Here is a 133808-nt window from a genome sequence, read left to right on the forward strand (position 1 = left end):
CGAATAACGTCCACCCTAGGTATCACTCCCCCCGTCACAAGTGCGAATACTGATGCTGCTCTCGGAGACTGGCTTCCAATCTTTGGGTGTGCCTCCCTTCTCTTTTCTGTAAAGCAGAAGCTCCGACTTGGCGGGGGAGCATCGAAGTACGGTGGGGCGGAGGTACTGCTCGATCACGTCGATCACCTCCTGCATGGATTCTTCGACTGTGCCCTCGCAGCCGCCCGAGCACCATAAGGTGATGTCAGCGTATATGGTGTGCTTGACGCACTCTACGCGTGCCAACCTCTCGGAAAGACCAATCATACAGATGTTAAACAGTGTGGATGAGATGACGGCGCCCTGAGGAGTGCCCTGCCCTCCGGGGGGGGGGGGGGGTGTGCACGTCGTCGTTAGAGCGGAAGTCCCCAATGCGAAGCTTGGCCTTCCTGTCCGTTAGGAAAGAGCTGACGTAGCTATGGAATCTGGAACCGAGACCCAGGTCTGAAATGGTCTTTACGATGAAGCAGTGGAGCACGTTGTTGAAAGCTTTCTGGAGGTCCAGACCGAGCAAAGCCTTGACGTCTCTGGAGCGGCCATCCACAATCTTATGCTTTATTAGCTTCATTGTGTCCTGCGTCGAGAGTCAGGCGCGGAAGCTGATCATGTTGTACGTGTAAACCTCGTTGTCTTCGAGGTACCCGTTGACCCTGCTGAGGACGACGCGCTCCATGACCTTGCCGACGCAGGAGGTTAGAGAAATCGGCCTGAGGTTCTCGATGTTCGGGGCCTTGACGGGCTTAGGAATGAGTACCGTGCAGGGCATCTTCCATTCTGCAGCAACAACGCCGCTATTCCAAGACTCTTTGATTTTGTCGGTCAGAAAGACGATCGACGTGTCCTCGAGGTTTCTCAACATTCTGTTGGTGACTCCGTCTGGACCCGGCGCAGATTTGCGGTTGAGCGCGAAGATGGCCTGTCTGACCTCGGCAATGAAGAAGTCTTCGTCGAGCTCGGGGCGTGGAGGGCCTCGGTAGTCCGGGAGTTGGGTCGCCGGATCTCCGTCGCGACGGACGGACAAGTACTTCAGTACGAGTTTTGGGACGAGCTCATCGACTGTGTGAGACATGGTGGCTTCGTGAAGGGCCCGGGCCAACGTATGCCTCTGATTTGACTTCGAGCCGCTTTCGTCGAGAAGGTGCTTCAGCATAGCCCAGGATTTGCCGTTGCGCATCTGTCCGTCGATGGATTCGCAGAGCTCGTCTCACTGCTGCTGGCATAGCGCCTTGCAGTGGTCATCGATGGCCTTGTTGACTTCCGAGATCTTTTTTCGGAGTCTGCGATTGAGCCTTTGACCCTTCCATCGGCGGAGCAGGGCATTTTTGGCCTCGATCAGGTGGGCAAGTCTGCTGTACATCTGCTCGACGTCGAGATCGGTTTCCACTTTCTTGGTAGCCGCGAAAGCGTCGTTCCGGACGCCTTCGCACAATTCTTCGAAAGTGGCGGGTGCCCTGGCTCTGCCAGGGCACCCGTGCGTGATCCCTTGCTGTCTTTTCTGTTCCTCTTGCAAACTGGAACACTATTTATGCTGCTTGAGTGAGTGAAAGCTCTACTCGAAATGTCCGGTGATTTGGGCGGTGTGGGGACATAAGCCCCCAGGCCAGGTGACGACCTTGATTCCTTGGACACAGGTGGCTTCCTCGGATTCTTGGAGGAAGCCACAGTTGGCCCACAGTTGATCGGCGAGGTCATGGCTGAGCAGGGCCGCCTCCCAACGCGCCCCTTGGTTCGAGACTGCCATGCGTACCCCATTCGTCGGAGACCCCTGGTGCTCGATGCCGGTGCATTGCTACAGCATGTGCTGCAGAGTCGCTCTGTCTGACTCCGCACGCTTTATACTCGTGGGATGAATAAATGTCGGGGTAATAGAGGTGAAGGGTCGCCGGGTTCGAACACGCGTGTGTCCGCAATTGCCTCCAGGAAACCGCCTGTTTCTTGTTTAGTTTGGCGTGCGGTGGTGGGTATTTGCATTTTTTCATTATCTGTAGTGTTGTGTGATGTCTCTGAAAGTGATCATGCGATCCCGTCACGTCCTGCTATATTACGGTGTTCCCGCTCGAGCCATGAACCAACCAGTCCAAATATCTACGTTTTGGGCCCTCATTGTGAGGTATGCAGAGCTTCATTGATTATTTCGCCCGTTTTCGTGGCTGGCGGTCAGCGGTCGGACTGGCCGCCGATACAAAGCTGTCGACGCAAAGAACAGGTGTTTCGCGGGTTTATCGCCGAACAGGGGCGGGTTCATCGCCGAACGCGAACTGTAAATTTTTATCGGGAGGTTCTTTTTGTCCGAGTCAACCTAGTTTTTGTCGTGTATCTTACATTCTTCCTGGACAGATCCCGAAGATAATGCAGGCTCAAAATGTGTGCTACTGGGGCCACTGGATTAATACCACTGTGTGTGCACCGAATTTTTTTTACATGGAAGTGTTTTATGCTGGGTCCCAGCGAAAATTTGTCTTGCGTACGTACGTCACGCAATCATCATCATGCAAATACGCGAGTTGGCGTTACTTTGCCTACCTAATGGTTATGATAGTAGGCATAGAAAGCTTAGAAAGGTTTTACTAATAAAGGAATTATTCTCTTAATTGATCCCGTTTATTTGATGATGTGAGCTTTGGGGTGTCTGTAAGTTAAGATACTACGGTGAAGGGACCGGGCAGAACCGCTCTCTTTTCCTCCCGCCAGTCATGAATGATCAGAATATTAGATGTGAACTGTCTCGAAAAAATAAGTTTTTCTAGCACGGAAAAGATGCACTAAACAAAGTCCGCCAGCATATACAGAACTAAATAAGTTCAAAGGTAGAGCACCCCATAAACGTGGCCAATGTCCTATGGAAACGTTGTATATAAGTCTTGGCACATTAAAGAATCTGCAGCATATAGTACACATTTGAAACCAGGAACACGTTACAAGCCGTTGCCCTCCCAAAAATAGAAACGCGGTGTGGAGCAAATGTATCAGAAAAGCCTTAGAGTGCGGGTACATGTGTGCCCGGCTTGTATCCGCGTAAAAGAACGTAAAGGTGTTTGGCTGTCACGCAAACGCATTCAATACCAGCATAATGACTGCGTAAAACTCCGCAAACCAAACCCAGGACCTAAGATTTTAGATTATTTACCTGGGCTCACCAGAAGCGATGCCAAATTCGTCAGTCTGTGGTGGGAATTCGTGGGTGCTAGGTTCGTCTCCTCGGAAAAAGCCAACATGATCTGCGTAGCTAATACCTTTATTTAGTTGCTGATGATGTTAAAAACCAGAATGTCGCTACACTGATGAATGGTGGTACACAATGTCTCCAGAGAAAGTGCGACCAAAAGTGGGGATAATGAACAGCCTTATTAAGCTGGCACGATTGGCGAACCACTCAACATTTATGTACTGGATACAGTTGTACAGCGTCTGCGCTTTCCTCGTGTGCAGGTACGTCGATTCCCATTTGCGGATGATGTTGATGACGCTGATACTGACGCCTTATTAAATGGCACAAACCCACGGTGGAGGATAGGCTACGAACCTGGTGGTAATATGTCTTTCTTTTTTTGCATTTTGTATTTTTCTAGACTGTACTGTGTAGCTACATGGAGCGTACCTATTTTATTGTACTTTGTATTCACATGTTCTATGAATAATGTTGTATCAACGCTTACATTGTAACAATATGCCCACCTGCTATGGTCTCGATAAAGAGACTGGCAGTATTGAAAATAAATAAATAAATAAATAAAAGAAGAAGAAGGGAAAATAAAGGGATAATCGAAGACGAGAAAGGAACTGATAGTAAACGAAATAAAATAGTGTATAGTGAGGTAGTCAGCCTTGCGGAGATAGGAATTAGAATATGCACCTATTATTAAAAATACCAAAAATAAAGGATAGACGTAAGGAATGAATAAGTTCCCAGATGAGCGCTATATAGGAGGCGTTAGCCAAGCGTTTCAACGCGCTCTTTTCCCCGCGAGGAGTTCACGACTCGAAGGGCCGCTCAGCAGCGTTCAAGTGGACAATTAATGCTTTCGCGCTCACAACTAAGAGGTGCTTAGGAGTCCTCGGATTTTTCGAGGAGTCACTATCATCGCCATCACCTAAGTACAAGCGTGTGCCTCAACGCTTTTTTGGATTTGCGCGTGCCCCTCGTGAAGGACGACGACGAAGAAGAAGCGTTCTCCTCTGTCAGCTGTGACGATTCGTCGTTCTCGGAAGCCGTCGCGATGCGCCGTCGCTCATACCAGTGGACCATCGCCACCAGGGAGGATGACGATGGGACGGACTCGGGCGAGGAGTACGTCCCTTCGTCGCCGCCGCCGTCACACCACCGCCGCCGGCGATCGTCGCGACGCAAGTCAACGTCTCCCCCGGCATCGACCGCCACGTCGCGCTGCGGGAGCCGCAGGTCGTCGTCGCTAGTGTCGCGTCGCTCCAGCATATCGTCTTCGATGACGTCGGCGACGTCGGTGGCCTCCCGGTTGTCCCGTACGACACACGGTGCAGCCCCCGCTTCGCCCATCACTGACGACGTGCTCTCGTCCGAGATGGACAGCACCGATGAGGACGCCGAAACCAAGAGGTAGGCCCTTGGGTTCCTGAACTGCGATTAAGCGATAGGCAATGTAATGCTCAGGTATTGGTAACATGTCAATCAATCAAATGACATGAAATTGCACAAGATTACCTTTGAGGTATGCAGCCAAAAACTCAGTGGCGTAATTCCCAACATTTTTCTATTGCTCTGTCAAGGTATACATAGAAAACGAATGTTCGCAGGAAGATGAGAGTTGAAGCGGTCAACAGTAGACGAAAAAGAGAAGCGTCAACTTGGAGCCAACCTTTCGTCAAGAACTTATCTTTGCCGATGAGCAAAGGTCCCTTTGTCGAAACGTTGGCTCCATGGAACCTGAAGCTTGTCATATTCGGCCACTCTTGACGGTCGCTAGAATCGTTGAGAATATTAAAACTTGTGCAAGTAATTTAAGCCCGAGTATATGAGTACGCTGGAGAACCCACCCGCCTCCGTTTTGGAATGTCTCTTCAACCTCGTTGTAACCTCGACGGTCAAGGCTTATCTGGAAGATGGAGAGATCCATCCATTTGTAATCAAAGATCCGCAGCACTAGAAAACTCTCCACGATAGAATCCGGACTGTCTTTGCAGCATTGGCTGACTGCGAGTCCATTGTTTCATGGAAGAATTCTGATGGAGAGGAGACCGTCATGTCCAGTGACACAGAGCTGGTACAAGCTCTGTAGAACGCCAAAGATGACCGGTTGAAAATATGTGTAAGCATCGATGGCCAGAGAGAGCGAGGTGCAGCTGGTCCCAACTCAGAAAAACGAACAGCAGTTGCCAAGGACAGCTGCTGTTGGATCTCCAGAGCAGGGAGTTCGTGCCAGAGTTCTATGCTATGTCTGCGATCGGGAGATTCGAGGAATGCGGTACAAGTGCCCGCAGCGTGTAGACTACGATCTCTTTGGGCCATGCCACGGTATGAAGGTGCTCGAAGAAGATGACCTGCCTAAAGTTTGTCAACTCTGGAGTTCGTCCTCTGTGGTCCTTCCCTGCCTGGAAGCGCCTGTGGCGCGACTCCGGATACCACCGGAGAAAGCGAGGAGGAGGTCCCAGGGTCTCCACGGCCCAAGGTGCCTATCGCTCGACACTAAACTACCGGCCAGAACAGAAGCAGCAGCAGGACGAGCACCAGGGCTGTTCAGATGAACGCCTGTGTTATTGTTGTGAAGTCTGCAGAGAATGTTGAACAGGCCTCATTCGTAGTCATCCCTTATCCATTTGCTCATTCCATGGCAGGACCACCAAATTTAGCGTTACCATGTCTAATGATGCACTATTTAATGGAATAGCGAATTACACTGGAGTTATGGGTCTTGAACTCATAAGGGCAGTAATTGATATATAGACGAGCTGCATCGTCGAAACGTTGGCTGCAGCGACATCCCTCGCTTGAACATCGTTAATAACTTCAAGACTCCCATCTTGCTTAACCTTGTTTCTTACTTGGATTACTATGCCATGGAGTGGTCACTGTGTCTTGGAACCCCAAAAGTGTAGCACCGGAAAATGAAGTTTATGCAGCTTTTACGATACCCAAGCGGAAAGCTAGCACGAAATCAGGATAAACTGCCCAGTAATTAGAGAATCGTAGATGCACGGCTGCATTTTTTATTACTTTCCAAGCCCTTACAACACACATAACAAGCGCACCCACGAGCCAATACTATACCCATATAGCTTCTGGGCTTGAATATCAACTGTTGAATGAATCCGTTGTACATCATGCGTTGTTATATTAAAATGCACGCGTGCTTTAAAAATACCATTCAGCCGGCATTATATGTACATGTGCTATGTTGTGATTTATTTCATATCTGCAGAACAGATATGCATTGGAGCATTGGACGACACACCGACCGACCGGCCAACTTAGCAACCAAGGGAAAGTTCAGGCAAAGCGCTTTAAAACTGTGCGGTCGTGGTGGTGGACCTCCAAGAAAACGCGACCCTTGGAGACAACCTGATGCCATTGTAGCGAAGAACGGCACTAGAGTGGTGCGATGTATGGCGTCAGGGGCGCAGAAAGGAGAGTACATGGGGTGCAGTGCGGTGCATGATGGGGAGAATGACGCCGTTGAAGGCTCATCCAGCTGAGGGCACTATGAGAAAGTTGGCAGCCTCGGTGGCGCAAAAACCTAACTGATGCCAAATCTGTGTCTACTATTGATGTAAAATGCGGGCACGTTTTACTCCTGGTTATTCGTAGTCGCGCGTAAGTATAGTCGCTGTTTACGGGCGCGACACCAACTTTTTGACGAGGTATTTGATGTGTGCTTTCTAAAACCTTGCATACATCCGTAGGGATTTTTCTGAGATTCCGGTTTATTTACTTCTGGTTATAAATGTAAAGCCACGGTGCGCATAAGGGCATGTGTAGCATCGCTGCGAACTTGGCGTGGTACAAAAAATTGCCACCGGGAATTCTGGCGTTAGTGTTATGCGGGAGTTGCAAGTATGGCGCTGCCGCCGGCACGGAAATGGTGGTTAGCTGACGGATTGGCCTAAAACTTGCCCTGGCTTCAAATGGCTTTGTGACTTTGCACACTGATCGTTTTCAACAAAACAATACGCTATGAATGCAGCAATCTGCAAGGATTATGCATTTGAGCAGAGACTACTTGCCTTGCAATGTTCGGAAACCAACGAGTCATCGGTAATTTAGAACAATACTGCGCTATAAAGAATACCACAAGAATGTTTGGAGCCACAAGCACGAATATTAGACGAATCCATGGATGTACTAACCATCATTTGCATGGCATGTAAACGATCGAAGCGCCAGAGTTTCCTCTAGTGCCTTTTGTAGGAAGCTCTATGCAAAGCAACTCTATGAAAATGCACCTTTTGCGTTTTCACCGAGTGTCCAGGGGTTGTTGGAAGCAGTACGTCAATTTCGTGAGCGTTTTCTAAAGTGATGTTCAGAACGCCTAATCCATTATTTATCATATCTGGTAATTTGACGAGAAAACAAGTACAAACTATTCGCGAAACACAATGGTCGTGTATCCATTCATGTATAGTTTGTTTTCTAGGACATTGAAAAATGTGGGGTCGTTGCACGTTTTTACGCATTTCTCAAAAGGCAAATTGCGGGCGCGTCTTTTGGTGACCATTTGTCGTGTGATTACCCGGCGCTGAGTCCATGCCGGAGGCTTGTCATACGTGATCAGCAAGAAGCTGTCAAATCAGTGGGAGCAAACGGCGTGCGACGCTTACACCCAGTTAAATGCAATTGTTTTCGCAAAAGCAAGCTAGCAAGCTGCGTAAGAAATTGAAGATGGTGCCGAGTTGTAGGAGTGCATGTGCAATGGTATTGTGTGCACGAGAATAATACTGGTACAACATCATTTTACCTCAACTTGTACAGACAAATGCAATCAAGTAGTCCTGAGGGATTGTTTGTGAGGGGGAACATTTGTTTTGCACGAGAACATACTAAACAAAGCATGCTTTGTATGTGGTAGCTTTGTTGAGAACTCGCGCAGAACGATGTACCTCCTGTGTCGCCGCGGTAGCTACCTGAAATTGCGAGAGTGATCTTATGCAAGGGATAACAAAGTATTTAAAAAAAGCATGGTTCTCCTGCAGTTCCTCTACGTTGCGCTGTATGTGCCGGCATTTTCTCTCTCTCCGACTCTACAAAAACGTCGACTCGTTTGCGAGCGAAAATCGGCTACCAGCAGAAAAAATGGCAATAGAACTGTGCGTGATAACCCAATGAAGAAGACGCTGTTGTGCCTTTTTCTTGCTTTTCATATATATGTGTCATATGCATGTTGCAGCGATTCCGGCCTAATGTTGATGCACTGTCATCAGAAATGCCACTTATATTACGAAAAAAAAAGAAAGCTCAAAGTTTGACGTAGTTACTCCTTCGCGATTAGAGAATAGAGGAGGGTCTCACGCTGTTTCTGAGGCTCACGCCTTGTCGACTAGCTGGATAATTACATGTTGTGTTCTGCTCTGGCGTTGACGGAGGCTCGCTCCCCTCCAGGCTCCGCGAGCCGTCGTTCAACATGGCCCCCGAGATGAGCGGCTGCCTGCTGCAGTTCGCGGTGGACGTGAGCCGCAAGCTCCGCGAGGGCGGCGACACGCGCAACCTGCTCGTGTCGCCGCTGCTGCTGGCCGGCATGCTGGTCATGCTGCTGCACGGCTGCGCGTCGCGCACCAGCGCCTCGGCGGCCGCCCTGGGCCGCGCGCTGCACGTGCACTGGGCGCCGTTCCGCATGGCGCGCGCGTACGACCGCGTGGCGCGGGCCACCCTGGCGCCCTTCCGGCGGCCGAAGCTGCGCGTGCACCACTTCAACTACACGTGCTTCATGGCGCTCTTCCACGACGACAGCGTGCCGCTCGCCCGCTCCTACTACCAGATGCAGGTACCGCGCCATTCGTGCCCTGTCTGCACGCCTCGCCTCTCTTTTGCGCAATGAATCCTTACCAACTAGCTCGGCTTTCTGTCGTTTTAAGCTTAATTTCTAGTACTCTGAGCCCCTTTTCCATGCTCCCCTAGATGAGTTTTGTGTCTTGTTTCTTTTTTCGCCTCAGTGCTCCCTTCAGTTATGGTGGCTAGAGGGCCACCATAACTCTAGCCACCATACTTCAGCCACCATACTTCAGCCCTCTAGCCACCATACTTCAGTTGATAGTCGGCGTTCGCGTTGTCCACTTCTGTGCTCTTGTGTCCTGTCTGCAATCCTCACCTCTTTTTTTGCATAGACGTCCGCACGCCAAGCTTCATCCCAGATGCCAGCGCTTGTTTCTCCCCTGACGGGACTATTTGATTTCTCACGGTGTAGGCATAGCCTCCTATATTTTTTTATGGTGTAGGTATGGTAGCTAGAGGGGGAGGTGTCAGCATCGGCTGGGCTGCGCCGCGTATGGCGGTGGGTCGTTTTTTCATGACAACGACAGGTGGTGCGCTCGTCGTCTCCGAGATGCCTAACGCGAGGTTGTGTTTGAGCAATCTCTCCGGCTGTAAGCGCGCATCGTGAAGTTAGCTTCACCTGCCCCGTTTTTGTTTGCTTGTCACAAGGAGTTCTGAGTAGCCTTCTTGACTCATGCCACTGCAAAAATTTGGTCGGTATGCAGAGTGAGCTGGATGGTCACCTGGGTGTGGGCCACCTAAATGAAGTTCACGAGATAGTAATTCATTGTGATGCGATGCCACATCATCGTGAAATGGTGGGATCAAATAGCGACTCTCGCATAACCCACTATGTTAGCGGTTATGTGACCAGGAAAATGCTAATGTGAACAAAGTGCAGAGAGTGTTCTCTAGCTGTTGCTTCAAGCAAAAGACTCGCGCTTGCTTCCCGAAGAGTCGTGCCCAACCACATGGATAGAGGTGGCCTACTTTACCCATCTCAGGCACTAAAAGACTTGGTTGCTGTGATGGAAGATGCCTTCATGCATTGTTTCAGCTTTAACAAGGTGAAGGCTGACAGCATCATGGACCTTATTTCCTGCGTGTCAATAAATAAGCTGGATATGGCAGGCTCTGCGCAACATAGCGTAGGAATCACCAACCAAGTGATACTGCTTTTTGTCATCACGAGGTTGCACGTCCTTGTCGCACGAGAGAACGCATCGAAACTAGGGAAGCGAGAAACAATGAAGTATCAAGCTGAGGTGAACAACGTAACTGCAAAATTTATATCAGCAAGACCAACATAAAGCATTTGTATATGCATGTAAAACAGGAATTGTTCAGATCACATAGTATGCCCAGAAATACCTGCATATCTGTACAGAACTTCCCACCTAACAAATTTTTATTGTTTGCACTGCACCTTGTTTCTGGGTATGTACCTCCGCTATATAATGGATTTTCGCTCCAATTCGTGTCATATTGTTTGTTTGAGAGCTAACAACCACGTATATAGATAAATATTCATTGTTTTTGTAGGGCATTTTTGGCATTATCTGAGTGGTACTAAATACGCGTACTTACACTCTAAGAACAGTTAACACCCTTTGGCTTGCCCATTCTGCCACACAAAAATAATCGTCATCTGCCTTGATGCGTTTCCTTTCTTTATCGCTGCGAGCCCGGAACTTTCCAGTAACGAACGGCACGCGCGTTATCAGCATAGAACAGTTTACACCCTTTGGAGTGCCTCTTCTGATGAAGACACCATGAAGACACCTGAGGCTATCAAACGTCGAGTACGCTCCTCGGTGAACGGCGTAGGAGGCGACGGGCACTACTACATTTATATATGAACGCTGTGCGAAAGCTCAGTCCAAGGCTACAAGGTGTGGGCTAGATCCAGGGCGAAGAAACCGGCGTAACTGATCGCCACTGCGTTGGGCGCCTTTCCGTTTCGTCAAGGGTGCCGACACGCCAGAGGTATGCTGTGTTTTCTTTACCCTTGAGCACACTCGTGAGTAATTACGAGATAAATATATGGGGACTGCGCCGAGGAACAACGAAGGAGGACGCGCCTTGCTGTCTTTGTCCCACGCTAGCGCAGCTGCATTACGTGACCGCGGATAAATACTCCAGAATAAGCTCTCTCTACGTTTGCATTTTATGGCGTAGCAGTAACAGTACTGCGATCGGGATTGGGAGATCACTAGTTTGAGTTGCGTGTTTAGCGGATTTTTTTCCCCTTTCCTTCGTGCATATTATTACATCGTTTCTGTCCTTGACGTCTCCGGGAGTTGTTTAACTACGCTTCACCACAAAGCCTAACACAGAGGGTTTCTGCCAAGGGGAGAGAAGCACGAGGGTGTACGGGTGCCTACGTGTACAGATGCCGTTTTAGCGGCCCCTGACCAATAAACAATGACACGTTGTTCCTGCGAATTTGTTGTATGCTTCGCCATTACGGACTCTATTGGCCATTGCTATCACGTTTGGAGGGAAGTTAAGCGCTCGAGTTCTCGTGTACTGCGCATTGCCATCGGCTAGCGACGGACGGAGCAAGAGGTGTACTACTGGTAGCAACGAGGCGCAGCCAAGGCATTTTTCTCTCGCAACTTGTATATCGTACATAGGCACAAGCGTCGGGCATAGGCGGCGCGGCTTTCGCGTGTTGGCACCCTTGACATAATGGAAACCCGCGTGCGTCGGCCCTGTTGAACAGGATTGGACGATCATGAGCACCTTTTATGCGAAGCATATTAACGTAGGTTTCGGGCCTTCGCGCGACGCCCGGCGGTGGCCACCATTTACCCTGAAGTGGGGTCACGTGACATGACGTCACGTGATGACGTCACACAGGCGGCAGATGGGGCCTCATATCGCGCCCTCGGTCGCCTCCCGGCGGTGGTCACCATTGACCCTGAAGCGAGATCACATGATGTGACGTCACGTGATGACGTCACACCGGCTGCAGATGGGGCCTCATATCGCGCCCTCGGTCGCCTCCCGGCGGTGGTCACCATTGACCCTGAAGCGAGATCACATGATGTGACGTCACGTGATGACGTCACACCGGCTGCAGATGGGGCCTCATATCGCGCCGTCGGACGTCGCCCGGCGGAGGCCTCCACGCTTCGGTTCGCGCCGTCGCGCGCGACGTGGCGGCGGCGCCACCATCGCTGCATCACGTGATACATGCTTCGCATCCACTGGGCTTAACCTTGATAAGCCTCCAATTTTTTTTCACACTACATCCCATTGTTCACCTAACAAAGTTTAAAGGTATTATTCCGTTCTCCTCCATTCGTATTTCCAGAAAAATAAAAATATACTAGAAGCCGAACCGCTGGCGTGTCGACACCGCTTTCCCCGCAGGAGCGCCTGTCGTACCTGCTGGTGAGGCGCAACTTCGCGCAGGACGCCGAGCAGTGCCGCCTGTCGATGGACGCCCTGGCTCGCGCCCTCACCTCGTTCGCCTTCAAGCCGGGCCACGACATCTTCCCGCCGGGCTCGGTGGACGAGCGCAGCCTGGTCGTGCTGTTGTCGTGCATCCGCCTGGAAGGAACGTGGCGCCACTCCTTCCAGCCGGTCAGCGGGGACTTCCACGAGACGCCCGAGGCCGCCGTCACCGTGGCCATGATGCGACAGACGGGCTCGTTCCGCATGTGCCGGTGCCCGGAGCTGGAGGTCCGTGCCTTCTTTACGCATGCCTTACGAACGGAACACACTGCGAGGAGGAAGAGTGCCGAGGGCTCCGCGGTTGGGGCAGGGATTCTCGTGTTTCGCGGCAGAGCGTGGTCATTCAGCACGGGTTCAAACTGAGAGAACGTAAGCCATCAGCGGGTGCACGAAGTCGATGAATGGATTCGGTTGTAGGATGAGCAGGTGGCGCGGCAAATGGAATCTCCAGCACTCCTTAGGTCCGTAACTCCTTCAGGCACTCTACATATGCACTACAAAAGCACTTGACACTCTTCTGAATGGAACTTTACTGCAGATGTGAACAACATTTGTAAAGTTTTTGAGTGAAATGAGTTGGAATTAAAGTAGACGTCCAGGTCTAGGCTCCCGTAGCCGGCATGCCATTTCGTGGCAGGTTGATTTCTTTTATTGTTTATCGCAACCCTTTACATCAGGCTAATTTTTAATGTGCCTGAATGGGTTCTATCGAAGTATGCAGGACATAAAATACTTCGCTTTTCAAATCTTACGTTCCTGAAGAGAGGGAGAGAGCACACATGAGTCCACATATTGTAAACTGGACAAAACCTACTGAACAAATAAAATTAGCTGCTGTTCGCGTTGGATGAGTCTCGAAATACAAGAAAAGTTATGGAAATAAATTCTCAATAGACAAAAATTATTCGCGCCTGTAATAAATAGACGAAATGGCTGCGGCGCGTTGTTTATGCGCATGAAGGGTATCGAATCGCATGAGACATATGGCATGAGAGATAATTAACTGCAAAGACGCATTTAGTAGGGACCACAATGCCAAAGAGCTATGCAAGTCTTCCCTTTTGACGCGAAAGCGTTAACGGCCCTGTGTCGCAAGAAATCCGGTGTCGGCGTCCGTCTCCGGCGTCCCCGTAAGCGAAAACTCCCCGAATATATTTAGGTATAAGCGTATGCCATGCTTTGCTATATGACGTGCGTTATATGTGGGTTATATTGCGACACCATTCTATCACTAAACTTGCTTATACCTTGTCTCACATTCTTGACAAATTTATTCCTCCGAATTTTGAGAACGACAGCCCGCAAACAAATGTCATGAAACAAAACGGCGACAGCGTATGCCTTTTACGTGACATCTTTTCAGACTGAAATATTAAAAGTGCGAAACGATAACAGAAACCTGAATACGATTGTCTTTTTGGCACTTCTGTGCACAACCTCCGGGATCGGCCCATGCAAGGGGCAACGTTTCTACCAGGAAGATCGCCTTCGTGCATAGCGTTCGCCGCCAGCATTTCCCAGTGAACATTGCGGTTACATGCGTTGCTGCTGGTGGGAAACGAAAGACGCAGTCAGGGATCTCTGAATGCTACCGCGCTCCACTTTTGAAAGTGAAGCTTAAGCGTCCTCCAATTTGTGTCTTCGAAAACTTTCGACGTGCATATGAAATCAATATTGTAGATGGATGACAAAGAAATTACAATTCACTAAAAGAGCGAAACATGGTCGGCCCTCGAAACAAGGAACTTGTCGACGAAGAGTAAGCACTTACTTGTATGTATCCTAATTGGAATCTAACCATGAATCGTTCGTGCACTGGATGAAATCTGCCGTTCGCCGCGTCCTAAGAAGCATTTTTGAGCTTTTGAAGAGGTTCGTATATGGACTGCTTGTTTAGAGGTCGCAAATCGATGTTTCGAGCTCTTAACGAGTGTGTCTGAAAGCATTATAAATTGACCTAACTTCGTTGAAATATTCCCCCCGAATATTGCGAATATCTGTTGCGTTCGAATAAAAAAAAATAAAGCTTTGTTTTAATATGCCACTCCTATATTATCGTAGAACAGCTTTGCGAGCACTAGTGGTGGATGCCTGAGAACACACACACAAACGCACGCACACACCCACCCACAAACCCACAGAAAGAGAGGGAGAGAGAAATATTGTCTGGAGATACAACGCCATGATAAAAATTAAACTAGAATGCTAAAGCAGATCTACTAAGTATGTCTGGACATAGTGATGCGGTACACAATGCGTCTTAGATACCTCCCGACTTTGCCTGCAATGTCGGTCGAGCTATTTAGTGCCACATTTTCTTCTTTTCGTTTATTCAAGGTGAATTCAGCAGAAAATTGCCTTGGGATACATGGCTAAAGTCTGAGGAAATGCCTTATTTGGCCGTTGAACCCTGGCAGGAAAGCGGCTGCAGGATAAGTGCAGTAGGTGAAAGACAAGAATGCAGATAACAAGCAAAATAATCGATACACAGGTAAAAATAAATCAAATCAGAAAAGCGAGGTCATCACACATACATTACGCATTTAAGTAACAGAACTGGTTGGAAAAGATATTCCAAAAGGACTTCTTCTTGGGCAAGTTGGTGCTTAGATTTCCTTTGCGCCACAAAGTATACCTTGGTTGGAAAAGCTTTGCTGGACTTTGAACAATATTGATGGGTACCTTTCCATTCTTCCTAATGCAAGAGAACCACGGCACATTTGGCATATTCGCGTGCTTATGGTGGCCGGCCTGACGACTTTCACTGACTCGGTCTCAATGGATGGTCGGTTCCTGTGTGGTGCTGGAAAGTTCGCATCGCCAGCCAGCCCTGTGTGAATTAACAGTACAGTTCCGGTGACAGGTTCGGCACGTAGAATGTTCATGCATTCGACAACCATGATTAACATCTTGCTGCGAAGAAGACAAGTCCTTTTGTACAAATAATGGCTCCAGTATAGGCGCCTACTACGGAACGAGGTGGGGGGGGGGAGGTCTCCGGGCCCGAGCCCCCTCCGATGTTTCCCGCAGGGGGGGGGGGCGGAGTCTCCCCACCCCGTCGATGTTCTGTTACCCACATCATTTGAAGTTTCTTTTGAGTTGGCTTTACCTTTTCACCAAAAATTTTATTGGGGCTAAAAACTCACTGCATTATTGTCGGCGCGCATGTGCACAGCTTTTCATTCATACTTTCGCTCTATTTCTGCAAATCCTGACAATAGGAGGACGAGCGCACGAGCGGCGGCTGCCTCATCCGTATTTTTCCTTTAGTTTTTAAAACAATATCCACTGTTAACACGGTGCACAGACACTGTATATTTAAACCTACACACAGGACAAATTTTGTTATATTTTGAAAGAGCAGGAGATTGCCAACTAACAATTATTTCTAATTGTATGGATAGCCTATGCCTAGAGAATGAATTTGTTTGCTGTATGTTCGCCTCGTTTCAAATTGCTTTGTGTGCTATTTCGACCCTGAAAAAATAAAAGACCTGCAGACTTCAGGGACCCCTTCGTCAGAGTCTTTTATAAAGAGCGTGTGAAATGCTCATGAATGATTTGTGTAACAGCATTGCCTCTCTTTCCAGTAGGCAATGCTAACGACTCGCAAGAAAAGCTCTTCTAATCATTTAGAACCTTTATTAGGGATGGAAACGTCGCCACTTGCATGCAGAGATCATAAGTATATATAACCGACTCAGTAACCTAAGTGACACGAAGCCAGATTCACTCGAAATCAGAATCAATAGCAGTCATACGCAGCAGCGCTTATACTCGGAATCACAGTAGAAAAAATAAAGAAAGGGTCCGGCGAAGCAGTATTAGTGACAGCGAAGTATAAGACAATTCTTGTAAGTGAACAATTCTTCGAGGCTGCAGAAAGCTTGTTCAAGTGCAACTGTTATAGGTAAACTAATAGGTAAACGCCATGTAGCTGGGTATAACCAAGGCAATCCTGTTTGCCGTCGCTTGGAGATACTCAGATAATTTTTTCATATTACACCGAATTACATAATTACTCTTAATTAATTATTCAACTTCTCAAGTATTATAGTTACATTAAAAGTGTCACTGATAAAATTGTAGGGCACGATGGAAAACTCCCGATACATCTTTATGTTGCTCAATCGTGACATGCAATAGCGTTTGCCGGGCGTGAAAGAAGCCCGCGAATACACGAAAAATTGCCGCGCGACTTCGAGGCACTTTGCTGTGCGAATTCGCTGTGTGTAACAAGCCGGGTCAGATGCCTAATGATGTTGACGACAACTCCCACGCAGCATCGTCATTATTCACAGTGGGGGAGGGGAGGAAGACCCTGCATAGGCCTAAGACGCGCCCCTCCTCCTCGCGGCGCAGGTGACGGCGCTGGAGCTCCCGTACGAGAACCGCGACGTGTCGCTGGTGGTGCTGCTGCCGCGCCGCCTCGACGGCCTCGCGGCGCTCGAGAAGCGGCTGACTGCCGCTCGGCTGCTTCACTGCGTGGCCCAGCTCGAGGAGCGGCACAACGTGACGGTGTACGTGCCCCGGCTCAAGCTGCGGAGCGTCACCGACCTGGGGCCCGTGCTGAAAGAGATGGGCCTCGGCGTGCTCTTCACGGACGAGGCGAACCTTAGGTACGTCTTCTGGCCCCCGCACGTGTGCAGGGAATGTCCGAGCATTGGCTGTCCGTGGTCCCAGATGACTGCGACCATAACTGGGCTATGTGCCTGAGCTGCCAGGAAGTTCTCCGAGGCGGAGGCTGCTTCTACTTCTACTTCTACTTTATTCTATGGACGGCTTGTTGGTTTGTGGCTAAACGCAGTAGACTGAACATTGTTCAGCGGTGCACCAGAAACCTCGTATCTCGCACACATCAACCTGCCGCTTTTAGATGTCCTGTGTAAGTCGTTTCAGCAACCGCCTGCTAGACCCTAGCTGTGCGCGCAAAATACCGCTAAACATTTGCTGGACTAAGTTATGCATCTGGTATCACCATCGATTCTACAACCCATCTCTCCCAGTCAATCAATGGGACCAGAGGTGGTCGAACGTCCTTTTTTATGGTTCCACTCTTTCACTCTCAACTCACTTAACATTAATCAGAGCAAACAATGTAACCAGCGCTACGTAATCGTGATCACGGAATATGTCGCTCCTTTGTCGTCCTGACTTTCAGAAAGGAAAAATAATGCCGTGCCTTCCACGCAGCTCGTCACAGTGAGCAGTACGTGTGCACGGTTTCGTGCTTAATTTCTGCGCCTAGCGGGTGCTTATTGCGGAAAAACAATCTTTAAATATACCTTACGCATTCATTTCATTATAAATTGATTACGAAGCTAAGAGGAAAGTTCTACCTTTACGCCCACTGAGTGCGTGTAATGGGCAAGAAGAAAATTGTCATGCTTCTCAGATACCAAACTGTGCAGAAGCCGAACGCTTCGCTTGGCCTATACTTGTCTAGATGTAGTGTAGGCTGTGCCACAGACACGTGCGGAAGACTTAATGAGCCTGTTTTGCTGCCCCTGTTTAAAAGTGAATTCATAAAACATAAAGCTATCAAGAAAAACTGAACCAGAAAAAAACTACCTTAAAAGTTTGGTTGTGCTTCAGCGCAAAAGGGATCTGGGTAAGCTGGTACCACGGTTTGGCTGAAGGTGGAACTTCGCTAAAAGCTGCTTTTATGTGAACAAGTAACTCGTGTAGCCCACAATGATCGACGGAGCGTTTACAACCGTACCTCAACAAAACACTTTCAATCAACGGCAATGTTAGGTTCGATTTAGTATGTGTTTACTGATCATGTGGTTTGTGACGTCCTTTAGAAGCGTATAGCCTTCAAGGCTAGCCACATGAGACATCAACACTGCCGCTATTCATCTTCGAAGACTGCCTGGCTTAAAACACGCGCTGCATGCCTTTAGAGGAAGATAATCCAGTTTCATTACTTCCTGCCGTTGAGCACTGTCTTTCGTCACATGGCGTACCATGAACATGTCTTCCCGTGTGCATGAGCCTGGTGATTACACAGGTTAATGTAGTAGTGTAATAACTTTCCGAGCACTTACAATCAGACATTTTATTCTAGTCCGTTCAGTACACAAATAAATTAGTGTCCTTAGACGTAAACTGTACTAGTACATGAATTTAGCGTCACAGGCTTAACGTGGACTTTCGTGGTATAAAGAAACTCTAAGAGCTGGCTAATAAATAAGATCTTTCGTTTTCGGGATTTCTGTTGTTCGAAATTCAGGGTGGACGTGCGAGAGGGAGGAGGTAAAAATTGGGTGTTACGTTTAAAGATGAAACGGGAGATAATTGGGATTTTCCTTGTGTCGCATTCTCCATAGTCCGGAATTTTTCTAGTAACTTCCCAAACGATTAACAAAAGCGAAGATCTCCTTTCGGGCGAATGCGTTTACACAAGCAAAATCACCCACAGAACCTTTTATTGACAAAGAGAGCTGCTCACAAGTTATGTGACGAACTATGTGTACGAATTCTCGCTGGCATGCATTATTTACAAGTTAAACAAATACATAAACAAAGACAGTTAATAGAATCGGTCTTGGTGATGCCATATTTACTTTCTCTGCCCTTTACATTTTAACAAAAGATATATAGGGTAGGCTGTATCAGAGACGCTTCCACAGTGGGGCACGTGAAACGTCTTGTGCGTACTGCAGGTGGTGTATGGGCACGAGGGTACAGAAATGACGTAATCAAATGCATTAGTTATATTTTTGTTAGTGGAGCATAGTACAATAGGAGTGCGCAAGCGTCCCATTACGTGTCTTTTTTTTTCGCTTTTGGCGGGTTTTCTTCAGTATGCGGAATAAAGAACTACGTGAGACATATGACGTGGAAAAGAATTTATTACGCCATTTCTGAACGTGCTTTACAGCTTTGCGTATCGCACGTGCCCTCATAAGTCATCAATTAAAAGTTGCCTAATTAAGTGTAATTAACCTCCAGGCTTGAAGTGCCGCCTGACACGGGCAAAAATGCCGAGAGGCAGTGGGGCTATAGTAATCCAATTAGGAAGACCCACTAAGCTTCCATAAAAGACACTCTCTCACCAAAACTGGAATTCGCCTTCCTGGTGCAGTATTCCGCCACTTCCTCTCAAATGACTCGTTCGATCAAGCAAAGGCCCTCAGTCCCCAGCAGCTGCAGAGCACCTTACGAAGGCGGCGATCAGACTTGTAACGCAGCAGAGGGTGCTGAATCGGTTGGCGCAGGGCAGGGGTAATTGGATATCGCAGGTAATTGGACTTTCGTCCTGCAGTGGTCATAAAATGGTCTGATGATGATGACGACAATATAATTAATTCCGGCGAAAATAAAAAAAAATAGGCTGAGTTACATTATGCTTTTGCCATCACTATAGTTGGGTTAGATTCGCGTCCAAAGGGACATTCATTTTCGAAGTCTTGGCTTCGAAAGGTACGTGGCACAACCTGTACAAACGCGTGTCCTTTGTGGCGCAGGTACCTGAGCAAAGCAGAGGGCGCGCACTTGTCCGGTGCGCGCCACGTGGCCGTCCTGCACGCCAACCAGAAGGGCGGCAAGGGTTCAGACAGCGCCTGCGCTCCCTCTGTCGGCCGCGGCGGCGCGGTCTCCCCGCCGTCGACGGGCGCCAGTCCGCCCCCCAGCCCACCGAGCGGGTCCCCGTCTTCCGCTCCAGCAGCGGACTTGTCCAGCGCCTTGAGCAGCAGCTCCGCATTGGACGAGCCGCGCACCCTGGCGCAGTTCGTGGTCGACCGGCCCTTCATGCTGCTCATGCTCAAGCGCAGGCCCGACGTCGTGCTGCTGCTCGGCTCCGTCAAGAAGCTGGTCTGAGTTTCACTCGCGGTGTCACGGCCGGCGATGCGGGTGCAGTAGTGTTTGCAGCGGCTGTTTTCAACCCGCACCCGACGAGTTAATGGCGAAAAATACAGTATCCTCTCGAGTGAAGCGCTTCTCGAGCTGTCGTCCTTGTTGTCCGCACTTGTGACCTATGTTCGAACGTCTGCCAACGGTCAACAGTATATTGCCTCCCGCTTTACGAAAGTGGGAAACCTATGTGCCGATACCAAGACGGCCTCGTCTGCGGTTATACTTGCGTGTCCATGCGTTTTTCTGTGAAAGTGTGCGGTTCGGCGAATTTGTTTGTTTAGTTACCCTTGTTTATGTACTATCCCATTGTGGTAGTAGCTGTAGACCACGGCGTCACAGACCACGGCCACCGAGGCACGATAACGTGCGGGTAACGGCGCGCATGGGGCTTCAGGCCATGTATAGACCAAAACGATAAACACGACAAATACTTATAAAGCGAAGACGAATATGTTTGTAGTGCAAAACTTACGTAAGTGCCACAATAAATGTTTGATGTATAACGTGAGAAGACCTGGATGAGCTGCTTCACGCTCAAGATGCGCCGAATCGGAGCGTGTCTTGCCCTCAGTCAATGTATTTCATTGTGCATTCACGCCGAAAAGGCGTCATAAATGTGTTCCTTGAGTTCAGGATTTGTAGCTAAGACAGCAGGGGAAAGAAAGGCACTTCTGTGCAGGCTAATAATTTCAACTGTCGGCACAGTTCTACGCACGTGCACAGATAAGGGTGAGATGTACAATCGGTCTGCACTGTCTAAAGCGGCACGAAACTGCCAAATCGGGATTAGTGTTGAAGGAAGCCGCTGACGTCATATATAGCGGCATGTACATTGGCGGCTGGTGCCTGGGAAAATAACTTTTTCCCCTTGATAAACATCAAACATCGTCTTCACAATCGCGACGTCACTGCGCATCTGTATGAAGCGGTGTTTGCACAACGCCGCCTGGAAGCACTGTTGCGAGCGTTTTTGCCGCTAAAGCGCGCTGCACGTCTCTTATAGCGCCGTTTGGCCCTGCCAGCTCACTACAGCATCGCCAAGACCGACGGCGATTGTGCAATATAAATGCACTTCCCATGTGTATGTTATTTGCCGCTGGGTGTGTACCACTGGGTCGTCATGCCACTGGGTAAGTGCTGTCCTGATCATAGAGTGCAAAAAAGGGGGCGTTTACTCCTCCGAGGCGAATGCACACGCGCATCCACCAATGGGCGCGCACTCTGGACCGGCGTCATGCGCCGGACGGCCGGTGACTTCCGCTTCGGTCATCTGGGCGGGGCCTCCCCTTTTTTCTAAAGTTGTATCCGACTATAGTTAAGATTATTAATTTAAGTTAAGACTAAATTATCGAATGAGTATCTGGCCTCCGTGGAGTAAACGAACGGAGAGGAGAGCGCAGCTGCGAAACAGTTTTCATGCCATCGTAGTCACGCTGTCCTCATGCCGACACGTCGTCGCCTCGTTTCGTCCCGCTGTCAGTCGTCAGGCCATCTTGGACATGCTGCCATCGCCATTGTTCCGCCATCTTCATCTTCGTAATTTCATCGTCACATCGTTGTTGTCGCGGCTCAAACGTCGTTGCGATCACGCTGTCATGCAGACAGTAATTCGTGCCGCCATTATCAAGTAGTGTTATCGACGGCGGAAGTTTAGACATATTGCTAGTCTTTCTAGTTGCTTTCCTCGTTCTGAAACAGTGCTCAGTTTTGCGCGGTCGGCGCCATCGGCAGTGACAGGCCAACCTCGGAGATTGTGCAATCTACAGTTCCACACGAGTACGTTATATGTGCCACTGGGTCCTCATGTTTTCGTGTTACTGGGTATGTGCCATCGTGGTCACGCTGATTATCCTCACGGCATCTGACGCCATCCTCGTATATAGTCGTCGACAGCCGATTCTTGTCACGCAATCGTCATCGTGCAGTCGTCGTACATGCAGTTATCGTCACGCCGTTTTCTTCGTGTCATCGACGTCGGACACTCGTCATTCTATTGCCTTCGTGCTATCGTCGTCACACCGCCTTCATTGTTCCGTGGACGTCACTCCTTCGTAATTCTATGTTAATCATGCTGTCGTCATTCAATAGTGATTACGCGCCGTTGTCCCCGTCATGCATTCAGTGCCACAGCGCCGTCGTGGCGAGTAGTAATTTTTTTAACTCGCTTTGGTACGCCCACGACTCTTGTAAGCCGGTACCAATTCTAGTTTTAGTCAGGTGAACTGCTATATTTAATATTGTTCTTTAAGAGTAACCGTAATTTTTGCCACCTATGCCGCCTTTCTGCGACATGAAGCTACGTAAGAAAATGTTATTGATATAGTGTCAATTTAAGCATGCTTCTTGTTGGTGGAATATTGATCAAGGACAATGATCAAAGAAAATAGTTTTGTAGTGAAATAAACCAGGTTTATTAACTGCGTGGCGCAAAAACATGCAGATTGCCAGTGCCTTTCTAGGTAAATCTGAGGCTGCATAGACATATGTATCCTTTACATATATGTACAAGAAAAATAATCAAATATTCTAAGTTCACTGATTAAAAAAGTGAAAACTTCCGACCGGAATAAGCGTGTTTCTTCTAAAACTTGCACCAGCCCCAAGGGAACCAATCAACTTTCCCAGAAAAGGAATCAAGGTAATTATTGGACGTTAATATGAACATCAATGTTAGGGAAAAGATATTGCCTATGTACTCATACTGAATCGGGGAGACCGGGAAGTCTATACCAGTGTAATCTGCGTGGCTTCTCTGGCGATGCCCTTCAACGTGCCAGCAGACGAAATGAAGTAAAAACATATAGTCTAATCTAATGGTATTTGCTATTCAGATCGTGTTCGACTTCAGAATTCACCATTGAAAATTGTCGAGTAGCCATTTCCATTTGAATGCAGTGCATCAGATGTGCGTGTAGCACTTCTGAAGTCTCTAGGTGAGGGGCCAATGCAAGTAAGGGCTCCCATTCCGAACGATTGTGCTGCTGGAGAGTCGTGGCTTCGGCGCAGAGGCGCACCAGTTCCTGGGAGAATTAACGCACGGGTGCTAATCGGTTCTGCTGAGCAAGTTCCCAGCTGTCATTCAATATAAATGCCCCGTTTGGGGGCAGCCTGCAAATCTGCTAACTTGATTCAGGCCAAGAAACATTCGTTTTGAGTCTCACCATGCCTGCAACCCACTAAAACTGGGTGCCCAATGTGGTACCACACTTAGCAATCGACGAATACAGCGGATATACAAATACCTCTACGTGTATGAGAGGCATGCCGTTCTTGTAATTGCTTCATGTTTGTCCTTATCATAGTGCACCAGATAACTGAAAGCAACCGTTTATAATGCAGAAGCTGCTTAGTTGATCTCACGTACAGTTGGGAACGGCATTACATTTAGGTAAGAAATATTAAATAAGCGTAACGTGTTTTTCTCAGAAATCAGGCTCGAGAATAATTTGTTTCATTTACACCCCTAGAAAACGCAGAAGGACGAAGTTACCTTCTTCTCTTTTTTAAATTAAACATCTAAGCAAGAAGCTTAGATATGTTTTTCCGTCTGCGTTTCGCGAGACCTAATGATGGAAAAACTATATGCGTAAAAATACACGCGATAAATACATGCCGCTTGAAAAACAAGTAAAATATTTGTTCTCCAAAAGGAACTGTACAATAACACAGTAGGATGGAAGCCGGCACTGCCACCGCAATGCACGCGCGATCGCCGAGCGTCATTAACAATACACAAAATTTAATGAAGAAGAGAAACAAATGTATCTATTTCTAAGGCATAAATGCATGCCATATGCAATTATGAGAACCGTCTAAGCGGTCCGTACGCACATATCAGCGCGCGAAGTTGTACGAATGACCTGTGCGAGAAATATCGCCAGCAGTTTCCAACGGCGCGACCTTGATGCGGCACAATGCACATCGATCGCAGCGCTGCCACAGTATTTTTCCTCATCGCGCGCCTCACCATGGCGCAGCGGTGGCGTAGAGGTAGAACACCCGCCTCGCGTGCAAGAGGTCCGTGGTTCGAATCCCGGTGCCGCGCAATTTTCTACTGGATTAAAAAAAAATCCGCGCGTTGATAAAATTGCATAAGCAGGTCTGGAGTGTGTCCTGATCCCGGTGACCAGAACCAGAGCAGGATTGGCCACCCTGGTGCAGTACTTGGCCACAACCTCCTATATGAACACAACAATCAAACCCCGGTCCTCAGTCCCCTGCAGCTGCGAAGCAACAGACCACGGTGGCGGTCAGATCTGCGACGCAGCAGAGGGTGCTAAGAATCCCTGGCTCCGGACAGGCCGCCATTGGAACATGAACCTAGCAACGTTTAACGCTAGAACGTTATCTAGTGAGGCGAGTCTAGCAGTGTTACTGGAGGAATTGGAGGGTAGTACATGGGATATACTAGTGCTCAGTGAAGTTAGGAGGACAAATGAAGCATATACACTGCTAAAAAGCGGGCATATCGTGTGCTACTGGGACTTAGCGGAGACACGAGAACTAGGAGTCGGATTCCTGATTAATCAAAATATAGCTAGCAATATAGAGGAATTCCTTACCATTAACGAGAGGGCGCCAGGTCTTGTTGTGAACCTGAATAAGAGGTACAAATTGAAGGTCATTCAGGTGTACGCCCCTACATCCAGTCATGATGACCAGGAAGTCAAAAGCTTCTGTGAAGACGTGGAATCGGCGATGGGCAAGGTCAAAACAAAATATACTGTACTGATGGGCGAAGTAACGCCGGAAGAAGTAAAGAAAGCGTTAGGAGCTATGCAAAGGGGAAAGCCAGCTGGGGAGCATCAGGTAACAGCACATTTCTTGAAGGATGGTGGGCAGATTGTTCTAGAAAAACTGGTCACCCCGTATACGCAATGCCTCGTAACCTCGAGCGTACCGGAATCTTGGAAGAACGCTAGCATAATCCTAATCCATAAGAAAGGGGATGCCAAAGACTTGAAAAATTATAGACCGATCAGCTTGCCTACAAAATATTTACTAAGGTAATCGCAAATAGAATCAGGAACACCTTAGACTTCTGTCAACCAAAGGACCAGGCAGGATTCCATAAAGGCTACTCAGCAATAGACCATATTCACACTATTAATCAAGTGATAGAGAAATGTGCGGAATATAACCAACCATTATATATAGCTTTCATTGATTACGAGAATGAGTTTGATTCAGTCGAAACCTCAGCAGTCATGGAGGCATTGCGGAATCAGGGTGTAGACGAGCCGTATGTAAAAATACTAAAAGATATCTATAGCGGCTCCACAGCCACCGTAGTCCTCCATAAAGAACGCAACAAAATCCCAATAAACAAAGGCGTCAGACAGGGAGATACGATCTCTCCAATGCTATTCACAGCGTGTTTACAGGAGGTATTCAGAGACCTGGATTGGGAAGAATTGGAGATAAGAGTCAGTGGAGAATACCTTAGTAACTTGCGATTCGCTCATAATATTGCTTTGCTTAGTAACTCGGGGGACCAGCTGCAATGCATGCTCACTGACCTGGAGAGGCAAAGCCGAAGGGTGGGTCTAAAAATTAATTTGCAGAAAACTAAAGTAATGTTTAACAGTCTCGGAAGGGAACGGCAGTTTGCGATAGGTAGTGAGGCACTGGAAGTGGTAAATACATCGACTTAGGACAGGTAGTGACTGCGGATCCGGATAATGAGACTGAAATAATCAGAAGAATTAGAATGGGCTGGGGCGCGTTTGGCAGGCATTCTCAGATCATGAACAGCAGGTTGCCTTTATCCCTTAAGAGAAACGTTTATAACGCATTACCATCGACAGCCGTCGTGAGATGGGTTCATCCTCAATTTTCTTTTCCTGGCCAATTATTTAATACGTCAAGAGGTGTATGTTGATCTGTAAAGCACAAGGAGAAAGGAAGGCCGATGGTGGATGCCATTCTCACCGCGGACGGGGTACGTGCCATGTGGTTCACGCGACGACGACGACGACGACGACGACGACGACGACGACGACGACGACGACGACAACAACAACAACAACAACAACAACAACAACAACAACAACAACAACAACAACAACAACAACAACAACAACAACAACAACAACAACAACAACAACAACAACAACAACAACAACAACAAACTTCCTGCACGTGCATTCAAAAGGTCGCCGAACGGCCTGCCTGATCTGCTGCTTCGCTAGCGCTCTGTCGTTCTGGTGCGCCCTGGTCCGGGCTTCATCCGGGTTTGCTGACAAGCAGCAGGCGGTTACCTGCCTTTTTTGAAAATTGATTGTCTCTTTGTTATCGCTTTGACTGAAATTTAGCGGGTTCGATCAGAGACCGAAAGGGTATAGCCGATATTCTAATGGACATTAAGAGAAAAGAAATTGGCGCTGGGCAGGTAATGTAATGCTCAGGTTAGGTAACCGTTGGATCATTAGGGTTACAGAATGGGTACAGAAGGGAAGCGTAATAGAAGACGGCAGAAGTGTAGGTGGTGCGATGAAATTAGGAAATTCGCAGGTGCTAGTTGGAAATGGTTGACGCAGGACAGGGGTAATTGGAAATAGCAGGGAAGAGGCCTTCGTCCTGCAGTGGACATAAAATAGGCTGCTGCTACTGCTGATGGTTACTGATATGGTGATGTCTGTTTCATCCGCGGGCCAGAGAGCTACCCTCTGGTCTGCTTCCATTCCCCCGCAGTATCTACCAGTGGAATTGTTCCTTCGCAGTGGGACCAGTAGCACTCCTGTGGCTTTGGTAGCTACGAATGGAGGAGTTATTCGTATGAAGAACCCCAAGGCCACACAATCAGAGCTTCGCGCAATCTCGTCGCACTTCCACCACCACATAACCGAGGTCCGACAATTTGGATGGGGGGGGGGATCCTCTGTTGTTCACCAGACCAGACCTGTGTAGACGATCTGCTGAAATGCACTAACTTTGGCACGCGACCGGTGAGTTTCTTTATCCCTCCTCACCTAGCTTGCTGCAAAGGCCTAGTCCGCGGTGTGGACATGCGCTTAGGTCCACCAGCAATCCTGGAGATATTTTCTGCAGAGGTGTAGTTTCCATGTACGGCTGTAGCAGGCTTGTATACAATAAGAGGGTCCCTACAGAAACAATCATAGAAACATTAGCAGGGATGGTTGCCACATCCGAGATAAAGGAAGAGCCATTAATCTACTCAGTAAAACGCTTACCTACAAGCGACCACAACAATGCCCCAAGTGGTGGCGGTACGGACACAGCGCTCATGGCTGTCGATCAAGGGCTCCGTTTCGTTTATGCGAGGAAGTCCATATTGGCAACGATTGCACGCTTCAAATGCAAATCATGCGGCCGGCTACTGCAATTGCCCTGTAAGATCGAAATATATCCAGATAATTGAAATAATTGAGAGGAGGCAGTGCTCTCGTCGAGAAGCTCTTGCGGAAGTTCATCAGAGCAGGATCCAGGGTTACGCTGGTGTACCAGCCCAACAGTCACTTGGCATGGACTCGCCGATTTCCCAGACAATTGCAACAGTGATAGAAAAGGCGATGGAAAAAGCATTAGAACAGATTTCACTGAACCTATCTGACTGTTTCACTACGGCAATATCCACGCAATTGTCTGGTATGTCTCAAGGAATAAAAACCAGCGCGAAATTCGGCCGCATTATTCACAAAGTCACCGCAGTGTCAGACAGATCTTCCCTCTAACAGTGTTGATTTAGCAAGACCTTCGACTTCAAATCAGGTTGATCATGAATGTCATTCTGATTCAGGGTCTCTAGGCAATCGAGATGTGGATATGGAAACTCGAGTTCTTAAACGCACAAAATAGCCTAACAACAAACTGCGTAATTATCTTAACTCTAAAACAAAAAGTGTGCGAAAGAATAACTTGCGAGGACTGACTTTCTGAAAGACAGTATTCTGGACCAAGCAGTTGTGGCTGTTTGTCTACCGCCAACATAGGGTGCCTAAGAATACTTCAGTGGAATTGCCGATCAATACATTCTGCTGCGACATATTTATTATATTTAATTTCCCAGCAATCTCCAGACGTTATACTATTACAAGAAACTCATTTTCCGGCTGACCAAGGATCATTTAAACGACTACGGGTGTTTTCGATTGGATAGACCTTCTCGAAGTGGTGGATTAGTTGTTCTGATTTCGTTTAAATTCAGTCATAAAGCAAAAATTTACCATCATATTCTATCATCATCAATGAATGTGAAATCTTAATATTAGGAATAACTATTCCGGTATGTGTCCCGCTGTCTATAATTAACTCCTACTTTCCGGCTGGGGTGCAAGATGCACGCTCACTTGATGTCGCAGTGGTCTATTGCAAAAAGAACATGTTTGCGGCAGGCTTCAACTCGCATCATGTGTCATGGGGATTCTGCAATGACGCATCTTCAAAACGTTTATGGGATTGGACTAAGGCTAACGATTTCACATGTTTAAATGCTAAAGTTGCGACTTTCGTGCGTTCACAGTCGCGACCTGTACTATAGATTTGACATTTACTACCTCAGGCGTTTCCACCTCTTGTTGGGCTGTGCTCATTGCCGCCACTAGCAGTGACCACCGTTCCGATGGTCATTGATATTAACAACTTCCTCATTTCTTCAAATACACATACGCTGACTTTTGTAGACTATTCAAAATTTAAAAGTAATTTACAGTCAACTTTGTCTTCTACCAGGAATGAAAGAGATGTTAAAGCGATGAACCTTTGTGCAATATTGAAAAGTATCATTATAAAATCTCAGTTTGTAGTCGCATCAACAAAAGGGAGTACTAATTGTCGATGGTGGAATACTGATCGCGCACGAGATTATAGAAGCGGTAAAGTTGCATAGAAGAAACTTATTTTCAATCAGTGCCCTACCAATTGGAGTAAATAAAAGTATGCTGCTGCTATGTTTAAAAAAGCAATCTTATTACCGAAGGATAGTTATGATGAAAAACGGTATGATATTTTATAGAAAAGTGGTAATAAAAAGCACCGTTTAGATTCCTCCGCTATCGCAAGTATGTTTCAGTGCCCGTAAATACTGACTCTGTTGTTCTGTCACCAAAATAATTGTCAGAATCATGAGATAAATTGCTAAAGGTTTAGAGCAGTGCTTTACAACTCAACTGCAGGCAAACTTCGCAGGGGCTGTGGCACGGGATGATTTCTTAGCGGTAACAATGGAAGAGCTTCAGCGCGTTGTTCAAGTGCTCCCTGGCCCATATGCAGCCCCGGTTCCAGATGGCATTGCACCAGTCACGTTGAAAATATTGTTTGACCTCGCCCCAGAAGACCTCCATAATGTAGGTAATTACTCCCTCATGAACGCATTGATACCTCCTGACTGGAAACTCGTAAAAATGATCCCCCTGCTTAAAGGGAAGCTGAAGAGTCTGTCGAATTCAATAAGACGCTCATATACGGATGCGGGAACCTTATAAACCATGTCGGTAAAATTTGGTTTTTTTTTTTCAATTAGGAGCGACGTAATCGTCGGTTGAAATTGCGCTGTAGCTCCGCCCCCCTTTGAGTGAGCGAGCGGAGCGGAAACCGGAAACCGCGGTGTTGTGACGTCAACTCTGCTTCGTTCCTTCGCAGCGTCCGCGACCGTGCCTGACCGCGCTTGTTTCTGCGTGCGTGCCATCGTGTATCTGCTTCGATCGACCCTGCATTCCTTTGTTGGTGCGTCTGCGTGTATGTAGAGTGGTAGTCAACGTGCGTGGTAGTCAACGTGAGTGGTAATCAACGTGAGTGGTAGTCAACGTGAGTGGTAGTCAACAGATGAAGGTCGCTACACGTACCGCATGAACCGGGAAGCTTTTCGCGCGTTTAAACCGTCTTTGTAGATTGCCGACAGCTTTGGACAGCGCACAAATGCCGACGATCGCATCCCCGCTTACGTTCCACGAGGAGGCATGCAGGAACACAACACTACAGTTGTTTGACCGGAAACTAGCTCACTAGATCACCGAAAGATCGCCGAGATCACTAGATCGCTTTGGAAAAAACACACTCACTAAAGAGCATTTCCAACACGAGGAGATCACAAGGCTTTGCTTTCGTTCGCGTCTAAAGCACTGCTCGCACCAGCATCGTTTGCTTCTTCGAGAGGCCGGCTCTTCGCAATCGGCTCGTACATGTAGGGAGTAACGCCGAACTCCTCAGAAAGACGCAGTCTCTCTAAATTTTCCATTACCGTCTCAGAAAACAGCACCAAACTACCTGGCACCGCGCTTCATGTGTAGCGGCAGCGGTCGGCAGCGGCAGAGTTGACGTCACGACGCAGAGTTGACGTCACAGGCGGAAACGAGACGCACGAGCTGGGCGTGTCCGCTGCTGCACTTTTCGTCAAAATAAAATATATTTGCGCTTTCTTTCGCTCAATTTGGATACGATATTCGAATTCGGAGGGTTGAAAACCATTATGTACAGATGTTCACTCATTTTTTCTGGAAAACCTTTCAGCTTCCCTTTAAGAAGCAAGCAGCGGTAATGAATATATATAATGCAAGGCCAATCGCACTAACTTCAAATAATAGAGAGGGTATTGCACATCTGTATCATGAAATATTTAAATGCTGACACATTATTAAGCCCATGTAAGATTGGTTTTAGACCTGGATGCTCGATATGGTGCGTACATGTCGATTTAGAGGGACGCATTAAGCTTGCTCGACACAGGCGGCAGTATGCACCTTTAGTAACCCTTGATTTAGTTTAAGCATACGACAGCGTAGAGCATGTCATACACCTTAACGCTTTAAAGAGTAAGAGTTTACCTTGATATATTATAAATTGCATGTATGATTGTTTAAAGGACAGGAAATTTTATTGTTTCCAATGTGGCTTGTTGACACAAAAATATAATCGACCAAGAGGTGTTCCCCAAAGAGTCTGTCCTTTCTCCTATTTTGTTTAACACTTTATTAAGCTCAGTTACATTGAGCGATACCGTACAAATATATGTCTATGCAAACGGCATAGTATTCTTTGCGTCTGCGAGTGATTTTCACTCGTTACAAAGAACACTGCAGTCATACTTAGGAACGCTTGAAGATTGATTTGCAGGTATTCGATTGTCGCTTAGTGTCAATAAAAGTTCCTCGATTATGTTTCCATTGAATGTCTCGGTTATTATCTCTCTCCAATACCGTTAGGAAATAATTCCGCAAGTTGACTTTATCGAATATCTAGATGTAATACACGACCCAAGGCCGAACTGGCGAAATAACATTGATCACGTTAAATCTAGGGCAACACATCCTATAGAACTATCTCTATGGATAATGTCATAAAGCGTAGGTTAAAATTAGAACAAAAAAAGCTGAAATTATTACTGAAAAAGCAAGACTTAGAAATTAAGAAAGAAAAGCTAGAAGTCGCTGAACAATTGAAATGGGTGGCCTAGTAGTTAAAGCTAAACTTGATGATTTAGCCACTAATGTTTTACTAGGCGCTTTTGTTTCTCTGAAAAAAAGAATTAATACAACATCCTAATGTCCATGATGAGTGGACTAAAATCGGTAAAAGTATTTTTAACAATCTTGAGAATTATCCGTTTTGGATGTAACCTTGTTTTATATTGACACGTGTACTTGTTTGTATATATCGGGCGACGCGTTTCACCACCAAACAAATGTTATCGCGCAGCGCAGGACGCGCGTGCATATATTGGAAGTTTCTGGAATGTTATCGATGCTTCCATCCGCTGTCTGTGACCGAACCTTGTGTAATCTGATCGCATGTGTGCGTGACGCGAATGATGTAGAACTTTGTGCAGGGCACGCGGGTCCCAGCTATTACTCTGGAACATTCGACGACTGCGGTATAAAAGCCGACGCACTTGACCCGCTGATCAGATTTTCTATGATCGCAGACCGTGTTCACCGCTATCGTTGTGCTATATGTGTAGCCTGTTCTTGTGGGCACAGGTTCGCCCAATAAAAGTTAGTTTTGTCTTTCACAGTATTGCTACTATGTTCTTCAACGTCGCCACCACGTGACATCTGGCGGAGGTGCTTGTGCGTTCATGTACCGAACGCCCCCGCAAAGTCGCGATCCAAGCCCGAAGCCCGAGAACAAAACCAACATCGCCCAAGACCAGTGTGTTAGCCGCCGACTGCAAGGATTGCCCCGAGAGCACGGACTTCTACCTGAGACGACAAAGGAGATCGTGGCCAAGACAACCTCAATGGCTGCCTCAGCGTCCCCTGTTATCCTGCAACAACCTCGGGACCTACCGACCTTTCGTGGAGCAGCTACTGAAGACCCGGAATCCTGGCTGGAGACCTACGGACGAATCGCGACTTTCAACAACTGGGACTCCGATGACAAGCTGCGGCATGTATACTTCGCATTAGAAGGCGCCGCCAGAACGTGGTTTGAGAACCGGGAGTTGACCATGACAACGTGGGACCTGTTCCATAGCGGCTTCCTGCGCACCTTTACGAGCGTCGTGCGCAAGGAAATTGCCGAAGCTATGCTGGACGCCCGAGTGAGCTACCCAACGAGAACGGTGCCATCTTTACAGAAGAAATGAGCCGTCTGTTCCGCCATGCCGACCCGGCTTTGTCCGAGGAGAAGAAAGTCCACCTACTGATGCGTGGTGTAAAGGAGGAACTTTTCGCCGGAATGGTAGGAAGACTGTCGACGGGTACGACAGCCCACAGAAGCCTGTCGACGAGTTTCTTCAGGAGGCCACTAGCATCGAGAAGACACTGGAAATGCTGAACCGGCAATTCAACCGCCACAAGAACTCGACTAGCTACGCCGGAGTTCAGTCACTGGCCACCGATGACCTGCACGAGACTATCCGAGCGCCGTACGTGAGGTGCTCCAACAACAGCTCGGAGTAGCCCTAGAATCGTTGCAGCCTCAGCCGCAAGCGATTACATACTCCGCTGCAGCCCGCCATCACATTCCCCCTCCGTGCCCACCGCAGGGCCAGTGACCGCACAGTTCCGTCGTCCACCACCACCCCCGCCGCCAGCACGCCAACCCGTCACCTCACGCGACATTCAAAGGGAGACTGACGTTTGGTGCGTCCCCGACCACCGTCCGCTTTGCTATCACTACGGAGAAGCCGGGCACATCTACCGCCGATGCTCATACCGGGAGATGGGACTCCGAGGGTTCGCCGTTAACGCGCCGCGACCACAAATTGGCGAACGACCTCGCGATATCGTTGACTACCTCGCCGCCATTCAGTGTTACCCTCGACGACCGTCCCGTTCGCCGTCACCAGGCCGCTACCTGTCGCCGAAGCGCCGACCATATACCGGCCCAGCCCGGGGCCGCTCTGCGAGCCCATATCCGGAAAACTAAAAGCAGCAACCGATGGAGATGCGGCTGCTGTTCGTCGAACTGACGACGATCCTCCGCCGCCGACGAAGACGCCGAAGAAACTGCCTCGGGGACATAACGACACGCCGCCGTCCCGACGAAGTGGGGAAGCAAAGAATACGATGAGGAAAGACGACCTGACGACGTGACATACCAGCCACAGGTCAACGCGACGCAGCCGTGATCCGACACTAAGACCGAACTGTAATGCGAGACAAAGAACCAACGACCTCAACGTGTTCTTGACGGCCACGCAGTCACCGTCTTAGTCGATACAGGGGCCGATTACTCCGTCATGAGTGGACACATCGCCGCCCAATTGAAGAAAGCTAAGACTGCATGGGAAGGCCCCCAAATTCGGACCGCTGGAGGACACCTCATTACACCGACTGGATTCTGCACGGAAAGAATTACCTTTCATAACCGGACTTACCCTGCCACCTTCGTTATCCTCCAATATTGTTCACGAGACGTCATTCTCGGCATGGACTTCCTGCACCAACACGGCGCAATCATAGACCTGAAGTCAAAATTGATAACGCTGTCAGAAGATCAAGCGATACCACCGGAGCGCTCTCGTAGTCACCACGCCTTGAGTGTGCTCGGAGATCAAGTCAGCATCCCGCCGCGCACCAGCATTATTATTTCCGTCGGCACCGAAACACCTGCTGACGTAGAAGCCATCATCGAGGGCGACCAACAACTATTGCTCGACCGTGAAATTTACGTCGGAAGAGGGATGGCTCGACTCCAGGGAGGGAAAGCGGAAGTTATGCTAACCAACTTCAGCCAAGAGTTCAAGCACATCAACAAGGGCACGATAATCGCGTACATCGAGGAAATTGTGGAAAAGAGCAGTGCCTTTGTCCTCTCGGATTCTGCCGCATCTTCCCCGATGAGCATAGTCCCCGAACCAGACTTAGATGTGAATCCAAGTCTTCCTATGAGTAAGCAGCAACAGATCAGAAAGTCTCCTCCGACGATACAAAGAGTGCTTTTCGACGTCATCAAGGATTCGACAAACACCAGTTGTAAAGCATCGCATAGTAACCGAAGAGTGCGCTCAATCACTCCGCCAGAGCCCTTACAGAGTTTCGACGCGAGAACGTGAAGCTATTAGGCAACAAGTCGACGAAATGCTGCGCGACGACATCATCCAGCCGTCGAAAGGCCCATGGGCATCTCCTGTAGTCCTGGTGAAGAAAAAGGATGGAACCCAACGATTCTGCCTCGATTATCGTGGCCGCATTTCGATGGGGGCGAAATGCGAAAACACCCGTATACTTAGATTTAGGTGCACGTTAAAGAACCCCAGGTGGTCGAAATTTCTGGAGTCCTCCACTACGGCGTGCCTCTTAATCAGAAAGTGGTTTTGGTACGTAAAACGCCATAATTTTAATTTTCGATTATCGTGGACTGAACAAGATCACGAAAAAGGACGTACACCCCCTTCCACGGATAGACGATGCATTGGATCGGCTCTGCAACGTTAAATACTGCTCGTCGATGGGCTTCAAGCCTGGCTACTGGCAAATAGAAGCCGACGAGAGAGATCGCGAAAAGACCGCCTTCATCACGCCATACGGCCTCTACAAGTTCAACGTCATGTCATTCGGGCTGTGCTCGGCACCTGCAACGTTTCAGCGTGTCATACACACGGTGTTAGCAGGATTGACGTGGCCGACGTGTCTTGTTTACTAGGATGACGTCGTTGTTTTCGCCGAAAATTTCGACGATCACCTTAGGTGGCTTGCGACAGTACTAGAGGCCATCAAGTCATCAGGGCTCACTCTGAAGCCGAAAAGCGCAGCTTCGCTTACGATGAGCTTCTGTTCCTAGGCCACGTCATCAGTAAATCTGGAGTGCGCCCCTACCCGCATAAGACGGCTGCCATCGCAAAGTTCCCGCAGCCAATCGACAAGAAGGCAGTGCGCACATTCCTTGGCGTGTGTGCTTACTATAGGCGCTTTGTCAAGAACTTTTCACGCATCGCGGAGCCGCTAACACATCTAACCAAATGTGATGTCGAGTTCAAGTAGGAAATGCCGCAGGCCGACGCATTTCAAGAACTCAAACGACGCATGCCGTCGCCGCTGGTACTTGCACACTTCGACGAGGACGCCGATACCGAAATCCACACTGACGCAAGTAGTCTAGGCCACGGTGCCGGGCCAGTCCAGAGGAAAGACGGACTTGAACGGGTGATATCTTACGCTAGCCAGTCGCTGTCAAAAGTGGAAGGCAATTATTCTACGACTGAAAAGGAATGCCTCGCCATCATTTGGGCTACAGCAAAGTTCCGCCCTTACCTCTATGGCAGGCCATTCAAAGTCGACAGCGACCATCACGCGTTATGTTGGCTAGCTAACTTAAAGGACCTTCCAGGACGGCTCGCGCAGTGGACCCTCAGACTGCAATAATATGACGTCACGGTTATAAACTAGTCCGGAAGGAAACACTCTGACGCCGACTGCTTATCACATGCCCTCATTGATCCCCCGCCACAAGACGATGAGGACGACGACGCCTTCCTTGGAATAATAAGCGCGGAAGACTTCACTCAACAGCAATGAGCTGACCTGGAGCTATAAGGCCTCGTCGAATATTTGGAAGGGAACACCAACGTTGTCCCTAAGGCATTTAAGCGCGGATTATCTTCGTTCACGCTACAAAACAACCTGCTCGTGAAGAAGAACTTCTCACCAGTCCGCGCCAGCTGCCTTCTTGTTGTACTGTCAGCGCTGCGTCCAGAAGTACTGCATGCCCCACGCGACGATCCAACAGCTAGGCACCTCGGATTCTCCCGGACGCTGTCGAGGATACAGGAAAGGTATTACTGGCCACGTCTGACTGCCGACGTCGCCAGTTACGTCAAGACATGCCGAGACTGTACGGCGCAAGACGCCAACGACAAGGCCAGCACGATTACTACAGCTGATCGAACCTCCTCGCCGACCATTCCAGCAGATCGGGATGGAGTTGGTGGGGCCGTTTCCGACGTCAACATCCGGGAATAAGTGGATCGTCGTAGCGACGGACTATCTCACCCGTTTCGCTCAAACAAAAGCTCTACCGAAAGACAGCGCAGCCGAAGTGGCGAAATTTTTCGTCGAGAACATCCTGCTGCGACATGGTGCCCCAGAAGTCCTCATCACCGACAGAGGAATGGCTTTTACAGCAGAGCTCACCCAAGCCATTCTGCAATACAGCCAGACAAGCCACAGGAGGACAACTGCCTACCACCCGCAGACGAATGGTCTCACGGAGCGCCTGAACACGATCCTCGCCGACATGATAGCAATGTACCTTGACGTCGAGCACAAGACGTGGGACGCAGTCCTGCCGTATGTAACCTTCGCTTGCAACACGGCGTAGCAAGAAACAACACAGATCACGCGGTTCAAGTTGGTTTATGGCAGGAACCCGACGACGACGCTCGACGCCATGCTGCCGCACGTCACTGACGAAGAGAATCCTGACGTTCCTACCTATCTCCAGCGCAATGAAGAAGCCCGACAGCTCGCCCGCCTACGGATCAAGAACCAGCAGCGTACCGACAGCCGACACTACAACCTCCGACGACGCTACGTCGAGTACCAGCCCGGTGACCGTGTTTGGGTTTGGACCCCGATACGGCGACGAGGACTCAGCGAGAAACTATTGCGACGCTATTTTGGACCCTACAAGGTCATTCGACGCATTGGCGCACTGGACTATGAGGTCGTGCCAGACGGCATTTCGCAGTCACAGTGGTGCCGCGCACGATCTGAAGTGGTCCACATGGTGCGTCTTAAGCCCTTTTACGCACGCTGACGAACTTACTTAGTTTGTTGTTTCTTTGCTACGGGTGTTTTGTTTGCTACTTTCTTTTGTTTGCAGCATCGGGTCGATGCGCTTTAAGAGGGGGGTATTGACACGTGTACTTGTTTGTCTATATCGGGCGACACGTTTCACCGCCTAACAAATGTTATCACACAGCGCCGGACGCGCCTGCATGTATCGGAAGTTTCTAAAATGTTATCGATGCTTCCATCCGCTGTCTGTGACCGAACCTTGTGCATTCTGATCGCATGCGTGCGCGTCGCGAATGATGTAGAATGTTGTGGAAGGCACGCGGGTGCCAGCGGTTACCCTGGAACATTCGACGACTGATGACGAAGCCGACGCGCTTGACCCACTGATCAGATTTTCGACGATCGCCGACCGTGTTCACCGCTATCGTTGTGCTATAAGTGTAGCCTGTTTTTGTGGGCACAGGTACGTCCAATAGAAGTTAGTTTTGTCTTTCACGATAGTGCTGCTGTGTTCTTCAACGTCACCACCCCGTGACAACATGTTGTTGGCATTATAAGCAGGTTTGGCTGACATCGCGCTGGGATACGCAGGGACACACTCACAGTGATTTATCGCCTGTACGCACGACTGATGATGGATCTTGGGTGTGGGATATTCTCTGGCAAGCCAGCACATCAAATTAATCCCCTGATTCTTCTGGAACGGGAGGCTCTCCGGAATTGTCTAGGTTTGCCAAACTTTGTAGCTAACAATGCTTTATATCAAGAAGCACGACTGCCTACTCTTCCCTGCCGATTCCGCATTCTAACAGTAAAGACTCATCTAAACATTCATGAATCTTCTTTGAGACGATCACAATTTGTATTTATTAGTGAAATGAGGGCATTTTTTATTCCAATTGGTCCCACTTACATAGACCTCTGGTTTTGTTTGTACAAGCTGAGCTAGGTCCACTAAACGTTTGTGTACGCGAGATAATTGGTCCAGACAAGCCCTTGCCTAATATAAAAATTTAATTTCATGATGTATTTCCATCAGGTGCCAAGCTCATGCCCACTACATAATTGAATGACATGCTACAGGATCATTATCGCAACTGGCAATAGGTCATGCGATTACGATTGTTGCGTCAATGAGTGAGGCGAAAGCGGGTGTGGGTATTTTGTCCAATTCCCTATCCGGGTCCTATGTATTACGCCTTCCGCATTTCACGCCCATATTTCTGGCTGAAGTATCAGCCTTTATCTTTACTTATTGAAAACTTCCTTCAAGCTATTCAACAGCGGTCGTAGTGACTGATTCACTGTCAAATGTACATCACTCACTTCATCTTCAGCACTACTGTAGACAATACATTTTAATAAGTAATCCCCCCATACTTAAGCCTGGTGCGGTGGGTATGGGTTCCAGCTAGGCCATCGTGGTATATTTTTGAATGAAATGGCAGACACACTTGCGCTGATGTCCCTTGATGGACCAGCTATGTCCGTTATGGCTACATTAGCTTCTGTCACTGCGGGTAGGTTTAGAAAATTTTCTTTTTTCCAAGATTCTACAAAACTGATAATTCAAACATCGAAGTTTATTCACTTGTCCTTTTCATGGGACAATAAATGGTGTTCCACACCAAAATTAGAAATCTCCATATAATGATCACGATGCCACTTCCCACCATTAAATTTTTACCTATACAAGTCTTGTCTACAGGAACCCGAAAATATTGATCACTTTCCAATAGCATGCCGTCGATTTAGGAATCAGAGGAACAAATGATAATTATCAATTAAAAAATTGGGCAATTCTTTACCTACTCAAAACATCCTCTTCTTCGGGGCTTCTTCATTAGGCTTTAGCCACAGGAACATCTGCGTGGTCATTTGGGGCTATCTCTGTGACACAATATGGCTACCATGTTATTTTTCGAAATCAATACTTCGATAGATCATTAAATCTCTGATTGCGTGTTCGAAATTATTCAAGTACCCCCCGAAAGGAAACGCAAGATTTTTTGTCTATATAAAATTATAAACATGTTTATTTCTGTATCTGTCACGTAAATCTATTCCTAATTAACATGTACATTTCCGTTCAGGTTTTTCTTTCTCCCTTACCTTCAACCACCGGCTTCTTGGTCGATCCCCCGTAGTGGGTAAACGCCTCAAGGGAAAAGCAATCAAGCAGGCAAACACCACGGACTCATTTGGTGCACATGAGTGTGGTTCGCTGTTCACTTACTAGTTTATTCCTCCTTGATTCGTCAGAGGTGCACCACTGTTATAACTTTGTACATCAATTTTTAAAGTGAACTACTTGTAGCGGTAGTTACTATGTGTGATTCTATTGGGCAAATTGACTTCGATGGTATGTGGCATATTTGAAGCAGGTAGAAGAAGAAGAAGAAGAAGGGCTGTGGTCGAGTGCGAGTCATTTCTACCTATTACAAGGATATACATCTACTGCCTGCAGGCGAACGCCGTTAGCATCCTCATTTTCCAGCTTGTCCTGCACTCCTTTCCCTGCCTCGAAGCCAACCCCACTGGCCATGGCCGCAGTTGTGGAACAAGACGAGTTTGAAGACGAGGCAGTTCCAGCAGCACACCCTGCACCCAGCACTGTCTTTTCCGACGTTCTGAACAAGCTGAACGCAACCGCCGCTCAACGCAGGCAGATGGACATGATTCGCGCGCAAGAGCGCAAGATGGGGATGATTCTGGGAGCGATCGTGCTGGTTACCTTGTCCACAATCCTAGGCATCACCTGGATGGCGCTCTTCTATGGCTCCACGCCGGACATTGCATTCACGCCGGCTACTCGCCGCCACATCCCTACCGATAACCCCCACATCTCCAACAACGATACCAGCGTGACCATGGTGTTCCTGGACGAACGCTACCAGGATCAATGGGATAGATTGGTGATGGACGAAGATGGCGATTTAAACGTTGCCAAGACTTTCTGCGGGACTGCGGACTGTCAGCGTATGGTTCGCTTCCTGGAAGACCAGCTGGATGCAAGTTACGACCCGTGCAGTAGCCTGTATGACCACGTTTGTTCTCGTTGGCGGCGGGAGTATAAAAAACAAGCAAGTGATGTCGGCAGAGCCTTTGTAGATGACGTCATCACTGGCGTATACGAGGACAGATTGGCCATTCTACTCTTGGAAAAATCTGGCACGTTTGTAGAACTGCGTAGCCTTTTTGCTGACTGCGTCCGTGAAGGCTTGGCTACCGAACAAGATGTGACGCAGATCCTGGATACAATCGAGACGATCGGCAACAGCTCTACAGATGAAGATATTGCAAAAGGAATTGCCAGAATGGCATCTTTGGGCGTATCTCCGTTCTTTAACGTCGCCGCCAACGTGACAAACGACACTGCATATGTCAAGCTCCTAACAACGTCACTAAACGGGGAAAGCTCGAACTCCGATGTCCCAAATACTGTAGCAGGAGCACAAGGCGTGTCAACTTCTGCTTCAGGGCACAAGACAAACTCATTGCTTCTGAGCGCTTTCAGGCGCCAGCTATGCTCCGAGATTAAGGAGATGACGCGCAACGTCAAGCATTGCGTACTGGCGCTTTCTCCGAACGTCCCTCTCCCTTGGAACCGCCATTGGTTCGAGATGACCGGTGTACAGGGCTTGCGCGAAAGCGCCATTTCACTGCTTCAGCCCCTCTTGTCGGACGCGAAGGGTGCTCATGGAGTGGCTAAAAATGAAAAAGCCCAGTCGCTTTCACCCGTTGAAATGAGCAAGGAGCGGCTACGGGCATGTTTGCGCTTGATGGAAGGCTACGACAGCGCCTCGCTAACCTCCGCAGCCGCAGATACCGTTCCTCCGGCATTCAAAGTTGAAGCGAAAGAAACTTTGCGCGTTCTAAAGGCATCGCTGGACGAAGCATTTTCTGGATCGTCTTCTATTTCATTCCAGCTGGGTCCACCGCCACCAGCCTACGGCAATGCGACACTGATATCCGAGTACAGGAGCCAATTTTATGGCAATATTTCAACCACAGGCGACTCTAAGTTACAGACGCTCCTTCGTGCCGCCACCTGGCGTCAGTGGGTGAATCATGGTTCCAGAGCACCCGCGGCACTGTCGACGGCTTCGAGCTTTGTGGACAGCTCTTCGACACTGCATGTCCCTCTACCAGTGTTTAACGCAACGGCGTATCCTGACCCATGGCTGCGGAACATAAACCTGGCCAGGGTAGGGCCTCGAGTGTTGAAGACTCTCTTTCGACACAAGCTCGCCGCAGAGTTAAATGACTCCAGGTTGTCGCACTGCATCTCAAGGCATAAGATTCGTAGGCGCTTCATAGCCGAGAAAAGTCACGACTTGGACGTCGAAGAGGTGGCCTCTTTCTACACTTCCTTGCGGGCGTACCGGGGGCAGGTGGGTGACGCAGTGACATTTTCTGGCTCCAACCTGAACAGCGACTCGCTGTTTCTGCTCTTCTACGCTTTCAACAACTGCGAGCCCGCTCCTACTGACGGAGAGCTGAGTTTGAACAAGACGCTCGGCAACTGTTGCAGGCGGCGTGTTGACTCTGTTGCTGCAGTGTTCGCCAGCGCCCTGTTAGAACGTTGTCAGGGACGGCCGGAACATGCCAGCTGTGACGTTGAAATAGAACCGTGGAAATTTTTCGCTGCTATAAGCCAGAGTGACGGGCAGCAGTAAGGATAATATATGAAACATCGCTGATTTATTTTATTCGGTGTTCTCCCTCGTTAAAATTCAGAGCCTTTGGAAGACCAACGAAGCTATATTGCTCAATAGCTATATTAAGTTCTATTTGGGGGTTTGCTATCTTGTTTGAATAAAGGCGCACACACTTAACTTCGTTGTTTGTTTCGTTTTTTACTGATTTTTCCTTTTCTTTTTCTTATTTTTTGCTTTTAATTACTTCATAAATTTACGCTGACGTTTCGACGCGCATCGTCGTAGACTATAGGTTTGGGCAACAGCGTTTATCGCTTCGGCGCATTGTTTTTGTCAACAGCATAACTTCGCTGTTTGTTTCGTCTTTTTTGTTTTGTACTTTGTATTTTCGTTTTTATTTTTATTTTTTTGTTCATTAATTTAATTTTTTTACACGCGCACCGACATTTCGACACGTGGGTTCCCCGTGGGACAGGGGTAGTTCAGGGGCAGGTTACAGGTCCCCGAGTCCACAGAGGTACGTGCCATTGACCTTCGGCCCTTTCTGCAATATCCCCAGGATCGGCCCACATGATGATTTGTTTTTTATCAGCACCTCGGCCACATTTTTTTTCAGATCCTAGCCATAAAGAGCTTCCCTGTAAAAAAAAAAACTGAAAAAGATACAGTGCGTTTCTACGACATATGCAAGACGAACATACGCGACGCCGTTCAATTCCAGAAAAATTTTATACAGACATTTGCCGAGGGCGTTTCCTAATAAAAATTAATCGCTCTGAACGCTTATTTTTTGCGTAAAAAAGCGTTGTCGATCGACTGCGCATGCGCGAAGTTCCACCGGAATTTTGGATTCACGTCGATACTGCTATCCACCCCAAACTTAGCCTTCGCCAGCAAACAAGGCAATGCTCGAAAGCGCATTCTGCTAGAAGGCAAGGAGGCAAAGCGGTATATCTCTACAGAACCACTAAACACGCGCTGCTTCCTTTCCAGTACCCGCCGTGGTTGCTCAGTGGCTATGGTGTTGGGCTGCTGAGCACGAGGTCGCGGGATCGAATCCCGGCCACGGCGGCCGCATCTCGATGTGGGCAAAATGCGAAAACACCCGTGTGCTTAGATTTAGGTGCACGTTAAAGAACCCCAGGTGGTCAAAATTTCCGGAGTCCTCCACTACGGCGTGCCTCATAATCAGAAAGTGGTTTTGGCACGTAAAACCCCAAATATTATTATTATTATCCTTTCCAGTATACTTCGCTGTAGGCCCGCATGAAACAACACAGGTGTGCTGCTTAGGATCCTGCAATGACGCGCTGGTGGCTCTAGGCTGAAAGTCAATTGATCTTGATCCTTTTGTTGATTTGGAGTCCCGGCTGGATCACCCCACTGGCGGCGTGCACTGCGTCTCCCCGTTTTCGTAGCAGGCTGTATTCACGGTATCTCTGCACAGGCTTCACATTTCTGTTTGTCCTCGTTGGATGCCACGAAAAACCATTGCTGGCGGCTTTTCTCGCTTGGTGCTCTCAGGGCATCTTGTAGTGGATCCGATTCCGCCGCCGCCGTGTGCACATGAAGGGTATATATGCGCGCGTCTGTCTATAGCGGACGCATTTCGTGCCCCTATACATCTCATTTAGGCTTTCGCTTGTTTCGTCAGTTAACATTTCGTTGGCTGGCTCGGCCGGATCTCTTTGGCTCGTGTCAGCGTTATCTAAATTGGCGTGAGATGCCGAGATGACGCCTTGTGAATGTTGTGAAGCAAGAGAGCCAAACGGCACCAAGTGGCCCCGACTGCGCTTGAGGACTTCTTGCACGACATTCTTGCACGTAGGAGCCTGGTCGTCTGGCTTCGATGAAAACCTTTGCTCTGAGAAGTAATTGTCTCACCTAAGAACCTCACTGAAGCGAATGAAATCTCCGTGGATGCGGTAATCGACCGACGCATTTTGATACGACGACGATACCAGCAATTATTACCAGCAAGAACAATTTTCATGAAACAGCGATACCTTATACTCTTCGGTGTTTTCTGACGTAGTTCTCGTCCGTTGTGGTCGCATCGATTGGTCACCCACTCGCACCTAGTAAATACTGATCTTGAAGATTGTTAACAGATATTCACGGAACTGTAAGTTCTCTCGACAGTTCACTGCACAGGCCTGTATCGGTGTGTTTAACTTAAATAGCAAGATTTCATGTTCCAGAATTATTCGCAAGAACCATTTCGCTGCCGCGCAGAATCGTAACAAAAGGACGAACATACAGACGGTCAGATAGGCAGTATAAGAGAGAGAGAGAGAGATAGCAAAGAGAGGAAAGGCAGGAAGATCAACAAGACGATCGTCCGGTTTGCTACCCCACACTGCGGTTGAGGGAAAGGGGGAATAGAAAGAAGAAAAGAGGAAGAAAGTAATCACTGTGTGCAGTGAAGCACCGTGACCCCAAAGTGGAGTTCCAAAGGTGATCTGCGTTGATCGCATCTGGGACGACCAAAGGGCCAGTGGTCGTTGCTCGAATAGAACATTGTGGGCGAGCTATGGGGCTTACTCGAGAGTTGCAAGCAGTAGATTAAGAGCGTCCAGTACTTGCACTGCGCTTCGCGCTGACAGAGTATGCAACTTACTGAAAAGTACATGAAGGGTATATATCTATCAGGGACCGAAGCATTGGAACTACTTGCTGGTCTTCTTCGGACAACTTATCGGGTGTCGGTGCTGTGGACTCTGCCTTAGTGCGCTGTATTGTTTGATGTGATTGTACAGTACACGCTTGGCATTTTACCTCACTATGTAGAGGTCAGTATTATATACTTAAAATAAAATTGGGCACGTTTATCGTGGAGCGCCGACTTTCTCGTGCTTTTGAAACCCACAATAAGGCCGGTTGCTCAAGCGTGTGGAGAGGGTGCAGTGACCTTGAGAGCTAAAAAAGGAAAGGCAGGGAATTTAACAAAGGACAGGCCTATAGTTGGCATCGATCATTCGTTCGTTGCATGTTTGAGGGCACTAATGTCTCAAAACTTAGCAGCTGCGATCTCGGAAAAAGAAGTTATTTGGACATTTTTCAATAGGCTCTACCACTTCGACATTAAAGATATTGCGCTTAACCTAATACTCCGAAAGCTGCCTAATTTATTATTGCTAATTATCTAAGCTCAGAGTAAATTAGACTCTGAGTTGCTCAAGAGGACAGTGAACAATACCTAGCTGGTTCCATTCTCGGTAACTCAAACGCGGCTATCCTCTCCCCTTTATCGACTAGTATAGAGGGCGACGAGCTCCTATAGTACGAATAGGACGACGGCTTTTCATGCAGTGGCCTCCCGCCAGTGGAGTATATCGAGGAATCTTTTTCAAGGGGTGGTCGGTGGGGGGGGGAGGGGGGGGTCAGGTAGGGTACTTGCACCTGACCTGGGTGAAGGGGCGGCAGGCAGGCGGTTTTGCTCAGACGCCCATTTATGCAAGGTATCCTGGGACACATAGTGTAACACACACACACACACACACACACACACACACACACACATATATATATATATATATATATATATATATATATATATATATATATATATATATATATATATATATATATATATATATATACTGCCTGACGGTAGGTTTCGTCATCATGCCATGAACGTCGCTGCCGTGGATCGCCGTCCTGTGGTCGACATCGTGCTGTCGCTTTGCGTTAGTCGTCACAGTTATGGGACAGCGGCCAGGCGACGGCGGACTTATGTTCGCCTCCGCTCGTTGGCCCAAGAGATAAGGAGCCATGGCGATTCGATGAGCAGCACAGTCGCAGCCGAAGCGTCCGACCAAGGCTCCACAATATCCATAGAGCAGAAATGTAAGGCGAGTCGGTCTTTAAGGACAAGGTGAGCTATTTTCGCGCAATCCCCAAAAGAAGTACAATATGCTTCGCATAGCATCAATTTTTCACGGCACGTACGTTGAATCTTCATTCTAAATGTGCGTGGGGGGGATGAAACTTTTATTGTAATTAAATTAAATTATGGGGTTTTGCGTGCCAAAACCACTTTCTGATTACGAGGCACGCCGTAGTGGTGGACTCCGGAAATTTCGACCACCTGGGGATCTTTAACGTGCACCGAAATCTAAGTACACGGGTGTTTTCGCATTTCGGCCCCATCGAAATGCGGCCACCGTGGCCGGGATTCGATCCCACGACATCGTGCTCAGCAGCCCAACACCATAGCCACTGTGCATCCACGGCGGGTAACATTTACTGTAGAACCAGCACTTTATGATGGCCGGGTCTAAGCCTCCCATGAGGCGACGTCGAGGGCTTGCCTCGTCGCTGCCTCACGGGCGTGCTGGGTCGCCCAGGTTTGGTCGTCGGGGGCGGATCTCTGCAGAGTCTCATGCAACCTCGACGAGAGGGTTGTGGCATTAACGTGTGTGTACTGTGATGGGCACTCCCGCAGCATATGCGGAAGCGTAGCTGGGTGAATGCCACAGCATCGGCACGTGGGGGTAGTGTAAACGTCTGGGAATATAAGGTGGAGGCGGGCGGGTGAAGGGTACGTGTTTTAGGAGATGCAGGGTGGTAGCCTGCGCCCGGCTGAACTTGGGTTGAGGTGGAGGGAAGAATCGGCGACTGAAGTAAAAGGCCTTAACGACATCGTTATGAGTGGTCAGAATGTCCCTGGTGCCCAACTGGTCTCCAGTGACTCCGGCGCGGTCGACTAGGCTTCGCGCAATGGAGTGGGTGACCTCGTTGAGATTGGGGAGGTATGAGTGGACAGGGCCCGCATGGGCCGGCATCCATGTAAGGGAGATCATGTTGTCTTTGAAGTGGGGTGCCTGGCAGAGGATGCGAAGATCTTGGGCAGAATAACGGCCTTTGCTGAGGTTACTGACGGCTGAGCGAGAGTCACACACAATGGTGTGACAGGTGGGATCTAGAGTGGCCAGGGCGATGGCCACTACTTCAGCCGTCTCGGCAGGGTAGGTAATGAGGCCGGAGGCGTGGTGTAGGACTTCGTTGCGTCTAGCGACAGCCACAAATCGTGTGCCGTGGGAATATTGGGCTGCATCAACAAATGTGACGCCAGGTACGTGAGCAAGGTCTTTTATGATAGCTCTGGCCCAAGCTTGGCACTTCAGGGTGCATGTTTCTAGGGATGGGGTGCAGATCCAACTACGGATGTCAGTCGGAATCGATTGTTTGGGGCCCTGTTGCTGATGGTCAGTTAAGCCAAGCGTGGATAGCATAAAGCGTCCTCTTTCAGCAAGGGTGGGCCGTTCAATCTGGGGGCGTTGTTGGGCTTCAATGAGTTCGGCAAGGGTGTTGTGAACTCCCAGTTGGTTGAAGAGTTCAGTGCTGGTGAAATGCGGGAGGTCAAGTGCTTGCTTGTAGACCCCTCGTATGAGGGTGTCGAGCTTGTTTTGCTCAGCCCGGTACAAGTTGAGGTACGCAGCAACGTAGCTAATGTGAGATATGACAAAGCACTGCATGAGGCGGAGAAGGCTTTCTTCTTTGAGTAGACCTCGTCGGTTAGAGATACATTTAAGACGGTGTAGGGTGTTTTGAGATTGGGCACATATCTTGTTCAGAGCCAAGGCGTTGGAGCCGTTGTTAGAGATGGTGAGACCGAGGAGCCGGATACTAGGGTCGTGCGGGATAGGGCTGCCATCTTGAAGGTGTAGGGGGATGGCGTCACAGGGTCGGTGATCAGATTGGTGTTTGGGAGTGCGACCCCGCTAAATGGGCTTGTAGAGAAGAAGCTCCGATTTAGCCGGCGAACAACGCAGTCCGGTTCCTTGGGGATAGGCTTCAACCGTGTCAATCGCCGTTTGGAGGGCTGACTCCACTTGACCATCAATGCCTCGGTACGCCCAGATGGTGATGCCGTCGGCGTAGATGGTATGGTTGGTATTGTCGACTCGTTGTAGTTGCTGGGCAAGACCAATCGTGACTAAGTTAAAGAGCATGGGAAAGATAACTTAACCTTGCGGAGTGCCTTTGCTGCCAAGGGGAAGCTGTTCTGATCGTAAATCCCCGGCCGAGAGGGTGGCCGTGCGATTGCAGAGAAAGTCCCGAATGTAATTGTAGGCTCGCTCTCCCAGGTGGAGGTGGGAGACCTGGTCAAGGATAGCTGCATGGGAAATGTTGTCAAAGGCTTGAGTGAGCTCGAGTCCGAGGATGGCTTTCATGTTACGGGAACGGTCGTTTAGCACTTGATGTTTGAGCGGCAACATAGCGTCTTGAGTGCGTGGGATAACTTTTTTTTTCAATGCAAAGGAAATGATACCGCTTGAATGAAATGCGTATATTCTTTTTAATTTTTATTCCTAATACCTGCCCTTACGACTAAATGAACACTTCCCGGATGTTTCCACATTTGAAAATGTTTCATTATGCAAATTGTTAACAAAGCGTCTTCTATTCGAGTAGTCGAAAGAGCTGTTTGCTTTTAATTAGGGGGAAATTGAAGTACTGCATTCTCGGCGCGATATGTTTGCTTCCAGAATCTATCCTATGAGCGCACGGTTATAAGTGACCTCGGACAGATGTGGCTCGAAGCAAAAAGAAATTGTACATAGGAGTAGCAAGTATCCGTAAGGCTTTCGAATAAGCTAAGGAGCCTGAAAAGGTGAACAACGTAAATGCACCGTTGTGAAACAACAGGGCAGGCCTGGCTATAGCAGTAAAGGAAACATAAATTTAGAAAACTTTGCTCTTTCCGCGAAGTGAATTACTGCAAGCCCAAAGTAAAACAATAAATGATATGCTTCAAAGCGGTGATGACAACACAACAGAAAGAAGACAAAAAAAACCGTTGAGCATGATTGCACAAATGATTAAACAATCAATCAGTTAATCAACCAATCAACAAATTAATCAGTCAGTGTCTATGCCTTCTGTGCCAGCAGATTTGATAAACACAGGACCCCAGAACTCAGCTCTAAGATGTCTCATGGGCTGGCATGTTAACAGGTAGAAACGGCGAGCGTAACGAACAAAAGCTAAGAAATGAGAAGCAGTCATTATTGTCGATTTACAATTTGCAGCTTGGAAGACGGATAGTCTCATCAGACGACAAAACCAAACTGTGCAAATGAAAGTCAATTAAACATTCAGGGAAAATAAACGGTGCAGCCTCGAGATGGCACCAAAGTGTTAAAAAAAGAAGCTCGTTCATGTTCATCCGGTGTCTTCCTTACGACAGTCAATACTCGCAGCGTAAGAAAAGGACAAGGACCAAATTGAAAGAAAAGAAAGAAAACTGCTAAGGTAAACAAACGGAGACTAGAGTTCAAGAGTCACAAAGTGGGGGGGGGGGCACAGAGATAACAATAAAACAAGAACATCGGACAATTGAAAGATCGCAGCACTATAGCGAAGCTATAGCGCAAGCTTGCGTAATCGCTAGTTGGCACACGAGATATATAGTAAGCCGAGGCGAATCGATTAACAGCACAGTCGCAGAGCTGAGGTGTCCGACAGTGCCTGCGCAGATGCCCGCATAGAACAGCTTCACGCGCGCTGCGTAGAACGCGCGTCCTGTCGGCTTCCCGAGGAGCTCAACACGGGGCAGGTCTCGTTGGCCAGCATGGGACTGCCCGGCAGGCACTGGAACGCCTTGCGGAAGTCGGCGCTCCATCGAAGCGCGGCGTTGCAGGGGATGTGATCCGTTTGTCGCTTGCAGTAGATGTAGCAGCCGGACACGAAGAACAGCTGCAGCGGCGACATGTGCGCCAGGCCCGGAAGCGATGCTTCGTCGCCGTCGCCTGCGGAGCAAACAGTGCGTTGGGTTTCTTATATATATGTATAACCATTTACATGCCCTCGCAAAAGTGCATTGCAGGTCTATGCTGGGCACCCCTGTGCTGCAACGTTTAGACTGCAGGAAGGCCCGTTTCTAAGGTCAGGTAGATATAATGGGGACGACGTTTTGCGTTTGGAAAACAACAACAACAAAAAGAACGCTCGCAACACTTTATACCGAAACTAAGCAAAAAAAAAACAATTCAGGGACGATTAGCGGTAAAATCGAGAAAAATGCGTTCGCAGTACATCGCACCGTTTTGACGTCCCGCATCTCCGACTTAAACCGCGTTTACCACTCGACTCAAGTCTTCGTTCGAGGAGCGACGCACTATACACTATACCCATCTCGTGCACTTTACACAGACACTTCTTTCCACTTTGACAGGGCTAACATTAACGCATAAAAAAAAAACACCGCCGATATCGCTCACCCGAATTTATGCATTGACCTGGCGCGTTGCGCTGCTCCTCGGCAGGAGCAGCGCAACGCATCAGAAGCGCATCAGAAGAGGCACTCCAAAGGGTGTAAACTGTTCTATGCTGATAACGCGCGTGCCGTTCGTTACTGGAAAGTTCCGGGCTTGCAGCGATAAAGAAAGGAAACGCATCAAGGCAGATAACGATTATTTTTGTGTGGCAGAAGGGGCAAGCCAAAGGGTGTAAACTGTTCTTAGAGTGTATATCATTCCTTTAATTGTCGCATACTTGGCTACTACGAATACTGTTTCGCCTTTCCTCCGGCGAAACTGCAGTCTCTCTCTTTCTCTCTCTCAGTCTCGTTTTTTTTCTGTGAGTCCGAGTATAAGTGCTGCTGCGCACGACTGCTGTTGATTCTGATTTCGAGTGAATCCGGCTGGGCCTCATTTCGCCTACTGAGTGAATTATAGTGCTCCCGAACCATCATGCACTAAGATTTTAAAAAAGAGTATTTGCGCTAGTCTAAGAAAACCTAGGGCCTATTGTTTCCAGTACAGTGGAGTAGCCAACGCTAATTATGTCGTTACTGAAATTTAATTAGGTAATTGAATTTAATTGACTAACAGTTGAAGTGCTGTCCTAATTTTCAAAGTGTCAATGCGGTATTTGTAGGCCCCCAAAATTACTACTAACGGTGATGTTTTGAGCCATGCACTAATTGCATACTAATTTCTTCCGACTGGTAAAGAAACCCCCAAGAAATATGAAAAATATCACGTGACTCATCCGGTATCATAAAGCAGCGCCCTCAAATGAGCTGATTGAAAGCAACTGCATTGCCCGTCGCGAACCCGTAGAGACAGCGCATCACCTTGAATATGGTAGGGAAGAAACATTAACAACAGGTTTCGTGTTTCGCAGCTATTCTTTCCTCTTATTTCTATGGCACACCTATTATCCGTCTCTCAAGGCCGACTAAGTACATTGATAACAAAAGCCTCTTGATAATGCAGCCGAAGCGCCGCTCTGACCAAGCACGAAACGCGAGCAGCAATGGAATAAGCTTGAAATGTTTCGAAATCCCGGCTCCACTAGCACCCCATCGACAGAGCTTGCGCGCAGCTATATTTCGCGCCAGAAACTTGCTTCGGACCAAAGACAAATTCATGAAATTGTATACATTCTGCAAAAACAGGTTTGTGGGAAAAAATAAAACGATACAAACAGACCCAGAAGTGACCCACGTGTAGTGAAAAGGCAAAATCGATTCGTTCAAGAAAGAAAATATACCACTTCTAAATGAGCCGAATTGGCAATCGGGATACCAGCATAAAAAAAATTGGAGGGTGTTCAAAGTTAAGCCCAGTGGATGCTTCGCATCCACTGGGCTTAACCTTAGCGTATTCTTAGCGTTTGGAGGCATCTTGACCGCATACACGCCCGGCGCAAAGACGCTGGCGCGGTTACGGGCACAGAGACTGACGCGACGGCGGGCGCGCGCCGCTTCATCCCTGGCGTGACGTCACATATCACGTGATGCAGCGATGGTGGCGCCGCCGCCGCGTCGCGCGCGACGGCGCGAACCGAAGCGTGGAGGTCTCCGCCGGTCGACGTCCGACGGCGCGATATGAGGCCCCATCTGCAGCCGGTGTGACGTCATCACGTGACGTCACATCATGTGATCTCACTTCAGGGTCAATGGTGGCCACCGCCGGGAGGCGACCGACGGCGCGATATGAGGCCCCATCTGGAGCCTGTGTGACGTCATCACGTGACGTCATGTCATGTGACCCCACTTCAGGGTCAATGGTGGCCACCGCCGGGCGTCGCGCGAAGGCCCGAAACCTACGTTAATATGCTTCGCATAGAAGATAAAGAAACATAACATTTCCGTCTGCCCTTACTCTCTATGAACTAATAAGCCCCGTTGAACACCAGCTGCTGCCTAGAGGACGAGTTCGAATAGGCCTCCTTCTGCAGCTACGCAGTACTGAGTCCACTTTATCACATCTTCAGTGGCTTTCTTGATGACCGACGCTCGAAACCTACGGCAGACATCCGTTATCCTTGCCTTTAACTAATATGACATCCGTCTCGATCACCTAAGCACGATGTTTCAGATAATCCCAAAGAAAAAAAATGGAGTGGAGAGAGGTCAGGTGACCTAGCGAACGAATTTACAGGACCGTGCCTTCCAATCTATCGCGTATGAAAAGACGCATTCAACTAGTTTCCTGTTCGGCTGCTGCTGTGCGCTGGTGCTTCATTTTGTTTACACCACAGAAGTGGAAGACGTGACAGCGGGTCTTCGCTGAGAAGCTCATCCACCACTCCTTCACGTAGCGCTCTCCGCAGTCAGTGTGTGATCTAAGATCGGACCGATTATAGCAACGGCGTAAATTCCGAACCACACATTGAGCGACCACTGGTACTGGACTGGTACCGATTGCGCTTTACGCAGTGTGGATTGGAGTCCCTCCAATGGGGTGCATTATACAAATTGACCTAGGCGTTTCTGCGAAAATTGGCTTCATCTTCTTCATGATAATGCCGAAAAAGTCTGCTGACGCATCAGAAAAATCTGTTGTCATCAGGAAAATCCAGGGAGCGTAGAAAGTCAATTATTTGGACATGGCCCGAACATTCTCCATTAATTAGAGGGGACGCGTGCGCGTTGGAAACAAACAGCGTTGCGGAGCCAGATTTAACGCCGAGTATGGCGAATGATAGTCGTCTGGCGCGGTGGCTGGTAAGTATGACGGCACAAACAGGACAGAACCGTCCTGCTTGTCCAGCGCCACAAGCGTCCATGTCTTTGGAGTTATCTCAGTGGCCGCAGCAACAAATTTGTGTACGTCGGGAAGTGAGTCCACTGAAAGAGATCCACACAGCGGTGTAAGCACCACTTCCCAACGAGCAGTCTACGATGACACAATGACGCGAGAGGAAGTCCAACCCGAAGATAATGTCGTGGAAACCTGAGGGTAACGCTAAACACTCGATCACTAAAGTACATCTTGGATGAAAAGACGCACCGTCCACATAGCTGAAGGCAAAACGTACTGCAAGCGGGCAGTGCCGAATGCTAGTCCTGAAAATGGCGAAGTAAATTTTTTTTTATCTGGTAACATACCTTTTTTTTTACAGATTACAGAAATGGCGGCCCCTGCGTCAACAAGTGCTAGCGCTGATTCCTCCAACACTGACGTCGACAATATTGTGCGGGCCAAAAATATGGAGGCATCGGACAGTTCGACTCGCCTGCAGTTCTTGCCTTCGTAACTGCAGCAGTCAGCTTCCATTTTCTCTGGGAGGCCTGTGACGCATGAGTGGCAGCGAGCGCCGTCGCGGAGACGGCGAACTACGGTTGGTGATGGACGAGAAAGTATTACGGCTAGATGCCGTGTGGGAACACAAGCGGGCCCATCTTGTCACAGGTAGACGGAGGGCATGAGCAACGGTGGCGGGTAATGTGCAGAGATGCCACAAGCGAAGCAGACCGACCTTTGGTCAGGCGACCCTTAGCCATCTTGGCGGCGGTGAAAGGGACCATGTTCATGGCCGACAGAAAGGAATGGACTGCCAATGCAGGTTGAGCACAGGGAAATGACTGTGGCGCCGGCCAATCCGTGACCGTAGCGTAAGAAAGCGGCGCAAGACCTCGGCAGATTGAGTCCGAAAGCGGCGCAAGACCTCGGCAGATTGAGTCCGCATGACCTGCTGAAGCTCCGGAGTCAAAGGCTCGACAGACAGCCCAGTGCGTGAGAGGTGCAGTAAAGAATGCTGGCAGACGACGTCCCTCTGCACTCCTGTTATTGATGGATAAGAATATAGTGCGCCTTTGTTCGTGCGGCATCATGAGCACTGCGCAAGAACTTAGCGCAATTTTGTTATAGAGCCATATTAAATAATACCTCACTCAACAAAGGACGCAGGATAACTTACAACATGACGCGCTTTAGTGGAGGCGGAAATCATGGAAGCGGAAACTGCAGAAAATATAATGGTGTGATCTTGGCGAAGAAAACAAGGTGAATAGCCGTGATGGCACTTTCCGAGAAGCCTCATATGAATTTTGGAGCAACTTGACAACTCCTCCTCTCTATCTGTCCTTTCTTAATATAGCCGAACTCACCTCTGCGCTTTCCACCAACCAAGGTCGTGTTAGACACCGCCACTTGCGCTCTTAACAACCACTAGCTCTCACTGGCCTCGTAATCAAGGACAATGGTGCAGGAAATGGCACGGACCTTCCGGCGAACAATTCTTGATGCCCGTACGATTGTTGGAAAGGGAGCAAAAGGTAAGGGAAAGGTGGCGCACACCAAGCGTTGGCTCTATTGCGCTACTTCGCAAAAGCCACTGTAGCGCATGCGTGAAGCACTTCAAATCTTAGATAGAATGCCTCAATGCGTTCGCTCTCCGAGCGAGCGCATACAGGCAGTTTACTGCTCATGCCTCAGCTTTAGATATAGTAGCTGTAGCTGTAACCACCCTGGACGACGGCACCGCTATCTAGAGATCCTAGGAAAGCAAATGGGAGCCCGTACCGTGGCTCCACCTGGCCTTCTGGTAGAGAATCGCGGACGCCTCGATGGCGCTGGCTGAATTTATGGCACCGAGTGTCACATTGCCAGCTGAGCGCCGGCAACAGCTCTCGTGCGGCTTCGTAAACTTCGCCTTGTGGGATCTGTGCTGCCAGGCGGTAGCACGTGCGAGCGCGTTGACGAACGAGCCGTACCTGCACATTAGCCGCGGGGACGTAGGTCAAGACACATCATCATTGCCCCCTCCAGGGGCGGCGCCAGGGGGAGGCACAGGGGGGGGGGGCGGCCGCCCCCCAAAAGCTTCCTCTTGCCTCCCCCCCCATCCCCCCGTGGCCGGCCTCCCCAAGGGCACCGAGAAACTGATCCGGCGGTATGAAATAAAATGTCAATTGTTATGTCTTATAAATTGGAGGCAGACGTATAAGAGCAGCGCCGCTTACAAAGGACGGCCTTGCTTAAGCATAACAAGTTATTAGAGAAAATTTCTGATCAGAAGCAATTTCCCTCGCGCTTGTGATAGAATAGGCGCTTGAAATACAGCGCGAACTGCCGCAGTGAGATAAAAATGGTTCCAACAGTTCTAAGTAGATTTAAAAGCGGGCTACATTTCTTCGTTGTTTGGTCTGCAGGCGAGAACCGGCAAGTTCGCGCCTCGGATGTAGTAGCCTATACGCCACAAAATCGCAAGCGGGGTCAAACGAGTTGAGAGGTCATGACCCTTCTAAGCCGCAGCTTTTCTCACAGAAAACCATCGGGACAAGGCTGCCTACTCTCAAGAAGACCCGGTAAGCCGCCAACCCTTGCAGGACGCCACCATTGAATTGAGCTAGTTGATCATGAATTACCAACTAGCTCAAGCAACCACCCTAGCCACCACTTAGTCAGCCATCCGCTCCGCCTGTCGTTAATAGATGGTTTTAGTTGAGCGTCTCTATGGTACGCTCCGCTGCGAGCTGCCCCGCTAAGCCACAGCGGAGCGGTGGGCGATTAGTTATACGTTTAGCGTACCGGAGCGGACCTTTGGTAGTTGCAGCGCCCCCTGGCTAAATTCAGGGCAATGAAAGAAAATAAAAACACTTTATGATCACTCTCATGCAGTAAAACGTATATATGTATATATGTAACTTATTTCGCCATGAAGTATCTAAACGTGCGCTTGTAATGCGTTACCGGTCCATTTTATCCAATGGAAAATAAAGCGCCGTCTTGGGGAACGCCACGTGTTAGCCAGCGCGCTTGCTTTCTGCATCCAATCCGATCCATTCTGACGCCAACGCTAGCCAAAGTGCTGCGCGGCACGCTCCGCTCAGGCAGCTTCTAAGCGCACCGTGTTCCTCGCTCCGCTATCCCGCTTACGGCTAAGCAGACGGCGCATGCGCATTCGCGCTTCCGCTCCGCTTAACTGCTTAGCGGAGCGTAAACGCGCTCAACTAAAGCACTCTAATGACACGCGCGCCGAATGCCGACGCACTTGGCCGAGTTGCGGCTCGAAGCGGCGTTTGGGTCAGGAATCCACCAAGCCCATCGACGAGTACATCCGGTAGTAGGAATGAAGGAAAAATTATGCAGATCGCACGCACTGTGGGAATTGATCTACGCGAAGCTTTCTGTGCTGTTTGCTTTGATTGATGATAATTAGCGGTGATGTTGACGGAGAGTGTTCCGTTGATTCAACGGCCAGTCCAACGCGAGAGCGCTGGGCTGACGTTAAACGTTACCTTGCGTGCACCCCTTCTGTATGTCTGTGTAGTACAGGGAACATACAGAGGAGGAGATGTTTGAGTTGAGGCATTGTTGTGCGCCTAATTTTATAACTTCTGACAGGGTTGACTATTGTCATAGCCTCACGTGGCACATTGCATCGTGACAGAAGTATTAAACTATAATCGAATCATGTTTTTTTTTTATTCCGGCCCCGTCGAAATGCGGCTGCTGTGGTCGGGATCATATCCGCGACCTCGAAATGTGACATTGCCGGAAAGCTACCGCGGCGGGCACTGAATTGTTGATTTGACGTGCCGACGCTTGTGTGGCGTCGCCTAGACCCTGCGGTGTGCTTTAATTAATGCGGTTCTTACTTTGCACGCCCTGCGTAAGTTGTACGCTTGACATATTTGCATGGTATTTAGTATAGTAATAGTAATAGCGTAATAGTAATATATATATATAGTAATATATAGTAATAGTAATAGCGTTTCGTTGCCTTCCCGTGTCAACATTTCTGTGTGACAAACTGACGCATAATAAGACAGCGCTTGTCTTCGTCATTCTTTTGGTCCCTTGTCTATGTATAAGCGCTGTAAGTGACGTTTAAAACAACGGAATACCAGCGAGCCTGTACCCAAACCTTGCATAATCAAAATTTACATACACAACGCAATTCCTTGTCATGAAGAGCGATAGACAGCTCGCTGATACATGCTTTTTCCCTTATCTTTATATTGTAAGCCTCCGCGATTTCCCTTGTCAATTGGCTCACGTGTTTAAAAATGACACTATTTTTTTTTTCGGGGTGACAATCGCACGAGTTGCAATGCTCCGGGAGATGAAGTGGCGCAACCCCGTGAAGAGATAGCTCAGGCTCCCTAAGTCGAACATTCACACATCGCTTCGCTTGTCCTAAGTACTCTCTACCACAAGATAATGGAATGACATACACAACCTGCTCAGCACAAGTGACGTACCTAATCACATGTTTGACAGTGCATTTTTCCTTCACTTGCTTATCCTTCAGCAAATTATCAACTAAGGGGCATATGCGCCTTATCTTATGTTTCGCAGAAAAACGAACATCAATGCTGTACCTTGAAGCAACGTTCTTAAGCCCATGCCCGAACTTGTGTACATACGGTACTACTGCGTTTTGTCTTTTTTTCTTCTAATTTAGCTTTAATACCTTGGTCATTTATGCTTTTCACGCCGCGAACCATACTTTCACTCCTGGATAGGCGGGTGATAAGTGCGGTGGCTTGCCTATTTGTAACTTCTCAAAAACGCTCTTCTTCGTATTGAGATGTAAGAGGAGCTTCAGCAGTGAGCGACGACAGCGACGCAACTACGATCGCCCCTGGGCGCACAATTCGCATTGCGGCGCTGCCGTTGCACTGACCCCTTCTAGTCTTGTTGTTCACTGCAGCAGTGGCACCAACCACTTCAGCCAGTTCGTTTGCTCGTTCGCCAGCAGTGTTCGGGTCGCGTTAGGAAATGCCAGCCCATCTCGCCACCGGAAGAGGCTCCAACGTGTGGTCGACGCCGCAGGAGCTTTGGGTTGCCTTAGGATGTCGCAGAAAAGGTCCACTGCCGACTTTTGTTCGAACGCAAGCGAGCGGGGCAAGCAACAATGCGTCCACACCTAGCTTTCTGCTTCAGCCATGGGAGATTCGCAGACGCTTCATGAACAACAAAACCCTCAGCGCTCCGTTTTGATTCCACTTGAAGAGACTGAACAGCATCACGTCTGACGACGCCTGTCCGTACTCGTTGGTGCAAATGGACAGTGAGTGCGACGAGCTTTCCGCATCGTGTGCAGCGAGGGATGAACCTTATTCCGTGACCGAATTCGCCACCTAGGATGTGCATGTCGACCATGCAGGCCAGTTGGACATTTTGGAATTCAGTACAGAGTCACCCGCACAGTCAATACTGGACCCATTTCCATCTAAGAAGTACGGCAAACTGAGCAGAAGCTTCCATCCGGACTGGTACCGCCTATTTCCTTGGTTGGAGTACAGCGCGCAGGCTGACGCAGCTTTCTGTTACCCTTGTAGAACAGTCAAGGGTAAAACGGACGCTGACCAAAAGCATTAAAAGAAAATTAACTAAGACGTTTCGGCTCCCATACGGCGGCCTTGTTCAGAATCTTGCAGAGTGTTTCCTACTGGGGCTAATGAGAAACCTGCATTTGTCAATGGTGGATAGATTAACTTAAAAAAAGAAAAACATGCTGGTTTCAGATAGCACAAAAACTCACTCGCGCATAAGTATTTCCAGACATCGTGGGTTTCCTACACGCAGATGAAGTCGGGAGGACAGGGCAAGTTAGTTGCAACACATCTCAGTGACGCGTAGTTCAGGGAGGTGGAAGAAAATCGCCTCTATACAGCAAGAGTCGCAGATGTTTTGCCAATCATTGTCATTCAAGAAACCGCTCAGAGCGGCCACGATGAAAGTGCCACAAGTGAAAACAAGGGAAACTTCGTTGAGCTCTAGAACTTGTTTGGCAAATATGACGATATTGTCAGAAAGAAATTGGATGGCAGAGCAGCCAGCGCGAAGTGCGTTCATCGTTCGGTACAAGACCAGATCCTCGAAATTCTCAGCCACATCACATTACCAAGTATTAACATTAACATTATTAAAATTAACAAGGAAGGAATGAAAAGCTTCAAGTACTTTGCACTTATTGTCGATGAAACCAAGGACCTAAGCAAGACGGAACAATCATCAGTTGTATTAAAGTACTACGCAAGTGAGGCTGTCTTTGAGCGCTTTCTCGGATTCCGCAACGCTAAACATTTGGATGCAAGGTCGCTCCTGGGCTACGTAAAGGAAACGTTGAATTGCTGTGACATTGCTCAAACATATGATGATGTGAGTGTCATGAGCGAGTTTCATGAGGGGCATCCAGGCGTTGTTCAGGCAGGAATTGCCGCAGGAAGTGTGCATCTACTGCATGAACCATCGCCTCAGTCTAGTCATCGTGACGGTCTGCAAGGTGATAAAACCGGTCAGGAATTTTTTCTGTCTTTTAGAATGCCGCTATGTGTTCCTGAGTGGATCTGCAATTCACTCTCTGTACGTAGATGTGCAGAAAAGGTTGTATTTTCCAGTGATATTGCTACAGCGTCCCAGCGATACAGGATGGGCCTGCCATATAGCGGCTTGCACAGCGGCAATGAAAACCTTTCCTGCTATCCTTGTATGTCTTGCCGAAGCCATCGCTACAAACAGCAGGCGGGCAACGGAAGCTAGGGCTCTGCTTGAGCAAATGCACTTCTCGTTTCTCTTCCATTTAAGCATATCTACCAAGGTGCTCAGCCGCCTTAAGGTTCTTTCCTACCTATTCCAAAGTAGAGACTGCAATATTAGTCAGGCATGCCTCACGGCATGCGCAGTCATTGACGAGTTCTCCGAAATGAGAAATTCGCAGAACGCATTTAACACTGTCTGGGCTCAAACCTGCAGTGTTTATTAGGAGAACGGGGTGTACGAAAAAGAAAAGCAGAGAATGGAGGGCTTTCCGCTGCAATTAGAATAGTATATGTAGAACGTCCCGTTGAAGAAAAGTCTTCACATCAAAAGGGAACATTCAGAGTCAGTTTTTCAATTAGTTTTGGACCAACTGATTGTGGAGCTGACTAGACGGTTCACGGAAAATAACGATGTACTCTGCGGAGTCATGCGCCCTCCACCCACGGAGTGAGAGTTTTATGGACATCTCCTCAGTCAAGCCTTTCGCCGAGCACTATGTACGCGACATCGAAACCACTGAAGTTGAGTGGAAGCTGGTAACGAAACTTCTTAAGCGCATCGAAGCCGAAAGGAAGTGCATGATAGAGACACCGCTGCAAATGGAGACTGTTTTGGGCCTTCCACGAACTGCACAAGATAGGTGTTATCGCTGTGACACTACCTGCATCGTCATCATCTTACGAGCGCACGTTTTCGTGCCTTCGAAGATTGAAGACTTATCTTCGCAGCAAGATGACGAATAATCGTCTGAGCGACCCAGCTGTGCTTAAGCCCAGTTGGATGTTAAGCCCAGTTGGAGTTAAGCCCAGTTGGAGTTAAGCCCAGTTGCCCAGCCCAGTTAAGCCCAGTTGTTAAGCCCAGTTGGAGTTAAGCCCAGTGGATGATTCGCATCCACTGGGCTTAACCTTGCTAAGCCTCCAATTTTTCCTCTCTCTCGAGAACTGTGGGCAGGAAAGTTGTGCCGCTAGCTCTCCCCATCCGCGCGAAATTACGAAAATTTTGCCCGCGCGTCTCAACGAACCGAAATCACAGACACCAAAATAACCATGACAGTGCCCTCGCAAGATGTTTCACGGAGGTCACGTCTTCAGTGACATTCTCATACGAAAACGATTACATCGTCCAGACCACCGTGGTCCAGACTGAGCATTGTACGCTGGAAAATTAAACAAATGGAAGACACATCAGTGCATCTCCTTGCGCTTGTTCTTTTCGTGGGGGTCCGAACAACCATTTGTTGATACGCGGATTCTCAGCTGAAGCTACAAAAGAAGGGCACGTGTGGCCTTACAAGCCTTATTTTTCCATTCGGGGGAATAAGAGCCTGTGCGTCAGCAAGCCTTCATTTTCTTGCTTGCCTGCCGAGGTAATTATGTGCTTAGAATCCCGATTTTGAACAGTGTGCTATAAAATATGACTTCGAAGTAAATAGTTTCGATGCTATATCACGCGTGCGCGGCCATGGTGTACAAATGTGGCTAGCAATTTGGCAAAGAAATCTCGTTAGTGCGCGTTTGCGTGAAAGGGGGGGGGGTAGTTAGGTGTTTTTCCGTGCGTGTGTGTGTGGTCCCCATCGTAAAACGTGCGCTGACCTATACATGGTCGGCGTACATTCCCTGAAACACAGTGCTGGCAACAAACCTCAAGTAGGCAGGCACGTCGTGGCGGTAGTAAGGAAACTCGATGGCCCATGGCAACATGGGCGCCTCGCCTCCGGCCCGGAACGGGTAGGGATTGTTTTCGTCGAGTTCGTATCCCAGCAGCCACTGCATATCCTCGCCCGCCTTGGTGTACGCAACGGTCATGGTGCGGTAGTTGGCCACGATGTCGAAATGGATGTCCCCCACGTCGTCTAGGATCTGCATGCGTCCAGTACGCGGAGTTCATGGTGGCCTTCAGAAATTAGCCCGTCGTTGACTGTTCGATCTCGTAACTTACGGGGAGCTTTACAGAAATGGGTGACTCAAAGGTAGCGCGGACGTTACGGGCCGGGCGTGCAAAATAACGCGAAAATTAAGAGTATAAAAGCGGCAGAATCCATTTTACGATGAATGTCGACGGTAATGCGTTAGCATTAAGGAAAGTTGTGTGATTAGTCTTACAAATTTAGCATCGCGTCCAGCACTAAAATCACAACTTGATCTACCCAGCCTGGCTCATCGCCGCACAAGTTCGGGACTAAGTCTTTATCACACGTTATTTCACTGCTTGCCGCCTAAAAATGAACTCATCGTTCCCGTCCATCGCATGGCACGCAACACCCATCCAAACGCCGTCGTCCCCTCCACGTGCCCACGCTTCAACATTTCAGCAACAAATTTTTATTAGTACTCACGGTACGCGATCGGAGTCGCCTTCCCGGCCGTATCGTTAAGATCACCGAGCCTGCAAAATTTAAGTCTGGCGTCGAAGAAATCGCACACATTCACGTTAGCCCATAGGAATATAGAGTATACTGTTACGCATGGTTATTACCTCATTTATCACGCCTTGTGCTTACTGACTTGTATTCTTTTGACCGGTAACAGCAATTTTTACTGTAATTATGATAAATCACTTGTACCCACACTTGATGTAATGTCCCTTATGGGAACATTGTTGTATAATAAATAAATAAATAAATAAATAAATAAATACAGCGAAATAACGCATTGCCACCGTCGAAGCGATTTATGTGTGAGGTGTGTACGGCAGCGCGACTCCTCTTTCGCGCTTCTCTATAAACACTTGGTGCCATCTAGCGCCGTGGTCGCGAAGCCTGCTTGTAGCCTCCGAAATGCATGGCACGCGGGTGCTGGCCAACGCTAAAATAGACGTCACGAGGAAAGCGGGCTATACCCTCAAGCTTCTTTCTGGACACGCTGCACCATCTAGTGACACTGCCGAGAATTCAGCGCGTGGCCTCCAAGACGAGCAGCGTGGCGCGCCGGTGCCTGCGAGTTCCAATCAGTCAGCCGAAGTGAACGGACGTGTCGTCGGTGCACTCCGCAACCACCGAGACGACGCAACCTTCACCGACCGCCCTTGCCTGGGTCACTACCGTCGGGAGTCATAGGGAACGCGGCCTTCTCGCCGTTCCCCACCGACCGCCTTTTTGAATCGGACTTTGCCTACGCGGGAGCTGCGTTACGCGCAACGCCTGCTGTCGACGCCACCCGATTTCGCCGCCTACGTCGATACAGCTCACACACCGACATTGAATATCAAGTCGCAGACACCTCAATCAGCCTTGCCGAGCTTGAAGCTGACTCACGCTGGGCCCGTGCCGTGAAAGCACACCATGCAGCCGCGGCCCACCAGCCCATCGTCTCGCCACCGCCTGCCTCGCCACCATCCAAAACTCCCTGCACTACCACTCTCCGTCGTCACGCTCCCCTACCTCGCCAAGATCGTCGTCTTCAGACCGGGAGGAGGGCTTGTCCTCCGCACAAACACTAACGGAGCCCTGCTCCAAATCCTTTGCACTAATGCCACCATCGACTACGCCACTGCACGGACAGCCGACCATGTACGGATAAATCCGTACAACTCCCTTACTGTCAGCACCCCATCAGAGCCGCGCGCTCGCCTCTACCTCCGGGTCTCGGAACTCCGCCTGGGTGCCATCTCTTACCCCCTGCGTGCCTACATGGCTGCACCTGACAACGCCCTCCGCGGCATCATACACAACGCAGTGGACTCCCAAACCCAGTACGAGATCGTCCAAGACCTCCAATCAATGAACGTGAGCACCCCCTACGCCAAATCCATCCTCATCACCTTCGGCGGCGCTTCTACCCTCCTCTCTACCATCGTCTTCAACTGCGGGGTCTACCGCTGCCACCCGTTCCACCAGATAGCCGAGGCCTGCACGAACTGCTGGGCTCTTGGCCACCGAGCGGATGTCTGCACCAAGCCCAAGTCCGCCCTCTGTCACGGCTGCGGCCTGGCCCACAAGCCAGTCGAGCCCCCGACCTGAGTCCCCTGCTGCATCCTGTGCAAGGGAGCCCACGTCACGGGTTTGGTCCTGTGCGGGCTCCGATTCGACCGGAACGGCCCGTCATCGCCCCCGGCCACCTCGAAGCACCAGCCTCCCCCACCAGCGCCACCCACCGTGCCCATCCTCAAGACCTCCCGGCCCTCCCGCCCCCGCGCCACTCTGTCTCCCGTGGTGCCCAGTCTGCCAGCCGCCACCGCTCCGTCTCCTTCCCGCCTCTGCCTAAGTCCGAGACGTCCACCGCCCCCGCTACCACCACCATATCACCGGTAAGCTGGAAACCTCAGCCTCACACGTCGGACCCCCAAACCGCGGCCCTCGAGGCCACTATCGCTGCCCAGCAGCTCCAAATTCAGGAGCTGTCGCGCCAGCTGCAGGCTGTGCTAGTGCGTCTATCCTCCCCCGCTGCTCCGCCTACTTCCCCCAGCTCCCGCACCTCCAAAGCCGCCGGCGCTAGCTGTGGTGCCAATGAATACGGCACCCTCGGCTGCATCATCGCGCTCCTCCTCTCCCAACAGCAGCACCCCGCTGAAACGCCGATCACCTTCCTCCGACCCCGTCGCGCCCGAGCGTGACGTGATTCACCAAACAACCTCCTTCTTAGAGGCGTTTGAGCAGCGCGTTATGGCCCGCATTGCGTGACTTTAGGAGCGCGTCGCCAGTATCGACACCCATGTGGCCGCCATCGAATCACACCTTATCGCCCTAGACACCAAGGTCGCGGCCTTAAAGACCCGCCAAAGCGCGACTGAGGGCACCGCCGCACACCTGTCGCTCCCTGCCCAACTCACCCCGGCACCTACCCCAACTCTGCCAGGGCACTCCGCCATCCATCATGGCCAGACACCCCATACGCCCTAATTTCTGGCAGTGGAACTGTCGGGGGTTCCACAGCAAGCGGAACACCCTGCAGCTCCACCTCCAGAATATCCCTCCCGACACTATCCCCTGCGTCCTAGCACTCCAGGAACCCCTAACTCCCGTGAAACTGCGCGACTACTCCTCCTTTCATCCTTCTTCTGGGGTCCACTCAAACGTTGCCACACTGGTGCAGCGCAACCTTGATGCAGTGCAGCACCAGTTGGACGTTTCGGACTGTGCCCATCTCCTCCTTAAAATCCTTTCTCGCCGTTGCACTGAGACAAGCCCCTTTGTTCTCAATGTGTACAGTCCTCCCAAAGCCCCTTGAGCTCCTCTCCTCCTCGTCCTCAGCAGAGCGCTCTCCTGCGCTGGCTGCAACGCCCTGGTCGTTCTCGGCGACTTCAATGCCCCATATACCAGCTGGGGCTACCCGCAGAACACTCGCAAAGGCCACTCACTCTGGACTTTCATCCACAACGAGTGCCTTTCGGTCCTCAATGACTTCGCTTGCCCCAGCAGGATCGGATCTAGTGTTCAACGAGACACCAATCCGGACCTTACCTTCGCCAAAAATGTCGGCAATCCGACCTGGACTTATACAGGGGTCTTCCTCGGTAGCGATCACTATGTCCTCCGAACAACTTTCGCACTCCCCTCCCTTGCTCGCACCTCTACTCGTCTGACCCAGACAGTCGACTGGGACCGCTTCCGGTCCACCAGTCTCTCTACTTCCTCCTCTGCTCCTATCACCGATCTCTCTGCCTGGACCGAGACCCTTTTGGCGGACGTCCGCACTGCCACGTCCACACTCCCTACAGTACCACACTCCCCTACGGCAGACAGCCGTCTGCTGCACCTTTGGGAGACCTATCACGCTGTCCACCGGCGGTGGCAGGCTCAGAAATACAATCGCTGCCGGCGCCTCTGTTTGGCCCGACTCGCGTTGGACATGGAGGAGCACTGCACCCTCTCTCCTTAGGCAACAGTGGGGCCAGACATGCGACCGCATGGCAGGCAACCTGGATATCTCCCATCTCCTTCATTCCTCTCCACTCACCGATACTGACTTCCTGGCGGCCCTCCGAGACCATTACCTCTGCACCGACCTAGCTACTCCGCTTCCCACCTACTCCGGCTCCCCAAACCCTGATCTTGAGGCGGACGTCTCCGTGGACTAGGTTCGTGCGGCGCTACTCACACTCCGCACCATCTCGGCCCCGGGGGCGGACCGTATCACTAACAAGGCACTCCACAACCTAGATATCCCCTCCCTCGAAGCCCTTACTGATCTCCTCAATACACATTGGCAGGCTGGCACTCTTCCATCCTCCTGCTCCCGTGCACCTGTCTCATTAATCACCAAACCCGGCAAACCTATTGCCCTCGAACACCTCCGCCACATCTCTCTCACCTCCTGTATCGGCAAGCTGTTCGAGCAAGTCATCCTGGCCTGCCTCCAGACATATCTGGATGATCGTGACTTATATCCGGACTCCATGTTGGGTTTTCGTCCCCAGCTGTCCACCCAGGATATCATGCTCCAACTTTCCGAGGATGTCCTACACCCCTCCCACCACAAACGCACTCGAGCTATCCTGGCGCTGGACCTTACCAAAGCATTCGACGACGTACGCCACACCACCACCCTGGACGCTTTCTCCTCCCTCCATGTCGGACCCCATGTACATGCTTACGTCACCGCGTTCCTCGCCCACCGCACAGCCGAAATCTCATATGGCCCACTTTCTTTTCCTTCCTTCTCCCTTGGCAACAAGGGTACCTCAAGGCTCTGTCTTGTCCCCTCCTCTATTCATCATCACCCTCTTCCCGCTGGCACGTGCTTTACGAGCTATCCCAGCTCTGTCTCATGCTTTCTACGCCGATGACATCACCCTCTGGATGACCACCGGCAATCTTGGCGACATGGAGACCACTATACAGGCAGGTGTGGACGCGGTAGCGACTCACGTCCGGGCCATCGGGTTGAGCTGCTCTCCGACCAAATCAGAGCTTTTGCTCCTTCGGCCTGGGCGGATGGCCCCCTGTCGCTTTTCAGGCTTTCTTAGGCCTTCTTGTCTAGGAGGTGTTGCCCTAGCAGCCACCGGAGAAAAACCCCCCTCCTCCCTCGGCTGACCCCCCTTGCCTCGCGCACGACAGGAGAGGGCACGCATCCGGGCCGCTCTCCTCGCTCGCGCACACTAGGCTGTTTTAGCAGAGCGTTTTTGACGGTCCGCTCCGCTCAGCGGGCTAGCGGAAGCGCAAGTGCGCATGCGCGACCCGTTCAGCAGTGAGCGGGCGAGCGGACGGGAGCCCCCTCTCCGCTAGAAAGCTTTCGCGGAGCGCGGCGAGCGCGTCAAGCGGGTCTAGCGAAGCAAAATGGCTGCCCCCAGCGCTGATGGCCCGTCCACGAGGTCGTTTGAATCGGGATTTGTAAAGCGCAAACCTAGAGTACACTTTAGGAGACACGAAGATCTTCTTCTATTCGGGGGGTTGTGGCCATGAACCCGTTTCAGAACCATGCCATGTGTGCACGTTTGTTTGTGCGGACCACGTTTTAGGTGTACTGAAAGAGCAAAAAACCTTGTCTTGGCTACAACACAGCGTAACGGCTTTGTTAATGTAAGGATTATATATATATATATATAAGAAATGAAAATGCAATGTATTGCGTGAAATGCCTTCAGACATTTGAGCAATTCTAAATATATTATTTTATTGCGGCAATTCTTACAACTTGAATATTATGTTCATAGTGGTTTTACCTTCTTCGTCCACCGCTCCGCTAACTGTGAGCGGGTACGCGAGAGCGGAGCGGACCGTCAAAAACGTTCTGCTAAAACACTCTACTATGGCACACACGGGATTGAACCGCGTTCACCCGCTCACCTTCACACGCTTTCGCCCATACGGTACCTCACGGCGACAGCGACGCCGACGGCAGAAATGCACCTGGAGTGTCTACATTATTTTTTTCTTTCTCTTCTTTATTCAATACTGCAAACCTTGTACAGGTCCAAGCAGGTGGGTTAAATAGCAACAAAACAATAATCACAAAGTTAAAGACACCAAAGTGTGGCGAAAGGCAATAAAGAATTGTTCAAGTCGGTTACGGTGCGAAAGGAAAATGAAAACTTGAATAAATCTGTTCACGCAAAATACGGCGTCAGGGAATTAGGATGATGGTGGTGTGTATACCTCGACGTTGAAAGCGACAGATATGGAGAAGGATTAATAGCTAAATTTTGATTCCAAAGCAAGAAAAGAAATTGAAAACGTAAATTTTTCTTCGTTGTTCAAGACATTGGATACCGTTTCTCTGAATTAATTCAGAGGGTGAATCATACGGTAATATTGCTATCGCAATAAAAAAATTTGGACGAAGCTGGAGCTTCGCCTTTAAGAGTGGAACGCAATAGCATTCAAAGATCCCTGACAGCTTCTCACGCTTCCCGGCAACTGCAGCCCATGTAACCGCAATGTTTCAGTGGAGGAAAAAAACTAGGAAGCACACCGGCAAGTATGCGGCCTGTATGGTGGGCAACACAGCAACAAAGAATGTCAAGCGGAAACTCAGAGAGGCTGAAATAATCTCATGGGTGGCGGTAATGGAGAAGAAACCTGCCATGAGTAATTACTTAAGAGGGAAAAACGAAATCAGGAAAGAAACCATTTATGATAACTCAAAGGGAAGCTCATTACTTTTCGAAGGTAGATCGGGATGCCTTATAACACGCACCTATAAGGCGAGATATAAGAAGAAAGAAGACGCAGGTGCTTGCTGCGGTAAAACTAGGGAAACGACGGAGCATGTTTTATTATATCATGAAGACGTCTACCCAGCGGTCCATTTAGGCACCACTGGCCTCCTTGAAGTCCTTGGGTTCTGCGGGAGCAGTGGTAAAGCAAACATGTCCGTAATAGGCATCAGTAAGAGGCCATTGGAGGATTGGTGGAAGAAAAGTAGGGAAACGACAAAAAACGGAGACGTACAAAAGCACAATGCGCAATAGGGGATCAGAAAATTTGGGCGTGGTAGTTCATAGTTTTTTTTTCTTCATTGTTTAACCTAGGTAGGACATTAGGCAGTATAATAGCAAGAGCTTGGTGGCGCAACCCACCGCCCCGTTCCAAAGGGGACGCTCGCAACATTCATCCATCCATCTATGTTTACTGGGAAATGCTGGCGGCGAACGCTATGCACGAGGCCGGCTTTCAGGTAGAAACGCGACCTCTAGCGAGAGCCGATCCCCGAAGCAGTGCACAGCGGCGCCAAAAAGTTGCATAATTTTCAGGTTTCTGTTATTGTGCCATACTTTAATAATTCAGTCTGAGAATACTTAACGTAAAGGCATGCGCTGTCGGTGTTTTGTTTCCTGACATTAGTTTGGGACTGTCCTTCTCAAAATTGCGAGGAATAACTTTGTCAAAAATGTAAGACAAGGTATGGAGAACTTTAGCAATAGAATGTTGTGGCAAAATAACCCACATACACCGCATGTGATACAGCATGGCGTTGCATATACATATACCTAAATATATACGGAAGTATTCGCTCATGAAGATGCCGACGCCGGATTTTCTGCGACCCGTGGTCCTTAACGGTGTCGCGTTGAAATCAAAACAAAGTAACAATGTAAATAGAAAGTCAACAAAGATGCACATAGAATGCACTTGCTGTCATATCTCTACATGGACTACCTCGCTGGAAAGATCCGGCACTGCCATAATTTGCCACGAACCTAACAACGTTGGTTAATATCAGGAAAACCACGGATGTTACGGCTTCTTTTATTCTGTGGTTCACACGCCTACAGTGCAGCACGATCCAGTGGAAACAAGGATCAAATGGACGTCCACAGACTGTTGGAGGCAGGCTGTCTTTTTAGCATCACGCTTACTTGCCCCACGAAAACACCCTGCGCGGCGAACTTCTCGAACTTACCTCTCTGAGGCGGTGGGACTGCGACCGCCTCAGGTACTTGAGCGTGTCGTTGAGCGATGCCCAGTCGTACGTGGAGTCTGTCAGGGTGGCGAAGTAAGTTCGCCGCACGGCCTTCGCCATGGACTCCACTTCCTCGCGCACGGCTGCGGTGTAGTGATCCCGCACGTACAAGGAGTAGGACGCGACGCCGAAGAACCGAACCGTGTTACTGAGGCAGAATCGCTGCAACATCAACGCGATCAATCAATCAATCAATCAATCAATCAATCAATCAATCAATCAATCAATCAATCAATCAATCAATCAATCAATCAATCAATCAATCAATCAATCAATCAATCAATCAATCAATCAATCAATCAATATGTCAATCAATCAATCAATCAATCAATCAATCAAAATGTCGATCAATCAATATTTAAATGAAACTACTGTTTATTATAGTGACCAGGAACACCTTAGACACCTTTTTATAGTTGCCCTTACAGAGTAATACACACGATGTACGGTAAAGACAGATATGGTCGACAAAGCAAGGAGGTGGGCTTGATTACAACATGATCATGTACACCTGTACAGAACGCTTGTAATGAGGTCTGAAATATGTGAATACAGGAAGAATATTTATCGCATACTTTTTGTAGTCTAGCCATATGACTGTGACTACTGCAACAAAGCCACGCAGAAAATGCGCGCCGCTGCCTGGAAGTTTTTTTTTTTTTCTGTACGCAAAATTGTGCAGGATTATAAGAAGCTTTGGGCTACGTATAGTGGTACGAACAACCTTGTATAGGAGCAAAGGCCCCTTTATCACCTCTTGATTTTAGAGGTTCGAGCTGAGGTACATTTGAAAGGGTTGGACTGGGGTCACTGGAACGGCAAAAGCTTTGTTTGAAAAGAGATATAAATTTATACCGGATGCATCCAATGAGGGCAGCATTAGATTTGTACGTTCCGCCCCAAACTAGAGGCACACAGTAGAATGCGCTTTCAGAAAGAAAGGAAGCAGGGGAGTGGACGTCTTGCGATATACGACAAACGACAATTGTTACCACAGAAAACGCTATAGCTTCAGCATATATGCAGGGTGTTTCTTTACATGCACCAATTTATTCAACATTTTTCAGAATACGTACGTAATAGGATACTATTTTCACTACAGTAACTTTTGTTAAATATTTTTTAAAGTACATACATGAAAGAAAGTGCAATAAAACGCAATGGGTCTAATAATACGCACTGTGTGATTGATTTCTTCTGAGGTTTAATAACGGTTGGCTACCGTGTCCGGTGCTGCGTAATCAAAAGAACTCGCCGACGATTACGACAGTCCCTAATGCGAAATTTCAGCGCAGCTGTATACATGTTTTCATTTCGCGATGTATTGGCTAGCGCGTAAAATCTGTCTCGTGCGGCACATTGCAAAAGCGGTGAAGTGTGACGCGACTGCCTCGCTAATTGCGAGAGGCGGCGCGCGGGTGACGCGTGGGTTCGATTTCCATCAGCCGCCGCAGACAGACCGCCCCTCATGCAGCGCTTTGTTTCCGTACTGACGACGCGCGCTACTCTGGCGCCATCTCGTAGTAATTGTCGCCGCAAAGGCCGTCTTGCGCGGCACTACGTTTTTCTTCTCGCACTTTCTCCACACCCTCCTCCTCCGCTTTCCCCCTCAGGCTCTCTTCGCTATCGCCGTCTTTCAGCTCCCGCTGCGCTCCGAGTTCGCTTTCATCCTTTGCTGCGTTCGTTCGCTCGGTTACGAGGGACAACGCCGACGCTCGCCGCAGGAACGGGGGCCTAAGTAAAAGCTGCATGCGCTCTAATAATATGGCAGACCAATTATTGCACGCCTCACCGAAGCAACTGAATGTCTTTCTCAATCGAAACATCATCGTAGGCTAAAAACAACAAATTTTTATTTTTTATTTTTTATTGTTTTGGGGACGAGGTGTATAAATTAGGAAAATAGCATGTTTATACATTACTTTTTGATATTATGCAAATGATCTGCCACGATACGTTTGAATAAGTGCTTCAAAAGTACGAGTCGGCAAAGGGCAAAAAAAGACGCCTATCGAAACCCTCCGTTTCTGAAATTCTGAATTAATTCCGAGAAAGACAGACTTGACATGTTGAAACCAGTTACAATATAACATGGCCCTTACGTAATGAAACCATTTCTTTAGTTTCACCAACCGCTCGATGTGAAGGCGTCCCGCTGCAGTGATCATGCTTCAATATAACTTAGGAAAATGAATGAGGTGTTATATGGGTAACATTAGACACAAAGAAGAATCAGGAGGGGACAAGCTACGAATATGATAAATTTTAGCTGTTCTAAATGCTTTTGTGAACGCTAAAGTTGTTTCACTGATTTTTGCCGATTTTCCTAGACCTCGCCTTTTTGTGTTTCTCTCACACATCAACAAGCATAACTATATTTGAATAAAGATTTTTCAATTATACTTTGCGCACACCTATTTCTTACATAGCTGGCTGCGCAATGAGCCACTAAAAATAAAATCGTACGATAGCTCTTGATATGATATGGCATGCCACGCGGGTACCGAACGTGAGCGCAATCGCTGATGTCGATATTTTGTGCGCTATTGTTACTTAAAGGTAAAAATAAATGTGTTGCGGCAGGCACACATCCCTTAATCAAACGTGTCACTTATATCTAAAAAGAAACATACAGATCACTGAATTATTGTTTCAAGCTTAGATTATACAGGAGGCTGTTTTAGGCTGCATTTGGACAGTTTATTACAAAGTGGTCAAGCAACAGTGGCGCCACAGCCGCGAAACGAGCGTCGGCGTGCGCCTGATCTTGGGTCCGAGCAAAGCGTTGGATGGAAACCCGGCGCAGTAAGCACGGTACGGCCGGTGGCTCGACGCGTTCGCTTGTCGACGCGCGCCGACCCGTGCCGACGCATGCCAGTGGCTGGGCCTTTAAAAGATCCTCCTGCTTTTCCGACATGCTTTGCACGACTTCGATGACCAGTGCTACAGGAGGTCCATTAGGGATTTGCAATATGCGTTGGCGCTGCAGTCACTAAATGTTTTTTTGAAGATTACCGCTTCCTTGAACGTTATCTAAAATATTTCAGACCGTGGTATGCTTCATACCATCCGTTGGCCTTAGATTTCTCGCGTGAAAGAGACACTGTGTAAAGTAAATTCCGCGGTTGACAAAGGAAAGCATCCCCGTTTTGTTTTGTGTTTCACGCACTTCAGAAGAAAATCGCAGTTGGCCTCGAATTAAAGCTTCGCCCTCGGTTGCACCTGGTCTTGCGTTGCATCAACCCAGCCCCATCCCCTTCCCGTCACCCCCCCCCCCCGGCCGTCTCCATGACCCATAGCTACTCTTGACATTACAATCTCGCAGTGTTATCGAATTCGTATCTTATCAGCTCCGACTTGCTCCCAGGACGGCTCTAAACACCGAGCTGGCGGAATTCGAAAACGTCCGAAATAGAACTCCAGTATAGGCCTTGAGGCCATGACAATGGCCTCGGGCATTCCATAAACGCCTCACTGCATCCACTGACCTTGTGCTTTTGCAGTGCGTCAACCGACGAAGCAAAGGTGTCGTGGTACGCAGTGGCCAGCTCGTGACTGGTGATGGGCGCCGCATAGTGCACCACATGCCAACCCATGACGAGTTCGAAGTCGCGTGGCGACTCGACGATACCCACGAGCACCTTCTTTACCAGCGGCCAATAGTTTGTGCTGAAGCTCAGGTTGGCCAGCCTCAGTGTTTGCCATGGAAGCTTGGCGAGAGCCTCCTTCAACGCCCCCATGGCCTTCAAGATTGAACGCTCGGTGGTATTGCTGAACAGTACCTGCGAAACACGCGCGAAACATTAGGGGCGAGCTCCACCACTGGGAAAGCTGACGCCACCGTCGGCGTGACGTGGCAAGAGGGATCACGTGGATACAGCGGACGCGTCGGCTGCTCCGGGAGCGCCAAAGCGAGCTGAAAACGAAAGATTAAAGTCCCAGCTGCGCTGCCATTCTGATTAAGTGGTGAGTCTTTACGGCCTTGGGCGTCTGCTTGACAACACTTGAAAGTACTATAATAGGTAGTGGCTGCCTTTGGAGGCGTGCAGCATGGTAGGCTACTGCTCGGGGCCGCAGTGCGGGACGTACACAACGGAGCCCGGTGTGAGCCTTATTCGCACGTAATTAAAGTCCCAGCTGCGCTGCCATTCTGATTAAGTGGTGAGGCTTTACGGCCTTGGGCGTCTGCTTGACAACACTTGAAAGTACTATAATAGGTAGTGGCTGCCTTTGGAGGCGTGCAGCATGGTAGGCTACTGCTCGGGGCCGCAGTGCGGGACGTACACAACGGAGCCCGGTGTGAGCCTTATTCGCACGTAATTAAAGTCCCAGCTGCGCTGCCATTCTGATTAAGTGGTGAGGCTTTACGGCCTTGGGCGTCTGCTAGACAACACTTGAAAGTACTATAATAGGTAGTGGCTGCCTTTGGAGGCGTGCAGCATGATAGGCTACTGCTCGGGGCCGCAGTGCGGGACGTACACAACGGAGCCCGGTGTGAGCCTTATTCGCACGTAATTAAAGTCCCAGCTGCGCTGCCATTCTGATTAAGTGGTGAGGCTTTACGGCCTTGGGCGTCTGCTAGACAACACTTGAAAGTACTATAATAGGTAGTGGCTGCCTTTGGAGGCGTGCAGCATGATAGGCTACTGCTCGGGGCCGCAGTGCGGGACGTACACAATGGAGCCCGGTGTGAGCCTTATTCGCACGTAATTAAAGTCCCAGCTGCGCTGCCATTCTGATTAAGTGGTGAGGCTTTACGGCCTTGGGCGTCTGCTAGACAACACTTGAAAGTACTATAATAGGTAGTGGCTGCCTTTGGAGGCGTGCAGCATGATAGGCTACTGCTCGGGGCCGCAGTGCGGGACGTACACAACGGAGCCCGGTGTGAGCCTTATTCGCACGTAATTAAAGTCCCAGCTGCGCTGCCATTCTGATTAGGTGGTGAGGCTTTACGGCCTTGGGCGTCTGCTAGACAACACTTGAAAGTACTATAATAGGTAGTGGCTGCCTTTGGAGGCGTGCAGCATGATAGGCTACTGCTCGGGGCCGCAGTGCGGGACGTACACAACGGAGCCCGGTGTGAGCCTTATTCGCACGTAATTAAAGTCCCAGCTGCGCTGCCATTCTGATTAAGTGGTGAGGCTTTACGGCCTTGGGCGTCTGCTAGACAACACTTGAAAGTACTATAATAGGTAGTGGCTGCCTTTGGAGGCGTGCAGCATGATAGGCTACTGCTCGGGGCCGCAGTGCGGGACGTACACAACGGAGCCCGGTGTGAGCCTTATTCGCACGTAATTAAAGTCCCAGCTGCGCTGCCATTCTGATTAAGTGGTGAGGCTTTACGGCCTTGGGCGTCTGCTAGACAACACTTGAAAGTACTATAATAGGTAGTGGCTGCCTTTGGAGGCGTGCAGCATGATAGGCTACTGCTCGGGGCCGCAGTGCGGGACGTACACAATGGAGCCCGGTGTGAGCCTTATTCGCACGTAATTAAAGTCCCAGCTGCGCTGCCATTCTGATTAAGTGGTGAGGCTTTACGGCCTTGGGCGTCTGCTAGACAACACTTGAAAGTACTATAATAGGTAGTGGCTGCCTTTGGAGGCGTGCAGCATGATAGGCTACTGCTCGGGGCCGCAGTGCGGGACGTACACAATGGAGCCCGGTGTGAGCCTTATTCGCACGTAATTAAAGTCCCAGCTGCGCTGCCATTCTGATTAAGTGGTGAGGCTTTACGGCCTTGGGCGTCTGCTAGACAACACTTGAAAGTACTATAATAGGTAGTGGCTGCCTTTGGAGGCGTGCAGCATGATAGGCTACTGCTCGGGGCCGCAGTGCGGGACGTACACAACGGAGCCCGGTGTGAGCCTTATTCGCACGTAATTAAAGTCCCAGCTGCGCTGCCATTCTGATTAAGTGGTGAGGCTTTACGGCCTTGGGCGTCTGCTAGACAACACTTGAAAGTACTATAATAGGTAGTGGCTGCCTTTGGAGGCGTGCAGCATGATAGGCTACTGCTCGGGGCCGCAGTGCGGGACGTACACAATGGAGCCCGGTGTGAGCCTTATTCGCACGTAATTAAAGTCCCAGCTGCGCTGCCATTCTGATTAAGTGGTGAGGCTTTACGGCCTTGGGCGTCTGCTTGACAACACTTGAAAGTACTATAATAGGTAGTGGCTGCCTTTGGAGGCGTGCAGCATGGTAGGCTACTGCTCGGGGCCGCAGTGCGGGACGTACACAACGGAGCCCGGTGTGAGCCTTATTCGCACGTAATTAAAGTCCCAGCTGCGCTGCCATTCTGATTAAGTGGTGAGGCTTTACGGCCTTGGGCGTCTGCTAGACAACATTTGAAAGTACTATAATAGGTAGTGGCTGCCTTTGGAGGCGTGCAGCATGATAGGCTACTGCTCGGGGCCGCAGTGCGGGACGTACACAATGGAGCCCGGTGTGAGCCTTATTCGCACGTAATTAAAGTCCCAGCTGCGCTGCCATTCTGGTTAAGTGGTGAGGCTTTACGGCCTTGGGCGTCTGCTTGACAACACTTGAAAGTACTATAATAGGTAGTGGCTGCCTTTGGAGGCGTGCAGCATGGTAGGCTACTGCTCGGGGCCGCAGTGCGGGACGTACACAACGGAGCCCGGTGTGAGCCTTATTCGCACGTAATTAAAGTCCCAGCTGCGCTGCCATTCTGATTAAGTGGTGAGGCTTTACGGCCTTGGGCGTCTGCTAGACAACATTTGAAAGTACTATAATAGGTAGTGGCTGCCTTTGGAGGCGTGCAGCATGATAGGCTACTGCTCGGGGCCGCAGTGCGGGACGTACACAATGGAGCCCGGTGTGAGCCTTATTCGCACGTAATTAAAGTCCCAGCTGCGCTGCCATTCTGATTAAGTGGTGAGGCTTTACGGCCTTGGGCGTCTGCTTGACAACACTTGAAAGTACTATAATAGGTAGTGGCTGCCTTTGGAGGCGTGCAGCATGGTAGGCTACTGCTCGGGGCCGCAGTGCGGGACGTACACAACGGAGCCCGGTGTGAGCCTTATTCGCACGTAATTAAAGTCCCAGCTGCGCTGCCATTCTGATTAAGTGGTGAGGCTTTACGGCCTTGGGCGTCTGCTTGACAACACTTGAAAGTACTATAATAGGTAGTGGCTGCCTTTGGAGGCGTGCAGCATGGTAGGCTACTGCTCGGGGCCGCAGTGCGGGACGTACACAACGGAGCCCGGTGTGAGCCTTATTCGCACGTAATTAAAGTCCCAGCTGCGCTGCCATTCTGATTAAGTGGTGAGGCTTTACGGCCTTGGGCGTCTGCTAGACAACATTTGAAAGTACTATAATAGGTAGTGGCTGCCTTTGGAGGCGTGCAGCATGATAGGCTACTGCTCGGGGCCGCAGTGCGGGACGTACACAATGGAGCCCGGTGTGAGCCTTATTCGCACGTAATTAAAGTCCCAGCTGCGCTGCCATTCTGATTAAGTGGTGAGGCTTTACGGCCTTGGGCGTCTGCTTGACAACACTTGAAAGTACTATAATAGGTAGTGGCTGCCTTTGGAGGCGTGCAGCATGATAGGCTACTGCTCGGGGCCGCAGTGCGGGACGTACACAACGGAGCCCGGTGTGAGCCTTATTCGCACGTAATTAAAGTCCCAGCTGCGCTGCCATTCTGATTAAGTGGTGAGGCTTTACGGCCTTGGGCGTCTGCTTGACAACACTTGAAAGTACTATAATAGGTAGTGGCTGCCTTTGGAGGCGTGCAGCATGATAGGCTACTGCTCGGGGCCGCAGTGCGGGACGTACACAATGGAGCCCGGTGTGAGCCTTATTCGCACGTAATTAAAGTCCCAGCTGCGCTGCCATTCTGATTAAGTGGTGAGGCTTTACGGCCTTGGGCGTCTGCTTGACAACACTTGAAAGTACTATAATAGGTAGTGGCTGCCTTTGGAGGCGTGCAGCATGATAGGCTACTGCTCGGGGCCGCAGTGCGGGACGTACACAATGGAGCCCGGTGTGAGCCTTATTCGCACGTAATTAAAGTCCCAGCTGCGCTGCCATTCTGATTAAGTGGTGAGGCTTTACGGCCTTGGGCGTCTGCTTGACAACACTTGAAAGTACTATAATAGGTAGTGGCTGCCTTTGGAGGCGTGCAGCATGATAGGCTACTGCTCGGGGCCGCAGTGCGGGACGTACACAACGGAGCCCGGTGTGAGCCTTATTCGCACGTAGTAGCCGCAGGACAAGGAGCTGCGTGAAGCTTGGCTCGCGAAACTTAGAACCGGCAGACAGCCATCGGCTATAACTCGGGTATGCAGCAAGAGCAGACGCGAGGAGTATTTCTGCTACGGCGCCGGGGCTGCGCGATGTTGGGTAAGTAGCAGAAAACGCGCACTGTGACGCTCTTCCGCGCCCGCTGCCCGGCTAATGTCATGACCGTTTGGTCAATGAACTTGTTGATGCTAGATACTGGAAAGTTCACTGGAACGGAAAGGGAGCGGTAAGACGCACATTAAAAAAAGGCATGGAATATGGTCATGTTGGCGTCATGAATTAATGCACTGGATTGCGAGAAAGAAACAGAGGGAAATCGCACGCCGAGAAGGCCGATGAACATACAGTGCGACGCAACTTGAGAAATCATATAGAAATGTCGAAGAATTTAGAAGACAAAAAATATTGAATCGTCGCGACGGCACGTCACAGTCGCCGTAGCTAGGCGTCGAAGTCTCTATAACGAAATTTTTGAACAGCTCTGATAACGTCCACGCAACAATGGTTGCTTGTGTACTGTCAAATTCTCATTTGCTGCTGCCCAAAGCTCACGGTACGGTGCGAAAACGCGCTCACAGCGAAAGCAAAATATTGTGCGCGGACATGCATGCAGATGCGCAGTCGGTCGCTGCGAACCCATGCGATCGCTACATTGAGGCTTCATTCTGTTATGCTCCATTTGGGTATACAGACAACCCACTATGAGAACATATTTCACATAGTTTACTCTCAACGTTTGCCTACCTTTCACGCAAAAAGCTGGTTCGGGAGACTCCATCGCGGCGATCGCGCGCAGTGGCGTTCATTGTACACATTCGGTAAGGAGATAGCGTCTAGCTGTAAACAATTCTGTGCTTTCAGTTTACCCAAGATTGCCCCAGTTTGCCCATCGACATCAAAAACTTCCCTCGTTTTTAGAGTACTTACAAAAATGTCCAGGAGGGCTGCCGCGTGGTGTTTTTATTGAGCGCGTAAGCGAAACCTATGAGGAGTGCGCCGCGTGATCCCTCATTATATTACGCAAGGGAGGCGCTTCCGACAGATGGCGACTACGTAATTCCTCGCCCCCAATATTTGATCCAGTGGCAAGGAACATGGAGCACGGTTACGAAAGTTCAGCAGAGGCCTGCCTGTCCTTCGAATGGAGGATGGTGATGGTGATGACGCTGAGTGAATCGCCCTTCGAAAGGCAGGTCAGCATATATTTTTTAATTCATATGCAACTTTAGTGTGATTATATGAGTTACAATTATTATTTCCATTCTTTGCTGTGTAGAATAAGCACCTACTACAACGACCTGCTATGTACCAATTTTTATTCGAGATAATTCTAGTTCTTCCCAACTTGTTTTAAGGCGTTAGCATTTTTTGACAGTCTGTAAACAAAAGTTTGACAAAAATTTTGACAATCTGTAAATAGCAAACAAAACAAAAAGAAGAAAGCATGACCTTTACTAAGTTGCAACTATGCATCAAAAGCAGAGATTGTTGTAATACAATGTGCATCTGTTAAAGCGTATTGAGCGGACAAATTTCTTGTACGGATTTACTATTTAAATAAAATTGCGGCATTGTTCACGAGGCTTTTCAGAAAGGCTTACTCAAATGTTAGTGGTGTACTTCAGACGAGTGCATAACGTATAAATTTTGTCAATTTTAGATGTATATTTAGGTGAAATTTATAGAGGGATCTTATTATTCTTTATGGCTGAGTTAGAGAGTTGTAAACTAGATACTTGTGTTTATTGAAATTGTGCGAGTTTCTCTAATTACTTTAAAAGCTAACTAAGATGTGAATTCGCTTCTTGCAGTTACGCGATTTTTCATTTATTCTCTTAAATGCAACAAACACGATCAATATTGATGTTTGCTTCCGTCGAAACACGATTTACTTGTTCCGAAATATCTAGATTGGAGCTCCTCAGATAACGCTTGTTGCAGGTCAGACTGGACAACAATATAACCGCCCAAGCATTCCGTAATGGTTAACCGTAGAGAAGCTGGAACGTGCGGCCTCGGTTTTTATCACCGGGTTAATCCCGACGGTTCATTAAACGACGGTTTGATAGGCTGCCGGATCATCGCTACGCAGTTGCTGCTTGCGCTCGGCGGCACGAGCCTGTTCTTATGCCCGGGCTGCAGCATCAGCACGGCGTGAACGAGCTCGTTCCCCGTTCTGCTCGCGGAATTGCTGATCGAAAGCTGCCTGCTCCTCCGGAGTACATATGACGCGTGGCCTACTCGTTTGAGAGCTGGAAAAAAGCTGCTGCGTGCTCGCTCGGCTGCGACAGATAGCCAATCGCGCGCCTAAGCCTTTTTTTTTCGCTCGTGTTCATGGGGTTGCGCCGGAATTTTTCGGTATACAGGTGACGCACGAAGGGACGAATCGGTAAGCCATATACAGCTTCGCTGTGAAATGCATAATTTGATCCTAGAGACGTCAAAGAATGCTCTTGTGGCAGTCAACTGAGAGATCGCTCCGCGAAGCTATCTAACGGTGATGACCTGCCCAATTAGACTTGCTTGAGCTCTTTTGCGTGACACCGTTCCGACACAGGAGTGTTTCTTTATTCTGGAACTACCTTCTCAAAAGAATGTGTGCTACCTTGTATAGATATCGTGCGCCATTTAGATACACCTTCGAAATAGTAATTCAGGGGCTTTTTCCGTGCACAAACTTACAGAACGGCATACACCAGTTAACAATTGCTGGAGAATAAAATGCTCAACGCTGTGCCACGGTCGCTGCTCTTGTGGAGGAGCTATGATTTTCGAAACCATGCCCCTATCTTGAAAGAGCAGTACATAAGGATGTGAGTTCGACATTAGATCCTTGCAGTAGCGTTGCTTAAAGGGACCCTGAAATGTTCTGTACAAATTTTGCAGGCGCTTAAGGTGCAGCTACAGTAAAACATTTGTTTCTCACAATAGCAAACCTACGGATCCGGCTGCACTGGCTCTGCCGCCTCTGCGTCCTGATTTGATGTCGTGTCGTCTACCTACGGTGTCTTGTGGGAAGCGTGCGAACCCCTGCACCCTCTCTGCTAGCAGCCCGGACGTCGATCTTGTCCAAGCAGCGTGCATTGGGAGAGGTCTGTCGCAGAGCCGAATCGCTGCACAAGTGCGGTATTGCGGTAGCAATCCTCCGGCATCAAGTGACGGCCGCAAACACGTAGATCCTGGCGTTTATCGCATACCGACAACTCCAATGGGCTGCAGACACTTTGCTCTCCTGTTGCCTTGCAGACGGTCATGGTGTTGTAGCTTTTCACATCGCCAATTGCTAGATTTGTAGCAGACAACCAACGATGGTGATTCATGGCACTTGCGATAAGATACTTGAGACCAACACTGACCGGGCAGTTCGCGGCAACACGGCGAACGTTGTAACAGAAGCAGACACTCTCTGCGTGCCGAAAGTGCTTGAGTGTAGTGATAATTATTGATGCGTGCTCTCTTTCTGTCAGCTTTTGTGATCGAAACAAGTTAACCAATATTACAACTATTACGAGCAACGTTTTAGAGCGCAGCACTGGGACGCCCGTTCCTCTATAGAGTGTCGGCATCCCTCCGCATAACCGAGCGAAGGAGCACAGCGAAGGATGAAAGAGGGAAGGCTGAGCACAGCGGGGGATGAAAGACTGCGATAGCGAAGTGAGCTCGAGGACGAAAGCGGAGCAGGAGGGCATGGCGAAATGCGTGAGAAGAAAAGCGCAGCGCCGCGCAAGACGGGCTCTGCGACGGCCACCGCTACGAGGCAGCGCCAGAGTAGCCCGCTGTCGTCTGTTCATCGATGACGCCATCTATAAGGTATGCGGCGAGCCCGTCCACCGATACCATATATGGAAGCAAAGCGCTGTATGAGCGGAGGTCTGTCTACGGCAGCTACTGTGAATCGCGCCCACGCCTCACCCACGCACTGGCTCTCGCGCTCTCCCAATTAGCCATGCAGTCGCGCCGCACTTCGTTCTTTTTGCAACGTGCCGCATGAGACACATTATCCACGCCATCCAATATATCGCGAAATGAAAACACGTATAGAGCTGCGCTCAATTCCAGATGTAGCAGCCGTCGTCATCTTCCTCGGCGAGATTGGAAGGAAAAGGAAGAATGAAAAAGCTTCTTCGACTCCTGCCATCTCAGGTCTTTCACTCGCTGACTCACACATTGTTGCAGTGGACCTAACTTAGGTGGGACGCGGATGTGATCATACGGAGAGCACGACGTTATGTACGAGGCCACGAACTAGAGACCGACGACCAGCGCAGAAGGTCTCGCCACTGTGCAGATTCACCTGTTGTCCTTTTGGCCATAAAGCTCTGGAGCCTGATTTACTGTGGTGGAGGCCGTCTTGGACATTGGGCGACCTCGTAGTGCGCGAGGTTCCTCCCTGCTGTTTCGGCACTATCTACAGAGGTGGTCGAGAGTTCCAAGACGTCGTAGACGCACCCCAAATTCGATGCTAAAATAATTCGGTCAGTGTCGTTCCCTTTGAAGCCGGCAGTCAAACATGCCGCAGAGTCACTGTTGATGGTCGGTGACCCTTGCCGTACGACAAGCTGCTGGTTCTACGCCACTGACAGGATTGTCGGACAACGACTTGTCGTGAACACAGAGGCAGAGGTCAGTGCCGTTCATGCCACACGACTAGACTGCCAGCTTGCAAAAAAAAGCACGCCTATCCAAGCAGCCAACAGCTCTTCTATCAACACAATATGGCCAGCGCTCTCTTACCGTCGACTTGGGTCTCTGCCGCTCCTTCTCAAGGGTGTTCATTGTCGCAGTCGTACTTGTACGGCTATACTGGGTGCAGATTTTCTGACGTACTTCGCCTTTAGTGTTGACTTCCGCGGTCGTCTCCTCATTGACATGACGGCTAGGATGTCTATGCAAGGCATCCTCGCGCCTATGACATTAATCACTAGAACGGTAGCACAGATACCATCATCTGCGTACATCTCAATTTTGTCAGACTTGCCAGCCATCACGAAACCTTCCAATTTTAAGCTGCCAGTACGTCACAATGTAATGCGTAACGTTGTCACCACAGGCCCCCGAGAGTTCTGCCGATTCGGATGCCACTCTGGTGACCATCTTGCCATCGCCAGGAGAGAATTCAACCACATGCTGCGACTGGGTACTTCCGTACTTCGTCGAGCAGTTAGTCGTCAGGAGAGGTATTCTGTTAGAGTCCACCTACTGGACAGATCCATTTCGTCTGCTATTTAAGTTCTGATTGGCTGGGCTGCGCGTCCGCAGCAACCAGGCGCCACGGCCAATCAGCAGTTCAGCAGTAGACGAAATGGACATGTCCACTAAGTGGACTCTAACAGAATAGCTCCCCAGCTCTCCACATGGTACCAAAGCGTGACCCAGGGGATTGGCGCCCATGCGGAGACTTCCGTGCGCTACACGCACACACCGTCCCTGACCGCATATCTACTTCCTCATATTCACGATTTCGCAGCCAAACTAGCTGTATATATATTCAGCAAGATATATTTGGTGAAGGCCTACCATCAAATCTCTGTCGAGCCAGCGGACATCACCAAGACTGCAACTGCAACACCATTCGGGCTTTTCGAAATCTGCATGCCGTTCTGGCTGGGAAACGCTGCTCAGACGTTACAGAGGTTTTATGATCAAGGCAACCTGGGGACTTCTCTTCGTCTTTGCATACCTGGATGATCTCTTGTGGCTAGTACTTCCCGTGAGTGGCATGGCAACCATTTGTGCCTGCTATTTTGTCGGCTCCAGGAACACGGCCTCCTCAACAACCGCGTGAAGTGTGTCTTTCGTGTCCACGAAATTGAGTTCCTGGAGTACCACGTGACCCCGGAAGGAATCAGACCATTGGTAAAGAAAGTTGAAAGCTTGCGCGATTTCCCTAGTTCAACGTCACTGCGAAACCTCCGTGAGTTCCTTAGGCTGCTCAAATTACACCACCGTTTCTGCGAGATTAGCAGGAAATCGAAGAAGAATAAAGAAATAGCTCCTTAGGCTCCTGCCATCGGTCCGTATGGCTCACATGTCTTTCGGTCGCTGACTCACACATTGTTGTAGTGGACCTAACCTCAGTCAATATAGCGACTGAGTACCAAGTTGGGTAATCGTCGGCGAATTTTTTCGCCATAAAGTTGGAAAAATTATGACGCAACCTCGGTAGCCAATGAGGTAGCTCGCCCAAATCGTAGGTGCTACAGCTGGTAGCGATGTACATCTTTAAATTAAAAGCTGATAATAACTTACACGCTTTACACGGATCGCCTAAATGGGACACCTTATGATCATACGGACCTACCCTAACGGCTCAGTACGTTTGTACAATATCGCCAAAATCGTTTCGGGTCCCTTTGAGGCGCCGGCTGGTGGCATTCATGCGGTAGTTAGGGAGCCTTACACGCAAGTGCTGCATTTGCACTCCCTAGCTAAAGTTAATCATGGGCCTTAGCTATAGTGGTGGTGGTGGTAAAAACTCTAATTCGTCAACAGAAAATGATTTATGAGATTAGATGTGGAAAGTCATGATGGCTTCGTGAGGTGGCCGTCAGACCGTGTCTTACGGCGACTTCTAAAGCCCAGGTCACGGCCTGCAGTTGAACCGCGGATTCCGAGCTGGTCACCGCAGCCTCCCACTGCTCTCGGTTGGATAGCTGCCATTCGGCTCTAGGTTTGAGCTCAGGGCATCCGTGCAAGATGTGTGCTAAATCGGCTTTGTCGGCCTCGCATAGCGTACATTCGGGGGAGTGTGTCCCTGGGTAGACTATGGATAGTTTGTACGGGTTGGGGAAGGTGTGTGCTTGGAGTTGCCTCCACGTCGCCTGCTGGTTTTTGGTTAAGGAATTGTCAGGGGGTGGGTATTCGAGTCTTTCGCTATAAAGTACTGTCTGCGCGCCACTGGCGGAAGCGGGAGGAATCAAGTGGCGTAATTGAAACGTTGGAAAGTGAAGTTAGTGGGCAGGCAGTGTGCCGCGTCTCTCCTGCCTCCGAGCCCGGCCGTGCCGCAGCGTATAAATCGTTAGAGACCACAAAAAACGAAGTTGCGACTAAGTTGCACGAAGGCGCGCACCATCAGCGGACAAAGTCGGGCCGCCGACTACTTAAACGGGCGAAAGAGCTAAAGTATTTACTTTTAAAGGACGTTTTAGCCGCCCACTCCAAAATGTTAATTTACTTAGTCGCCGAACATAGGCCAAAACGGCAGTCTTTTAGATAAAGATGTCACTCATTCATTTATTTTAAGGCCTCCTTGGTTTTTTAGCACACCTACACAACATGTCGCCACCAATGCTGCTGCTCGCGTCACGCCACCTCGTATTTGGATGCGCGTGCATGCTAAAGTGAGGCGTTGCTCAATCTCTCGCGTGGATCGATCTCTCACCATGTCTGAGGCACCCTGCTGGTAATCTGGAAAGGTGACGCAACGCTGCTCGGCGCTCATGACCTCCTCCAAGGTGACGTTGCCGTTGTTGGTGTCGTTCACGCTGCCGTTGGCGGCACGCGCGTAGTTATGGGTCAGTAGAGTGAAGAAGTGGCGGAACCCCTCTTCTTTCCGATGCGAAAATCCACGGTACACAATGGCCTTCGTTAGTCGGGACGGTAAGATGGTCACCTGTGGGCGAGCGGTAATTGTTAACAACCAAGGGATCGATTACTTTTCGTCAGTTAAACTTTTCCATAGCGTACCATAGCTGAACCGAACTCAGCACAACGCTATTTACGGATCGCTGGCACACAAGTAGACCTGACCTGGTAGCGACTGAAAGGCCGGGCCCACAAAGAAGTTCGCACTCTGCACATTTTGTAAGGGAAAATTGCAGCCAATTCTGATGCAGGATATGTTATGAAAGAGGATGGCCGGTCATTGGCACAGAGCGCAACGAACAAGAGACTTTGTAAATACGGGTTTCGATCCTCCAAGACGACAGTATGAATACGTTGGAAGGCCTCAGAATGGCTATGAGTAATATATTGCTATGCTTTTCTCTGCGAGGTAGTTGCGGTACCTCCGTGCGTGAGGTGTTCCGTGTGGTTGCGCAGCAACGAGCACTTGCTCTAACACCCGCATATGCCTGCATATTAGACGCAAATAAACTTTGATGAATGGCAGTGTTTTCATCTCGTCGTCTCAAAATGTTTCCTTATGCGTTCTAAGCTGCAAGAGCATCGAGAAAATTGTTTTGTATTACTCTCGATAAGACCAGACAAATCAACGTGGAAATCGTCCTCCACCCTAACTTATTTTGTCACGCAACGCGAATGACAGTGCAACCAGTGGATACGACAACGAAAAGTAAACGTCTATTCTGAACGCTGTAGCAAGGCGGGCCGATCGGCGGCTGGGTAGTGCACAGACTTGTGTCACATAATACACGAACAAGGCTTCTTTTCATCTTGCTCTATCGAATGGGCCATCACTTATCATCCATTTGTCTTGGAGACAAACCATGCATCCCGGGAATGAATGTTATTTTTTTACAAAACAGCTACCAATCCACCCATCTAAGCATTTGCATTTTCTCCAAGGAAGCACTGACGAGTGCGGTGGGAAGCATTCAGCAACGGTAACGTGTATACCCTTTTCCCGGCTACATCTCTTCCTGCAAGCTGGTGTCGGCTGCGCCGCGCCGAGCCTGTAATGTCCATTGGGAAACTGGCCGAGCCACTTCTGTCCCCAATGCTCACCCCCTTCGTGGCGGTACCATTGCCGATAGCGGCGTGCGCGTTCCGAGAGAAGTGGAACGAAAAGACCATCCTGCACTTCGCTTTAGACACAGGTTCATTCAAGAACACCAAATGGCCGAAATGAATCTGGGGCAACAAACAGCACAACCACTTCCCTCATAACGCACTGCTCAGTAAAAGAAAACGATCAGTATGTCGTGCGCGTGCACTCTTAAGTAAGGCTGCTTCCTCGTTAGTTGATCGGCCATTGTTGGCGTTCTGACATGAATTATGACGTCGACGCGGGCTTCTTGGTAGATTTCTAAGTTTTAACAGTGCGAAAGACGAGGACAATTCAGTACCCGTGCGTGGCCTTGCTGTGACAATGATTCAATTTATATACCATTTGCAATGATACCATTTTGTAGATATATATATGGAGTGTGCAGTGTCAAACTTGAACGCCATCGCCTTGTCGTTTGTTTTTCGCGCTTTTAGTGAGAAAAACGAAGGACAAGAAAGCTTCTGTCAGTGATCTTGAGACTGGCATGCTTTAGTACAAACATTGATATTATTACAGAGCAGCACCCCGGTAGTGCTTTATGTAACCTTCATACTTCGTGCGCGGTTTCTAGTCTGCCAGAATGAAGCGACTGGCTCAACTCTCGATTCTTCGAAAAGCTGATCAAACCGCAGTGTATTGTGTTTACCGTGCAGAAGCCTCGGGAAAAAAAGGTGCACCTTAGTTAACGGCGCTCCGCTAACTGTGCTTTGACGTAGCTACTGTCCTCCCAGGTTTTCTTTGTAGTTGTGTCCGTGCGCCCCAAATTCGGACTAAAATGCCGAATCGCCATCTAACTCAAACCAAGTTGTTGCTGCGGCAAAACAATTTTACGATGGATATTTTTTCACCAAAGTCATAGTTTCCTGAAGAATACGATGTCCAGTCAGCACCGCAATTCAGTGACACTAAATCCCTTTTGTGGACGTTTTCTGGATGCCAATATCGTCCAGCCTCATTCACTGAAACTCAGAGAGTCGCAGTCAAGTATGAGAAGTTAGCGAGCTTACAGACCAGTATTTCGACGAATGAATGGCTGGCACACTTGACGTAAGAATGTTCGAAGCTGAACATCTTGTCATTAGCCCCAACGCAAACCAGTTACGAAGGATATTGCGGCTTTTCTGCACGCTACTAAAAAACTTCAAAATGGGGATGTTTGAAGTTCGGTGCGTGGCATACAGAAACCTAGAGCAATTGACACATTCACGAGTGATTACGTTGAAATAAATAATGCAGGGACATCGCACCGAAAAAAAAACTTTAGTGAACTAACAACATGACAACCTGTGCTTCAAAGGCACTGGCAATAAATAAATAAAACGGTACAGAAATTCTTATAATTGTCTACTAATTCGCAAGAAATGTTTGGTTCAGCTGCTACTTCGTTTTTTGCTTAGTTTCGCTTACTTGCTTTTCCTAGCTTATGCGCGTCTACCCATGGCCTTTCTGGAGGCAAAGAATGCTCAGGCTTTAGTAGACAATTGTAAGATTTTCTTGCAGCATCCGGCGTCTTCAGTGCTATCGTACTACTTGAGCTGGAACGCCGAGCACCAGCTCGCTTCGACGGAGCAGAGTGGTCGAAAGGGAACAGCAGCTGCCGCATCAGGGCGTGAGTAGTTGCCTGAAGGGAGAGTGCGTGGCCGCGATGCCATGTTACCCTCGCTGTCGCTCACGCAAGCCTGCATTATGCGCACGTTCCTTGTCCATACAAGCTGTCGCCTGCGTTGTGACTGCGCCTTGGTGAGACCCAATGAAAACGCACTCGCTTGCCCTCGATGTTTTCATAACTCGAGGGACGCTTAGCAGCGTTCCATTGGACATTGGGCCACCCCGAAATCTCAAGTCCGCCCACATCGAGACTTCAAGTTGGCCTACCCTCAGATTTTATTTTGGTCCGCCCCCAAAGTTCAATTTGGTCCACTGCCAAATTTAACTTGGCCCAGCCTCAGATTTCCCATTGGCCCACCCCCAAATTTAACTTGACCCACCCTCAGATCTGACGTTGGCCCACCCTCAAATTTCCGTTGGCTCTCGTCCGAATTTCGTGTTCGCCCGCCCTCAAGTTTAAGTTGGCCAACTCCCACATAAAAGTTGGCCAGCTCCCACGTTAAGTTGGGCCCCCCCTCAAATTTGAAGTTGGGCCACCCTCAAATTTCAAATTGGGCCACCCTCAAATTTCAAGACGGTGCAAATCATGTCTTACGGAGTGACGGGGCTCCCTTAAATGCAGCGGTTCCATCAGGTTTTTCTTTTTTATTTCCTTGAGTGCTTGTTCAAAGGGTGGCGTGAGTGTTACTTCAAGATTTGCGTGACCTAACGCACGGCATTCATTGGCGAAAGGTGTGAGCCCAGGTTTTTTGTCTTCGTGCAAGTTCACGCTGCGTCATCCTACACGCTGCATTTCGTCGTGACGATAAATGCGGAACGCTCTGCAAAGAAACGTCAAGCTGTGTTCGTTCTCCCTCCGTCACACAGGTCTTGAGCGTCCGACGGGCAGCAAAATTGGTACGTCGAATGTTTTCTCAATGATAATGTGGTGCAATGTTGTCTTTTCTGATAACTGTTGGATAGGGATACATGGTGTCGCATGGAATTGCGGATAATTCAGTGAAAATGTTTCTCATATGTTGTCGTACAGTATGACTCTGCGCTGGCCATAGTACTTTTCGTCCGCTGAAGCGTGTTTTGTTTGGCTGAGGCGAGCTTGCGGCTTGCCTAAGCCTCAAAAGAATAACTGCTGGCCTAGGGGTGGAAATGCCGGACGGTACATGAATTCAAATGTTCGCGCCAAGCTTCATAAGATATGACCTCACTATCACTGCCGGTTGTGACGTCACTTGTTGTTTTTTATTTTCTTGCGACAGAAATTATATGGACATCCAAACGCATTTCTGCCGGCGGCGTCGACGTCGCCGGGAGGTTCCGTATAAAGTCCAAGCGCGATAACACCGTCGCCGCGCGCCTTGCGCTGTATTGTGCGACTGAAAGCGTGCGAGAGGAGACGACTATCGCGGCTCAATCTCGCCCTGTGAAAAGGGACGGAAGTGGAAGGAAGCGTACCGTTTTCTTTGGCGCGCGAGGCACCTAACGTTTCAAGGCACCTATCGTGTCAAGGCACCTAACGTTTCAAGGCACCTAACGTTTCAAGGCACCTAGCGTTTCAAGGCACCTAACGTTTCGAGGCAACTAACGTTTCAAGGCACCCAACGTTTCAAGGCACCTAACGTTTCGAGGCAACTAACGTTTCAAGGCACCTAACGTTTCGAGGCACCTAACGTTTCGAGGCACCTAACGTTTCAAGGCACCTAACGTTTCAAGGCACCTAACGTTTCGAGGCAACTAACGTTTCAAGGCACCTAACGTTTCGAGGCACCTAACGTTTCGAGGCACCTAACGTTTCGAGGCAACTAACGTTTCGAGGCACCTAACGTTTCGAGGCACCTAACGTTTCGAGGCACCTAACGTTTCAAGGCACCTAACGTTTCAAGGCACCTAACGTTTCGAGGCAACTAACGTTTCAACGCACCTAACGTTTCGAGGCACCTAACGTTTCAAGGCACCTAACGTTTCGAGGCAACTAACTTTTCAAGGCACCTAACGTTTCGAGGCACCTAACGTTTCGAGGCAACTAACTTTTCAAGGCACCTAACGTTTCAAGGCACCTAACGTTTCGAGGCACCTAACGTTTCAAGGCACCTAACGTTTCGAGGCAACTAACGTTTCAACGCACCTAACGTTTCGAGGCACCTAACGTTTCAAGGCACCTAACGTTTCGAGGCAACTAACTTTTCAAGGCACCTAACGTTTCGAGGCACCTAACGTTTCAAGGCACCTAACGTTTCGAGGCAACTAACGTTTCAAGGCACCTAACGTTTCAAGGCACCTAACGTTTCAAGGCACCTAACGTTTCGAGGCACCTAACGTTTCAAGGCACCTAACGTTTCAAGGCACCTAACGTTTCGAGGCAACTAACGTTTCAAGGCACCTAACGTTTCAAGGCACCTAACGTTTCAAGGCACCTAACGTTTCAAGGCAACTAACGTTTCGACGCACTGGGTGGAGGAGAGGGGGCGGCGTTCTGCTCCGGCTGCAACTGCGCATATGGCTGCTGCGCGTCGTCGCGCGGCCGTATTCCGACAGCGATTTGCGTTGGGGGCTGAGTCTAGGTGCGTCGGCAGTTCGTAGTTTTGTGCCTGTTGTGTTCTCGGCGCTCACTCTGCGTTGCAGCGATAGACATCACCAAGGTCACTTCGCTCACTGCAACATTTCCTCACGCCAGCGTTTCGGCAGCGAGTGTCCGCTGTCACCAAGTGTGATTTGTTCGTGTTTTCTGTGCGCGCTGACACCGTGCTTGTTAACTTAGTCAGCAAGCGAATAGTTACAAGTTGATACGGCCGATAAGAAGTAGGTATGTACACTATGGCGGTCTGCTAATATGCTATCGAAGTCGACGCTTCTCCTTTCGGGCGAAACTCTGGCTTTTACATCGAAGCTGCCTATGGCTATCCTCCGAAAAAATCGTGGCGGCGAACAGAAAAGGCCTTGCGGCAAAGCGAACTTCGCTAGTGCTCTGTGGCTCTCAATCTAATGTAGGTATGTTGGGAAAGATCGCATTCAATTTGGCCGCAATGACGACTCTTTCATCACGCCAAGTTTCATTTACTAGTCATAATTAATTAGTTCCCGGTGAAGTTGTAAATATCGTGAAATTGCCGCTTGCTGTCAATACATGTGTTTCTACGGGAGGGAAACGGACAGCTCCATATTAATCGGCTAGAATAAAACTCTAGACTTTCCAATTAAGTTTCATTCAGCTAATTAACTAGGAAGTATGCTCAATCGCAAATGACAAACAAACGTGTTTTATACCGTGCACTCCTCTGGACGGCGCCCCGGTCGGCGCATATCGTCGCTCGCGTCGAAGCTTGGTATAACGGCCACCCGCGTCTAAACTGCGCTCCGTCGCAGCTGCGTCGACAAGAGCTGCGTCATGAAAACCCTTTGGTGGCAGCTCTGTGTATGTATGACATAGTGCGCGATGTAGTGCGCGCCTGATATTTCTTTGTATTTCGCACAAATGACGTATGCATGTATACTTATATCTATAGTTACATACCAAGAATACTCTATACCAACGTAATCTATACCACCATAGCAGTTTCACTGGTCAACCATCTTCACAGGGTGGAATGGCTCCTCAGTTTTGTTTTGATTGCTGTTAGCTGTCCCCCCCCCCCCCCGATACGTAGTTGGTAACGTTTGCAACGAGCCGCCATTTCCTTCACATGCGGGCTCCTATGGAAGCTTTGCTACCAGTTTAGCAAGGCTATGGAAGCCTTGCTACCAGTGGTACTGCTACTAATGCTAAAGGTTGTGCTAGTTGGTCGCTCGTTGGTTGCTATACTGTAACCTTGAAACATGGTTATAGCGCCAAGGAAGAGGAAAACAAACAGGAACTGCGCATTCTTGCGCAGTTCCTGTTTCTGACCAGCAGAAGGCTGCTGGTCAGAACTGCACAGGACCAGCGACTGTCCTGCGCGCTTCTTGTTTATGTCGCCGTCTTGCTCGGCGCTCTAACCATGTTTCACAGCGCCAGAGGCGTGCATACCTGGGAGGCATGCGTGGTACCGTGCTCGATAACGTAGTCCAGGAGGCTCGGCCAGCCCAGGTACTCCGAAAAGAACACCGTGGCTTTCAGCAGCGTGTCAGCGTCGGCGCCTTGCAGAGAGGGCCAACCGATACCGGCGTCACCCAGACCGGACCGCACCGTGTCCGTGTTGTCGATGTCTTTGGTCTCGACGACATCTAAGCAGGACTTTAAGAAGCGCAGCGTCTTCTGCAGCTCGTTCTGTCCCGTGGCCGTCAGGCTTGTGTTGCGCGCCGCCATCGCTATTTCCTTTCGGAACTGGAACTGGGCTTCCTGAAATTAGTTTCCGCCTTGAGAGAAAGCTTGGGCCTGAAAGTATCTGCTTGCACATACGTATACCTGAAAGTATACCTGTTTTCCTTCGCAACCAGGGCACAGAATTTGATTAGGTTTGTTGCACTTATATTGAACTGCCAATATTAATTAACTCTACGAAGCAATATTTTAGCTATACCGTCAATTGTTCTAGGAAAATTCTTGAAAAACACAGAAAATTGAAAAAAGAAATAGAACGATGAGCAATACAGGTAAAAGCGAGAGCCAACGTTTCGACAAGTAAACTCCTCATTTTCAAGGCGGCATGCTTTCCTCGGCACAGTATATATAGGTAGGGTTGTTTAAAAGTGGTGAGGGGGTAGGGTGAGTTGGCGAGGCAACGAGCGAGGGTGTGCTAGCGGCGAGGGTGCAGAATTTAAAAGAAAGGTGCGCTATTCAACGTCGGTGGAGGAATGTGAGGTAGTGCCATGTGTCAGCCGGTTGACTTCAAAACGCAAGCTCCCGCCTGCGTTTTAACTGCGCCTCGGTGAGGCCAAACAAAAACGCGCCAAGCGTCTCAAGGCGATCGCTTGCCCGCGAGGAGTTCATAATTCGAAGCCCTGCTCAGCGGCATTAATTGGACATTGATGTTTTTAACGCGACAGCGTTAAGGAGCTAGTGTCCCGGAAAAGCTGGTGTCATCGGTGTCAGGATTGGTGTCGGCGTCGGCGGCATTGGCCATGAGCGATAAATCCCGGGAGGCACTTCATGAATAAAAATAACTTGCAAGATGGGCTGGGTGGGAATCGAACCAGGGCCTCCTGAGTGTTTTTTTTATATTGTACACTCATGATATGGTGCCACCTCCTACCCATTGGCTGCGAGGGGCACGTGCCCAGTGATGTGCGCACTAGGCACACATTTAGTCAGGCGGAAGCGCGGAGCCGCCATAGCGTCGTGGAAGGCTGCTCGTCTTGGACCCTGGAGGTCCGGGTTCGACTCCCACCCAGACCGAAATTTACCTAATATTCTTCTCAAAGGAGCAACAATTTACTTTATTTACAAGATCCCGCCCTCCAGAGACATCCGACGCGAAATCGAGTGTTCTTTGAAGTGGTTTTACTAGTCGCCATCGTGCATTTCTGGCACGATCGTTCGGTCACGCTGCCAACTACAACTCTGGATTTTTGCGTAATGGGGCAAATAATGCCTGCGCATTACAGCACTTCCCCAAAGCGACTATAATGCTTTCGCATTTCCACACGTAAGTTGTCTTGAGTCTCTGTGCCGAAATCTTATTTTGTTGGAGCTTACCGATTTTCGTCAACCTAAGCAAAAAGAAAAACATCAAACTCCAATATTTAAATTCTGCTTCCTGGAGTCACTAGAATTTGACTTTCTTTCTCAAGTGCCGCAAATTTATTTCAACTTGGTTCTGCAGTTGTCTAATAGAGTCGTTGCTGCGTTTTAGACGAGTTTGGATTGGGTCAACCTTCCACATAAACGTTTCGCACGGTTTTTATTATAGCTGTAAAAGTGGTGCCGCGGTGCTGTTTCATGCATGGCAATGCCGGGAAGCCAAGGATTTCACAACTTTCCCTGAAAAGCCACGATCCTCGCGAAGACGCCTCGGGCCACCGCTGTCGAACCCAGGAGGAGGCGCCAGCGGTCATCCGCTCGGGGTCCGACAGCGATGCCCCGAACCACAGTGGCGCGGTCAGAATGTCTTTACAGGGTCGCGCACGTCTTGTCGTGTGGTCCAACAAGACCTAACGCTGAAAAAAAAAACTGCCGCTTGCGCTGCAACGTCCACTATGCGGTCTGACGGGCGCGTTCGACACTGAAATCTGTGGCGAGTCTGTCGTCGTAATGTGTCATTTCGACATGCCGTCTCACGAAAGCTGCAATTTCACCAATTTCCGCCCTGCGTATGATCTGCGTATTATGAAAAAAGTAAATAGCTAAGGCATTTGGATGTACGTTGCCGTATTACTTGCCGACTTGACAATCGCGAACATTATTACAAGGTAAGGGATACGTAAGTCAGCTCTGTGTGCGCATCGATGTCCACGTTTTGTATTGTATTATATCGGGTTTTATGGTGCATAAGCAACTCAGGCTATCATGCGCCAAACACATGATATAATTTATTTCAAAAATTGGGTATCCTCAGCGAAGGTCCTTGTCCGGGCAAGGACCCTGAGGAGCCCAACAAATCAAATGGAGACCTCAGCCTTCTTCTCAGGACTGAGAAAATGGGTGAGGTGCATCATAAGATGCGTGAAAAAACTGGGTAAGAACTTTTAGAATTAGTAGTTCTGTGATATATTATATTTCGTTTAGGATAGCTGGGTCTTTCAAAAAGCTAAAAACAGATGAAGTTCCTACGAGCGGGTTATCTCCTAAAAGTAGACTGGGATGGAAGGGAATGCATTCATTGTAAAATACAGTAAAATATTTTTTTCCTTAGCCGTTCGTTTTGTGTGCACGAGAATAAAATGTGATTTACAGTGAGTTCATCGCCACATTTCTCACATAAGGGTTTGTCTTGTTTTGTCAGTAGAAAGTTATGTGTTAGGTGTGTGTGTCCGATGCGCAGGTGGCATAAAATTACTTCTGTAAAACGTTCCTGATGCCTGCATGATGTCCAATCTCCCAGAATAGGTTTTACTAAATGTAGTTTGTTATTTTCTTCGCTATTCCATGTACACTGCCATTTTTCTTTAAGCTTATTTTTTACTAACTTCGTGCCATCTGCATAGGGTATATTCACAGTACTGACATCCTTATGGCAGGCTTGAGCGGCGCATGCGTCAGCTCTCTCGTTGCCTCTAATTCCGTGATGGCTTGGTATCCAACAGAGCTTAATTTCGTGTCCTTGTGTTTGAGCAGCTATTGTGTTATGGATTATATTTCCTATTAAAGGTTCCCTTACGTTCCTGGCTTTCAGTGTAGAAGATTGCAGTCGGACTCTCCATGTTCCGGCAATGACAGAGTGTTGCATCGTTCTTGAAAATATTCCCATATAACAAACATCATCGTTAGTGTTACATCATCGCGCGAAGTTCTATGGACCCTGGCGTGAGACGGAAGTCGCGGACCCTGGATAATTGTTTGTCGACTAATGAATATAAACTGCCGTCAGCCTCAATAGAGCAACGTAGCGCCAAGGAGAAATACACCAACTCCATTAAAAAAATACAAAAAATGATATTTTGAGGAAAACGCGCTTTTATGTTTCCACATTTACTACAAGAGCTTAAACGTTCCAATAAAATAAACACAATTTTGATTGCCCTCTTTGCATTGTCCCCCTAGACTATCACGAGGATTATTTTCCTTCTTCCCGATTCATTGCTCTATGCGGAGCTGCAGAACTCTGCTTGGCGAACCCGTTTCTACCAAGACAAGTGAGAGAAATCTCTGAAAACAAGTCTAATTTGATGCCATTTGTGCTCAGCTCCGCGTTTCATGATACATTTTAACGATTATCGACTGCGTGTGCGGTTTTGACAAGTTCAAGCACAATAAGGTAGAGAAAATCGCAGTTAAAACTGGCCAAACATCAACGAAACAGGCAAGTGGCACGCAAGGCACTAGAACAGCCCAGCCACTGAACATTTGAATTGACAACGAACAGACAAGTCATAAACTGAATGTATTTTGTATATGAAGTCGCATTATTCAATAAAACATGCACACACACCGACTGATACAGCAGCCAAAGGGACATGCAAATACAAACAGCATGTTCTTAAAAGGACGCTTTAGTGGGGGCCCAACTCCGATGCGGCCTATTCTAATACATGTAAAACGCGAAGATGATTTTCTGAGATAACCTCTGGACCCATTTTAATGAAATTTGTTGCATTTGAGAAAGAAAGCTATATTCTAGTGACTGCTGGAAGCGGAATTTCTATTTAGCGACTGAAATTTGTTAAATGCTTTTTTAATTCGAAAGTTTGAAAAAAGATACAGGCACGAAGTTTAAAAATTAATAGCGCTGCATCAAAAAAGATATCGCCGTTCTGTAAACGGCATACAATAGATCATTCAAAGCGGGCAAATTCGATATGTCAATTTATATGTTATGCGAATTTTTTACGTTTTGTACAAGGGTTCCGCAAAAACTGTATTTACATACTACACAATTTTTTTTAGATTCATGTGTAACCTATCAATTTTGTCCGCTTCAGATGTACTATCAGATGCAATTCACAGAATTGATGTCATTTTTACTTGCTGAGTTAGAGAGTTGTAAACATGATAGCTTCGTTTTCTGAAAATGTTCAATTTTCGCCAATTTTTAGTAAAAGCTTGAGGACCTAAATCGAAAATTCGGAACCAACAGTCACTAGATTTTAAGATATTCTTTTAAATGCAAGAAATCTCGTTATATTTGGTGCAGTGGTTGCTGAGAAAAACGAATTCTCCTTTTACATGTATATAGATAAGAGCACCCGAGTGAAAGATTCCTCTTAAATACCAGAATGCGCGGCTTTGGCGCCATATTTGGCTTGGTACTCCACGTCGCCACTGCACCACCATGTCGCTCAGGTTCTCCGCAATATTTTGACGCTAAAATCATAACAAAATATTTATTACTCGGTTTGCCATAACGCGCTCTAAACCCTTCAAGTAAATGCTATGAGTAACTGGAATTGGGGGGTATGCTTATGCATGCTTAGACAACTCCAGTGGAGTTTCTGCATGCTTTTGGGCGCAGGCGTCATCTGCTAGCTGTTTGCACTGGTCGGATCAAAAATACGCTGGCAGCTCCAAGACTCCGCGGACAGTCCGCCACTTTTGGTGCTCGAAAAAGTCAGCTTCGCCGGTTCGCCCGACAGGCTAAGGATTCTTTGCGATAGCAAATTATTAGACAGCTATACGCAGTGAGGTTAGTCGCTTAATCAGCTGCATAAACTGCTGCTAACATTCGCTTACCAACTAAATTAACAAGCACGCCGCCACGCGTGCATAGGCAAACACGAATACATCTCACTCAACGAGCGCGGACACTCGCTGACAGAATGTTTGCGTGATGAAAAGCGGCCGCAGCCGCGAGTGAACTCCCCTGCGTGCTTTCTCTCGCTTTAACGCGAACTAGGCGCACGAGGAACAGATGGACATGAAGCTGTCAGCTATATAAGGCCGGCTAGCTTTCGACCCCAGCGCAAATCGCCACCAAGCTGGGATGCACTCCGCAGCGCTCTGCCGCCGCAGCTGGAGTAGAAAAGGACATGCGCACTAACCTGCCTTCCCCTCCCCTCCTAGCGCGCACATCTCCCCACTCTCCCCTTGCGTGCTTGAGAAGACGTCGCGCGCCATCCCAGCCTGCCTCCCTTGCGAGCGTCAGAAGACACCACCGCACCAAGCCATCATACTTCTGCTCACCCTCGCAAGTTTTTCGCTCGCACCTAAAGCATACGGCACGTGGCCGCGATGCTATCGCACTTGCACTTAATTCGCACTTAAGTTACACTTAACTTCGCGAAGTGCGAAGGTTGTGGGTTCGGTTCCCACCTGCGGCAAGTTGTTTTTTCATCCACATTAAATTCCATTATTTTATCGTTTCTTTATTTCATTTATTAAGCACAAGTCATTTCCCCTATGGTGTCCTTGGTGTCAGTGGTTGTTGGCTTCTTATAAGACTAATAAAAATCGGGCCCCTGGTTAACCACCTTTCTTCTCGTTTTTTGCACTTAATATAAAACATCAAGGCGACGCCGATACCGATAACGATGGCGGAAATTCGCATTGACTCTCCGTATAATTGCTATTACAATAAAACGAACGCGATTCCGACACCATTCGGACTGGTTGGTGGAGTTTCCGAAGCTTTCCGAGAAAATAGAATGCGAGGCAGCAATCCCAAGCAGTCCGGAACTGTCACCAACTGCTAGTAGAAGAGGCACATTGCCTCCGTAATCGGCCCAGTTTAATACTACACTGCCTCAAGGGTCGCCCTAGTTTACTACTACACTGCCTCCGTAATCGGCCCAGTTTAATACTACACTGCCTCAAGGATCGCCCTATAGTTTGCTACTACACTGCCTCCGGAATCAGCCCAGTTTATTACTACACTGCTTCAAGGATCGGCCTAGTTTACCACTACACTGCCTCTGGAATCGGCCCAGTTTATTACTGCACTGCCTCAAGGATCGCCCTAGTTTTACTACATGTGGGGTGGTCCCAGCTTTAATTACAGCATCTTCGCAATCTGCTAAATTACGTCGAGAAACAGACGGGCAGAAAAGAAGCCGTGGAGGGCAGGCAAGAAATCTTCGCTTTGAAAAAAAAAAATGAGCTGGCTTAACTGCTCATCCACGCAAGGCGAAGCATTCATAGTTGGAAAGAGAATGGTTCTTATGAATATCAACTGTCCTGCAGCGAACAGCTAATGCTTTTTCGACGTGTTGCGAACTCATGGGGAGTAGAGAGCATGGTGTTTGTTGGTGGTGTGGCATCCGCTAATTAAAGCTGTTGTGGAAGAGGTTCATTGAAGAGCGACACCCACCCAGTGGCACGGAGAACATGAGAGTGGCGATGTCACGCCTGATGCACTTTGCACTCCTGCCCAGTATCATGTGTGACCCCAAGGCCCCAAGGGTGGCCAGACATTCATGCAAAAATTGCTCACCTAGAGGGGCATTGATGTCATGCTTAATTATAAACGTCTAACCGCTTTCTTTAGGGGTACAGGGCGTTCACCTTAATTTGCACCGAAGTCTATGTGCAATGACTATCCAACTACGGTTCCTTTCTCCTTCCAGGCTGCTTCGCTCACTGGCTGCTTCGCGAAAAAGACCATATAGTCGACACACGACGAAAACTGAGTTTATCCGACAAGAATGCGTTGCATTTACAGGGCAGAAGCATTGCGAGCGTGATTTTTTAAGTAAAGCCAGGATGATTGTCAAAGTCAAATGTTGCTCCTACCGTGAGCAACCTGCCGCAGTTCGTGCCGCGGAGCGCTATCACCAGATTTATGAAGTTCGAGTACCACGCTCCGAGCTCTCGCGGATATAGTCACACACTCGCAAGCCACTTCATCTTGACACTCTCTATAGGAGCGTGTCTTTGATGAGACAGCGAAATTCCTCGTTCTGTTCGGAGACAACTGCCACGTCTTACTTTCGGCTTAGACGAGTAATCACACAAAAATTTTCTGTCCCAGTTCTTAATGCGATAGAATTCTTTCGGTAATTCACGCACTTTCCGGGGGATATATATGTTCGTATATGTTCGTATGAAGCCGTATTCTTGCCAACCTGGATCACTGGGTAGATCGTGGTCGAATGGGTAGTGCTGAGATAACGTAGTTTGAAACCAACCATGCAGCCCATTGGGATCAATGAGCATGCGGCAGTTTGTACACATGTGCCGCTCTTCAACAAACCTATTTCATGCCGACATTGGCCATTGCAGACATTGGACTGAGTAAGCACAACTCTTCGAATAAACTCAATCTGACACCGACTTGGACCAGTGCGTATGTGCCACTCGGTCGGTGCTGGTTGTCAATGAAACTCTTTAATCTAAATTATGGGGTTTTACTTGCCCAAATCACGATCTGATTATGAGGCACGCCGTACTGGGGGACTCCGGAAATTTGGACCTCCTGGGTTTATTTAACGTGCACCTGCGTAGGCAGTACAAGCAAGTACAAGCGTAGGCCACCACGGCGGCTAGTGCTAGTCTCCAATAAAGCTATTTGACGCCAACGTGGGTAACTAGGGGTATGCCACTGTAAATGTGCCGGTCTACAATGATGAAAAATATCTTTTATAAATTTCTCCGTTGGTGTGGGGAATCGAGCCCACCTCATAAGGGTTGTTTAAGAACAGAAACCAGACACATTTGCAAGCTGCGCCACAAATGCCGTGGGTATGTGCCGCTCTTCAATGTACGTCTCGCCAACTTGAGTCACTGAGTATGTGCCCATGAGTGTGCCTCAGGCAAGGGAAAAATTGTTAGCGTTCGCAGGCAGCGGCGAGCCACGCTTGTCGTCTTGGAGGCCACGCGCGGACTTCCCGGTAGCCTCACTAGATGGCGCAGCGTGTCGAGAAAGAAGCGCGCGATGCCCAGTTGTCGCATGACGCGTTTCTCAGCCTTCACACCCACCGGCACGTCGTGCATTTCGGAGGCAAAGTGCGGGCTTCGTGGTACCGCCGCTAGATGGCGTCGAGTGTTCTTGGACAATTGGGGAAGAGGGGCCCCGCTGCTGTGCACGCTTCACGCATATCTCCTTTCTACTGTGGCAATACGATTGTGCAGCTATACTCATTCAATGCTAACGCATTACCGTCGACAGTCATCGTGAGATGGGTTCAGGCGGTTTTTTTATTTGCTTTATGAGATAACTGCCGACCCCGTAACTACAGTGTTAGGCCACAATTACTGAAAACGCAAGGAGATAGTCACTAATACCCTCCTTAGGGCTACCATTTCAAAAAGCGCGCCAGATTGCGCATGGCTGCTTTTTTAAGTAGTAGTGTTTTCATTTGTCTTATGAACAACTTTGCATTGTAGAATGGTGCACAGAAAGAAGTCACAGATTATAGTACTGAAATAGGACCTCTTGTTAGTAAGCAAACAATACTTCAAGGCATAGCATTTGTTTACATGTTATCTCAGTACTTCACGAAAATCGCAGGCGGTGCTCGCAAACCGCTGACACATGCGCCAGTCAGCCTAAATTTCCAGTGTTGCCAAGCCACAATATGAACGTGTATAGCCGAAAACAGGACGGATTCCACATTAACTTTAAAGCCCAAACCCCGTGACAGTGATTTCGTGCGCGACGACGACGAGCGACAGCTTTGAGGAACTAAACGGGCCGTCGAGCGAGCAATCACTAGTTCTTGTCGCTCGATCGCTTGGTTCTGGAGATCTACAATTCGTCGCTCGTAGCCCACAAGTGTTATGAGCGACTAGCCAATAGCGCGAAGCCGATACTGGATGCACGTAGACCAGTCAAGTTCTACCGATTGTCGCACGCAACGAGCAAACGACTAAATTTTGATACGTGCAAGGACAAGAACCTACTGCAAGGCCTTCAGAAATATCTTACGCTGCTCCTTACAGTGAATCACATGAGCCTAAATTAATTGAGCACGCGTCACGCCAGTTTCGGCCTCATACCGGCAACACCGGGGAGACGTCGCTTAATGTCATCGCTCGCATGGGGTACTTGTAGACGACGAGCGAACGGGACAGCAATCAATCGCATCGCTTGTCGCTGTCGCTTGCAAGATCGCTTCCATGGGATTCCTACTTTCTTTCCTCTGCGCGTTCACGCTTTCCAAACGGGACCCGCCGAGGTTGCTCAGTGGCTATGGTGATAGGCTGCTGAGCGCGAGGTCGCGGGATCGAATCCCGGCCACGGCGGCCGCATTTCGATGGAGGCGAAATGCGAAAACACCCGTGTACTTAGATTTAGGTGCACGTTAAAGAACCCCAGGTGGTCAAAATTTCCGGAGACCCCCACTACGGCGTGCCTCAATCAGAAAGTGGTTTTGGCACGTAAAACCCCATATATTATTATTACTTTCCAAACGGGATATAACCATATTTGTCCCCTGTTGTTATCACTCGATGCTCATAGTGACTGTGCGGCATAGGCATGTCGCTTGTTTTAAGACACGCGGCACCGTTTAACCTTCTCCTCTTCGCTCCCTTTTATTGCGTTTTGAAAAGCTTCCGACAAGGTGAGCACGATGCGACTTCGACTACATGCACCGACCCACGCATTCGTGGTAACGCGTGAGTTCGAACCCTCAATTTTCGTGACGTGCGTAGATGAGCTTTAAACAAACTCTAGCCATGAAATTTGGCGCACTTTTTGAATTTGTCACATTAAAAGAAGTTATAAAGACAAGTTGTTGCATGGTTGAGGAACAGAGCAAAAAGCAAAGGCGAGACAAAAATTCTGTCAGTTGTCACGAAAACTTGGGGTGAGTGTAGGAGGGGGCCGTCACGTGGTATCACTGATCCGTGGGTCGGTGCTATGTCGGTAGCCTCATTGCGCTTACTTTGTTGAAATTTTCAGACGACTGCATCACCGTCATTTATATACCATCACACTTCCCTACAGCTCCAATTTGAGCCTGTTCTGGAAGCTGCCCGGCCCACTAACGGCTGCGCGCGCTCTCGGGACCTCAGCTCATGTCGCCTTTGCTCCACCACTGACAATGTCACAGGGCAATGTTTATTTGTAGGCACTATTGGCCAGGTGGTGCTACTAACCAGATGGCGGTACCGCACATGCTTTCCTATCCGCTATTTTAAAGCCGCGAACGGGACAAAAAAGGATCCGTCGCCTTTCGGCAACTGTTTGCCGAAATAGGCATCCTTATTTTGGTTCCGCCGTTATTTGGGCCGGGTTTCCTACGAACCACGGTCGACTTAATGACGTATACTATAATGGCGTTGTGCCGTGAATATGCTACTACTGCCTTCCAAGGCATCGTTTCGCCGGTTGCAACAGCTGTAGTGCCTTCTTGCTCACCAGTTGCCGATGTATCGACGCAGCCTTTCTAATGTTGAATTCCAATGGCGGAGTCGGAGCTAGTTTTTCTGCTCGTTTCGGAGCAAGTTTGTTCCAATGGCAGAGTGAGGGCAGGAGTAAGGTGTTGCAATGAGAGAGTCGGAGGCGATTCAGAGCGGGAGTCACTCCGTGGAGCAGAAAAAGATGCTCCGCCAAAATCGGCGGAGTGGACCGGAACTCTGCGTGACGTATTTCCTTTACCACGTTTGTCTGCCGGGAGGCGCCACCGGTCACGACTCGCGAGGAAGCAAAAGCTGCTGCACGCTTGGCGACATATCCATTCCGAACTTCTAACAAAACAACAGGTGAACGGCGCTGAAGAGACAAGTGACCGGTGTGGTGGTGCTGGGAGCAAACAGCGGAAGGAAATTACAACAAGCAAGGTATCCTGGGTAACTCAGTAATAGAACTTCCGCTTCCGCCTTGCTCCGGTAGCGCAGGTTGTGTTCCACTCGCGGATCTGGAGGCGTTGCTCTGCGCCAGAGTCGAGTGCTCGCTCGCGGAGTCCGTCGGCTGCTCCGACTCCGCCATTGGAATTGAACATAAGAGTGTTTCTCTACACAATCACAACCTCTAAAGAAAAAAATAAATTAGAAAAAAAGGGAAACTACTTGTCACAGCTTCCGCCATCATAGACTACTGGTAACCTGTCTTGTTACGGCCGCGTGAAGTCACCAAAGGCCAGCTCGCGGTAAAATGCGCGTTGTTTGAGTGTCGGTTGCGTATGCACGAGGTTCGCCGATTTATATTGAGGCGCGCCGCATTGTAATAAAACCTTCCTTGCAAGTCTTCTCGCTGATACTTCATCTCACTCTTTTCTGAATGTGACGTGGCCTACTGTAGGTCCGTATTAACGGGGCAGTGATCAAGCTTTGAGCCTCACCAAGCTTGATTTGTATACAATATTTATTTGTTTATAGTTTTTATTTCTATACAATTTCTCGTGTGCAACAAAAATCAAATCGAGGAACCATTGAAACCTACTATAGTCAGGGTCGCTCACGGTCGAATAAAGCAGCCCAACAAATAAAAGATTCATATTTTAGTCTTTGTGCTACCAGCGGCAACTTGCTCGACGTTTGAATTTCACAGATTAGAACGTTTCGAAACGAATTGGGCCCGAACCCCGAAAAACCGGTCAGAGGCGTCGGTTCGTGCGACGCTGTACCTCCTGGACGCTGTAGTTCCTGGGGTTCGAATACCGGCCGCACACGTATCGGGAGAAGTCGTGGCACGGGTTCGTCGACGTGTCCATGCTTTCGAGCAGGGCTTTGCTGTACCGGAGACACCCTTCGGTCCGGCACGTCTTGTTCTTCCCGCGAGCCACTCCGATGCCCACAAGGACGCCCGTGACGGTCACCAGGAGCAGGACCGTGACTGCGATCACGGCTACCACCAGCACTGTTTGTTGGTGGAACTGTACACCTCCCGACTTCCGGGTGGTCGTTGACGATGCTCGGGAGTCCTTCAACCTGCGCACGGTGAGCATTGTGGCTGTGTCAAGGGAGAGGGTTTTACGCTAAAGGCACGGGGAAGGGTTACGCGCGCGGCTTCCCGCGTTCCGCGGCCCGTCTGGTCCTTCCGTTGTGGCACGTCCACCACCGTGGACAATAGCCATCCTGCTATTCGGGAGTGGATCAGAAGCAGGCGCGTCGCCAGGATATTTTTTCGGGGGCGGGGGTAGTATAGGTTTTATTATTATGTTTTAAATATTCCATGCTTTGCGCTCAATAATACAGCTATTACATTGAGCAGGCACTTGGTCTGCCCAAAGGCGTGCACCAACCTGTACTTGTCTGGGGCGTCTCCTCGAAGTATATGCCCCTTTGCTCACAGGCGGCGTGCCAGGCATAAAGGGAGAAAGGCGCCGACTTGAAAAAAAGAATTCGGGGGAAAGGGGGGGGGAAGGGACGCTGAAGCTCATACAACGCCGCTCACCCTGGCTGCGCCACTGATCAGAATTGATAACAAAAAAAGAGAAAAAAATCAGCTGCAACTGGAAGGGTGATGCCGTAATTATCCTCTGGTTGCCAACCCTTTTTAAAGAAAGTGGATGCTACCACGTGTGTGTAAGGGCACTGTACCGTCACATACGACGAGAAACGCCTGTGAAGTGCCCTAATATCGCGCTATTATACAGGACGGAGAGCCAGCACAACGAGCTGCGATACGGTCGCCGCTACGTTATTACATAAGCGAAAAATCTATTTCAAGGTGAAGCAACTTCAGAGGTGGGCACATTGTCCAAGTACATAGATACATGTCGGTGTGCGCATGTAGCCGTGTCATTTGATCAAATTGTCTTTTTGGGCGCTAAAGACCGCTTACGCAATGTGGTAGCGCGTTGCGCTGTTAAGCGCGGGATGACGTGTTGGAGACCGCGCGGCGGCGGCCGCCGCATTTAGACGGGGACGAAATGCTAAAACGCTCCTGTAACGAGCATTGGGTGCACGTTACCCAACCCCAGGTGGTAAAAACTAGTTGTCCACTAGTTGTCTGAGATGGTGTGATTATTTTTTTACAAGCATGTTTTTCCCACTTTCCTTTCACCGATGATGTTCGACCGCCCGTCGGTGTACAAGGGATATTTCTTACTCCGTGAACGCTAAGGAACGAATTAACAGCCGATACTAAATGTGTTTAAATAATAAATACGCCTTCCAACACATCCGCTACCGTTGAAAACTGTCCTTGCAGAAATAAGAACCTTAGGCTCAAGCGCAATGAACACATATTCTACGAGGCAAGATGCAATCTTGTGCGCGGTTTTTCATTAAATTGAGCAGTTTGTGTTTCTGGACAATTTGTACTTGTCGATGCCAATATATCAAGGTTTGAAACGTAGCTGCTCGGTGGCGCAATGGATGGAGTGTCCGGCTTCCACGTGATCTTCCTGGGTTCGAATCTACCGCAGTACGTTTCTTCACAGACACATATCGTGACAAATTGCTTGTTTTTTTATCACATTTATGTAGTAATGCTACCAGAATGTATGACGTGCTAAAGGCGTCATTTTAGTTCAATTTCGCTTCTATTTCAGTAAAAAAAACTTTCATATAGGTGTTAGTCAAATAAGGGGCTTGTTCCAACACTAATAACGGTTCTCGTCTGGTGACGAGCTCATTTTACCGCTTCAAGGCTGTTGAAATGTTTAGTGTGTACCTACTTTTAGCCAGTGTACTAAATAAGAATTACTGTCATTGGCTGATAGCTTTCTTTTTCCTTTGATTTATTGGCAATTGCACAGAAACCACAACTTGCCACGTTCTCGGTTTATTAACGTTTTTTTGTGCGATGTCACTTTATAATATACCTCCAACGTAGCCACTCCTGAATGTGTCAGTTACGCTAGGTTTATTTATGCCGTTCTCCAAACTTAAAGCAGCTCCGTTTTGAAGTTTTGTAGTAGCTTACAGAAAGATACAATAACGTTTCGTCACTCGTTTGCTTTGGGGGTCGACATGAGAAAGCGTTCAGCTTTGAACATTCTTACGTTACATATTATTTAAATATCTCGTTTGTCGGCATACCCTGTAACGAGCGCACTCATATGCCACACGTGACTTACACGTGACAGTGAGTTTTAACGCGATAACAGTAAGGGCCCCGTGTCGCTGAAAATCCGGTGTTGGTGCAGTTGTTGGGGTGCGAAAATTGCAGTATATATTTAGGCATATGTATATGCCACGCCTTGCTGTATGACATGCGGTATATATACGGGTTGTATTGCCACACTATTCTATCACTGAAGTTGCTCATACCTTGTCTGACATTCTTAACAAAGTTATCCCTCGAAATTTTGAGAATGACAGCCCGCAAACAGTTGTCATGAAACAATATGCCTACAGCGCATGCCTCTTGCGTTGAACCTTTTAACCGTTAAATAATGAATGTGCGAAACAACAGCAGCCTGAAAATTATGTAAATTTCTGGCGCTGCTGTGCACTACTTTCGGGTTCGGCCCACGCAAGAGGTCACGTTTGTTCCCAAAACGCTCGCCTTCGTGCATAGGGTTTGCCGCCAGCATTTCCTGGTGAACATTATGGTTACATAAGCTGCCGTTGTCGGGACGGGAGATGATGATGATGATGATGATGATGATGATGATGAGCAGGAGGAGGAGGAGGAGGAGGAGGACTGGGATTTTTATGGCGCAGTAGCCATGCAGACTATAACGCGGAAGGGAAAAAAGCAGTCACGGATCATTGAATGCAATCGTGCTCCACTCTTAAAGGCGAAGCTGAAGCGTCCTCCAATCTTTAGTGTGTGGAGCCAGACATTAGTGGAATTAATATTTGTAAACGTGAGCGAAAGCCAACTAAATTTAAGGTGCAATCTGGCCAACATATTTTTCTGGGTCCTTTGTGTTTGTTAAAGATGTAATCGCAAAATTATTTTCCAACAGCGACATCTTGCTTTGACGGTTAGATGACGGTTCGACATTTTATTCCTGCTTGGTTTGTGTAGTAAAAAAAGAAGGACGGGGAAAGGCAGTGCCGATGGTAAAACAGTGTCAGCAGAACGGAGCCACTAACGATCAGAGTTTAGAGCAAAGGTTCACGTCAGAAGGAAACAGTTGTCAGTGCACTAACAAGGAAGTAGCCTTGCCCAAGCAAGTATGTACACGCGCAGCGTACTTAGCATTTCTTTCTTTTGTTTTAATGTGGGCTATAGCGTCCTCAAACTGCACGGTTAGTTATGAGGGACGATTCTACGGTTTCATTTCGACCGTATGTTGCTGTTAAGCGTGCCACTAAAGCGAAGTACAGGATTTTTTTTTTGCATTCCACCCCTCTCAGAACACACCCACCGCGACCGGGCATTGAACTGCCACATAGGCGACGCGGCGGGCAATGCCGCAAGAAATGGCCAGGCAAGCCGCAAGCGCGATCTGTTTGTAGTGAGGGATCTAGCCAGCGAATCTGTCTGCAGACGTTCTTACACTCAAGGATGGCAAGCGAATGCAAGAGCGTGGGGATAGGTTGTTGGGTTATGGACATCGTACAGTGTTTAAGGCCATACCTGCCATTTAAAGGGACGTTAAATGGCAATATTAAATTTAAAAAACGACGTTAAAAAACTCTAATCAGTCTACCAGTCTTCCACCGCTGCTTGCGTGGCGGTCTTCCTGCTGCGTCCCGTGGTCCTTCGTCATGGCCCACCACGTGTCATCATCAGCGACCGTGGTCGCCAGTTCACTGCTGATGCCATTGAAGAGTTACTTCCTTTGTGCACTTCACAGTTCCGTCATACCACGCCGTATCATCCACAGACTAATGGCCTCGTTGAAAGGACGAACAGAACGCTGACCAACATGCTTGCCATGTACGTCTCCTCCAATCATAAGAACTGGGATGACGTGCTTCCGTTCATGACTTACGCCTACAACACGGTGAAACACGAAACCACGAACTATAGCCCATTTCATCTCCTGTATGCAAGGTTACCGCGAAGCCCTCTGGACACTTTCTTACCCTTCGTACTGCACAGTGACGATTCTGTATCGAAGACATTGTGTCTCGCCGAAGAAGCCCGTCGAATAGCTCGTCTTCGTACTCTGGCCTCGCAAAGTCGCTCGAAAAAGCGATACGACGACCGTCACGTATAAGTATCGTTGGAAAAAGGTGACTTGGTCCTTCTTTGGACATCGCAACGCAAGCGTGGATTGTGCCAAAAGTTCTTGTCACAATATTCAGGCCCATTTGTAGTTGTGGACCGCCTGAGCGAACTCACTCACGTCCTAGCTCGCCTCCTGTGCAATGGTCGGTGATCAAGCAGAACTCAGCTGACTCATATTGCTCGCCTGAAGCCTTTCTACCCTGCTTGTACATCCTGACTCGCCCCGCGGGCTTCGTCTGCTTGCGGGGAAATGTAACGGATACGAAAGGCGCGGACAAGAAGAAAGAAGAGAGGACGAAGAGAACGAGGAGTTAGAGAGGCCGGGCTGCGCTACGATCACGCTATCATCATCGTCCAGTTCTCCTGTAAATAAAACCATTTCTTCGCAACTCTTCGTAACAATATGTAGCAATGCCAATCGCATGCTAGGCTATTTGCGCCGAAACTTCTCATCCACACCATCGTCACTGAAACTAACTCTCTACAAAACATTAGTGTGCTCCAAACTAGAATACGCATGCGCCATTTGGAACCCGGCTAACATTACACTCATAAACAGCATCGAAGCCATTCAAAATCATGTAGCACATTTCATCTTATCAAACCACTCCCGATATGCTAGCGTTACCTCAATGAAAACAACACTTAAAGGGACACTAAAGGAAAAAATGATTTCTTCTGCATCAGTTAATTGCCGTTCTACAACACCAAAAAGATCACTCTTACAACCATAAGACGTTTGGTAAGCCAGAAAAAGCGTAAGAACGAAATACGGGTGGCGACGCCTACTTTTGTTCCCGCACCTGGGAGCTGTGACGTCTTGAGTTTTGATGGCAGCTTCTAGGGCCTACTAATTATATATAGCGGTAGAGATTGACTACATTGTGTTCTAAAGAAACCAAATAATAAACATGGCAAGTTTAGTGAACCTTTATTTGGCCAACGCGGTAGAAATGCGAAAACATACTTTGAAATCCCTAATGTCACGCTGACGTACCGGCTCTGGGGTTTCCGCACGAAATTCAAATACCGGTACTTGGACCTTCATTTTGTCATCCAATAATCAAACCATTGTTTTGAAATGAGTGCCTGCAGGGTTCTCAAACAATGCTTCAATTGTCCACACTGATTTATTGTTTCGCTTTAGTGTCCCTTTAACTTGCCAGAACATTCTTTCCGTCGTAGATGCTTCCGCCTTTCGCTCTTCTATAAAATCTACTACCCCAACCCTTTGTTGAAAGAACAGCTTATCACCTAACCATCATACATATCTCGCTCTGACCACAGTTTCTTCACATAATAAACTTTGTACTAATGCATTCATCCCTAGCACAAGCAAAGATTGGAACCACCTTCCCGCCACCGTCGCAGTCATATCCTGGATGTCGACACCTTCAAAACCAGCATTCATGAAACGCCACGTTGAATATGTTTTTGTATCTCGCAATTTTTTTTAATTTTCACCCAGTCCTTTCTGTAATGTCTTCGGGCCTTGAATGTATATTAAATAAAAATAAATAAATAAATAAATAAATAAATAAATTGTTTACATTACTTTTTCGGCAGCTTCAACAACTAGACAGCAGAAGAATCTTAATATGCTGTCACATACTTCTCGTACAAACACGCTTATGAATATTTTTCCCCGATACCATTCAGTGCTGGAATGCTTTGCCTGGAAATGTTCGCGAATTGCCCGTAAAGGAATTTGCAGCAGCTACTGAACGCTTTTATTATCATGTAGATCTTATTGCTTTATCTTCTAACTCACTAATATTACAGCCCGAATTGTACTGCAGTATATACAAATTAAATAAATAAATATAATGTAATATCAGCTGGAAGATAAGTGATTGCATGAGGGTTTAACGGTAGCTCCTTTCTCAAGGTTGTCTAATGGGCTTATACTTAGCAAATAAAAAAATAAATATATAAAAACAACGTTTTCGCTTTTCTCAAGGCGATGAATGCTGCGGATGGTTCACGAACAAGTTCGAAGGCGCTTTCAATCGCATCGAGGAGTGTCCACTCAGGAGCAATGGAGTGTTACTAGAAAAAAGAAATTATACCATTGAGCGCAATTGCTTGTCTGACCGAGAGTTGTGAAAGATAGAGAAATAAAGTACAACAAAATATAATTGACTGTTAAACATAAAGATCGATATAAACTGTAGCACTGCCATTTGGCTCTGGTCAGAACACAGCGAACCATATTCCCTCTCACTTTAGATATGCGTCTTGCGATTCGAGGCGACCTTAAATTTTACTTCGCAAAATAAGGCGTATTTATTACGTGGAAGCTGTTACATATATCGACCTATTCAACGAGTGGAGTGGCCAATTTCTGCGACGAGTGGGCACGACGCACCGCATGCCACGTGACCAGAGCACTTATTACGTCGCAAACCTGTGAGAGCGATAAGGTGATTTGACGTGTGAGCGTAGGGCTACAAGTTCTTGCTCTAAGGGTATAGGATACGAAATAATTTTGTTGAAGGCCACGCAGTCTTGTACGCAACGAATTACCTGTAATCCATTACGCCTTTTTTTTTTGCCGTAGCCTGGTAAGTTAACGATTACATTGTTTAGTCGGTAAAGCTCACTGAAATTCAATTACTTTCTTTCAATAACCAATTACATGTAACCAGTTATATAGTTGTCGAAGCAAGTATAACAGGCGACGCGACTATCAGCACTTAAATTTGGCGGGGGCTACAGTGTCCAAAGCGATGAAAACATTTACATGCCCTACCTCATTCCACGAATCAGCGCACAGCAGCCTTCATCACCTACACATGACAGGATTGCTGGTTTGCCCCCTTCTCTTGTAAGACCGAATTCATGTTTTTTTTCTTTTGTAGTCCCCGTCCCTCTCTCTCCCTCTCCTGGGTGCGCTTCTAAGCAGCCATCATAGGCACTAAAAGTTTCTGCGCTTAATTCATCGCTTAGTGCAATCTCACTTCCCTGATGCAGACAGATGTGGCCGTTAAGCGAATGTGTTATTATTTGATTGCTATATACTCGACACATGAACACGTGCTTTCGAGATTATGACACAAGAACATCATTATTGGGGCTCAATAATATGAAATTTTATATTAGATTACACATTTGGCCACTCGTTCAAGAAACGTGAAGCTTTACTGGCGACCAGTAGAGATAGTCGTTTAAGTCTACATGGCTACCGAGTGAAGGGCACCGACAGGGGGGGGGGGGGGGGGCGCACGGGTTGTTGATCAGCACTCGTGGACGGCCGCATCTCGAAACACCGCTTCTCTGGCTCGATAGTGATTGCCACTTCCGACGCTGATGCCGCGAGATCACCCAACACGATTATTCAGTTTTTCACAGGCCCTGTCACGAGCGCATTTCACCTACAACCTCAGCAACAATAAATCGCTGTGCTTCATAGAGAACCCAGAGCCGGGCATCACGGCATTGTGTAACCTCACTGTTTTGAGCAAGGTGTTCGTACGTCCATACAAAGCCTCTCTCTCCAGCCCGAACATTGAATGAGTCTTTAGTGTCGCTACCAGATGCATTCACAAGCAAAGGAGGAAAGAGTACCGAATAAAGTCTTGAAAGCAATTCTGAGGGAAGATAAACAACGTGTGAAGTGCTGCACAGGACGCAAGAGCCAGTTCAGCTCTTTCCACTTACTGAACTTGTGCAATGTTAATCAAAGTGGGAAGGAAAGTAAAGTTAGAGTAATCGACTACATTCCACTAATTAGTTAATTTCATGGGGCAATAATTGGTAATCGCAATAAATTTTTTAAACGTCATTGTATATAACTGGTTACTATTTTTCTGTGACGTGTCTGACGTGTGAAGTCTGAGAAGGCGTCACGAGTCAAAAACAACCGCCCTGCGGAGCACACAGAACGATACATTTATGACCGCAGTACTTGCGTAACATCCCTAATATTGGCTGTTATAAGTGCGAATGGAATGGAGTACAACTTGCACAGCTTTCCCTCATTCTAGCAAGCTCATTGGACGCGGTTGTTTCTACCACAGATCGCAAAAACAGTGGCTAACCTTGCGGCAAGCTGGCCAACCGAACGCGTTTAACAAGTTTTCGAGACTTGTAATGTTTCCAACAGATTCCCTCTATACTTCAACTGATTCTGATAGTCGGAGCAGTCATTTCTCTGGGGCGCATTCGATGTCGTAGTCGTATCGGATGTCTCACGGATGTTGGAATTTCATGTAACCTGATAACGTCTGTCAGAAACTTGCAGGATGCGGTTGTTGGTACACGACAGAGGGTGCGAAATATAGCATGTGGAATTGTGCCATGTAGGAATGCTAATAGCATGTTTCTTCGACACAGTTCGCGACAATTCAAAAATGCCGGCGAGGCTTCTGCCAGGCGCGTCGTTGCTCGTATCGGACGCCGCGTCCGTCGAGGAAGGAAAAGCTTTAGGTGGGAACGTGAGCATGTCCCAGTAAGTTTTACCGCCTCCCACCGCCTCTTTCAGCAGGCTCTGCCGAAAAGAACATCTGCGAAAGCAACGTGCGGCTGGCATGCAGCCGCACATTGCTACGAATAAGTGCGTAGGTTACAAGAAGCGACCAAAGTACCCGAAAAAGCGCGCGTCAAGTAAAACGGCTCCAAATACACTGGGACGAGTACGCCAAGCGCAGGGTGACGTGTTGGACCGACTTTTGCAGAAAAGGGGAGACTAATGAAGCCGAGGTAGAGGATTCCTTTCGCTAGATTCTTTGTTGTTGTTTTTAGAGCGCAGCTCTTTGGCGTCCGTTCCTGGGTTTCGCGTCGTCGTCGGCATTGTCGTCGGCCTCGTAACCAGCTCCGCCCCCCTTTCATCCCCCCAGCGCTAGCAGCGACCGACTGATACCGCTGGATGCCGCTGACGCCGCTAGAGAGTCAAGATAACGTGACTGCATAGAACACCGTCGCCGCCATGCAGAAAGAGGAGGAAAGGGTCCCCCCCCCCCTGTTCTTGTGTGGCGGATAGAGTGCTCTTCAGTTGCCGACGCGCCGGTTATTTCACGTAGGCCCCGGCACGTCGACGAATACGTGACCACCTTCCCACGGCTAGACCTGGTTCTTAGCGCTGCGGAAGCGAGGGTATCATATTGTTTGTGTCGGCATCGGCGGCGTTGTCCCTGAAACCAACTCCGCAGCTGGGGTTGACTCACTATCGGCGTCAGCGGCATCAGTCAGTCGCTGCTATCTCTTCCCTCCTCCTTTTATTGTGTTGTCCGCTTGCTGCGCGCGCTTCTGCCCCCATCGTTTGCCGCTGGGTGTACACGCCGCCCCCCTCCCCCCTCTTCCTGCGAGTCTCCGGTTGTCAAAGCGCCGGCTCGAACTTAATTCCTTTCTTCGCTCCTCCTCCAATGCAACCCCTGTGCGGTGGCAATCAGAGAGCCAGATCGGTGGCGGCGGATCTGTATATGTGCACCGCCCGAGCCGAAATTGCCGCTGCCGTTCGCCACTGCGAAATTGAAACAGCTTATTTGCTGCGCTCAAATTTCGCATTAGGAAGTAACGTAATCGTCGGTAATTTTTTTTGTTTATCACACACCGTCAATGACGGACAACGACGACAATATATATATATATATATATATATATATATATATATATATATATATATATATATATATATATATATATATATATATATATATGGGTCTAATGCTCATGGGAATAGCAACGAAATAGAATGTTACATGACGCTCGCCTTGCCTTGGGAAGGCTGACTGCGTGAAGTAATGCACTCTACAATTTGTTTCCTTCCTCCGTCGGCCGCGACGTACCAGAGCCCAATGCGACGCGCCGGTTGCGCTCGCACTCTCCGTACCCTTGTGCTGATATCTTAGCGGCCGCCGGTGCGGTGCGTGCTCCTTGCACGTGCCACTGCTCCGCCAGCGCTTGGCCCGCGCCCATCGCCGAGCTGATCGGCTGCTGCTGCTGTACGGCAGCGGTCTCACCGGGCACCTCCTGCTTCAGGACGGACATCTTGGAGGCCCTCCTGTCGCGCAGTACCTTCGGCCGCTCCTTGGGCTGCTTTCGAGCCTTGGCCTGTTCTTGACGCTTGATACCTTCCACGAGGCCGGCGTACGGGTGCTGCGTCAGAAACGCGGGCGCGGGCGAAATTTTCGCACGATCATTCTGGGAAGCAGTATGACAAACAACTATGGCTAAAGGGTATCACTAATGGCGACAGTGATCTCCGTCGTGTAAAGTAGGGGAAACGCCGTATGACGCGGCGTCCGACAGTGCGTATCGACAGTAGGCGGGCAACTAGCTGTAACTTGGACCTTCTCAATTGAAACTTTAAACATGAGATTGAATTATGGGGTTTTACGTGCGTGCCGAAACCACGATTTTATTATGGGGCACGATGTAGTGGGGGACCCCGGAAGTTAATTTTGACCACAAGGGAATCTTTAACGTGCCCTCTATGCTCGGGGCACGGGCGCTCTTGCATTTTGCCCTCATCGAAATGCGGCCGCCGCGGCCGGGATAACCTTAAACGCATTGCCTGCGAAAACGAACCTCACTGGAAACTTTCACCTTGCGTGTAAACGCCTTTACTTGTACAATATGCCCCAACTCCGGCTCAGTTAAATAATGCTCGTTTTTTTTTTAACTGTGCGTGCGCTTGGTGAGCCCACCTTACCGCCCACATTTTTCCACAGAACTGCAATAGCAAGAGATAGGCTTTTGGCTGTTTACAAACGCGTATAGAAAGACTAAAAAAATGAGAAGGAAGAGTTTAAAGAAGTTGAATGCAATCAAGAGGAGCCGGCTGGTTAGAAATGAAAAAGAACAAATGGGAAATTAAATTAATCAATAAGCATGCACTAAGTGAATAAATATGAGAACAAAAAACTGAATAAAAAAGCCAGAATAAATATAAAGAGCTGCACAATAAATTTTAGCGTTAGTGGATAATAATCTTGTTATTAAAAATGAATAAGACGCTTTGCCAGCAAAATAATAATCGAGGCCGGGGATAGGGATAATCTTGTAATTTTACAGCAATGTCTTTATCATTATTTGTTCTATTTTGCAACAGCCAAGGGCCTACCTCATGCTTATTCCTGTTTAATGGAAAAACTGAGCGCACTATATTGCCAGCGCCTGCGCCCATGCTAAAATTGCATGGGCGCAGCCACCGTAGTCCTCCATAAAGAAAGCAACAAAATCCCAATAAAGAAAGGCCTCAGGTAGGGAGACACGATCTCTCCAATGCTATTCACAGCGTGTTTACAGGAGATATTCCAAGGCCTGGATTGGGAAGAATTGGGGATAAGAGTTAATGGAGAATACATTAGTAACTTGAGATTCGCTGATGATATAGCCTTGCTTAGTAACTCAGGGGACCAATTGCAATGCATGCTCACTGACTTGGAGAGGCAAAGCAGAAGGGTGGGTCTAAACATTAATCTCCAGAAAATTAAAGTAATGTTTAACAGTCTCGGAAGAAAACAGCAGTTTACGATAAGTAGCGAGGCACTGGAAGTGGTAACGGAATACATCTACTTAGGACAGGTAGTGACCACGGATCCGGATCATGAGTCTGAAATAACCAGAAGAATAAGAATGGGCTGGGGTGCGTTTGGCAGGCATTCTCAAATCATGAACAGCAAGTTGCCACTATCCCTCAAAAGGAAAGTGTATAACAGCTGTGTGTTACCAGTACTCATATATGCGGCAGAAACCTGGAAGCTTGCGAAAAGGGTTCTGCTTAAATTGAGGACGACGCAACGAGCTATGGAAAGAAGAATGATGGGTGTAACGTTAAGGGATAAGAAAAGAGCAGATTGGGTGAGGGAACAAACGCGAGTGAATGACATCTTAGTTGAAATCAAGAAAAAGAAATGGGCATGGGCAGGACATGTAATGAGGAGGGAAGATAACCGATGGTCATTAAGGGTTACGGACTGGATTCCAAGGGAAGGGGAGCGTAGCAGGGGGCGGCAGAAAGTTAGGTGGGCGGATGAGATTAAGAAGTTTGCAGGGACAACATGGCCACAATTAGTACATGACAGGGGTAGTTGGATAAGTATGGGAGAGGCCTTTGCCCTGCAGTGGGCGTAACCAGGCTGCTGCTGCTGCTGCTGTTGGTGATGATGATGATGATGATGATGACACGGTGGGCCTGCGTGGTTGGGAATAATTCTTTCACTCACGAGATTGGTCAACGCTGGACGCCGACGCCGGATCTTTTGCGACACGGGGTACTTAATGCTCCACCAGGTTCGTGCTGGAGCTTGGGGCCAGCAAAACGTATATTGGACGAGATCAACCCACTGGCGAATTCTCTGTGCCAATAAATGTTTTTAAAATTGGTGGATGAGCTTGGAGTTTCGTGGACTCAAGCTTCACAACCGCTCGCGACCGCTAGCCATGTCAGACGACAGCGGTCGGCGAGCTCCATAGGCATGAGCCGTCAACTGCACCGGTGTGTCCCGCCAGCCAGATCCTTCCGGGTTCAGTGCGACCGATAAGACCGACGTATAAGAATGGTTTGCATCCCATGATCGGGTGAGTCTCAACAACTGATGGGAAAATGCACCAAACTAAAGAAATTGATTTCTCGCACGGTTTTTAAGGCATGGCACAAAAACCACACAGCCGACGTTCACACACCGTCTGAATTTAAATGTGCGTGAAAAAAGCTGAAAAGTCAAAACAAAAGCCAGCCCGACACCTCGGGTGAGCCATGCTGTCTCCTGCCAGCAGCAGATTTAGCTCATCTTTTGACTATACCGCATCACAAATCCTGCCTGCATCACACGAATGGCTAACGGCCGCTCGAAATGCTCGGGGTTTCCTGTGAAATGCAGACCACAGCAAAACGAGAGAGACGGAAAACAAAACAGGAGCCGGTATCGTGAGGCAAGCGGTTATGGTATAGGAGAGTAAAGATGAGGAATGTTGTGGACACTGCTCGGACGCAATGCGAAGGCGTCCCCTCGGCGGGGAATGATAATAGCTTGCTTCTTCGCACAACCGCTCCGCCGCATTTCAAGATTTCTTTTATGTCTAAAGTCCTTCCCAAAAATTTTTTTCAGTACAACGTTCTTTAGAGGGTGCAGAACAACTTCCGGCGTACAGCCGCAAAATCATACGTGGTCTCAATCCTTTAATGGACATCTATAGCACCGTTTTTATGTACTTATTAACCACCTTAGTAACGTCAGCGGTCACAGCGCGGGCTGCCGCTATGCTTCGTTAAGTTAAGCTCTTTGATTATGTGTTTAGTTCGCGCCCATATAGAAACAGTTCGCCTCGGAGAAAACTGTATAGGACAATGCATTCACTTAAAGAACTCACGAGAAGCGTTCTTGTGAACGCACCTTTTTTAAAGTATATTACTGTATTTATGTGTTCACATTCACCGGTGTCTAAGTGCACTCACAAGTGACTTCTTTTTCGACGGCGTTGTTTGCGACATCTCGGTGTCCAGATGATGCACCTCGCGAGGAGTCCCGTCGCGTCCGTTCAGATCGGCGGGTACTGAAAATGAATGGCGGCACTTAATGCTGCACGAACACTTGGCGTTCGGCACATGAAATGGTGGAAACACGTCTTCCCTAAGAATGCACTCTTATTTCCAAAGCTGGAGGCGTGGGTACAGAAAGGTTGGCGAACCTGACTGGGCGTCGTATGCCAGTGCTAATTGCGTAGTACGAAACTGTATACAACGTAGCAGTAGCCGGATCAGGAATGTGCGCCCACTGTTGATTGGTCACATGTAGCTGTGACCATTTTCTGCTTCTATATAGGTACCTATTGGTACAAGGAACAACCTGTGAACAAGGGAAGGAACCACAGGCAACGTTTCGAGAAGAGGATTTGTCTCAACGGTGGCTTAATTTTTTTTAAAATCCCTGTTGATCACTTCAAGCCTCCATTTTCCTGTGTACCCTTCGTTTTGGTCCGATAGGTGCAGTAGTAGGTACCTACCTCATTAGGTCTAACATTCGATAAGTATGTACAACAGATGCCAAATACTGAGCGAGTAGTGGTGATAAACATTGAACAACTCCAACAGAAGCAGAAAACTGCGTAGCGTAATATTTACGCACGTGGTATATATTATGGCAAGAGCTTTATAAAAAACGTGATGTGCTGACTAATATATTATAAGGCCTCAAATAAACACTCAAACTATACGATACATGGGAATGAAACTTTTAAGAATAATGTCTTCTTTTAAACTGAACTTAAGCTAATCACGGGCACAATTTAGCTTCCCGCTCCTCAGGAATGAGGCCGGACTCTGCGGCCCACAACGTAAATAAAATGGCGACCTCGTACTGCAATGCTTGTCCTGTGTGCTTTCCTAGGTTCTTGTCCGTTCGCGCGCTGCTCACAATGGAACACAAAGCTGTCGCCACTCGGCAACAGCAATTGGTAAGCAAACGATATAATATTCAGCCATAAATGTGTGGAAGACTCAGGTCGTAAACTATGCAATGCTTCATAACCTGCTTCTGGAAAGTAATCGAGAAGGGCTGACGTTAACAACACTGTTTGTTGTAGTATCCACGGGACAAACTGCATAGTTTGGAACGGAATGAAATGGCTAATACTAAGGTGATATCTGGTAGTTACTGTGGGAAATACTATGACCTCGCCATGCTGACCGGCTGTTTCTTGTCCGACGCTTATCAGAAAGTAAAGTTTCTTCATACGAAACAAACTTCGGTCTCCTTTAAAAAAGAAACGAGCGACGCTGCTACTAGGAGAAATGGCACACGACATCGTCGAGCAGCACTTCAGCGACGATACCGCGTTTGGTATGAATGGCAACAAACGGCGCCGTAGAACATGGAGGTCAAGCAAAGAGACCGAGATGAACCCAAGACGCATTAAGAGTTTTTAGAGCGCCTTGTGATCGTCACGGTCTCTAGCTCGACCCTCGAGTTCGCTGGTTGCAGTTTGCTGCCATAAACAACCAAGTAGCCCAAGAATACCCTTTGACTAGTTTCTGGATGCCTATAAGTTTACCATGTGTTGCAGTTAAGAAAAAAAAAGACTTGAGAGAAGCTAAGCCTTGTTGGCCGTAATTCGTTGCCCTGAAGAGACCAAAAACTGCGAAAATCGCCAATAAGCGTTACAGTTACTGAATTCGATTGGTACTAAAATGCAGAGCGCTTAGGCAGAAATGACTGTGTGTATGAAGTGCTTCAGCGACAACTGCTTCCAAATGTTAAATTTAAGGGCTTCGGGGCAAAATGATAATATTGCTGTCGATTAATTATGCTAGAAGCGGACGTCACAATTCGTGCGATAATCAATAAGAAGCTCAGTAATAAAGCAAAATTGCGGGCGTATTATAATCGCGATCATTAAGACCATCAGTGCTCAAAAAATGTCTGCTGAGCGAGAACCATGACGCTAACACCACTTTAGAAACAGCAATCCTTAAAGAGTGCTGTTAACTGCATTGAGTCCCTTGTATCGCGTTCCCACAAGGACGTTACTTTGGCCCGCTTTACGACTAAACCAGCTGGAACACCAATATATTTCGTCGCTGATTTTAGGCACGAGTTATCTAGACTGAAGGAAAACTATAAGAATTTAATTATGTATGAATGCCTTCTAATGATTGACTTGCAATGCACAATTGCAGCATGCGCACTAAATTAATTATTCATAAAGATTATTTGTGAATTTTCGGCAAACAGCGAGCTTACTGGCAGTCATCTCGCAATTTTCGATGTTTGTCACTGCCATACATTTTGGCCAGTGATGAACTATGGCTGAATTCACAAAGCTTTTGGTTCCTAAGTGCTTTATGCATTGGCCAGCTTCCTTTACTAATATATGAGATTTTTTGAATATGGGCCAAAATTCACTAAATCTTCACACATATTCACAACATCACATTTACACAAAATCTCTCGCATATTAGCGAAGGCATGTTCAGAAGTGAAAATGTAGCTAATCATGTTGCTTGAGGTATCGGCAAGCATATTATCAATGGCCGCCGAAAAATACCAAAGCGCCCGTACTAATGACAATCTTTAATTTCGGCCCCTCGGCTGATATTAAAAAAGAAAAAAAAGCTTTTTCGCCAAAATTCTTCACAAGAGCAAATTTCAGCCATAGCTGAGGCTGGATATATTAGCGTGGACGGCCGGCCAACGGCAAAGATCACTTAAACGAAAGGAGATGCTTGGTGAATACAACCACTGGTGTTTGCTTCTCGAATTTTCTCAGTTTTTTTAAACAGATTGTCCCTGAAACAGACTGTACAGAGAAGTTGCCATGCTATTGGCTGAAAAATGTCGCGAGACACTGCAGCTCAGTCCATCGTGCTTGCAAATTGCCGCAAGTGCACTGAAACCATGAAGAAAAGCCGCATCCTGTACTTACCAGCGTGTTCCGAAGTGGCCGAGCAGCTGGCCTGTGGACGCCTGGCGTCGCAAGGTGCAGCTCAACGTCAGACGTGGGCGAGTTCCCAGGTCGCTACTCTGACCACCTCGTCAGTGTGGCAACGAGGATGCCAAAATCTCGCCGACACCGCCTGGACACGACGGCACGGTCGGCTTGTCTTAACCTCGTCGGGGCGGACTTCTGAGAGAGCGGGGATGCGGAGAACGAACGCTCGTCAGGAACGGATCTCTTCTTCTTTGACTTCTCTCGCGCGAGCACGCGGCCGCGATGATCATCATGGATCGGTTTGTGCTCGATAATGATGATGATCCCAGACCCTGGCGCACACTCAAAACGGGGGATTGTCCACAAAGCGAGCGGTAGTACAACAAGCAAAGACGGGAATAAAGAGTCGTATCAGCAATAAGAATAGTCCGAATATTAATCTGCGTTAGAAGTGAACTCAGAACAGAATATAGTAAAAAAAAAAGGTATCACTGAATAAACTCACTCTTGGAAAGCTTTGCGATTCCTTTTAATTAAAAGCTGCTCAAAGAGTCTCCTGATGCGTGTGATTATTATGGTGATGCGTGTGATTATGCGTGTATCTTATTTCCTAATTATGTAATATTATATATAGCTTACCCACGCCTCAGCTGTGAGGGAGGTCTCCCGTTAGTGTCTACTCTATGGCTAGTCCTGCGCGACTGTACTACGATATCATTATTAGGATTATCAGGATTGCACTGCCACCGGGATTGGTCACCTATACAAACCAGATTAAAACCCTTGTGAGCACACGTATTGTGCACTGGTGTCAAGATCGGCTAACCGAGTCACCACTCTGGATTAATGTGTATGCGGGATTGGCAAAGTTTACTTGGAGAGCATACACGACGACAAGATACAAAACAAGTGTACAAAACCTCCAAGCCAGGGCAGGTAGGCTACAAATGCCTCGATTGAACTGTTGGTTTCACACAAAAGTGTGAAGCTTTGACAGCAATAGCTTGGCTGACTCCGGATACACAACCCCCTTGAGAATCTTGCTCTCTTTTCCTTATTTTTATGGATCAACGGCGTTTTCAGTTCTGGTCATCGCCAGCACTCGTGGTCGAATGGTGCAGATGCCTACGCAACAGCGTATATGTCTCTCATATGTCTCTAACCATTCGGTTAGAGAAATATGGTAAAAGAAGAGAGCATTCAAGTTCAGTGCGACTGCAGCGACAGGCGTCGATGGAAACCGTTATGTACATCGCAGAAAGAAAGAAAAGTAAAAAAACGACGTTACACAGGACGGATTTGGTGCGGTCTGCGGTAAGTGATGTAGGCCGATCTTAATAACGTCAGCAAGTGGTGCCGATTGTGGTGAATGGAACTCAGCATTAACAAGTGCAAATTTCTGATAGTATCCTGATCTAACGATAATCTGCCTGTGTGCTACTTGAATAACTTTGCTTTAGAATCGGCTAATTCATATAAGTACTTAGGCCTGCATATAACATCTAAATTAACATAGAATCATCCCGTCAAATGCATAATTAATCAAGCCAAGCGCTTGCTGGGATACTTACACCGTAACTTTTCTAATGCTCCCTCTCCTTTAAAATTACTACTTTATAAAACCCTGTTACGGCTAAAATTACAGTACGCTGCAGCTACATGGGACCCTTCCCACGAAAACCCAATACATTCCCTTGAACTAATCCAAACCAACGCCACTCGTTTTATTCTTTGGAATTACTACCATGGTGCGAGCGTTTCTTCAATGAAATCGAATCTGGGTCTTCAACCGCTAGCAACACGTCGAAAAATTTCCCGCCTTTCATTTTTTCATAAGCTGTATCACCACCCTACACTTCATACAAAATTCATGTTGCTACCATACCATTTATCTCACCGTACTGATCATCATCATAAAGTTAGAATTGGTGCATGCAACACGACACACTTTTTACACTCATTTTTGCCACGTACGTCGAAAGATTGGAATGAACTTCCTTCTGACATTGTTTCCATTAATAACAATGATCATTTTCGAAAAACACTAGCTAACAATGTACAATAGCAAACATTTGTACGAACTGCTCCTGGTGTTTTCCTTTTTCTTGTTTAATGTTACTTTCATATGTCATGTTCTATTACTGCATTTATCATACTTTCGGCTAACATTGTATAATTAGCAAATATTGTGTATACGCACATGATTTATTTCCTTCTTATTTGTTGTAAAACCCACTCCACTCTCTATGCCGAAAGGCCCTGAGGGTAAATAAATAAATAAATAAATAAATAAATAAATAAATAAATAAATAAATAAATAAATAAATAAATAAATAAATAAATGTGCGACCGTTTATGGTTTCGTCCTGACAATCCTCTAGTGTTGGAGAAACATGCGCCACTGCTACGGAACATTCTTTCCATCACTCGAGCATGCCACAGAAATACCATACCGGAACTGCGTGAGCGACAGCACTTTGTTAGAAGCCTTCACGAAGTTCGCGGCACAAGACTTGATCGCCGCGACTGTTGACCAGGCCATCCAGCACACCTCCGCACACCACGTGGGTTACCGGAGAGTAGATGGGGACGTAATACCGTTAAGATATTCCAATATGTTTCTGTTCCGTTTCCTTCGTTAGTGCTCCGCGATTGGTCAAGTATTTCTGGAGCCACTTCCACTTCGCCTGTCTGTCGCGAGACGTCAGGAAAACCACGAAAACTTCCCTCCTCAAGATGACGTGAAGACTCTGATTACGCAGGATCAGTCTGAACGAAAGAAAAACATTTATTTTAGATTCTACTCCTTTGTCACCATTAGTCTTCCACGATTGGCGAAAGCGTTTTCGGGCCTCGCCTAGTTGCCCTCTGTGTCACGCGACGTCACAAAGCCCCCCAAACGATCCACGTGATTGACGTGTATGCACTAAAAATGCATTAATATGACGAAATAAATGGAACATTTTCTATAATAGCCGGCAAATGGAGGGCTGGGAGCTAGTTCTGAAAGTAATAAAAGATGGCTGCCCGGCGATCACCCCGGCGCTGTGTACTCGAAGCTGAGGGCGAGTCTTGATGTATGCGTACGTTAAACATTTTGCGTGGCAGTATAGCGTTACCACATGGCTGTGCCAAATCTTGTTGACTGAGAATCCATCTTGGCAGCATTTTGGCGGCATGCTGAGGAACGGGAAGCGGACCAATCGAAGACACCAGCACCACTCTCCTCACCTGGTTATCTACTCTTACTGCTCTAGTTCGACCCCGGCGAAGCCATTTTCTCTTATGGGCGCTCCTCACCCCTCGTCGTTCAATTAGAAAAGGAAAACATGTTGCTTTAGGCAATGCTATTGGCTTTGAAATCAAGCAAAAGTCACCTATAAACGAAGAGAGCGTTTCATTGGGCTGTTGAAACAACATTGCGGGAAACCGCGCGTACTGGTTCTGGTGCTTACGTAAAGCTGACGTCAAAAGATTGAAACGAAGTCAGAATGAAATACTTTTATGTTATTGGCGCATTGGACCGACATTCAGAAAATGTTATGCTAGAGTTGTCCTTTGGAGAAAATGGGAGCCTGTCCTAGTGTTGGGCATATTATTAGCAAAGGTGGCCTGCCAATGGAAAACAGTACTTACAAACAACGTCCGGTTTCCACAAAGTGTTCTTACGCCTAAGCTGTTCATGAAGCAAGACGCCGACCAATCGTGTGCTTAAGTGCGCTTCATGCATAATGCAGAGTCTACCACATTGGCTGAAGAATTCCAGAACCTTTTCGCAACTTGTGGGCTCCCCAAGGAGCTTGTTATTGATAATGGACCATCTTTCGTTTCAGTAGAAGTTGAGAGCTTCCTCAAGAAGAATTATTCCCTCACTTTCCGGGCATCCAGTGCACGGCAGCGAAGGAACAATTCTCAGCGCTTGGACTCAAAGGCGCGTCACGCCTCTCATCTCGGAAGCCACGCGACGACTTCTCGGCAGTGCTACGAGATGACGCAGCATGTCCAAAAAGAAGCGTGATAGACGAGCACAGCTGGCGTATGACCCATTCTTCAGTTTTGAAACGCACCGGCACACCATGCATTTTGGAGGCGACACGCAGGCTTCTCAGCGGTGGCGCTAGGTGGTGCCATGTGTCATTTGGGAATTATGTGCACCTGAGAAATCGTTGACACAAAATGGCGGTAGAGGTACGGAAAGTTCGCAACCAAGTACAGGGCAATTGGAAGTGTAAAAAAGTGACGAAGACTCAGCGAAAAGAAAGTGTGAGAAAAAAGACAGCGAATCGAATGCAAAAAATGGAAACAAAAATACCATGCAGATTTACAAAAACGGGTGTAGAGAAATTAGGAGAGAAAATTTGTACGAAACCACAAAGGGCAGTGCCTTGCTGTTTGAGGCTCGAGCCAGTTGCCTAAGGCCAAAAACATACTGCAGCAAATATACGCAACAAGACGAGGCCATGTGCCTGCCGCCGCAAAATTTCAGAGACCACTCAGCACATCCCGATGGAATGCGAAGGGCACCACCCAGTGAGACAAGTAGTTAACGTGCGCTTGTAGTGCACGGAATCATGAACCGGTCAGCAGTCGACATTCGCAAGAGAAGTTTAGACTATTGGAGGAAAAAAGCAAAATAGGAAAGAGATTGATACGACTGGTTCCGTTACAGGCATAGATAACGGTACAGGGTAGATAGAGAAGTTTCGAGGAAGAGAGAAAAGATTAAAGAGATGCATACAAGAATGCTAGATGGAAAAAGCACGTATAGCATACCTGATGAACTCAATCAGGCTAGCTGACTACCTGTCAGCGTCCCGTTTCAAAGGCGATACCAATAAATGATGATGATCATCATCAAAGGGTGAAAGAGGAGTCCCGCTGCAGACACGCGTAACACATAACTCGTTTCGACGGCGCCAATGCGTTGTGTCGCTATATTGATTCAATGCTAGACGCATAACCGTGGACGGTGATCGTGAGATTGGTTGTGTCATTTTTTAAATGTTGATTTACCTTATGGCACATTTGTTTTAAATGAACGTTAAGCCTATCCAGCAGGGGAAATTCGAATAAAGAACGATGATGTGGATCATAAATATAGCTGTGCAAGCGTGGCATAGAGTTTTATACATTTACTAGAGGGAACTGTGGCGCTAGTGTGTACGGGAGCAGCAATCAGGGCGGTTCAGCCTAAACCACTGCACGGGCCCGGCCCATGGGCCGGGCCGGGTTGTTCGAAGCATGTTTTGGTGGGCGTGGGCCGGGCTAGGGCATGAGGCTGTGCACCCGGGCGGGACTCGGTCTTGAAGCCACGGGGTCGGGCCAGACTCGGGCTCGCTCATCAAAGGGCCTAAGTCGGGCCTTCGAGCACACGGGAACGTTATGTATTGCCTGGTCCAAAGCATTCTGTACGAAGCTGAAGTGACACGTATAAGGAGCTGGCTGTTAATATACGTTACAAAGAGAATAGAAAAAAAAAACAGATGAAGTTCAATTTCTTTTCCAAAAAAACGAACATTGTTTCCGTGTAAGAAAAAATCAATTATAAAAGAAACCGGTCTTCAAACTACTTCCCTGGTACCGTTTTGGCTACCGCCCTATTACGAATCTCGAAACTATTACGTTATTCTAGCTCTAAGACACGGGTGTCTCTTTATACTTGTGCGTAAATTTTATGCGGTATGCTCGTAAAGTCGACTGTGTATATATATATATATATATATATATATATATATATATATATATATATATATATATATATATATATTGTACTGAAGGCACTGGGCAGTGGGCATAGTGCTTGTGAAAGAGAAGCCGAGGAGAATTGCTGGCTTCCCCGTTTCGCCATAGTACCGACCTATGTAGGCCTAGCGCTACAACCTAGAACTAGTGCTGTTAAGCAAACACGCCCGTTGTCTTTGGTGGAGGTGCTGGGCTTCGCTTCGATATCCTGGAACTCCGCAGTCGGACGCTACCACCAGCTATTTCAATGCATGAACCAGGACCGTCCCAGGCAGCTGTTCCCGTGCATCCAGCCATCGTTTGCTCTGGCGTCATCTGGCAGAGCGATCCGGCTATATTTAGTGGCGCAGATTACCATGACGTGGAAGACTGGCTTGCCGAATATGACCGTGTAAGCGCCTATAACAAATCGGACGACCTCGCCAAGCTCACAAATGTCATATTTTACTTGATTGACGTGGCAAACTTATGGTTCCGCAACCATGAAGCCGATTTTACCACCTGGTCGGCTTTCACGACAACTTTGGCAGATGTCTCCGGCCGTCCCGCCATTCGCCGGCTTCGCGCTGAGCAGCGCTTGCATGGCCGAGCTCAACGCCAGGACGAGACCTTCATCAGTTATATAGAAGACGTGCTGTCGCTCTGCAAGCGCGTCAACTCATCTATGGACGAAGCAGACAAGATCAAGCACGTGATGAAAGGCATCGACGACCATGCCTTCCAGATGCTCGTCGCGAAGAGTCCCCGGATGATTGCCGACGTCATACAGCTTTGTCAGCAGTACGACGAGCTGCGCAAGCAGCGTGCATCAACACGCGCTGCTCAGCAGGACACCGCGGATTTATCTCCATTGGATTTCGGCCACGACGCTGCCGACATCTCTATTTTAATGCCAGAGATAAAGCAGTTCATCCGTCAGGAAGTCACGCGCCAACTTTCCCTTGCCAATAGCGCACCCGAGCCGTCGACGACCTTGGCTCTTTCGCTTCGTCATCTCATTCAGACGCAAGTTGCCGCCGCGCTACCATCTGCCCCTCCTCCGCAGCCTGCAGCTGGACCGCTATCTTACGCGGACGTTGTCGCCCGGCCTTACGCTCCTCCGGCTCCTGATGCCTACCGGGCCACGGCACCTTCCATGTGCCGCCGCCACCTTCGCGTCCGATTGTCGTTCCTTACTCGGCTGTTAGAGCACCTGTCGTCAACCCATGGCGTACACCGGATAACCGGCCAATCTGCTATTACTGCCATTTCCCGCGCCACGTAGCACGATTCTGCCGCCGTCGCAGCCATAGTTTACATGACGGGGGGGGGGGGGGAGGCGCCTCAAGCTACAGGACTGCTCGACTTCCGCGTCAGGACCCGTCTAGCTTTCCTCCAGACTCATCCTACAGTCGCCACCCCTTCGATTCACGCCGGTCGCCTTCCCCACGTCGCCGATCCATTTCCCCGATGGTTCGCCGACCCAGCCCAGCCCGAGAGGAAAACTAACGGTCGCAGTTCCAGAGGCAAGAACTGCGTTCACGTCGGATATTTCAAAGCCTCATTCTGCCCCGGCGAACGAAATTGAACTGTCCGTAGACGGCGTCACCGTACATGCACTTATCGACACCGGAGCAGCCGTTTCTATTATTAGTGAGAAGCTTTGCCGCAATTTGAACAAAGCGACCATTCCCCTTACCTCTCTTTCTCTGCGTACGGCAACTTCACATCGCATTCAGCCTTCAGCGTCGCGCACAGACCGGGTCGTCATTCAAAGCGTTATCTATGTTATCGAATTTGTCGTCCTATCTCGTTCCTCGCATGACGTTATTCTTGGATGGGATTTCCTATCTGTCAATTAAGCTCTTATCGACTGCGCTCGTGCCGAACTTACGTTATCCGTACCGTGCTTTGACCCTGACGACCATTCTTCTCCTAAAGTTGTTGCCGCCTCTGACATCGATATCGCACCTTTCTCCGCCGCTCTGGTCCCTGTGTCATGTAACTCGGCTGCGAACTCGTCTGTTCTGTTTACGCCGTCGGCCGCTTGTGCGCGCCGCCGGAACTTTCTGCTTCCGTTTGGTGTCGTCACTTTTTGCGAAGGTTATGCTGCCCTTTATATGTGCAATCCGTTCGCCTGCCCATCATGCCTACTCCGAGGCGAGTGCCTGGGTACCTCTGAGCCTTTCGATTGCGTTCTCCCAGCCATCATGTTTCGGGATACGGCATCACTTCCGATTTGTGCCGTCACTCCTCCCGCCCCGACCGATGCCCCTGTAGACGTCTTCGCTCGTGCCGTAAACGCAGAACTCACACCCGCGCAGCACACAGAAATCATCAAGCTCCTCCAACGTTCTCGTGCCTCATTTGAAATTGACCAACTATCCTTGGGCCGAGCGTCCGCAGTCATTCACCGTATCGACACCGGTCAACAAACACCATTGCGCCAGCGTCCGTATCGTGTGTCGGCTGCTGAACGCCGTATCATCGACGAGCATGTTGACGACATGCTGGAGCGTGGCATCATTCAGCCCTCTAAGAGTCCCTGGGCATCTCCGGTTGTCCTCGTAAAAAAAAAAGATGGCTCCATTCGGTTCTGCGTCGACTATCGCCGCCTTAACAGAATAACGCGTAAAGATGTCTACTCTGCCGCGCATCGACGATGCCTTGGAAAGTCTGCAGGGAGCGGAATTCCTTTCCTCGCTGGATCTGCGCTCCGGGTACTGGCAAGTGCCGATGGCAGAGGCCGATCATCAAACGACAGCCTTGTAATACCTGATGAGCTATATGAATTTACCGTCATGCCGTTCGGCCTCTGCAACGAGCCTGCCACTTTCCAGCGAATGATGGACGCCGTTCTTCGAGGGCTGAAGTCGAAAACGTGCCTCTGTTATTTAGATGAAGTTGTGATTTTTTCCACTGACTTTGCGTCGCACCTCATCCGCCTTGAGCAAGTTCTTGCGTGCCTCTCCCCTGCAGGCCTGCAACTAAATCTGAAGAAATGCCACTTCGGCGCTCGCACGCTTACTATTCTTGCCCATGTAGTTTCAAAACACGGTATCCTCCCGGACCCCACGAAACTTACCGCCGTATCCGAGTTTCCTAAACCAACCACCATGAAAGAGCTTCGCAGCTTCGTCGGCCTTTGCTCATATTTCCGACGCTTCGTCCGTAACTTTGCTTCTATCATCGCCCCCTTGACGCAGGTTCTCACCGGAAGTTTTGACCTGTCGACCTGGACCCAGCGTGCGATGACTCATTCCAAGAACTGCGACGCGTCCTCACCTCTCCTCCAGTACTGCGACACTTCGATCCCTCTGCTCCAACTGAGATCCATACGGACGCTAGCGGTGTCGGGCTCGGCGCTGTTCTCGCACAACGCAAGGATGGCTTTGAAGAGTACGTCGTCGCGTATGCCAGCCGGACCCTTACTAAAGCAGAGGCGAACTACTCGGTTACTGAGAAGGAATGTCTGGCCATCATTTGGGCTATCGTAAAATTTCATCCTTATGTGTACGGGCGTCCATTCGACATTGTGACCGACCTATGCCCTATGCTGGTTAACTTCACTAAAAAATCCAACTGGTCGGCTCGCCCGTTGGGCATTGCGCCTGCAAGAGCACGACATCCGTGTTGTTTATCGCTCAGGCCGAAAGCATTCAGATGCAGACGCTCTATCCCGGTCACCCCTGCCCTCTGTTCTTGTCCACTCGTCTACTTCCACCTGCGGTGCCTTCGCCCTCAATATTTCCGACATGCCATCAGAGCAGCGCAAGGACCCATGCATCTCTTCGCTTATGGCCTTCCTGTCTAGACAGCCGCCAGCGCCGATCCCTCGGGCGCTCCGTCGTCAAGCCGCGCACTTCATCATTCGGGATAACTTGCTGTACCACCGCAACTACAATTCGAGCGGCCGCAGGTGGTTGCTGGTTATACCCCGACAACTCCGCTTCGACATCTGCGCCACGTTCCACGACGACCCACAATGCGGCCACGCTGGTGTATTAAAAACATACTCTCGCCTCCAGCTTCAGTACTACTGGCGTGGTATGTACCGTTTCGTTCGCCAGTATGTCCGGTCATGCCTCATAAGCCGACGACGCAAGACGCAAACTCAACATGCCTCCGGCCCCTTGCAACCCTTAACATGCCCCGCGCGCGCGTTCGACCACGTCGGCATTGACCTATACGGTCCGCTTCCCAACACTCCAAGCGGCAACCACTGGGTTATTGTTGCTATCGACCACCTCACGCGGTACACCGAAACTTGCATCTGCCACAGGAAAAGACGTCGCCAGTTTTATCCTTCAGCACCTGATTTTACGTCATGGAACACCTATAGAGTTGCTGAGTGACCGCGGTCGCGTATTCCTCTCCGACGTCATTTCATCGTTGCTCAAGGAGTGTCGATCATTCCCCGCACTACCACGGCATATCATCCTCAAACTAAATGCGATGACAGAACGTTTTAACCGCACCCTTGGCGACATGTTGGCCATGTATATTTCATCTGACCACTCAAATTGGGATCGCATTCTGCCTTTCGTCACCTACGCTTACAATACTGCCACGCAAAGCACCACTGGATTCTCCCCTTTCTTTCTCCTTTACGGACACGAACCTTCACCTACTATGGATAAGATTTCACCTTAGCGGCCGGTTGCTTCGGAGTGGACAACTGTTTCTAGAGCGGCTGCTTACGCCGAAGACTGTCGCCAGCTCACTCGTTCGTTCACATCCAAGGACCAGTGCCGCCAAAAGCATCGCCGCGATTCATCCACTACGGCTACGCGCTTTGCTCCGGGTTCGCTGGTCTGATTGTGGGTGCCCTCTAGCCCTCGAGGCCTTTACGCCGAGCTGCTCTTCAAGTACCACAGTCCTTATCGGCTACTGCAACAAACATCCGCGGTCGACTACCCCATCGAGCCCATGGAAGCGCCTTCCGACCAGCGTCGTCGCGGCCAGGAAATTGTCCACGTCTCCCAGCTCAAGCAGTGCCATGACCCCCCTGTGTCTTCCGGTCCTTAGGTCGCCAGGATGGCTACTATTTCGGTGGAGAGTGATTCTACTGAAGGCACTGGGCAGTTAGCATAGTGCTTGTGAAAGAGAAGCCGACGAGAATCGCGGGCTTCCCCGTTTCGCCATAGTGCCGACCTGTTTAAGCCGAGCGCTACAACCTAGAACTAGTGCTGCTAGGCAAACACTCCCGTTGCAGTGTATATATATATATATATATATATATATATATATATATATATAAATTGTGAGCACTATTAACGTACTTCGTCGTTTTCAGTAGACATAGCCATCATCATCATCTTCACTGTTCTTCGACTTCGCGCATGAGCTGGGGCGTTGCCTTCTTGGGAATAAACAGCGCTGGACAACTTGATCGGGCTCGGTATTATAAAGTGGTGGAGGTACGTCAAGATCCTGACGTCCTCTCGATCGCGTTCCCGTCCTCCCTGGAGCTCCGTTCCGGTCGCCGCCTGCGCCCAGCTACCCCTACAACGATGGACACTTCGAAGCCGGCCCTTCCGGCGCCTCTAACCCTACCACACAGACGACCCCGCCTGCGGCACCCTCTTGGACGGTGACGAGCCTTCAGCGCGATGTCAGCGCGTCTTTGCAGGACACCACGGTGATGACGGCGTCGATTGGATCGGCCACTACGACCGCGTGAGTTCTTGCAACAAGTGGAACGACACATAGAAATTGAGGCACGTCGCATGCTACTTGACCGGTGTTGCCAAGACGTGGTAAACCACGAATCTGACATCGCGGACTGGTTGGTCCACGTTTATGTCCAAGGTGCGGCAAATCTTCACTTCCTCGTCTGGCCGTGCAGAACTCGCCAAACAGAAGCTGGGAACGCGCCTCCAACTTCCACAAGAGTCTTACACCTCATACATAGAGGATGTCTTGGCTCTGTGCAGTCGTGCGAATCCTAGAATGACGGAAGCCGAACGCGTTCGCCGCATCTTAAAAGGCATTGGGTCTGTCGCGTTCAACGCCTTAATCGTGCAAAATCCGGCTTCTGTCCAAGACATAACTTCCACGTGTCAACGCCTAGATGAGCTGCAGTCCATTCGTCTTCCACATGACAGCAGCGATCCTCAGGTTCCCCATTCTCCATATCTACGTGCTCCGCATTATCATCCGCGAAGAGCTTCAACTACAACACCTAAGGCGTCCACCTGCTGCCTGCGCCCCAACTCCCACCTTCGACTTGCGCGAGGTCGTAAAGCAAGAGTTGAAAGCAATGACTACACCTACGACACATCTTGCTCCGGTAGCGCGCCCCACACCTACCTACGCGGATGTTGCTTCGCTATCCACACCTACCGTGACCTCCGTGCCTACTGACGTCTGTGCCTATGACCATTTGGCTTCGATGGAAACCAGAACACTTGCTGCACCATCCTACCCTTAGTGGCGTCCACCTCGTCCTGTTTGCTTTTACTGTGGTATACGCGGCCATATATCTCGCTTCTGCCGCCGTCGCCAGCAGGTTGAAAGACGATGCTATGCTGAGCACGAAAGAAACCGCACTCGCCGACCAGACGCCTACTATCCCGCATCGTACTCGTTCCCTCAACACCGTTCTCCGTCTCCTCCAGCTGCTCCCGATCTGCCTCACAGTTCCCGTTCGGCCAGACGTCGTTCTCCATCGCCTTCCCGGCACTCTACATCACCGCTTCGCCCTACTTCCCATCTTGTCGACCAGCACTCGGAAAACCAACTGTTGCAGTTTTTCGAGGGGAAACTGCTTCTTATCGGTCTTCAAAAATTCCTCCTGTTCGCCCGGCTAACATGCTTTCTGTAACGGTCGAAGGTGTTCCCGCGTCAGCTCTCATCGATACTGGTGCCGCCGTTTCTGTTCTTCGTAGTGATCTGTGTTCCCGGCTCCGGAAAATCAAAGCGCCTTGTCTTGGACCTATTTTGCGTGGTGCTAATAATGCATTCATTCACCCCGACGGACAGTGTAC

At 48.8% G+C, this 133808-nt stretch overlaps 2 protein-coding genes and 1 pseudogene across 6 annotated transcripts in view; 2 read left to right on the forward strand and 1 right to left on the reverse strand.

Moving 5' to 3' along the window:
* LOC135899031 (ipis-1-like) overlaps nt 1-20780 on the forward strand; it is a 36562-nt gene extending 15782 nt beyond the window's left edge. For 2 of the 3 annotated variants that reach the window (XM_065428279.2, XM_070521316.1), the window contains exons 2-7: nt 3469-3568; nt 4188-4612; nt 8606-8987; nt 12353-12664; nt 16799-17055; nt 19909-20780. In XM_065428279.2, coding sequence (XP_065284351.1) covers nt 4257-4612; nt 8606-8987; nt 12353-12664; nt 16799-17055; nt 19909-20260 — 1659 coding nt within the window. In that variant the 5' untranslated portion in view covers nt 3469-3568; nt 4188-4256 and the 3' untranslated portion in view covers nt 20261-20780. The remainder of the gene's footprint in view (nt 1-3468; nt 3569-4187; nt 4613-8605; nt 8988-12352; nt 12665-16798; nt 17056-19908) is intronic. The other variant, XM_065428280.2, reaches the window with a different exon arrangement.
* A 27638-nt stretch (nt 20781-48418) lies between these two features.
* LOC135899082 (neprilysin-1-like) lies at nt 48419-121344 on the reverse strand. Of its 3 annotated transcripts, XM_065428341.1 has the most exons (11): nt 121093-121344; nt 118127-118224; nt 114557-114822; nt 104276-104579; nt 92265-92576; nt 85310-85540; nt 73155-73448; nt 69607-69828; nt 61469-61686; nt 54860-55050; nt 49478-49852 (listed from the first exon to the last, which is right to left on the reverse strand). In XM_065428341.1, exons 2-11 carry the CDS (start codon nt 118160-118162, stop codon nt 49599-49601), a joined length of 2328 nt encoding a protein of 775 aa, XP_065284413.1. In that variant the 5' UTR covers nt 118163-118224; nt 121093-121344; the 3' UTR covers nt 49478-49598. The 3 variants fall into 3 exon arrangements, with proteins under 3 accessions (XP_065284414.1, XP_065284413.1, XP_065284415.1); XM_065428342.2 differs by lacking the exon at nt 54860-55050 and having other exon boundaries at nt 48419-49852; XM_065428343.1 differs by lacking the exon at nt 73155-73448.
* Nucleotides 59469-60646, forward strand: LOC135899110 (zinc finger MYM-type protein 1-like; annotated as a pseudogene).
* Nucleotides 121345-133808: the final 12464 nt, after the last annotated feature.

Source organism: Dermacentor albipictus, chromosome 7 (genome assembly GCF_038994185.2).
Source record: "Dermacentor albipictus isolate Rhodes 1998 colony chromosome 7, USDA_Dalb.pri_finalv2, whole genome shotgun sequence".
Taxonomy (NCBI): domain Eukaryota; kingdom Metazoa; phylum Arthropoda; class Arachnida; order Ixodida; family Ixodidae; genus Dermacentor; species Dermacentor albipictus.

Bases quoted from the DNA above. Each gene is read 5' to 3' on its own strand.
- LOC135899082 (XM_065428341.1), bottom strand. From the start codon at position 118,162: ATGTCGCAAACAACGCCGTCGAAAAAGAAGTCACTT. The intron at 114,823-118,126 runs GTGAGTGCACTT...TTTCTGACGCAG, and splicing joins CGTCGAAAAAGAAGTCACTT to CACCCGTACGCCGGCCTCGT. The intron at 61,687-69,606 runs GTAAGTTCGAGA...GGACGCATGCAG, and splicing joins AGTCCCACCGCCTCAGAGAG to ATCCTAGACGACGTGGGGGA.